At 44.3% G+C, this 111,520-nt stretch overlaps 1 protein-coding gene and 2 long non-coding RNA genes across 5 annotated transcripts; 1 reads left to right on the plus strand and 2 right to left on the minus strand.

Annotated features, from left to right (window-relative positions):
- Nucleotides 1–964: 964 nt before the first annotated feature.
- Nucleotides 965–23,108, minus strand: LOC123821641. 2 transcript variants are annotated; one of them, XR_006786149.1, is made up of 5 exons: nt 22,983–23,108; nt 22,376–22,520; nt 18,485–18,693; nt 4,141–4,232; nt 965–2,896 (listed from the first exon to the last, which is right to left on the minus strand). It is a non-coding gene; the product is annotated as an uncharacterized LOC123821641 (long non-coding RNA). The 2 variants fall into 2 exon arrangements; XR_006786148.1 differs by lacking the exon at nt 22,376–22,520 and having other exon boundaries at nt 22,983–23,082.
- On the plus strand, nt 12,078–79,247 carry LOC123821642. Of its 2 annotated transcripts, XR_006786151.1 has the most exons (4): nt 12,078–12,356; nt 29,091–29,293; nt 73,538–73,672; nt 75,376–79,247. It is a non-coding gene; the product is annotated as an uncharacterized LOC123821642 (long non-coding RNA). The 2 variants fall into 2 exon arrangements; XR_006786150.1 differs by lacking the exon at nt 29,091–29,293.
- On the minus strand, nt 45,862–83,322 carry TRAF3IP2 (TRAF3 interacting protein 2). Its single transcript, XM_045843244.1, has 9 exons — nt 83,006–83,322; nt 71,104–71,922; nt 61,965–62,157; nt 59,625–59,815; nt 57,448–57,536; nt 53,728–53,796; nt 52,626–52,742; nt 48,729–48,803; nt 45,862–46,454 (listed from the first exon to the last, which is right to left on the minus strand). Exons 2-9 carry the CDS (start codon nt 71,912–71,914, stop codon nt 46,308–46,310), a joined length of 1,692 nt encoding a protein of 563 aa, XP_045699200.1. The 5' UTR covers nt 71,915–71,922; nt 83,006–83,322; the 3' UTR covers nt 45,862–46,307.
- Nucleotides 83,323–111,520: the final 28,198 nt, after the last annotated feature.

Raw genomic sequence — 111,520 nt, forward strand, 5'->3', positions numbered from 1 at the left:
TGCCATTGAAGGAAATGGACACAAATCCCTTATTTGAACCTGCCCACCAAAGTAGCTAAGGGAAGGAAACCAAAAAGCCGCCTCTGGGGTTAGCTTTACACTCACCCACAAATCCGTGTCCTCTCCCAGCCCTTCTCAAGTCTCAGGTGAATGCCCTGCAGCTTTCACAAGACTCCTGCAGCTAGAAACCCGGTCACCTCTAACCCAGATAAAGAAACTGTTTGAGTTTAATATTAAGACACTGCTCCAGAAGAACCCTTCAAGTGTGACGTCTCTCCCTGCCTCCTGGCAGTGCTGAGAGCGCCAGAGGACAAATTTCTCTGCCAACCAATGCAACTCAGGGAAAAACCTACTTAGAGATAGTAGCTCAAGAAGAACAAGTGGAGTTGTCATGTGTTCCTACAAAGGAACTTCCAGGCCCACAGAACTTTCTTCTGCATCAATAACTTCAATACCTTCAAAGATAACTACCTGTAGGTCTCTGAATTCCTAACCACTGATGAAGGAGAGTCATTCTCAGATTCAGGCTCAGAGACTCCCAGAAATAGCTTAGGGCAGTTCTCAAAGTATGTTCCTGGGACCAGCGGTGTTAGCCTCACCTGGGAACTTGTTAAAAATACAAATTATTGGTTCCCATCCCAGACCTAGTGAGTCAGAAGTGGGGTTCATGAATCTGTGTTTAATAAGCCCTCCAAGTGTTCCTGCTATTGACTAAAGTTTGAACACCACTGGCCCAGGAATATGAAGGGTGATCCCAGGTTCTCCACCTTAACCTAGAATTAACCTGCAGCAGCTGCCTGGGGCTGGAGCCTGTCCTCCCACCCTGCCACCCAACCCTAAGTCGTCCTGTGGTTATAGGTCAGTGACCCTCCAATGAAGAGTGCTGACTAGTTGCTCGTCTTTTTCCCTTGAAAACTCATAGGAAAATTTGGGGCAGATAGCCAATGATCAGTAATGACTGAACTGAAATTTCAAAACTCATTGTTTATGAAAAAGAAATCAGAAATAACTTAAATGTCTACTAATAAGGATTTGATTAAATACAAATTTCTGTGAGGATCGGGTCTAACACTACAGTCACAGTGTTCTCACTGATAACACAGTGTTAGCATCCAACATTTGTTGATTAAATGAATAAATGATTATATATTCATATACATTCAAATCCAGAAGTACAATGCAGCCATTAAAAAAAGATGTTTTCTAATAGAATCCGAATCCTATATATTTACCCCAAAACCTGAAAGCCAATGTTTATAGCAACTTTATTGATTTAATTGCCCCAAACTGGAAAAAACCCAGATGTCCTTCACCTGATAAACAGATCAAGCTAGCACTCCATTTGGGGAAGTAATTAAGGAGAACTTTTTTATGTTACTGTTAAATTATTTATAATAATTTATTGTGTAATTATGAAATAAACATTTTAGGGACCGAAAGGATAAAACCCAAAATGTCAGTACTAGTTATCTCTGGTTGGTGGAATGACGAGTGATTTTTATTTCCTTTGTTCTTATTTCTAGTTTCTAATTTTTCTATATAAACAAGTTAGGCTTTAGTAACCAGAAAAAGAAAACATTATTTTTTAAAGGGGTGAGAGGGAGCATATTGCTCTCAAAAATTTTATACAGATTAGAGCTGTAGAAGTTATAAAAATATTCAAAACAAAGTTTCACTTGCACAAGAATTGGGATTCTCCCAAGAAGAGTGCTTCTCAAAGTTCTAATGCCCACACAATCACCCAGAGTGCTTGTGGAGATGCAGATTCTGATTCCAAGGATTTGCATTCCTAAAAAGCTCCTGGTTCACCCAGCACTTCCAGTATCAGGCTCTGAAACTGCGCTGTCAAAAGAGCAGCCGCCAACTAGCCACACATGGCTATGAAGCACTTGAAGTGTGGCTAGTCCCAATTGAGATGTACACGTGTGAAATACGCACTGGAGTGTGAAGGCAACACAAGAATGTAAAATATCTTTACAATTGTTTTATATTAATCCCATATTGAAATGATATTTTTGGATGTGTAGTAGTGTTAAATAAAATATATTATTAAAATTAATTTCACCTGGTTCTTTTTGCCATGTTAATGTGGCTACCAGAAAATTTGAAGTTCAATTTGTGGTTTGTATTTTTGGCTTGTGTTATATTTTTATTGAACAGCACTGATGTAGAATGACCATTAACAGGATTTTACTTCAGTCTGGGTCTTAAATTACCAACATAATGCAGGAAAATTATTAACGTTCCATTAATGACCAACTTTTGTATAATCACATAAACATTCCTAGTTCTTACAGTCTGTAGCTGGCAGTTGAGACGAATAGAATTTCAGATCAGGAAAGGAACACTGAAGTTATCAAGGTCAAACCTCTTGTGGAATTATTTATCAATTTGACAAAGGTGTATTCACTATTTAATATCTGTACGTACTTAGATGATAAGTGAGTGAGTGATGAGAGGTGCCTAACCTGGAGAAGCCCGGAGGGCTGGTGGTGGTCTGGAACAGCACCCGCTGCAGTGCGTTCGCGGAGTGCTCACAGAGGCAGCAGACTCAGCTTCCCTGGGGAAGAATAAGGCAAGGTCCACACACGAGAAAGTTTATGTGGGCTGGCTCTGAGTTTCCCCAGGTTGTACAGCTTCTGTCTAATATTAATGATGCAAAATAAGGCTTTAGGATTAACTGTTGATTTCAACAATCGATGTATGGCACGCTGTCCTTTCTCACACAAGATAGATGCACTCCCGTCAGAAAGAGAGGAGAGTCAGGCCCGAGACGCTGAAAGCTTGCTCCAACGTGGTTGGTGGCTGCAGAACGAAAGCAGGAGTGCAGAGTAGCACAGTTGGCCTTCAACCGTGTGTGCAAACGAGGGGCAAGGATCGCTGAGATGATTACAAGCTATGAATAAAACAAACAGCTCATTTTAGCAATTTTTTAAAAAAACTTATCAGGAATACCTTATATTAGAGGCATTATGACTGAAATTTGCTTTTATTTGAGTTGCATTTCCTTTCTGTGAGGGAATTAGAAGACAAATGTTGGATAAATAATAAAGCATTTCAGTGAATTATGATTATTCTTGTTAACTTCAAGAGGTGGTATGGACTGAAAATATGAATGGCCCTTCAAAATTTTTTGGAGTTAAACTCTTGAGTCCTCTCCATAACTGTTCAACCATTTATAATGTAGTATTAAAGGAATCCAGGTTGCTCTGGTTGTCCCTCTTAACCTGTGGAGAAGCACCTTTGGAGGACAAGCCTCCCTCACCACCTGCACAGACCCCAAGGCCCTGGTGGTCATGGGGTGGATCTACTCCGAACATTTGTGTCATTCATTTCCAGCCAATATTTTTTCTTTCCTCTTTTTAGGATCATAATTTATTAGATGAATAGTAAATCATATTTTCTCTTCTTTTGGGGATTAGGTTAAAGATTTTCTTTTCTTTCTTTTAAATTATTGTTCAAGTACAGTTGTCTCCATTTCAACCAATATTTTTTAAATTGCTTATCTGGAAAAAAAATCAAACCTACCTGAGATGACTGGATGGACCTTGCCCAAGAGTGAGCAACTGCCTAAAGCTATTCAAAACTAAACTTGAAGTAAGCAGAACGAATAGTTCTGCCCAAACATTGTAATTGTTTTCCTTTGTCTGTAAGAGTAATTGAGCCCTGACGAGTGTGGCTCAGTGGATTGGGCATCATCCTACAAACCAAAGGTCACTGGTTCAATCTCTGGTCAGGGCACACGTCTGGGTTGCAGGCCAGGTCCCTGGTTGGGGATGTGTGAGAGGCAACCAACTGATGTTTCTCTCCCTGTCTTTCTCCCTCTCCTCCCCTCTCTCTAAAAATAAATAAATAAAAATCTTTTTGTTTAAAGAAAGAGCATTTTTAGAACCTTAAATATTTTCTAGGAACCAGTGACTTACTTTGGTTAATTTTTGCTTCATTCATACCAAAAAGTAGAGTACAATATAGTGAGTCTTTTGTTGGTTTTGAATTTTTCTAATGATTTTTTTTAAACATCTCACTCCCAAACATGAGCAGTAATTGTTTATAGGAAGAGGCCTAATTTTCTTAAATAATACTCTGCCATTGCCCTCTGCCCCACACCCCCCACACACACACAAAAGGAAAACCCATTACCTCATTGTTAAAAAAGTGTCAGTTGTAAGGAACCTGTCCTTTGGACCGGCATGTTGGGTAGTGCAGGAGATTCCTGTCTTGGAGTACTTGTCCTAAAGATGCCATAATGGGGCGGGGGGGGTTGAGCTGATGAGATATTTACAAAAGGCTTAGATTCTGGAAAATTATATATATACATATATATACACACACATATATATGTAAATGTAGTCCATAAATGTTGTAATTTAGGTATGAATTTTTTCTCAGATACAGAATTTTAGAATACGATGTTTTAGGAGCATCAACACACTGCTTTGTCTCCTAAAGCAACAAGACTGCTTTTATATTTTCCTGAGTTGCATCAATAGAAAAAATATATAAAATGATAATTCATCTCCTTATTACATCATGAGAGTTTTTACAGATTTATAATTTAATGTATAGCACATTTATGACAAAACATATAACTTATTTATCTGAGATGATATTTTCAGGCCACGAAAAACAATCACTTATCTTTTCTAAGCTTTCCATGCCAGGTGGTCATTAGAAAGCTTCATGTTCCTTTTTAAAAAATTTGTAATCCAGCTGCGTAAATAATCATTTTTTCTGAATGACATTAATTTCTTCCTCAAAATTTTTTCTTCAGCTGTAATTTTAGGGTAAAGGGAAATACACATAAGTACATTTAAATTTATAATACACTCAATCTTTTCCGAAAGTAGTTTTGTCATAAAAAAGAAATTCAAAACGGAGAACCTCAATCTAATGTCTTTGAAAGTACAAGAAAGCTACAAATCTGCCAACATTCCCTTCACAGTTAGTGATGTATTTCTTAGGCACATTACCCTTACTTCAGGACAGATTTTTCTCTCTCTCCGGAATAGAATATGCAAATAAAGAGAGAATTGACATTGATAATTACTTGTCTTCAAAATGATGTTTTCTTCATGTATACATATTCAGGAGCAATAATGGTAAGAGAACTGTTTTAAAAGTATCTAGGGTTGAAAAGATTAACCATAGCAAATTCATTCTATTCATTCTCTTATTCTCCTAACCTTTTATTTCATACCTTCTCCAGCCACCAACACCTCCTCTTCCATCTTCCTTTTCAGCCCTTGTTTCCCATTTTGCTAAGAAATGGGAATAAATAGAAAGGAGCTTCCCAAGACCCTGCCCCCTCCCACCCCCCACCACTGGTATCCTGTAACTATGGATGAAATCCCTGTGGCTTGGGCACTAAATCCCACACCTTCCCCTACTTAAAGAAAGTTATTCAGCCACTTTCTGCTCTTTCCAGTATCATCATCCCCACCCTCTCTATTAGATCATTCCCATCCACATAAACCATTACCACTAGAGCGGAAGCAGCTATCGGCCATGGATTCTTGCAGTAGCCTCCTAACTGGTGTCCTTTTCACAACAGCTGGAATGATTCTGTGAAAGTCCAGAGTCTCATCGCTCCTTTGCTCAAAACCCTCCAGAGGCTTCACATCTCACTGAGTGTCAAAGCTCAAGTCCTTACAAAGGCTTTCAAGGCCCTATTTAATCTTCTCTGCCCCCTTACTTTTTTTTATCTTTCTTCAAATATCACCTGTGCAATAAAGCCTTTCCTGCCCACTCTTTAAAAATTATAACCCTCCCAACTCCCCTGCTCTATTTTTCTCCATTACATTTATGTCCATGTGGTGAAATGCTACCTATTTTTACTTGTTAATTGCTGTTTATAGTATGTCTCCTCCAGTCCCCTACCCAAAGTGAGATCCCTGAATGGTTGGGATTTTGGGGATCCCTGTTGGGATCCCAATTGGGATTAGGATCCCTGTTTACCCCACTTCTATATTAATGCAACATAGTAAATGCGCAATAAATGTGTGTTGAAAGAATGAACCTATCTTTATGAGCGTGTAATTGAGAACTACATGGACGTATTAATCATGCTGACTAAACTTCTTTAATCTATTTCGTCAATTCTGTTTTATAGACCTAACTTAAATATACATTCAGCTTTACCTGGGACTCTGTAGGCATTCCTCTTCCTATGGAGCAGTTATGGGGCTCTCTTCTACACTTAAAGAGAAATGCACTGTGAAACAAAAAATTTGTATCTTAACTCCTTTTGAACTCTTTTGCTTCCAATGGCTTGATATTTAATTTTTTTTTATAATTCAATTCACCTGGCTGGCGTAGCTCAGTGGATTGAGCGCAAGCTGCGAACCAAAGTGTTGCAGGTTCGATTCCCAGTCAGGGTACATGCCTGGGTTGCAGGCCATGACCCCTAGCAACTGCACATTGATGTTTCTCTCTCTCTCTCTTTCTCCCTCCCTTCCCTCTCTAAAAATAAATAAATAAAATCTTTAAAAAAATAAAAATAAAATTCAATTCAGACATTCAGGTATTTATACTTACTCTTTTCATGGTCCCTATTCAAAGATGATCTACAAACTCCCCTCTAAGCCCTGCATTAACTGCATTACACAAATGTTTATATGTTGTGTTTTCATTATTATTCAGTTCAAAATATTTTCTTGTAATTTCTCTTGTAATTTTCTCTTTGACCTATGGGCTATTTAAAAATATGTTACTTAATTTCCAAATATTTGGGCATTTTGCCAAATGTCTTTATTGATTTCCAACTTAATTCCATTTTGTGGTTTGAAACAATATTTGTATAATTTAAGTCCTTCTAAATTATTTGAGACTTGCTCTATAGTATAGAAAATGGTCTTTCTTGGTGAATGCTCTTTGTGCACTTGAAAGGAAGTGTGTGTCTGCAGTTTCAGAGAGCCTGTTAGTGTCAGGTAGACTAAGCTGGTTGAGAGTGTCGTGAAAGTCATCTGTATCTTCGCTGACTTTCCATCTATGTGTTCTACCACTTACTTTATCAAAGAAAAATTGGAATCTCTGACTATTACTGTGAACTTCTGTGTATCTCCCTTCAGTTGTATTAGTTTTTACTTGCATTTTGAAGCTCTATGTTTAAGTGCATACATATTTAGAATTGTTATATTTTCTTGATGATTGACCCTTTTATTACTGTGAAGTGTCCCTCTTTATTTCTGGTAATATTCTTTGAGCTAAAGTCTATTTTGTCTAATGTTAATACAGTCATTTCAGTTTTCTTGTGATTATTATTACATTGTATATCTCTTTCAAAACTTTTACCTTTTATCTATCTTTACCTTTATGTTTAAAATGTATTTCTCATAGGCAGTATACACATTTGGTCTTGCTTTATTATCCAATCAAATGATCTCTGCCTTTTAATTGGTACGCCTAGTCCATTTATAGATAATATAATTATTGGTATGGTTGGATTTAAATCTATATCGCTATTTATTTTCTATTTATCCTATCTATTCTTACTTCTTTTTATTATTTTCCTGTGACCTTTTGGGGTATTTAAGTATTTTTAATCATTTTATCTTCTCTATTGTTTATTAGCTGTACCTCTTTGTTTTAACTTTTTCATGGTTACTCCAGGGCTTAAAACACCCATCTCTAACTTATCACAGTCTACCTTCAAACACTGTTATTCTATTCACCTTCCAATGATATACTTAGATTTCTCCCCTTCAATTTTTTGTTATTGTTTTCAGACATTTTACTTTTATGTATATTATATATACTTACAATACATTGTAATTATTTTTGTTTTAAGCAGTCAATAATCTTTTTAAAATTTATTTTATAGTTACCCACATATATACCATTTCCAATGTCTATTCCATTGTGTATATTTGATTTTCCCTCTGGTGTTATTTTCTTCATCCTGAAGAATTTTTCTTTATAATTCTTGTAGTCCAGGTCTGCTGGTGACAAATTCTCTCACTTTTCTTTGTCTGAAAGTGTACTTTTTTTTTTTTGCTTTCATTTTTGAAAGTTATATTTTCTGGATAAATAATTCTAAGTTGAAAATATTTTGTTGTTATTATTGTTTTATTTCAACACTTGTCTTTTGGCTTGCTCTGTTTCTAATGAAAAACCAGCAGTCATTCTTATCTCTGTTCCCCTGTATGAGATGTCTTTTTCCTCCCCTCTGGCTGCTTTCAAGATTTTCTCTTTATAAAATCAAAAATTTTTCTTTTTATCACTGGTTTTCAGCTACTTAATTATGATATTCCTTGGTGTGGTGCTCCTGTGTTTATCCTTCTTGGGGTTTATTGAGTTTCTTGGGTCTGTGAGTTTAGAGTTCTCATCTAATTTGGGAACATTTCAACCTTTCTCTATTCTCCTTCTGAATTATACTCCTTGATGTTTTCCCACTGGTCATGGGATCTCTGTATTTTTTTCCCTTCTCTGTGCTTCAGGTTGTATAATTTCCATTGTTTATTTTTCAGGTTCAACTATCTGATATTGTGTCTAATCTGCTGCTGTTAAGTCCGTCTGATGAGATTAGTTTTTTTTTAATTTCAGATAAGTATTTTTCCACTGTAGAAGTCACATGATTCTTTTTAACATTATTTTATTGTCTCTATTGAGGTACCTTCTTTTTTCCAAATTATTTTATGTATTCCAGTACATCCTTGAACATATTTATAATAGCTATTTTACTTTATTTTTATATATATTTTATAATAGCTATTTTAAAGTTATTTTCTATTGATTCTACTGTCTCTGTCAATTCTGGGCCTATTTGTATTGATGGATTTTATCCTGGTTATGAGTTACATTTTCTTGCTTCTTTACATGACTAATAATTTTGTATTGGTGCTGGAAATTGTGATTGTTATGCTGTTAAGTGTCTAGATTTTCTTGTCTTCCTTTCAGGAGTATTTTGTACCAGCAGGCAGTTAATTAACTTGCAAATCAGCTTGATCACTTCAAGTCTTGTTTTTAAGCCATGTTAAGACAGTCTAGACCTTCAGAAGTAAACAAAGTTTTTCCTTAAAGGACCTGGTAATATGTCAGACTCTACAGGCCAATATGGTCTCTTTGGCATATTCTTTTTAATTTCACAGCCCTTAAAATATGTAAAAAAAACAACAACAAAAAACATTCTTGCTTAAAAGCCATGCAAAACTATACTATTGGTTGAATTCGGCCTGTGTAACAGATTTGCCAAACTTGCTCTAAAGAATTCTTTAGGGCTGCTTGGCCATACACTTATAATAAGGCTTTTCTGAGGTCTCTGTGAAGTACCTGCTGTCAGGTCAGGGACTATTCAGTGTCTGAGATTTTACCCCCTCTTGCAAACCAGCAAGTGAGTCTACAATAGTTGCCTATGCAACTCCTAGGTCAGAGACAAAGGACCTGATTACTCACAGCACAGCCCACCTCATGAGCTTTATGTTCTTATTGGTTTTCCTTGTCCCCCAAACTGCATGAGGGCAATGCAGGGAGGGTCCAAGTGGGTGTCATACACACAATGGGTCTGTAGAAGAACCATCACAGGAGAAGGACCCTAAGCTTAGGAAACCTTCCACCTTATAAAGTAGCTGCTACCAAATCTGCCCAAACTTCGCCCTGGAAGGAACCATTTTCTTTATTATCCTGGTCAGGAAACAATCCTAGCAGGCAAGAGTATACCTACCAAAGGCTGTTGGCTATAAAACATCTTTGGAAAGACAACTTGGGACAAAAGTGGTCACGAGACATGTAGAAATGCCATGGAAGATTATTTCTTAGCACCCACGTGTTTAAGAGGTCTCTCCACTGGTTAGAATGCAAGTGTCTCCCTGATCTGTGAAAGTGTTGTCCAAGTCCTAGGTCCCTAGCAGTTGTCCGAGAGCTGTTATCTGGGTAGTTGTTCTTTTCCAGGCCTTATGGAATCTTACCTCATATACGTGCATCTTACTGTTCAAACAAACGCTCAACATGACCCTTATGCAGATTTCTGGAGCTCTTCTCTACACATCTTTCTCTTTGTTGGTACTGTGTCTCAAATTGTAGTCGCCTTCCTGAGTCCCTAAGCTCAGCAAAACCACTCTGCCCTGCTTGAGTTCTCTATCCTTGTACATCAATCCACAGAGAGCCCTAGACAAAAGCTGGGGTGTCTGTGGAACTCATCTCATTTGTTTTCTTTCTCCCAGGAAACATAGTCTATACTGCCTGTTGTTCATCTTCTGAAGATGGTTGTTTTATCTACTTTGCCTATTTAAAAAGTTTTTTTTTATAGTAGAGCCAGTCTGGTACCAGTTACTCCATCATTGCCCAACTGTTTTTTTCAGCATTAAAACTTCTTATATGTTTTAGAATTTTGATTTGCACAGTTACTTTGAGTGGGAGATATTTTTGTTGTCATCCTATCTTACTCTGTCTCTGATTTGATGAATATTTCCATCTTCCCTTATCCCCAACCCATACCCCAGTTCAGAACAAGATCTTAAAATGGTTTTAGTTGGGTGCCTGCTCCTTAGTGTTACTGGGAATATGGCCAATGTACTAACTGTGCCAGCTGATATCTCAATTCAGTTGCTGTAGTGATGTTTTCCTTCTATCCTTTTGCTTCCCTGGGCCCACTGCTTCCCACAAATTCACGGCTTTAAGCAGTACATTGGCACAGTTTTAGTCAGCCTCTTTTTATGGGGCTGGGGAAAGTTGTTTGACCAACCATTGCTGTTTGTTCCGAACTCAGGGGTTTCCAAGGCTTTGGTGTTTTCATTGCTAAAACAGGGAGTGAGAAAGTCAGGTTGGTTGGTCTTCCCCAGATCCTGGCTTTGAGATGCTGGCTTTGGTCTGGTATTGAGTAGAGCTAATTAGTCCCAGTATTCCACAAGGGCTGAATTTCCTGTTGCCACTAGCTGCTTTGTCAAGACCCACACCGTAATAGGCTTCGACTTTAACCTAGCTCAATGCATTGCATTTCTATTGTTTCTGGTCCACAAAGATATGTATCTTCTTTGTTTGAACCCAGAAATGACCTTTTGGCTTTTCTTTTTTTTCTGTTTTATCTGTCATTACTATGTGTTTAGAGCATATAGGATAACTTGAAGCATGAACTCACTGTGTCACCTTGACTGGAATTCTACTGATTCTTTTTCTATTTGATTTTGTCTGGTTTTGGAAATAATATAATTTAAAAGCTTGCTTTGTTTAGGAAACCCTCTCAGCTCTTCCAGTCATTCTGAGAGACCCCCAGATCAGAGAAATTCAAGTTAAATGTAGTCGCTGTCCATATAGTGGTGCCATTTTTTGAGGACATCATAACTCAGTTCTTGAGTTATAATAGCACAAAGAAGAAATACAGCATCCTAGCTTTGCTCCAGCCTCCATATTTAATGTTTTTGGAGAACATGTGGAATTTTAGAGCCTTTGTAGTAACTTTGGAGCCCTACCAAAGAGTTACTGCCTCTCACATTGGGCAAAAGGAGTAGGAAAATCCTTTCTACTTCCTGGTATTATTATTATTATTATTATTGTTATTAGCCTTAAACTATGCTCTATCTATATTTTTATATGTGAAGATTTTTGAAAAATAATTTTCAGACTTTGTTCCTCTATTCTGTTGACAGTCACAATTCAATTGTCTTACAGATTTGCACTGTGATTTATAGTAAGCATCTTAAATATTTCTACTGAATTAAAGAGCTTTTGAACATAAGGTTTTTCACATTTCAAAGCCAAGTATCTAAATATCATGCAAACCAAACTTCTGTCATATTACAAACTAGTGAGGTAGCAAAAATACTTCCTAGACCAAAGTAGTTCATGCTATCTTAGTTCTACTTAAAAAAATATTCCCATCACTCAGCTTTGGTCTTCTGTTTGTAATTGAAGTGGTACGAACATGTATGTGGCCATTCTCAGTCAGACCTTTAAAAACACTATTACATGGTATCATCTTTATAGAGCCAGTCTGTTTTTAACAAAAATAAAATAAATATGTGAGTTATCTGTTCATGTGATGGGATTATTTAGTAAAAACAAAATAGTTCAAGACATGACTATCTTACTTATTTTGTTTATTTGCTTGTTTCATGAAAGAAACTAGTTGGGAAAATGCCTGGTCTGTGATTTTTGACTTGGGGTGTGGAAAAGTTACAAAATGAACTGGAGAGCTATCATTTAGTAATTGGGAACACACTTTGTTTATTTAAGTAGGACTAAATACTGCGGAAGCAAGTTTTTGCTAAAATTAGACACTGAGATAGGTTCAATAGCAGCGCCAGTTGTAATCCTTTAGAAAGCACAGTTTGTTGGTTCACATCAGGACATGAGGCCATTATATCACAGCTGTCTCCACTGCAGGACAGGAAAGTTACTGAAGCTGGAATTACTTCCACCTAAAGGTTGGCTTTTGATTTACTTTTTCTTTTTCTGCTTTTCTTTCGTATATGGGAAGACCCTTTTAAAATTATATTTCATTTCCTAGTGCTCTGGCTCCATGACCTCTTATGCATAAAATATGTAGATGTATGTATGTACGTGTATATATGTAAACATTGTCTCATTTGGTCTTGACACACCCATGAAGTACTGGAGCTTATGCAGTCCTTATATACGTCTTTAGGTTTTGCTTGCCTGAAGGTCCGTGACTAGAAAGTGGCAGAACCAGGACTAGAGCCAGTGCTCTTAACCATTCTGATTTCAGCCCCATAAAAATCAAAGCCTCTTTAAGACCTCCTACCAATTTAGTACTGTCTGAAATGTAATGCCAAACCATTTGCTTTTGCCATATTTAATTTTGCTACAGAAATTTAATTTTGATGAGCGTACTAGTTTGTTAGGGCTGCCATAACAAAACAGCACGTACTGGGTGCCTCACACAACAGAAGATTATCTCCTCACAATTCTGGAGGCTGGAAGGCCAAGATCAAGGTGTGCTCAGGTTTGGCGTCTTCGGAGGACTCTCTCCTTGGCTTGCGGCTGTCTGCCTTCTCTCTCTGTCCTCACATGATTATCCCTCTCTCTATGCTGTTGTCTCTTTATCTCCTCTTTTTATAAGGACACTAGTCATTTTGGATCAATGATCTCATTTTAGTTCAATTACTTCTTTAAAGGCCCTATCTCCAAATACAGTTATATTCTGAGATCTTGAAGGTTAGGGTTTCAATGTACAGATTTGAGGGGACACAGTTCAGCCCATAACAATGCATATGTAGCATTAACTATGTGATACCAAATAAAAAATTGATGCCTGTTTAGAAAAAAAAAACCAAAAGTGAAGCATGTGTGTCTTAGGCCTTCAACTATTCATTGTGAATAAATAATTAGCCCCTATAGTGTTCACTATGGGTTAATGCTATTAAAATACTTTACACTTCTTTAGTTAATCCATGTGAGCTAGGTACTATTCTTATCCCTATTTGATACTGAGAGGCTAAGTAGTTTGTTCAGAGTCACATAACTGGTAAGCGGTGGAATAGAGTTTGAATTCACAATCTGACGCCATAGTCTGTAGCCACTCACTATGTTAGATTGCTCTTCTCAACAAGAAACATCCCATTTGGACCGAAGAAACAGAAAACACAGTATAACTATTTGAGGTAAAATTATGATTGACTTCAAAAGCCTGTGTATGTTTGATTAGCAATCACTAGATTGTTATACATGAAAAATAATAAAGGTACCTTCATTCATTTATTTATTATGGCAAAAGTAATATAGCAGTCATTTAGAAAATGGCAAAGAAAATTCTAAATAAATTTGTAGTATTCTACTCTATGCATTAGAGAGTTAATACAAAGTATTTTTCTTCTAAACCCTCAAAAGCAAATAGTACCCTCAATGAAGCATTAATGGTTGAAGGTCTAGGACACACACGCCTCACTCGTGGTGTTTCTCCCAAGCAGGCATCCCTCCTGCTTCCGCCCATGGTACTGATGCAGAGAAAGAGTGAGTTCTATGTCAGGAGTCGGGCTAAGGGATAGCAATATGTTTGTTCCATCCACTGAACTAAGCCTATTTAAGCTAGAACTTGGAGCCAGAGATGACTAGGACAAGAAACTGTAAATCACCCCATCCCTGTCCAGAGTCCCCAGTTAGGAAGGAACGTGGGGCTCCCCCTGCACGAAGGAATGGGAGTTGAGCCAAGGTAGGTGAGTCTCAAAGGACAGTGTTCCTCTGCTCACATCTGGTTTAAACCCAGAGTAGAAAAAAGAAAGTAAGAAAAGAAAAGAGTAGATTTGGGGTCAGGGAATACTGCTGTGGTGCTCTCTCTTTGCCAATCATTTTAGTATGTCAACAGAGCTTCTGCCTTCAAGATGCTGAGTTTAGCAGCTGGGGGTGGGGGTAAGATTTAAAGATGAGATAACTAGAGTTTACAGAGCACTCAGTCAAGTTCCAAGTTGAACATAATCACATCTGAAAATAAAGCTGGAGATACTTTATGGCTACTCGGGATTTTAGAGGCCACTGCTGACTGGAGTTAGGAAGCCTCCCTCAGTGGAGAAAAGGTGGGTTTTGAGAAGGGCTTTGGAAGATGGGGTGGGATTTGTTGGCTGGAGAAGTGAAGGCATTTTAGACAGAAGATTCAGTAGCAGCTAGGGTATGAAGGGAAGAAGGAGGGAAGCATGTGAGAACAATGAAGAGACAGCCTCTCTGAAAGGGACAGAGTTGGGGAGTGATAGGATATACTAGCATCTTAGGATCAGACAGAGTGGGATGAGATGATGAATATGGCTTCATGCTAGAGGTCAGCATTATTATTCCGTCAGTTGAATTGCTCACTGAAATTATCTCAGTTCTCTACACATGCTCATAAGAACACCTCTCAACCAAACTAAGTGCTTTGCGTTTAGCAGCATGTTATCGTTAGGGCCGTTTGGACAACATGCCTCATGGACCACTGTCCCTTCTCAGTTAGTGTGTCATGTCTAACTGAGCTGGGAGATAGTGGCCCTAGGCCTCCATAGACTCAGGCCTGGCTGGACGCCTTGGAGCAAATTAAGTGGTTCTGACTGGAGTCTCAGGAGAGGGCCGCTGCCCTACAAAGGCATCTGTCGCCTGAGAATGAGCTTCAACTTTTTGAGTCAGTGGAATAAGCATTCTTTGTCAGCATTTTATAAACCTTAAGAAGAAAGACGTCTATAGAATTATGAGACCTCCAAGGTGTCTTGTGGTAGTAGAAAGAAGTTTTGGATTATCACAGGCCTTTATTTGACTTCTGACCCTCCTATGTGACTTTAGACAAATTACTTAATCTTTATGAGTCTATTTTATTTTTTAATCTGTAAAGCAGCCCAGTAACTAGCAGTTACTGCTAATTCTCTCCCGCGTCTTTAGTGACTTCTCTCAGTCCCTGATGTTTTTGAAGAACACCTAATTCCAATCATAAATGCTGCCCCTATCAGGAGGTCAAACTGCACTGCCTCGGCTGTCTGCAGATCCCGAGAAAACCCTGGGGTGGATGGGGTTGGCCTGCCCCTGTCCTCTCGCTCCCCAACCATGTATTGGCTTCCTCAGGATAAGACTTCAAGTCAACCAGAGCCAATCCTTGGGATAGTATAGAGTTCAGTAGGGTTCACGGCCCTTGGACATCATTTCGGAGTAGAGAAATAAACTACCCTTATTTGTACTGAGTTAAAAAAAAAGACTTAAAACCATTATGTGGCCTAAAGCATATACAAACAAAGGTTACATGTGACAAAGCATTTTATGAGTTCAAAACCAGGTGGGCAAGGCCATAAACTGCCATACATATTACTAACTTGCTATCATTTCTAATGTTCAAGGCTCCAACTACAAGTTTGTCCATAGAGATTGCAGTGTGCTCTCAGTAATGGAGTATCCATTGTGCTTGCAGCTAAGCAGCACATAGGGTTTGCTGGTTAGTATTTTGCCTATATTTGAATCCTAAAAATAACCATCTCATGAGAACAGGATGAGCTTTGTGAAGATTATATTCCAGCTGGTTGGGAATGGAAGGTACGTTTTTTTCCTATGCCCCCATGTCTTTCATTTCTAAATGCATTTGTGTCTCCTTTGAAGCAGAGGCGACTGTTAGAGCAGCTGCAGTGAGCAGCTGTAGGATCTTCCGTCATCTGCTCCTCTGCTTTGCAGACTTTGTCCCATCCTCTGCTCCCAGTTGTCCTTGTCGTCCTCCCAGAATGACCCACTGCCCTCTTCTGCCAGTGCCCCACCTGGTTCTGGCTTTGTCCTTGCAGTGATTTCAAGGGATTTTGCCTGGTGTCCCCTTGTTTTTGCCATTCTGGTAAAAATATGATCAGCAAAAACATTTTTATCTTATGAAAAACAACTGGAAGGGGAAAAAATAGCCTATTAGCCAATCTATCGCTCCTTCCTACTGTACTCGCTAGTTCTGCTGGCCCTTGTTAGTGGTGCCCTTTTCAATGTGCTACCATATCAGTACATTATAAAGCTAAAATTGTGCATTTGTATGAGAGGTCTTACAACGATGACTCTTTGAGGAGAAGCCCTACACAGGATTACCTTGAGAGAGGTGATTTTTTCATCCGATGCACAGTAAACAGCTACCCCAGAGTCTGTTCCCAGTGACTTTACACACTGTGCTCACGGACTGGCTGAGCCACTCGCAGCATTCCTTTCTGGCCCAATGCACAGTTACACCAGCAGCTAAGGAACCCTTCTCCTCCTTCTCCTCCATCTCCTCCACCTCCATCTGCTTCTTTAAAATTTATTTTATTTATTGGGGAGATGGAGAGAAACAGTAATTTGTTGCTCCACTTATTTATGTATTCATTGGTTATTTCTTGTGTGTGCTCTGACAGAGGATGGAAACTGCAACCTTGGCGTGTTGGGACACTGCTCCATATAACTGATCTATCTGGCCTGGGCTCCTTCTTCCTTTATGTATAATTGAACATAAGCTTCTCTCTGAGGCCGACTATGGGAGCTAGTACAGGACAAGTTTCTTTGCATAATATGTTAAAGGAATTTCGGTTCCCTGCCTTTTAGGGAAGAGGCAGCTCATTTGGACTGGTCCTTTTAATGTTGTTTGATTTTGAATACTTGGAAAATGGACTTGCATTTTTTTCCCCTTTTTGAAAAAGCTATTATGCTGTCTTAAAAATATATATTTCAGCCCTGGCTGGCATGGCTCAGTAGATCGAGTGCCAACCTTTGAACCAAAGGGTCACCAGTTCGATCTCCACTCAGGGCACATGCCTGGGTTGTAAGCCAGGCCCCCAGCCAGGGGCATGTGAGAGGAACACATATTGATGTTTCTCTCTTTCTCATTCTCTCTCCCTTCCCCTCTCTAAAAATAAATAAATAAAACTCCTTTAAAAAAAGAATAAAAATACACACTTTAGATCTCAGGTAATATATTATCCAAACAGTAATTTAAAACAATTTAGTTAATATATGTTATATTATATATTTAAGTAATATAATTTAATATATTTTATAAATTTGTAACACATTGCATGCACCAAGCATATAAAGCAGGTAAAAGCAAATGATATGTTTTATTTCACTATGTTGACAACAGAGTGGTCTACCTTAAAAAACAATGTTAAGTCCTCTTTACCACTGATCTCTCAGAATAACTTGGGGGTTAAAATCTAAATTCTACCTGTCAGAACTGCCAGTAATATCTTCAATGTTTACTTTCTCTACTCTCCCTTCTCTTGCTCCATGTTTAAAGTAATGGGACAGCAGCACAGTTTCCACAATAAAATCCAAAGTCAAAGAAAGGGAAGGAAGTTTATAAAATTTCTTTTGGGTCTGTAAGAGGATAGATCCTAGCAAACAGCATATAAGTACACAGACAAATTATACCTAAAATAAGGCAGTACACACTCACCAGACTGAATATATGGGTGTTGAGATTACACGCACCAAACTGCCCATTTTGTCATATAAATATGGCAGCTTCAGTACCTTGTGGTAAATATATTAATGTATTCTGGGGGGAAAAAACCTCTCACTAACTTGTGTTCTTATATGATATTGTGATAAATACAATAAGTATATCTCTGCTTAGAAATGTAAAAATAGTGTGCTTGTAAATGCTAATGAACTAGAAATGAAAGTAAATACTTTGTGATGAATAGATAAGAAATTAGAATGGCAGTTAGACTTCATTTGGCCCAGGCAACTGTCAAAATACAGACGTAGAAGTTCTGAGCTGGAAAGATTTGATTAGGCCTCTGTGATCCAAATCTTATTAGAGGCGTGACTCCCCTTTGTAACATCCCAGTGAAGTGGTGCTTCTGCTCTGGTTTAAAATACTTTTGGGGTGGTGATACTACTTACCAATGCAACTACCCTCCAGTCCTTCTTAGCTAGGGAAGATATACTTATCTGTATCTATACATTCATTCGGTTCTTTTTCTTTCCTGTCAGCCCACACAGAATGAATCTAAGCCCTTCTTCTAATCCTTCAAATATTTGAAAACAATCATCATGACTTATAACTGTCCTGTAACTGAGCCGTCACTAACCAAGACTTGTCTCCTAACCAGTCAGAGCCAGGTTCTTTACCCATCCATACCACTCAGCAGCTGGAAGATCCTCATCCGTAGCAGATCGGTGGTGGTGTTTCTCAGATGATGGACTTGAGCTGTGCTTGTGCTGTGCTGATGAGCCACTGCTGAAGGCACTGGAGCCTGAGACAGGAGATCGTAAGCCTAGAGAGCCCCAGAAAAAAACCCTGGCTCTTAAATTGGTGGCAGCAAAGGCAGGGATTGAGATGCTTCACCCCTGCCAAAAAACAAAGCAAAAACTATTCATTTATGTCATTGCCATTCACCCAAACTTATCATTTTGGAGCTCCATTTCCACTACCACCTCTGCCACTGGCCAGTTGCATGCCCTTGGGCAATCCTCCCACCATTCCAGGGTTCCCTCTGTAATATATTCAAAGACACATGCTGTGTTCTGCCTACAAAGGTGACCTCCATTCCTGGCCTCAGCTCAGATGTCATTTCTCCAGGAATGCTTCCCTGACTCCCACCCCTACCCACCCTAAGACTGGCCTCTATTTTCCATTGCTCCCTATGGCCACCTCTACTGTAGCACTTACTTCACTGTGTTTTAATCACCTGTTCACTGGTCTGTCTCTACTGTACTGGAAGTTTTTTAAGGCTAGGACTCACAGTCTTGGTCCAAAGTGCTTAGCTCAGTGTCTGGTGCATACCAGGACTGGTATGAAAATATTTGTTGAAAAAAGGAAGAAAAGAAAGAGAAGACAAAAGGAAGAAGGTAATAGGAGGAAGTTGGAGTGCATTATCAAAATAGCCTCCTACAGGTAAAACTCTATAATTCCTTGTTCTTAAATTCACCTTTAATGTCAACCTCAGACTTTCAGAAATTCAAATTTTCTGTAGTAAGAGGATGTGTTTCAAGTGGTTATACCAAATTAGAAAAACCTATAAATATATGTTCATATATATAATATAATTTTAGGACCAAGATTTAAAGTTCACTTAATAAACCCAAAGCTTATTTTCTATATGAGTAAACTGAGGCACAGTGAGATTAAGTTATATGCCCAAACCCAACTGGTTAGTGGGAAGACCAGATTTCAGACTCTGATCTCTCTTGCCCCTAAACCAGGGTAGCTGGTTTCTGGTCTTCTCCATTTTTGAAAGAGCTGCTACAAACTTGTCTACAAGTGGGAGGGATGGACAGTTTTCCCTTTTATGTGATGGTTATATCAACTCACAATTTTCTGGCTGTAAATTAAACTCTGAAAAACACCCTTTTTTGCTCCTCCACAAGCAAATGAAAATTAGTCCTCTTTGCTCCCAGAAATGTCAGAGCCTACTACCATGACACACGAGGTGACTCCAGTAAGTTGTTTGTTTCTTGTGAGTTGCAGTCATGTGCCTTGCTTTCAGCCAGGCTGGGTATTCAGGCTTAATGTTCTGGTGTGAAGCCATAGGACAGTGCTGCCATGAGACTAGCTTCTTGGCGGGCAGCCCTGCGGTGCAGCTGTAAGGTTACGCGGTGCAGGCTTGAGGCCAGGGCCCAGTGCTCAGTGCCAGAAACCTGAGCCAAACATTGGAACTGATTCCCAGGGCACTGAATTGGTCTCAATTAAAATTTTAGATAAAACGATTTTTTTGTTTGCCCCAAAGAACCACTTCAATTATAAGCTCATAGAAAACTGGATGTTTCACCATTATACTTAGAATACTTTTCAGAGGACAATCCTAGGAGGAAGAGGAGAATTTAAGAAGAAATATTTCTTGAAAGCAACAGTTTTCATAAGCTATGCTGACTGGAGAACCCTTCTTTTTCTATGTCTTTGAATATGCTGTGTAAGTTGTGAAACTACTTCATATGTAAGATGACAATAGAGTGGAGATGGTAGAAGTTGTGGTTAAGGGAATTGTGTTGATAGAAACAAACTCTGGATCCATACAGATTTGAATTCAGAACCCAGCTCTACCTTTTCCTAGCAGCTGACCTTGGGTAGTATACTTAGTCAGAGACTGTGTTATATATTGGAGTTTTCAACCTGGCTGTTGTAGAACCACCTGGATGCTTTTAAAAAGCATCTCTGCCGGGGCCCCAACCCAGACCAATTAAATCAGACTCTCTTGGGGTGGAACTCAGGCAGGAATATTTTTTGAATGCTCCCTGGTGATTCTTATGTTAAGGACCAGTGGTATAGTGATGAAAACGTTGGATCTGGAGTCAAATTGCTTAGACTTAATCTACAGAGGTACCATTTTGTGGTACCTGACCTTGGACAAATTACTTAATCTGCCTGAGCTTCAGTGTTCTCATATGTAAAATGGGCTAATAAGAGTTAAGTATAGGGTTGTCAGAGGATTACATTAAATATATTGTGTAAATACAGTGGAGTGCCTACCACCTAGTGAATATTTAATTATAGCTGTTATTATTATCATTATTATTATATCTATAATTCTTTTAATTCATAATGCTTCTAAGGCCCAATTTTATCCTGTTCACAGTCCTGCAGAGAAGACTGGTAAATCAGAAAGTAAGTGGAAAATCCTATAGGGATAAGTATTTGTGTGCAACCTCATTCCCAGCTCCCCCGGGGCTCTTGCACATCAGGACAGAGCCCAGATCCAGCAGAACAGGATGAGCGTCCTTCCACAGAAGCCTCTCACTCTTACCTAACTCGGGTCAAACTGAAAAATCTGAGGTTTTTTTTGTTATAGTCTCAACTTCTTTATTTAAAGGACATCAGGGCGCATAGGCAAATCCAAACCACTATTCCCTAAGGCAAACATACAGATCAAACTCTGTGATGATCCTGGATTACATATGTTATTAGGAATTTGGAATGATAAAGGGCTAATAACTCAATACACCAACAATGAATCTTGCCTCAAGACCACCTTCTTTGTATAACTTCACAATTTCTGTTAATATCATTTTTTATCATAGTTACTGAGACCCAAAACTTGGGCATGGTGCTCCCTAATATTTGTTGAGTACTTAATGCTCACTACAACTCTATGAATGAATACTCTTCTATCCATTTTATGTATGAGGGAACTGAGGCTTAAGAAGGTTAAGACATAGCTAGAAAGTAAGTTCCAGAATCTTTGTCAGTTTTACTCTCTGATACAGTCCAAGGGCCCAGAGCAATGCCTGGCCCATACTGGCTTTCAGTACATAATTATTGAATGAATGGAGGGTCATACAACAAACCCATGGGATCTAGGATTTGAAATCAGATTGGCTTAACAACTATACCACACTTGCTCTTCCTTTAGCTTTGACTTTCCTTTTGTCATCCCATAAATGCATCCTCCTGAATCAGTTATGAGTCCTCATAAGTCCATTATCACGTTTCTTGAATTTGGCCCCCTTTGGTCCCATTTCTGCTGCCATCTACCTAGTTAAAGTGATTGCTACTTACTTCCTGAACTATTGCTGTCCTATCCCCACCTACAGTGTTTGCAGGCCCCTGCATTGCCTACACAACTTTTACCAGATGACTTTTTAAAACACATTCGACATATATCATACTTCTGCTCAAAGACAATGGAGGTATTGTGGTATAATGAAAAACTAAGGAACCAAGAAACCCAGGGTTTTGGTCTTGATTCTGTGGTCTCCCCATTAACAGCATTAGGAAGTTGGACGGGGTGATCTTTTTTCACTCTAACATTGCCTGGTGGTTAGATGCAAGGGGTGTTAACTCTTTCAGTGGAATCCTACCTGGAATCAGGTAGAAAGGACAATTGTGCCTTCAAGGGATTTAGAATAAGATGAATATATTCATTTTTATCAAACAAAGCAGAGCAGTACAAGTGCGTCAAAGGAGTAGAACGAGGAGCTAAGACTGCTAGGGGAGGGAAAGATCACATCTGGTTACTGATGAGGGGGACCACGGAAGGGGCCAGACGTTGCTCTTCCTCTGATATCAGCCCATTCCTGGTGTACATGTCCTCACCTCATTGATGAAAGTAGGGGAAGCTGCTGAGTCTCCAGTAGCTCTGAGCCAACAGCTTTCTGTTGCAGAAATCCATCTTGAACACTAATTGTCGAATTCAGCAGTTGTTGGTCAAGACACGCGAATTGGTCTAATGCTTAGGAAACTGCTTACAGGGGCAAAGAGAAGATGAAAGTGGTCATCTGGTTCCTGATAAATGCTCCATGCCTTGCTCTGCCAGTTATTAGTCAGGTGGCCGTGGGCAGGTCACTTCTCTGAGCCTTGGTTTCACCTCAGTTTCTCCTCTAGAGATTGCATATAGTAGTATCATCGGTGTAGGATCATTGGAAGAAATGAATTACATGAAGTGTGTAAAGCCCCTAGTGGAACACCTGGAGCACAGTAGGCATTCAAGAAATTTTATTTTTCATCTTGCCTGTGCCCCTCTAAACATGTCTATGTGTAGAAATACCATCTCTTCAGTGGGGGGCAGGGGTAGAGGGAGAGTGAGAGAGACAAGGAAAGAGGTAGATAGAGAAATTTTCCCCCAGTAATTACGTCTAGTATTCTATATTCTCTGCCTTTGCACATGTTCAGATTTTGGAAATAATGTGCCATGGTTACTTACGAAGCTTTTCCACTCCTTTGTAGCTACTGAAAGGACAGGGTGGAAAGGGCAAATCTGAAGCCGTCCCTGGTTTATCCACAGCTGGGGAGGAAGTAGGGAGGTCCCGCACGCAGCGTTACTTCTTCCTGCAGATGAACCAATGAAGACTTAGAAGTGGCTGCTGCATCGTGGCCAGGGTGGCCTAACCTTGTCCTTTCACTTTCGCTACAGAGCTGTTGGCTTTTTTTTTTTTTTTTTGAGCTGTTGGCTTTTAAAGAGTGCTTGTCACTGTATCTATGGTTCACCATCATCAGGGCAACCAGGAAAAATTTATGTGGCAAAAAATTGTATTTCATTACACTTTGGAATGAGGAAATATATGTGTAGCATATACTTATTATTTTTTCATTAAGGAACATTATCCATTCATTCAGCCTCTAAATATGTATTGGCAGCTACTATTGTGACAGACAGTCTAGGCACTGGGGATACAACGGTGACTGAAACAAAAGTCCCTGCTTTCTTGGAGGTTATATTCTGGTGGCAGATGTAGGAAATAAACAACATAAATTAGTGAGATATGTAGCATGGTGGGAAGTAGTTAGTGCTGAGGAGGAAGATGTTGTGGAAGTAGGAAGTGCTGAGGAAAAAAGCCAGGAAAGGACACTGTGAAATGTCAGTGGAGATGAGGTATGAAACGTTAGGTAACAGTTGAGGATCATTGTCACTGATAAGGTGCTTTTGAAGCACAGACCTGAAGGAAGTGACAGCCAGCTGTGAGCATGTCTGAGGGACAGTCTTCAAGGCAGGGTGGGCAGCAACTGAAGGTCCTGAGATGGGAAGGTGCCTGGCGTGTCTGAGGGATAGGTGGGTGGCCAGGATGCCGAGCTGGGAAAGGGCGGAAAAATGCAGAGATGTGGGGTCAGAGAGAACACGGGGGGGCGCTGTGTGGGGCCTCAGAACGCGGCAGCGACTTCGGTTTTCACTCAGAGTTAGAAGGGAAGCTGCCAGGGAGTTGGGGAAGAGGAATGGTAGGACATTCTACAACCCATTTTTATTGAGTGCTTCCTCTGTTAGATTCTATTTTAAATGCTTACTTGTTATTCTCACAGAACCTTATGAGCTAGGACTCACTGTCTTCCCTATTTTACAGCTGAAGAAACTGAAACCCCAAAAAGTTAAAGTTAGGAGGGACTTGGCCAAAAGTTAGACCCAGGTGCACTCTTAACCACCCCGTTATCCTGACCCCCCAGCTGCTTAAGAGAGTGAGTCCAAGTTATTTTCTTTTCTTTCTTGGTTGCTGTATTTCCGGGGTATACTTACAGCGAAGTTACCTCATGCCCATTCATAAATACAGAATTTTTTCACTTAAACTGACAAATATTCCCAGTATTTTTGCCTTTTTTGTTTATTTTGTTTGTTTGATTCCCCATATAACTGAAATCATATGGAATTTGTCTTTTTCTGACTGGCTTATTTCACTTAGCATAATACTCTCCACCCAGTATTTCGCTTTATGATTTCAAGGTGTTTTTTTTTTAAGCCCTCAGAATACCATATTAACAAACATGTCGACATGTCTCTCTTTAATTATGCAGACAGGTTTTATTTTGTTCCTAATATAGAGGTTGATTGGGAAAATTTTTATTTTATTGCTTACAACCTTACCTTATTACTGCCTAAATCACTACTATATGATTTGGCATCTATAATTTATCATTTTCCTCTGCCCTTTGATGAAATGCCATTTAAAAGCATTCCACAGCAAGGTGAACACAAGTCAAGCTTGCAAAGTTCTGGAAAAAAGAATTGTGGAATCATTAAAGAATAATGAAAGTTGATTTATATAGCATATAATATCAGGGCTGCCCAGTTTAACAAATATAATTATTCCAAGTCATTTAAAGAAGGCATCTATATTTCAGCACCTATTTTCATTGTCTTTTAAGGAATAACAGTAATAATCCTTTATTTATGTAAAGATGCTAAAAGCAAAATCTTTAATTCATTTCTCTCAATTTCACGAAAGCTGAGGCTGAAACAATAGACATTTTAAAATATAGGAAATACAGGTTCCTTTTACTGTTCTGAGGCTTTAACATGCCACTGCTGTAGCCAAGAGTCCTTGGTTTCTGGGGCCAACTGCCTTTTGCACGTTGATTTTCCAGACAGTTTCTCAGGAGTTGTTACTTTTGAGTAGTATCTACCGTGACTTCAGTCCCTGCAGGAATCAGGAGTAGCAGAGTTTGGGAACGAAAACATCGAGGGAAAGAATCTTTCCCAGTAGAACCATTCACTCATTCTCATTTTAGGTTCTAGGCAGACCACTTAGCTATATGTTCAGCTACCTGCAAACATATACCTCTTAGGTGCCCATGAGGAAAGGACTACAGCCATGACTTAAAAATAATAATAAAGATTTCTATCAGGACATTTTCAGTAAAATAGGTGATGTGTGAGAATGTGTGTTGTGCACAGGCACACACACATGCATACCATGTGCGTGTCCTCCCATATTTAAATATTCACGGCATTCAGAATAAGGGAGATGGTCCAAAAGGGTTTCTTTCTATTATTCATAAGCTCTAATTTTTCCTTCCAGCCCTTCATAACCAAAAGGACTAATAGTTCTGGGCTCAAGACCTTAGAAACCATATTACCAATTTTTGTGAAATAGGAATAAGAGGCATTTGGGGTAATAAATTTTATGGGGTAGCTATTTTGATGAAAAAGACTCTAAGTCACTTCAATTCACTTCCACCACGAGCATCCAGATGTGGTGAGCATTGGGTTAGGCACCGTGCAGGGAGCTGAAGAGACAGCACATGGTTCTTGACTTGAAACAACCAGATTAAATCTAACAAAGGTCTTTTGAAAGCAAATGGTTGAAAGGGCATGTCTCATGGCCAGGAAAACCACAGCAAAGTATTACAATTAGAAATAAATGCAACAGTGCTACATTTTTCCAGAAGGGTCAGAAAGGCAAACTCTTGGCCTTGAGCTGCCTCTCACCTCCACTGTTGCTGACCCTGAGAACAAGTCACTCTGGTCTCTGTGTGAACTCAACAGTTGCTGCCAAGTCTTGCCATTCCACTGCAGAGAAGAGCCAGGGGTTTTCACCAGAGGCTGCTGGCCAGCATCAGAGACAGAAGGAGGTTGCCGTGTTGCCGGGGGCTCTCCTGTGCCCCGGTGCCAGCTTTCTGTCTACAAAGGAAAATTCACTACACTCACTGAAGCCAAATCCAACATATTTTAAAGGCTCCAAAGACGTTTCATAAGCTGTTTTGCTACTAGAAGACTGAGCTCTTGTTTCCCAGATTATATTTTCTATTTTCTTAAGTTTTCAGCAGCACTTTTAATCCATGACACTCATGGGTGTACAAGAGAAACAATCCTCCTGTTTTCAAAATCAGTTTGAAGCTTACAACTGTGACAGCTTAGTACTTTATGTTGTGATTCATTGCCTTATACTGAGTTGGCCAAAAAGTTCATTTGTTTTTTTCCGTAATATAGTGCTCTATTAGGCTGTAATAGCACTTAGTTGTCTTTAACTTCATTCGAAACAATTTTGTTGGATTGTATGGTGACAGCTGTCATATCAGCATGCATTTTAAAAAACAGATAAAGATTGGTGAATTTTCATATACTCATTTTAATATTGAAGAAGAAAATAAGTGACATTTTCAGCAAATTATGCTCTATTATTTCAAGAAAGATAAAAACACAACTGATATGCAAAAAGAGATTTGTGCAATATATGGAGAAATTGCTGTGACTGTGAAGTTTTGCGCTGGAGATTTCTCCCTGGACGATGCTCCGTGGTCAGGCAGACCAGCTGAAGTTGACAGCAATCAAATCGAGACACTAATTGAGAACAATCAATGTTATACCATGGGGGAGATAGCTGACACACCCAAAATATTCAAATCAAAAAGGTATTGATGAAAATGAAAAATGTGTCTTTTATTATATGAAACCACATGAACTTTTTGGCCAACCCAATACTAACTTCTGATTAATTTTTTAAATGTTCTTTAGATAATTTGTGTGGCTAACTTATGTGATTATCTGGGAATTTGGGGTTATGAAGTGAGGTGCCCAAAACAGCTGAATTTGATGAAGATGTCATGACTCCTGATGTCTTGAACAGTATTTTGCTCTTTGACAGAATCTAAAATCTACCTGTCTTTCAAGGTTTAGCTCAGTTCCTGCTGCCTGCCTAAAACTTTACCTGACAATTTAAGTTCTCATTGAGCTCTTTCCTCTGGGACCACCTAAAGCTCTATTTTCTGTGCAGCTGTTAGGGCATTTAGATATCTGATCATACACCATCATTTATTCACTGACTTTTTCCAAGTCAAAGGCCATGTGCTCTGTCTCTTCAACTCCCTGCAGTGCCTAGCAGAGTGTTGAGCACATGTGGACACTCCATGGTAGAAGTGAATTGAATTGACTTGTGCCCTTTTAAATCATTTCCCCTATTATCATATTTAGGGCTAGAGTCTGAATTGTTGTCTTTTATTTCTTCATTCACTATCTGTTCCTTAGTGACTCAGGAACATCTTGGAGGGGGCTGCAAGTTGGACTGCTCCTGGAATAGGTTTGTCACTTGTGTTTTTTGGCTTGGACATCACTATTCTGCACCACCCACAGAAAATGGGAGGTAAATTATATTTCTTATGTTGTAGCCATTGGGGAATTACCAATAAGTTTAAAGAGGAAAAATAAGTGAATGGAACAGAGAAAGAAAAGAATTGTTTAAAAGGGTGAAAGGAAAAGAGATGGCGAAGAGGCAGAAAACAAAACAAAGCCCCCCAAAACCCAGCAATCCTGCTCGGTGATGTAAATATATTTCCTTTTTAAAACACAAAACATACAGAGTCCTTGCAAGTGCATTTAATGGATGATTACTTGTACATCTTAAGAATGTTTGTTCCTTAGGGAGTTGTATGCAGAAACAACTGCCTTTCCGGTTTGAATGAGGAATAAACTGGAAGGGCAATTACTTTGGGGGAAAGTAAAAGCCTAGCAACACTGGCACATTGTATGTGGCAGTAAGAAATGACAACTCAGAATGAGGTAGACTTCTCTCTTATGTGATCAGCTTGCTATGCCTTTAGCAAGTCCATGAAATTTTGCATTTTATAGGCTGAGCTTCCCACTGGCAGCAACTGAAGCAGTTCATTATGCACATCTGTCACGTGACCCACTTCATCAACCAAATGGAACTGAGAGAATAAGTCACCCTAACAAGATCCTTCAGTACACTCTTAAAAACTACTTACAGATGTACTCTTCCTCCGAAGGGGTACAATGAGTTTCCTTGTACTGTGCCACATGATACAGGAAATGCATTATCCCCACACAGACTCAGGACGACCAGGAGGAAGCAGATGAAAAGAAAGCAGCTCACAAAAGCACACACAGCTTTTGCAAAAGTCCTGAGAGGGCCTCATCCACCAATTTGTGATAACAACAGATAAAATCCCAGGCCTGTGAAGCTCAGTTCATTACCAATGCTAATGTCCACGCAGGGAAAGGAAACCGCATCGGCATTCAGCATCCACAAAAACCCTGCTAATGCTCTTTATTTATGTTGTCACTGCGTCCCCTCAGCAGTGTGCCAGATCTCTATTTGTGTTGTGACTTCAGCTACTTTAGTGCTTTTGTGACTAGCTATATACCCACAGGCGATATGTGCTTTCCCGCTGTGTCTGGTGAGATAAACAGCCACATTTCTGATCTTGAATCAGGAACCATTTTGTTCACATTCAGATCAGGTAGAATGAATGTTTCTGTAGGTGAGTCCAAGATTAGATTCACCTGCGATTATTAAATCTTTCTAATTCAGTTGATGTGATCAACTTATCATTCAGTCAGCCAACAAACATCTATTGAATACCTACCATGCTCTAGGCATTGTTTTAGGCACTAGAAATTAACAGTGAACAGAGTTCTACCACCATAGAAATTGCATTCTAGATGGAAACAGGGGAGACAATGAACATATAAGTATGTGGTATGTCAGTCAGGGTAGGCTAGGTTGTTTATAGCAACAAACATCCCAATGGCTCAGTGGCTTAAGACAACATTATTTATTTCTCACCAGACACTCTATGCTCTTTGCAGGTCAGCTGGGGGCTGTACTCTGTGCAGCTTCACCCAGGGACCTAGACCGTCTGGCATGTGGCTCATCTCAATGGCAGAGGGAGAAGACAGAGTGGTCAATTGCATATTGGCTCTTAAAGCTTATGCCTGAAAGTGACACAGGACACTTCTACTCATATGTCACAGGACAAAGCAAGTCACATGGCTGCACCCAACTTCAAAAGGTGAGGAAGTGCACTCATACCATGTGTTGGGGAAAGCTGGACACACTCGGTGAGCAGAACTGTCCCAGATGATGACGATTGCTATGAAGAAAAAAGCCAGGTGAAGGAGGTGGTGTCTAGGCAGGTGGTTTCTACTTGACATTGATGGTCAGGAGTGGTCTCTCTGGTAAAGTGACACTTGAGAGAAGACTTCAGGGGTGAGAAAGAGGGCCACTGGATGGGGGCAGGGCAACTTCCTGCAGAAGGCAGAGCAAGGGAAAGGTGTGCCTGGCCTGTCTGAGGAAGAGCAAGGAAGGTGAGGTGGCTAAAGGGGTGTGAGCAAGGGGAAAGCCATAGAACATTAGATCAGAAAGATAACAGACTTGTGGGGCCCAAGGGCAAGAGCCATTGTAGATTTCTGTGTAAAGACAGACTCTGAGTTAGATTTTCAAAGAATCCTTGTGGGTGCTTTGTGGGAAATATACTAGGGGCCAAGGGTTCAAGCAGGGCGTAGTCAAGAGGCTCCTTCAATAATCCAAGTGAGGGCAGTGGTCAGGTTGTAGATAGAGTTTGAGAGCAGAAGCAACAGAATTTTCCAATGTATACATGTAAGAGAAAGAGAGGACTCAAGGATGACTTTCAATGCTTGTTTCTTCTTGTAATCCCTGGGTATGCCTAAGGACTGCTTCATATGATATTTGAGAATCTCCAAACTTGGCAATATCATTATAGCACATGACCCCCCTGTCAGTGAGTACAGGGTTGGACAGCCAAGTGCAGACGTGGATGCTGGGCACTCAGCTGGGTTCACGTACCAGCTAAGGGACTTATGACCTCTCATTAGCCTTATATCTGGTCTCTCTTAGGGTTTATGATCCAAGTTAATTTATATCACCAGAGAAATGAGATTCATAATTACAAGCAACATAGGAGCTGTGACTGAGTCATCCTAACCTCATCCCACTTCTCCATTCCTTTGTGAACCTTAGATGTCACTCCCAAGGAACCCAGCTACTGTTACAGGGTGCAGCCAAGAGGGGGTACCCCAAATAGGCATTTGAAATGGGGTCCAGAAGTCAAGGTGTCCAGGAGATTTTAAGATGTCTTCACCCCCACTCCCCAGGTGTGGGTTGGGGGAAGGGACAAATGGGGCAGGGCCATTGAGAGCTGTTTTGCATAGCAACAGCCTTGCAGCTAACCTCTGGTGTGGTCATTTAACATATCTATAGCCTTTGGCTGGTCACTTAGATATGTTAAATAGTTGTGGCCAGGCTCTGAGCCAGGGGAATGGAAGTAACTTCCCCACCAAGATGTAACTGGGGGGCAGGTCCCCCGAGTTACAGCACCTACATGGGAGCTTGGAGAAGATTGGCTCCAGGACATGGGGCCACACCTGCCCAGACTCATGATGGCAGTCCAGTAAAGCTGGAAGGGTATGAGTTCTGGCATGTGAAGCCGAGTGTGGGAGGAGTCGGAAATGGGGCTGCAGAGGAAGATTGGTGGGGGAATTTAAATCGAGATGCAGCAGCCATTAAGGGAGAACCATGCGCAGCCCTGCGAGAGAGAACCACACAGCTTTAGCAGAGTGAAGACTCCCGCGGCCCTGAGGGAGAGAACCATGTGGCCTGGACAGAGTGGAGACTCCCGCAGCCCTGAGAGGGAGAACCACACGGCTCTGGCAGAGTGGGGACTCCCGTGGCCCGGGGAGAGAGGACCACGTGCCTTTGCCAGAGTGGGGACCCCCCGCAGCTTTAGGAGATACGGTACTCTGGACTGGGCAAAGGGGGAAGGAAGGAAGGAAGGACTGTGTCTGTTTGTGAGTGTTTTAGGGGACTTTAGGATTTTTGATAAAGACCTAATGGTCACTACTTTAAGTTTGTATAGCATTAAATAAACATTTCCTTCCTTTTCACAAATCTCTGGCATTGAAAGATGTCTTTCCTCTGGCGGCAGACATGACGGACCTGGGGGCTTTTTTTCAATAATAGTATATCGTCCCAGGCCCCCCTTGTTTGTTCTGTAACACTACTACGGCACGAAGTCTACCCTCCATGGATGCAAGGACAGTGATGTGTCAACTCCAATTCTCCTGGAAATTGGTTGGCTAGACATCTTAAGAAATACAGTAAAGCAACATAAATAGTGTGTCCCCTCTTTCTGCCCACCCTGTCTTTCTGTAACATTACTCTCCCCAACGCCACCATCCAGTAAATGGCAGCTAGGCCTTCTCTTTGGCCCTCTCCCACACAGCAGAGCAGGTTGAATGAAAAGTTTGTCAACTACCATAAGCTAATAAATACATAAAGGGCAGTGATGCTTTTAAAAGCTATATTGGGGGGGCATTTGTACTCAGAAGCATTTCTTCATTCAGCAAACCTTGACTCCCGTGTGTGTCAGGTGCTCCTTAAGCACTGGAGACCCAACCATGAATAGACTATATAAATAACACATATTGTTGAAAACTGGGAAAGTGTAGAAAAAAGTATTAGGAGGAGATGAAATTTCCTCTAATTCACAATTGAAACATAACTGATACTATCATTTTTTTGCCCAGTCTTTTTCTAAGCATATATATTCTTCCTTCCTGATTTTTTAATATAGTATGTACCTTTGGACTTATACTGCACATTTTTTCTTAGCAATGTTCAATTTTTCTTACAAAAATAAATCATAGCAGATGCTCAGTAATATTGGTTGAATGAATGAAGCAATTATAGAAACTTAATAAATTACAGAGAAGCAAAATTTTTTGAATGAAAATCAGCAGTAATATCACTTCTAAGAGATAGTATCACTATTAGTAGTTTGGGTTGTTCAATATGGTTTTGGATGACCGGCATATTTTTACATTGCTCCACAACAAATGGTTTACTTTTTAAATGACAACTTTCTCTTTTCTTCCCCCATAATTTCAAAAGCAATATGCCAGGGTGGATATTTGGGAAAATACTGAAAACTACAAAAGGAAAAACCAGAAGTTGTTCATAGTCCCACTATCCAGGGACTGCTACTACTAACATGTTGGGCATTTTTTCTGCTCTTTTCTCTGAAGGTTAGTTAAGAACCTGGGCAAATCACTTAGCCTCTGTGAGCCTCAGATTCTTCATGCATAAAATGAAGCTAGCAATACCCACTTTGTAAGACTGGTGTGATGTTCAGTAAGATAAAGTACACAAACTGTGCACTCCAGTATCTGACACATAATAAGTGCTCAATACAGGAACATTTACAGCTGTGTGGCCTGTACTGTTGTATAGTTGGTCACACTTTATACATGATTTTCATCTCTTTTTAAAACTTAGTATTGTTACATTTTAAATTATGATACAATCTCAAATTTTGAGAAAATTTGCAAGTACTAAGACCTTTTCTTTGCCAAACCCTGATGCGTGGGTCACCGGCCAGCAGTGATCACGGAACACTGTGGATGGCTCGTTGAAACACTAGAAAAACATACACAGAGACAACCAGGTCCTGTGGGGGAATAGGAACAGCAGGGCCACTCCTCACATGGGGAGTGCTTGGCCACCCTCTCTCCTGGAGGGCTCCATGGCCACCCTCCCTGGTGGGGAGAGTGCCCTGTTCCCCCTCCAGAGAGGCTTTTTATCGGTTTCGTTTGCATAAGAATTCAGGTAAAAGCTCATTACTCATTGCTAGGAAGTAAGGATCAAACCATAGAAAACAAGGAGGTCTGAGGGCCTATTTTGAGTCAGGGTCAAAGAGCTGTAAGACTTTTAAAGAACAAACTAACTTCCTCCTTGGACCCTTCTCATTCAACTGAGAGCATTCTAAACAAAGAAGGTTTCACAGTAATTTACATATTCTTTCTTAGGCCTGATCACCCAGGGAACCCGCCCTTTTCAGCACAGAGCTGCACCACCCTGTCATTGTTTCAGGCTTAGTGGAGCAAGGGAACTAAGGCAACCAAGAGATAAGGAGGTTTTCTCCCAGATGATGAGGACTCAGGCTATGTCAAAGCCGAGGAGTGAGGGCCCATCACCCACTTTTGCTGTAGCCCCCAAAGTCCTTCTTTTGGGGGGATCCCACGTGATCGTGCCTGTCTTAGGTTGTTCCCCCCTTGGGGAATCTTACCTGTCTTTGGCTAACTGACCAAGCTTTGGGGTTCAGTTATGAATGAAGCAGCAGAAGCAGCACTCCTGCCAGGGAGATAAGCTTTTGTCTCCTGGCTGGCTTACAGTTCCAAGGGCGTTCCGTTAGCCTTAGCCTAGGCGGGGATTACAGCTTCTGATACCAGGCAGGGAAGTTCCCAACAAAACCCTTTGGAAGGAAGTTGCTGATCTGATTCCCTCCCATCACTCCTGAATACCTCAGTATTTCCTGAAACAGAGATGTTTCCCTACTTAACTCCAGTCAGAGCAGCAAAATTAGGAAGTTAACATTGATATATTGGAGTCTAATCTTCAGATTTCAGTCAAGTTTCTCCATGGCCTTATAGTCTACTTTATAGCAAAACGATTCCAGTTCAGAGCCACACCATGCAATTATTTCTCATCTCTTGAGTCTCCTTCAGTCTGAATAGTTCCTCTGTCTTTCTTTGACTCTCAGATCCTTGAAACTGAAAGAATATAGGGCAGTCCTTTTGGAGAATGGCCCTCGATTTGTGTTCATTTGGTGTTTCCTTATGATTGAGTTATACATCTGTAGGAATATGACACACTATGTTTATCAGGAATATTAGGTGCTCTGTTATTAGGTAGCACACCTGCTTTGGCTGTAGCAACCTGTGCTGGACCACCTTTTTACACAGACATGCCCCTCAGCCCAGGTGCGGCCCTGAAATCCCATGCCAGTCTACCTCTCTACAGCGGTGCCCTCTTCAGCCTGCCTGGTCTCCAGCACTCCACACTAGGCTATTCTTTTATAAGAACACTCTCCTTACCCCATGTGGGCTCTGAAACCCCATGCTAGGCTGCCCTCCATCCTTAACCCTCTTGGGATTCAACACTTTGCACTAAGCCATCCTCTCAGCCTGCTGAAGCTCTGACCCAGAGCCAAGTGGGTGCTCTGCAGGGATGTCCCTTTCATCCATCCTGTTTGGGCCTGACACCCGTGCAGGCCTTTCTCACGTGGGTTCCCTTCTCATCCCACTTCTCTGTGTTCTAATTCTTTAAAGATTTGTATATATGAGCTTTTCCTCAAACTACAGCAGTCTATGTACCTGTTATTGACGGCCTATTAGTGATGATGTGTTTCCATTTGATGATGATCTGAAAAATGTAATAAAATATAAGCTTATCTGGCTTACCTGGGGTGTTCATATTATAACCACATACTTGGAGTGTTAGTGCTTTGTGCTTAAAATTGAGGTGGCACCAAATGATGGTTGATGTGCCAATGTTTAACTTTTAATGTGTTAGTAGTCTTTCTTTCTTTTAGATGTACTTTCTTAGCAACTTTCAAATATGTAACACCGTATTATTAACTCTAGTCACTGTGCTATGCATTACAGTGTTGGCAGTCTTTAGATGGGCATTCCTGGTATCAACATGAGAAAAACATCTTGCCTACTGTTTGATAAAGGTTATATTTAATTACCTTCCAAGTTATAAAGCTAAAACTGTTCTTTTTCAATGATATGGTAAGATGTGATGAAGTTCAATCTCTTAATTTATTCAATAAATTAGTTCTGATTTTCTAGCATAAAAATAATCATGCTGCTTTAACTGGCAGTGACTACTGAGAAAAGAGCCAGACCGACCGAACGCAGAGACGATGCCTTCATGCAAAGTGAAGGCCGATGACTCACGGCGCCAACATAAAGGAACTTTCATAGTTCACGGTAGTTTAAATACAGAAAAATGGTGAGAAAACTGAGTCACTATAGGTCTCATGGTAGCATAGGTTGAACTCAAAAAAAACTAGGCAAAGTAGTCACTTTCTTCAGGTTGTAAACAGAAGTATTTGATTCTGTGTTTATATGAAATACCACTTTATGAATATTCTTCATTGAGAACTTTGTGTTAGAAGCTTTTAAAACATTATTTATCAATATTATATTTTGGAGAGCTCTATTTTAAAGTCAGTTGGACCAATTAAAATAATCAACCGATGGTTTCAAATGAATAACTTGATAGGAGGAAAAAATTACAATGATAATAACTGTGATTCAAATAACCATCTATCATGCCCAAAATCAAATATCTAAGTCAACAATTGAAAGAGAAAATACATAAAAGCATCTTATTATGCTTTTCTAATTAGGTGTATAAATTGTAATTAAACATTGGCTTTAGTTTCAGAAAATGTTACCACATTTACACTAAGTTGATGTTTTTATTTGAATTATCTGATGTTTTGTTTTTGTTTGCTTTGTAATTTTCATTTGTTATAGTTTTTTAAAATGGTAGTAAAAACACATAACATAAAACTTACCACTCCCAAACAAGATGGAGGCATAGGTAGACACACTGTGCCTCCTTGCACAAGCAAAAGGACAACAACAATTTAAAAACAAAAAAATAACCGGAACTGCCTGAAAATCAAACTGTATGGAAGTCCGACAACCAAGGAGTTAAAGAAATATTCATCCAGACCAGTAGGAGGGGCAGAGCCCAGCAGCTGGACAAAGAGGACTCGCAGCAAGGTGGTGGCTGGTAGACCAGGATGAGTGAGGCGACAGCTGGTGGAGCTGGCAGTCACACATTTGTGTGCAGATAAACTGGGAGGAACAACTGGGGAGTGAGATAGACCTCACAACCCAGGGTCCCAGTGCAGAAGAAATAAAGCCTCAAAACCTCTGAGTGAAAACACCTGTGGGGGTTGAGGCGGCAGCAGGAGAAATTCCCAGCCTCACAGGAGAGTTTGTTGGAGAGACCCACAGGGTCCTAGAATGTACACAAGCCCACCCACATAGGAATCAGCACCAGAAGGGCCCAATTTAATTGTAGGTAGTGGGGGAAGTGACTGAAAGCCGGCAGAGAGTTGAACAAGCAGCACTGTTCCCTCCTGGACCCCTCCCGTACATATAGCATCACAATGCAGCCATGTGGGTTGCCCCTCCCTGGTGTACACCTAAGTCTCCACCCCTTACTATGTGACAGGTGTCCCAAGACAAAAAAAGATGGCCCAAATGAAAGAACAGATCAAAACTCCAGAAAAAATACAACTAAGTGACTAGGAGACAGCCAACCTATCAGATTCACAGTTCAAAACACTGGTGATCAGGATGCTCACAGAAATGGTTGAGTATGGTCACAAAATAGAGAAAAAAGTGAAGGCTATGAAAAGTGAAATAAAGGAAAATATAAAGGATACCAATAGTGGCAGGAAGGGAACTGTGACTCAAATCAATGGTTTGGGCCAAAGGGAAGGAATAAACATGCAACCAGAGCAAAATGAAGAAACAAGAATTCAAAAAAAAAATGAGAGGCTTAGGAACTCCGGGACAACTTTAAATGTTCTAACATCTCAATCATAGGGGAGCCAGAAAGAGAAAAGAAAGAGCAAGAAATTGAAAACTTATCTGAAAACATAATGAAGGAGAACTTCCCCAAACTAGCAAAGGAAATAGACTTCCAGGAAATCCAAGAAGCTCAGAGAATCCCAAAGAAGTTGGATTCAAGGAAGCACACACCAAGACACATCATAATTACATTACCCAAGATTAAAGATAAGGAGAGAATCTTAAAAGCCTCAAGAGAAAAGGAGATAGTTACTTACAAAGGAGTTCCCAGAAGACCATGAGCTGATTTCTCAAAAGAAACCTTGCAGGCAAGAAGGGGCTAGAAAGAAGTATTCCAAGTCATGAAAGGCAAGGACCTACATCCAAGATTACTCTATCCAGCAAAGGTATTGTTTAGAATGGAAGGGCAGATAAAGTGCTTCCCAAATAAGGTCAAGTTAAAGGAGTTCAGCATCACTCAGCTGTTATTGTATGAAATATTGAAGGGACTTATCTAAGAAAAAGAAGATAAAAAATATGAACAGTAAAATGACAACAAACTCATAACTATTAAAACTGAACCTAAAATCAAAAACAAAAACAAACTGAGCAAACAACTAGAACAGGAACAGAATCACAGAAATGGAGATCACATGGAGGATTACCAGAGGGGAGGGGGAGTATGAGGGGAAGGGCACAGGGAATAAGAAGCATAGATGGTAGGTACAAAATAGGGGGAGATTAAGAATAGTATAGGAAATGAAGAAGCCAAAAAACTTACATGTACGACTCATGGACATGAACTAAGTGGGGCTGAGGGGAATGCAGGTAGGAGGGGGTGTGCGGGGCAGAGGGGAATAAAGGGGGAAAATGGGACAACTGTAATAGCATCATCGATAAAATATAGCTAGTTAAAATAAAATATAGTTTAAAAAACTTACCATTGTAACCATTTTTAAGTGTGCAGTTTGGTAGTGACTTGTAGTCAGCCACATTGTTGTGCAGCAAATCTCTAGAACATTTTCACTTTGTGTTCTTATAGTTTTTAATGAGCTATACACATAAAGCACTTATACCTAGTTATAGCTAGTTTTGTACATATTTAAGGAATAATACAATAAAAATTACTGAAGTCAACATGAAGGAAGTTTCAAGAGAAGCTTTTCCCTTTTGAAAACAAAAAAGAGATTTAAGAAACACTAACCAGTACAGTAACTCTCAATTTAAATGTTTGCTTGATCAGCACTCCCCCATCCTCCCACGCCCACAACCACCAACTTCATGGCTAGATAGTTCAGAATGGACTGTGTTGGTGATGATAGTGATACTTCATTTTTTGGAAAAGCAGAGCTGGAGCAGAGCAGTTTCACCCACCTGAATTCAAAATATCCTTTTTTAATAATAGGTATAATATGAACACAATAATGCTTCTCAAATTACTTTTCTAAATATGTTCAAATCCATTATCCTATTTTTGAGGCCCCATTGTGAATTGCACAAGTTACTTTCCTTTCAAGTCAAACATCTTTGCTAAGGTTGGTATGTTCTACTTTTAGTCATCCCAGCCAGCGCTGCTGGGAGTCTCACTTCAGCGTGGCAAGGCCTTAGGGTGGGGAAGAGGGCTGTCTCCAGGTGCTGCGGCAGCTCTGTGAGTCGGCTGCAGCCTCTGCCAGGCCTTAGTAAGAAAACAGACTCTACTGATCAGTGCCTCTGAAAAACTAGATGGAAGTGTTAAGCTTAAAAGTTTATGCATTGACCTCTCCTAAGGCCTCATTTTTAAATGAAAAATTTTTTTTGTTAGGATGGGTTATTCGCCTTTTTGGAAATAAGAAAATATTTAAAGTCCCCATAAATAATTATTAATTGTGAGGTAGAAAGCGAGAAGGAAAAGGCAAGAAAAGAAGAAACATTTTTGAGTATCTACTATATGCCAGGCACGATCCGGGCTTTCTCTCACACTTCTTACCTTATTCTGTCAGCCTCCCTGGGAGGCGGGCTGTCCTCTGCTTTATGGCGGAGTCTCTGAGTGGTAAAGCAATGTGCTTAAGGCCACACAACCTGTAAGTAAGTGAGCTGGGATTCATTCATACTCTGGTGTGTCTGATTACCAAGCTACACTGCATGCATGAGCGAGAAACATGTTAGGACACATCACAGACCCAACTTGGTCAGCGTTTTCTGCCACATGTTTTGTTTGGGGAAACTGGACAGTGCCAATATTCATTCATGGAGAGTGTATTTTTGCCCATTGCAGCAAATGATCATTTTCTGCTTTCTTGCTCAATTATTTGTATATTTAGCTGACAGGCTCAACTTCAAACATTCTCCACATCCTACTTAGCGGAGTGCAGAAATCCACTTGCTCTCTCCCAGCAGATCCCAGCACCGGCCAGGTTTCTGTTCTGCAGATGGCAAGGCTGCAGTGTAACAAGCACATTCTCCCCTTCCCACTTGCAGCAATGGTGTCTGGCCCTTCTTGAGGCATGGAGCGAGGCTGCTCTTTAGAAAGGGCTGATATATGCCCTGAGGGCTGCGTTATCATTTATTGGTTTAATATGCATGCTCTGCATGCTTTTTCATACTTCCCCACTTATTACATTTTGTCCCCTAATCTCAGATCTCATTTACATGGTGATTTATAGGTAGTGTGAATATTACAATCTAAAAGGTATGTGTGGGAAGAAGAAGTGAGCAGGTCTAATGTTTATTAGGAAAAACCTCCAGTCATCTGCCTCCTTGAAGATCAGACCTTGAAACTGCTTAAATGCAAGCCGAGTCCTGAGTCATCCTGAGGGTCAGGGAAAAGGGATCTGCTGGCCCACTCGCTTAGTATTTACTCTACGCTGTCTTGGGTTAGATCTTTTCACATGTCATGCCCTATCTCCCCAGCTAGAGTTTAAATAATTGGAAGGCAACAGCATGTATCACTCCTCTTTGTGCCAAGCATAGTACCTGGTACATAGTAGGCATTTAATAAGTAATTGGAGATTAGTTGCTGACTATAACTGCTGCTTAACTCACTCTGTAACCATTCTGAATGTAGCTTTTGAATGACAGTTTTATTAGAAATGGTAGCATTTCCATGCTCACCCTGAGAGGTGGGGACTTCTTCCTGTGTCTTATATCAACAGACCTAGCTTGAATCTTGGATTTTTAAAAACCTGCATGTGGAAAGGCCCTGCCCACTCACTTTGGAATGTCCCCATCTTAAAGTGAAGTCACAACATGGTTTCATGCTTGAACTTTGCGATACTATTTCTCCTGGTTGGGTTAGTGGATGAAACCCTTTCCCCCAGTGACACCAGAGATTCTATTAGTTCTCCAGGCAGCCATTTTTTTCTTATCAGGATCAAAGTTAAGGTGATGTGTGAGGGGGCATCCAGGGTGTCATCCGGGAGGCAGGGGCTCTGTGAGGGGTTGGGGGTGGTGCCGGGCGGAGGAGAGAAGCACAGACAGAAGCAGGGGAGGGGTTTGCGGAACATTAGCCGCCGGGCGCCAGGTCTGCCTTGTGCTGGCTGGCCCCCGCTGCACAGGTTCTCTTCAGTTCGGTTGTTTGGCCACAACCTACTTCAGAATCATCTGTGTTCTAGGAGCCTATTGTGAATGAGCATCTTGTTTTGACAACCAATTTGAAGTCAGAGTGGAAGAAGTTCTCTTGTAGACACAAAGGAGAACAACGAAAATATGCCTTTCCTACTTTATCATCAGTTTTGACCTTGCAACAATAAAAAATACATTTTCTTTTTCACTTGGGAGGATTGTATAAACCCTCCACATTTTGTGCGCATTTCAGACACGAGAATCTACCACCCCGGGACCCAGTCGAGAGGCATTTAAAGCTCAGGAAAACAGCAGCTCTCGGCAAGTTTCTGAGTAACTGAACTTCGTAGGTAACAACAGATTGGAAGAAAGAATCAGTTAATCTGTGAACTCCAGGGACCCTTCCTAGAAAACACAGGATGCTGAAAATTGGCCAGGTCCCAGCCTCCCCTAAACATGACTCTCCTCCCCTTGGAAGACTGCACCACCCATGGGAGAGCCTGGCCTCACCATATGCCTGGATGAATGAGTGAACAAGAGGCCTTCTGTTGGAGGACATCGCCTGGAAAGTGCAAAGGCCAGACAGGTACCTGCGGCCCAGCTGCTGCTCAGTGATGAGGCTGGCAGCCAAGCCCAGTGCCAGCTTTTCAAAAGCAGCCCTTTTGATAACACTGATTACATTTCCTTCGCTAGAGCCTTGGGCTGATTGAGCAACAGCCAACCTCTCTGGGTAACAAAGAGGAGGGGAAAGTAATCCAAACACAGGTTTTATTATAAAAACCAGGGAGTGAGAGAAGTATGTTTATTCTGTAAGATAACACACCTGCTCAGTGCCCGGGAGGCTCATTTCCATCAGTTGCCATGGCAAACTCGTTATACTTCAAGGCCATGTGGCTTTGTTTCCTTTTGAGATCTGGTCCTTGTCCTACCTTTTCTAACAACTCCAACACAATGACATGGACGCCTGTGACAGCATAATTGATTTCTCCTTCCCTCTATCAACGGGTCCCATTTGTTCTGTGCAGGACGGAGGCTGCCTCCTCCTTTGAACTCCTAGCTAACCATGAAGGCATGCTTCAGAGAGCCGTCCTCATTAACATTCCAGGTCCCTCTTCCCTGTCAGCCATAAACAAGCCCTGCATCAATGGCCTCTGTCCTTCCAGATTTACAAATGAGTGGCTCAGTTCCACGTTTTGCTGCTGATCCAGGTGCCCAGGCGGACAACGCAGGGCTAAGAAGCACGCAGGAGAAACTAAAAATAGAACAGCAGTTTTGGATGCATACCAGAGCAGCTACTTCATCTCAACTTACTTTGTACACTAAGCCTAATGGGATCCATCAGGCATGAATTCTCTCTCTCTCTTTCTCTCCCCCTCCCTACCTCCCTCCCTCTCCTCTGTCTCCCCAGCTGCCATCATTGCCTTCCTGGTGGTGGGAGCAAAGGGAGGTCAGGCAAGGGACAAGAAATGTGTGTCCTCCAGGTTTTAGTTTGCAAGTCCTGGGAGATCTGGGGACTGCAATTACTCTCCATAGGCATGTTTCTAGAAAACAACAGGCAAGCCCAGAACATGGTCACTTTTGCCCAGGTACGCTTCGGTCCAGGACTTTCATTGTTTAGCCAAGGCTCAAATATCACACTTCCTAAACACCGGGGTAGGAATGACCTAGACCCATCTCATGCACTCCTTGGAAGGTAAGTAGGGAGCCAAACAGCACTGTGTGTTCCGCTGAGACTAAGAATTTGGGAGCAAGTGCACAGTGCTAGGTGGCACCCATGGGTGGGCTGGCTGCAGGTGACTGTCCAAGGTCTGTGAAAGCCTCCCACCAAGTGTTCTGGGATTCTTTCTGAAAGCTTTTTCCAATAGAAAACTGGAACAAATACGTATGACGTTAGGAACACGCTATCTTGCCCGGGCACAAGGCCTCCCTGAATGCCAGCCCTATCGACTGAGCCAGGCTCCTTTGTGTTGCTGCTACACCTCCTGATAAAAGGTGCCCTTCCTGCAGCCTCCCCCACCCAAAGGAGAGGTTGAGTGACCCACGCATTTCTCATTTCTTCATCTGGAAGGCAGTGCAGGTGTCGCAAACAGCTACGTGTTATTCAAATCAGTGCCACCCTTGCAGCATCAGAAATGTGAGGGAAAGATGAGTAGTACATATTTCAAAATGAAAACCTTTTTTATTGTTTTTGTTTTGGAGATTGGCCAGATAAAACTAAGAGAAATTGATCGGACTAGTAGCAGGTTTTGACTGTAAGCTTCAGGAAGCTGTCAAGGTTTTTTAAATTGTGCCTTGGTTTCATATAATACCAGTACAAAATAAACATGCCAAGGTACTCCAAGAAAAGTCACACTCCATATAATCACAGCAGTAATTAATTCCCGAAAGAATTTCCCACCGAACAAGTTGCAACATGATCGTTTAATCCTCCAGCCACTGGAGGCCAGAGGTGCACCCTCCCTCAGGCCTCCTCAGTCCACGAGGCTCAATTTACCTCTGGGAGATGCCGGGTCAGTTGTTGAACAAATCTGCTATCAAAACCCAGAAAGCTTTCTATGTTCACCAAATAAATGCCCGCAGACTGGAAACCAAGACATCTAGGTTCTAGCACGACTTTTGAGGGCCCTTGAGGTTTCTGAGGGCCCCAGTTTCTCACTCAGAAAATGAAACAGCAGGTGTTCAGATTTCTAGGGGCTTTTCCAGACTAAAGATTCTGTGACAGAAATAAATGGTATGGGAATTAAATTAATTTTGGTGTTTTTCCCCCCTTGCTAGTCCATTCTTTATCCCTTTTATGGAGTTCTTCATCTCCAGAATGTCTATTTGGTTCTTTTTTACAGTTTCAGTCTCTTCGGTAAGTCCTCATTTTGTTCACTGATGTCTATTTCCGAGTTCGTCAGACGGCCTCCTGTGTTTCTTGTATTGGAACTTGTTGAGTTTTCTCAGGGCTGCAGTCTTGAATTCTGTCGTTCAAACCACCTATTTCCATGTCTTTAAACATTGATTTCCTGGAGACTTTTTCATCTTTGTGAGCTGCCTCGTGACCTTGGTTATGTGTGGTATTTGGTGGATCCCTTCTCTGCCCATCTGTGCGTGAGTGACATGTGGTTTTACTTCCTGTGCTGCTCTGGCTTTACTGATCTCTGTGGTCTTGGTGCTTTCTTTCTCCTGCCTGGCTTTTATTTATTTGGTCGGTGGGCTCATTGAGAGTGATTTTCTTGAAAACCAGTCCGCAGTCCTTCAGGACAAGTGGCACTGCCACTTGGTGATATTTTCCCACCGTCTAACCTTCCTTGTCTTTTCAGCTGCCCCTGGGAGGTGGGTCTCACTGATTCTTCCTGGCTCATTAAGAAGAAACAGAAAGATCCTGTGTTTTGAGAGACTCTTTCTGGATCATTTCCCAGTGATCACAGGACTTTGTCATCCATTTGACAAAGGTGATGATGACAGTGGGGTGTTTGGCAAAGTGGAAGAGATGGTTGATGAAATGACTCAGGTGAAGAAGGACACTTGGCAAGACCATGAAACAAGGTCTGGAATGTTCAAAACAGAGATTTATTTAATAGGAAAAAAAGAAAAGGCTTATCAACTACAATAATTTTTCTGAGGACTGAGCTGAGAACTAGCTAGTCTGATACTTTGATTGTAGCCATGAACTGAGATGTCTTTGAACAATATGGAAGTGAAATTAAACTAAGATGGCAGACATTTTGAAACCAGTCACTGAAATTAAAAATTACATTTTAAATATTAAGTTAGCCACTAAATATTATTAGACAAGAATCTAACCCTGCATTCTGCACATGTCACCCCTAAAATCAGGCTAGGTCTGAATAAAGCCGGAGGCTAGGGGATTATTTTTACAGAGTCAGCCGTACCCCCCTCCACCCCCAAACACTTGCGGACGGACATACGCGGACCAGGACAACGTCTGAGTGGATCGAGTGTGGACCTCAGCGCCAGTGCTCTAAAAGTGTTGCTGCAATTCCTTTGATGTCTGCGGTCATCAGATTCCATAGAAACTTCAGGGGTCCACTTTCATCTCTTAGCCAGGTGTCACGAGTGCAGGCACACGCACGTGCATTTTTGGGTTGCGTCGCTACCAGCTGCAACGCTTCATTGACTATCTGTGGCGCACCAGGGACCGCCCCTCCTTATCTACCTGGGGTTGTGTAGTGGCTGAGCGCTCAGCACAGTCTCTGAAGGGAGGAAGGGCTAATAGCATCACATTACTCAAGTTTTGCAAACTAGAAGCACTTTCGAGAACTAATTGCCGATGTCATGCTATTTATAACTGTGTGTAGAATCCTTAATGATGCTATCTTTTCTGGGCAAAAGAAGATGAGAAAAAGAGAGAAGATAAAGGTACTTGTTATTGAATCTTACAAATGAGTATTTAAAGTATACTAGCTTTTCTTTTATTAAAAAAAAAAAAAGACATTGCCTTGGCTGGTATAGCTCTGTGGATTGAGTGTGGGCTGCGAACCAAAGGGTCGCTGGTTCGATTCCCAGTCAGGGCACATGCCTGGGTTGTGGGCCAGGTCCCCAGTGGAGGCCACGTGAGAGGCAACCACACACTGATGTTTCTCTCCTTCTCTTTCTCCCTCCCTTCTCTTCTAAATATAAATAAAATCTTTAAAAAAAATCAAAGACATTCATCTTACTCTGTAGACATCTAGGTTATAATGTAAATATAATGAGTGTTCTTTACATTTCATAAGCAAAGTTCCTTATTCATAGCAGAGAAGTACATGTCTTCCCTCTGGTGACATATAAGGGTTGACCTGTCTCAGAGTACAGCTGAACCTTGTGTAAGAGGTCAGGCAGACAAAGGGAGTAGCAGGTCTCACTCTCAAAAAGTCTTCATACTGCCTTATTCATCTCGGGCCGTAATTAAGTCATACCTCCTTGTTCTATATCATAGGATTTACTATATTTTTATATATTTATATGCATTTATATTTTATTTTTTTGTAGACCAGATGAACAAGATATACATTTTTCCCTAAAATTATGAATGTGAGGATATTGTTGAAGAGATTTTAAAACACAGGAAGAAAATGTCCCTGTTAAGAAAATGTAATTTCATCCCCAGTGAAATATAATTATGAAAATGAAAACTCAGTCATTCCTGAAGAGTAGTTAGAATTTAGATCTTAGACCTTAAACTTTTTAGGGTCATCAGAGATACTTTTTTGTCCATGTCATTTTATAAATGAGTCCCTAGAGGTTCAGAGAGGTGAAAGGACTTGCTTAAGGTCACACAGCTAGTGAGCGATAGAACCGAGACGAGAAAACAGGTCTCCCAAGCCACGACGCTAGCCTGCATTATACATCCCCTATCACTTCATGCAATGCACAAATGTTTTCACGTGTGTCGCCAGACCCTAAGACTTACGATTCTAGTGAGAATCACAGTCATGGGTTGTGCAAAGCTGTTGTTTAAAAGTTCTACTAAAAGAATAAAGCTTCCAAGATTATGTTAAAGGGATTGTTTATCTGACTTGAATCTTTTAATACAAAGTAGTCTGTTACATTTATCTCATATTACATCTAAAAAGCCTTATTGATGTCCCCTGAAGCAACTGCCCACATTGTTATAAATTAAAATGTATCTACCTCCTTTGAGATAAGTGAAACACAATGCTACAAAAGAGTAAACATTTTATTATATGTACATGAATCCTCTTGGTCTGAGGCCACACAAGTGTTTGGCTAACACATAAAAGTGCTCTTAAGCAATGGAAGGGTGTTTGTGGTCATTTACATGTATCGCAGCATCATCCACACGATCTCCTTGCTGAGCAGGGAGAGGCCCAGACTGGACAGTCAGAGGGTGAGGAGGAGCAGGCAGTGCGGCTAAGGAGCAGGGAATGCAGAGCAGCCGGGGCCTCCACCTCGAAGAGGTGGTCTGTGGAGGTCTCAGGGGGAAGCATACTGTGCAGAACAGCTTTTCTGGGGTTGGAGGGCCCCTCAGGGAGGGACTGAGAATGAACAGCCATGAATGCTGCCAACCAGCCTCAGCTAGAAGAGTCCCCATCAGAACAGGACCCCCGCCGTGGTACGGCCCCGGTGACCTGGGGACAGGGGGTGTCACAAGGGAACCACCTGAAGGGTGGGCAGAGGCCCCCGCGGAGGAGCCACGTACTCTTCCTCTCTGAGCAGTCGCAGCAGGATGTTTTTTTTATTCTTGGGCCAGCTGTAGATGTGAGTGTTCTGAAGCCAGGTGGGCACATGCTCCTGCGGGGAGAGAACGACAGGAGCAAAGGCCGTGAGAGGGAAACCTGGATGCCAGACCCCAGCCTCAGTTCCCAAACACCTACGGCTTTCTCTTCAGGGGCGTTTCCTACTAACGATCCTGGGAGTTGCGCTGTTTTGCTTTAGGAAGGGGGTTAGCCTGTGACGTGCTCTTGGCTTCGGGTGTGAGCCGTATATCTCATTATGGAAACCACATGTGCGCAGCGTTTTCTGTCAGTCTCCCAGGCTACCTGCCCTTTGCATTTCAATGTGCTTTTCACCACCCTCACATAAAAGGGGTAGGACTGAGGTCATGGAGAGCGATGCGAATTCCCCTGTGACTTGGAAAGAAGTATGCCAAGGCTGTGCGCTTAATCTGATTCATTATCCTTTCACTCCAGCCACAGGTCTGGCTTGCAGTGGGAGGAGGAGCCCAGCAGGCCTCAGTTACCAGCAGAGGCAGAAACTGTGAGCCGGGGATGAGGGGGTTGCAATTTTAGACTGCCCTCATGGAGTGGCTGTTCTGGTGGGGAGACAGGTAACGAATAAGTAAAACGTAGAGTGTATTCGATGGTGATGCATGCTGCAGAGAAAAATAAAACAGAAAGGGGATAGGCAGTGCTGGAGCCCGGATGAATGGTCTGCAGTTTTAAACAGGGTGTTGAGGAGAGGAGTGGGCGGGGAGGGCAGCAAGCTTTAAAGAGGTCTGGTTCAGGTAGGTAGAAGAGCCAGGGCCAAGGCACCGTGGTGGGGGTGCTTGGCCTGTTCAAGGAGCAACAGTGTGGCCAAAGAAGACCGAGCGAGAGAGCAGGGGCGGGGTCTGGGAGTAGAATGGACTGTGTCACACAGGGCCTCGCAGGTTTTTCTGAGTAGGTGGCGGTCCTTTGGGGATTGCGGGAGGAGCTTAGAATAGGCCCCTGCTATGTGTCAGGCATCATGCAGGGTCCTGATAACACCCAAATGAAAAAGACACAGTTACTGCCTTGAACAGTTAATCGTCTCATGAGGGAGTCAAAATATACAGAAAAAGAACCTATTTTCTAGGTATACTCAGGGGGCAGGTGGTGGGAGCAGTCTGCCCCAAGCACAGGCAACAAAGGAAATGTCTGAAGAAGTTTTAAAAACATCAATAAAACCAGCTAAAATTTAGTCGGCTTTTTCTGTCACCATGCTCTAGTTACTCTAGACAATTGCTCCCAGTGCCTGCACTCCAACCACAGACCATTGAATCAAGGTCAGCACAGGGGGCGAGAGATCAGGAGAGGTTAGAGAGACTGGGTAACCTAAGGAGAAGCAGGAGTTCACCAGACAGGCCAGTCAGGGGAGGGCATTGCCAACAGAAAGAAAAGAGCGTGCAAAGGCACAGAAACATGAAAGAAAGGTGGATATGGTCTTGTAGTCAGTGGGAAGCTATTACAAAACTTCTTAGCTGGAGAGGTTGGAGCTACATTTTGGATGTTCCTCTTTGACAGCAGGGCAGAGCATGGGTCCAGGTGGAGACCGAGGCCAGTAAGAAGATCTTTCAGTAAGAGCAATGAGTGCCCAGCTGGCAAGGGATGGGAAGGCATACGATCGTGCAGGCTGTGAACTATGCAACCCCAGATGCCCATTCACATGACCTGGACCCTCCCTCACCCAGGGCAGAAGTGTCAATGAGGTCCTGACATCTAGGCATCCTCCAGGGTGAAGCTGGGCCTGAGCTCAGGGAGCTGTGGTCTGCCTCTCGAGATTTGTACCATGCCACTGCCTCCCCTTTGCCAACCCTGGTGCATGGCCTCAAATGGTTCTTTGGCCCAATTCCCAAACCTGCTTATACGCCCTTCTGGTGCAAAAACCCTCGTATGAACCAGAGCAAAGTTCATTTTGGTAATTATGTAGATTTCATCCCCATATTCAACAGCCGTGAGAGCTGAACTAAGTGCAAGAAAATATTTCCGTAGAACAGCCAGCAAAAAAAATGCACATATCTTGACTTTTTTGTACAAGAGATAAGAAGTATCAGATGAACAGTCTCTTTTTTGCTCCTAAGTTAAAATATAAGCAACTTCTTTGTGTGTGATGGCTGTTTGAACAATTAGGACAGAGATGTTCTATGAGATAATGCTCTCTGCTGAACTGAGTGGTACAGCTTGTGGATCTTTCTGGTAACACTGTTATCTCTAAGGAGTGATAAAGAGTTGACAAGGTTTTCCACTTAAAATCCCAGATAGCAAACAAAGCAAAGCTTGAATTCTAAGGGTTTTGTTACTGTTGTTGTTGTTGTTGTTGTTTGTTTACCTTCTTAGCATTTGGGAAGAGCACAGGGATAAATCTGAAATTCATGCTTCCTTGTTTTATGAACTCAATCTGCATCTGGAACAGAACAAAGTCAAGGTTTAATTTCAGGACCAAGGATGAAGAGCTAATGGTACCTGCAATCATGCAAGCCCACACTGTACTTTTATTGTGACTTCCTTTGTTGAGTGCCACACCCTCATACTCTGAAGCTCTCCCCACTGCACACCTGTGCCATTTTACTCACTCACCAATCATTCATTGAGGGCCTGCTCAAGGTCACAGTCCGTGCCAGACTGCAGGGTTTCAAGGATTAGGATACCTTTTAGGATCTGTTGAACTGGTTCCCACCAGCCCACAAAAGCCGGATGTGTGCCTCTTCCCAATTCTGTGTTCAGTGACTTCACATTGCTAGCTTGAAATTGGCAATGGTGACAGTGTTTACGCCATGGGAACGGGCAGATGCCATGAATCAGGATTTTGGGGGGAGTCGGGGAGGCCAGTTTACTAGAATACCACTGATACAATCCCTATGCTCACAAAGCCAGCAGTCTAGCAAGCACTCAGGTAGGCCAGTTACCAACCAGAGTGCAGTGTAAAATGCATGAAAAAACTGCCGTGGAAGCCTAAAACGGGGGCCAACTATTCTACATCGTGCTTTGAAGGATGGTTGCAAGGGAGGTGCCGTTTGGATGCTAGAAGGAGTTGGTCAGGCAGGAAAAATGGGAAGAGGGGAAGGACTTCTCGGCAGAGGAAAGAGCCTGAGCAAATGTCTGGAGGTGTGAAAAATATGTTAGGGGGTTGGGACCCGCTGGTAAGGCCTTGCAGCTGGATCACAGGATGGGCTAGGGAGGGAGCAGAGGACGGAAGATGAGGCTGGGAGGTGTCTCCCAAGCTTTAGGTTTCCCACACCAGTTCCAACTGCTCTGACACTGCAGTGGCCCAAGGAGATTTAACTGCCAGCAACTCTATCAAAACCAGCATTTGCAATAGGAGGAGTCAGAGTTTTCCAAATCCTGTGACCAGCACTGAGTGTTCAGTCTTCTGATGACAGGGACATGAGGAATTATGAGTTCCTAACTATTTCACCCTCCAATTGATTTTTATTACAGAGCAGTCTCCATTGTGCACGGAATACAAATAGGACTGAGAAGAACGCGACAGCGGCAATGAATTCACCGAAGAAATCCCTCATAAACACATGCTCTTACACACTCATGCTTATTTGCAAACACACACGAATTATCCACAAGGTGTTTTCTCAGAAACACCTCCCTTTGAAAATCAGAGGACAACACCAAAAGCATGTTGTTGTTGTTTTTCATTGCCTTGGCGGGGAGGAGGGAGGAGAGAGAGTGAGAGAGAAACATTGATGGGTTGCCTCTTGTAAGTGCCCTGATAGGGGAATCAAACTGACAACCTAGATATGTGCCCTGACTGGAAATTGACCCTGTGATCTTTTAGTTTATGGGACCATCTCCAACCAACACAGCCACACAGGCCAGGACCCAAAAGCATGTTTTTTTTGTTTTTTTTTTTTAAGATTTTTATTTATTTATTTTTAGAGAGGGAAGGTGGGGAGAGGGAGAGAGAGAGAGAGAGAGAGAGAGAGAGAGAAACATCAATGTGCGGTTGCTGGGGGTTCTGGCCTGCAACCCAGGAATGTACCCTGGCTGGGAATCGAACCTGGGACACTTTGGTTCCCAGTCCGTGCTCAATCCACTGAGCTATGCCAGTCAGGGCACAAAAGCATGTTTTAAAGTGACCCAAGTACTGGGCAACTAAAAGCACCCACCACATCAGTACAGACACGTGAAAGGAAGGGCATAGTTTACAAGCTAAAGTGAAGAACCGGATTTCATGTCCAGCTTCCAGGACACTGCATGTTGTAACATTTTGTTTATTCACTAGGCTACTCAATCTGCGGAGCGGCCAGCGGCAGCAGTGCGTGTTTATTTTCTCTCGTATTTCCAGATGCTGGCTGTCTGTGAAGTTTCTGGCTGTGCGATGCACTGCCTCCTGGGCTCCTCTTCACTCCCTCTGCCCTGCAGTTTGCTGCTGCCTAGAAGGGACCAGGAAAGCAGCCAGGAGGGCAGAAGGCACTTCTGTATCTGGCCTCCTCAGCCCCTTCAGTGATGAGGAAGGGCCCAAGACATCGCTGCCCCAAGAAACTGAGTTTTGAGACAATCTGGTTCATGGCTGGGCACAGGCAGGCAAGCTTCAGGGCAGAGCTGTGTGTTACTGCCTGGCATTGCCACACATGAGCAGAGCTTGACAGGCTTCCTCAGGAACTGGTAGGGACCTGGAGCCCTTCCCACACACCAGCTGTCAGCTCCCAGGGCTGGCTGGTTCCTAGAGATGCAGACAGGACATCGAGTGCTTGGGGCCCATGCAGACATGCAGCAGCAGACAGCCAAAGAATGGCAGCACCCACAGCCAGCCATGGACTCTTAGGGCAGAACTGGTCCTTTTCTGGGCCCTGACCCTGGGCTGTCAGAATGGGTGAGAGTGGGATAGTAGGGGTTCGTGTCTGAGGGCTCCATGGCATTACTCTCTGACCTCACCACCAGGCCTGGGCTTTTACTCTGGGTTGGTTCTGAGCTCATATAAGTTGTTGGCACTTGGTAGAGGAGGAGACAGAGACCCTGAAGACCCAGAGGGGGAACACCCACCCACCCTGCCTCTTTCGTGTGCTCCTGATCCACAGGGCAGACCTGATTTAAGTCAATTTCCCTTGAGGTCAAGCTGTAAGACCCTTGGCTGCCTGACTGCCTCCTGCCTGGTGCTGCTCCCCTGTGCCATCTGGACCACTTCTACTCCCTGCCCCATCCTCTGGCCTGGTCAGTGATCCCTTAGGCCCGTTCCAGGTGTCTACCCCTCTTGTGGAATACTAGGGCTGAAATGGAGCTTACAAGTTCTAGTCTAGCAATTTTCAAGACTTATAAAATCTCATAATCCTTGTTAAAAAAAATAAGCCTGAGAAAGGCAGATGAGCTCTGGCTGAAATGGGGTGAAAGGCCCAGAGCACCCACACCCCCAGCACATAGGAACACCCATCAGGGACTCCATGGGAGAGTTTGAAAGTCACAAGTCTAGTCTGGCATCCTAGTCAAGCATGACTACGTCTGCAGCAGCTCTACGGTCACGGGAAACAGGAAGTCTGTTAGCCCATAAAACAGCCAGGTCAGAGTGCTCTATCAGAGGCTGAGTAAGTCTAATGCCCTATAAATTCCTCCCTCTGGTTTTAGTTTGACCAGGTCCCATAGTTCATGAGCTATGAACAATAATTGCTTCCCTTGACCGGGCATCCAATATGTGCCACACACTCCAGAAACATTTTACTTCATCTTTACAACAGCTTCGCAAGTGTTAGTGACCCATTCTACGACTAGAGACACAGAGGCACAAAGGGGTTTTAGCAGTTGGCCCCCAGTCACACAACCCACACACGAGGAAGCTGAATTTGAACCAAGTCTGTCTGATGCAACAGCACGAGTCCTTTCCACTCGGCGACTCTGCCTCTGTGAGCATACAGGGGCCGGTCCGACACCAGTGCAGGAGCCTCGTTCCTCACAGCCCTGTCTGTGGCCCCTCCCAGGACTTCACACTTATTGGTAAATAATCAAGCTGGCGGAGCTCTGCTCTCAAGAATCTTGGAACGTAGAGATCACAGATTAATCTTCCCTCGTTGCTGATAAGAACACTGAGTCTCAGAGACGTGGTGAATTGCCCAAAGTCCCAAAGGTAGAGGGGCCAGAACCCACATCCCCCTCTCCTGCCTGGGGTTCTTCACCCGTATCTGCTGCCTTCACCGGGTCTCTGGTGAAGGACAGGCCTTCATGGAAGAAAGAGCTGGTCTCTGAGGGCCTGCGAGGTGCTGCGTTTCCCGTCACCACTCACCATTCGATGAATGTACTTAGTGTGTAAGCCGTGCTCATCCTCGTCCAGCTGCGACTCAGCGCCTTCCACATCCTGTTTGTATTTGGGGCTGATTGCTACGATTATCATCACTGTCTTCTGTTAATGAGAGGGAGGAAGCATGTTTATGAAAGTGTAAAGTGTGGTCCATTTGGTGAAGGCAGGCTGGAACCTGGCCAGCAGGGCTGTGAGCTTCCTCTGACACAGTGGAGGGTGGAGGGCTGGGCTCATTCTCGTGGACAGTGAAAGGCACTGGCAGACTCCTGTCTGCCCCTCTCCTCTCTGTCTCCCTCCCTGGCTCCCTTCGGACACGCAGAGTGAATGGCTCTAAGATGTACTCTTCTAAGTGGATGCGGTTTTGTCCACCATTTTCCACAGCCATCACTAATAAATGGCTAATGAAAGCCGGAATCACTAAGTGATTCTGCAACATAGCAAAACGGCTCTGCAACAGCAGCAACGACAACCCCCCTCCCTCCTGCAGATCTAAGCTGCCAGGTACCGCGCTCCTGCCTGCCCTGCTTGTAGCAGCCAGGAGGACCAGACCCTGCCGCACAAAGCAAACGTCAGGTGGCAGACAAAAGGAAAAGCCACAAAACCCCAGCCTGCTGATGCTCTGGCCCCAGCCTCTCTCTCCAAAGGCAGCAGCCAGAGTGCGGACTGGACACGCTGGCAACAATCAATTTCTATCTTGTTAAAGCACAAAGTGCCTGGGAAAGCTCTTCAGCCCCGTCCTACAAAACACTCGGGGTGGCCTCAGATTAAATTGAATTCTGCCGCTCCCTCCCCACTCCCGCCTTCATTTCCTCCTTTCCTATTCTGGTCAAAAAATTGTTTGCTCTGATTGTTATCAACCACCTGTGTCTGGTTTGACCGTTATTTCCTGCCGGTGCCTGTCCAGGAGGGCGACCCCATCCTTCCTTTCCAAGTCCTTGCAGGGCTGCCAACAAGGGAGGCTTTGTTGATACTTTTTCAGCCTGGGACTCGGGTGGGGGGTATGCCAGCGCTTCTTTCATAAAATAGCTTCATAAGCTAATTGTCTTTCTCACCGGGAAACAAACTCAGAATTTCAGAATGTACTTACATCTCTAAGGTAGCGTTCCATCCACTTAATGATATCAATGCCTCGGATTCTATCCTCAAAAATGTCGATCTACAAGAAAAAGATGTGGGAGGTGGCTCTTAATGAGAAGCTTTATCTTGATGCTGAGCAAGAGAAAACACGAGACCATATACATTTAAAAAAAATATTAATGCTGTTTGCAAGGAGGAACATGTAAGTCTGAAAAACAAAGTACAATTTTCTTAAAATGTTTCCCATTTCAACAACAGTAGGCATTGAATTATTTAAAATCTGTAATTAGGATGCACAGGTATACATCAAAATGTATCTTTGCCTACACAATAATTATGTTTTAAAAATCTGAGACCAGGACCACCGAGTTGGAGGTAAGCCAATAGTAGACAAACCAAGTATATCTATATCTATATATACATATATAGTTTGAAAGGCAGACATGATTCTGGAACATCTTAGTGTACAAGGATTAAGATACAATTGTGATGCTTTACTTGCATTAATCAGGTCATTATTGTGGTATTATGTCCAGTTTCAATCTATATGTTTATAAAGGATTGTATGAGACTTGGAGCAAATCCAAGGAATAGTCACACAAACAATTACTAAGATGGTGGAGGAAAGGTTTATGATGAAAATCAAGAGGTAAACAAATTGGGCCTTGAAAAGACATATTAAATGAAGTCTTTGAAGTAGTACTGGAAGGGGAGAGAAGCCAGTTATTTTATTTTACATAAGACCAGATGTAAGGCCTTTCTTGGGCTCAGGTTTGTCCTACAGCCAGAGACTAGTGAGTGTGTATAGGGGGCTCTTGATTGGAAGGGGAATTACATGCTGGAATGGGTGACTCAGGGAGAGTGTCCTGAGGCGGTGTGAGTTGATTCAGCTACACTGCTCCCCAATCGGTTGTCCTAAAGGGCATTCTGCAATTTAGGACTGATCAAGTTGAGTCCTAGTCATTCAGCAAGCTTTCCGTGCCATCCACACTCTAGTCTCACCTCTCTTCTCCCCACATGCTTACTCCCTACTTTGGCATCCTTGCACTGCACCCTAAAAGCACAGTGCAAGACCCCCTGCTGTCTGAATCCTCCCCAAACTCTACCCCAGTGTGACCACAAGTGGTATTGGACAATGAACCACAGTGGTATTGCACAAAGAATGTTATTATAACATTCTCTCTTTCACTAGATGTCTCATTTTTGTCTGCCTTATCTCTTCAACCTGGGTCCAGGCCTCCTAGAACGAGATCATGCCTCACGTGCACCAAACTGGCAGATACACACAGGACATAATGCAGGTTTAGGGTGTGTCCTCTACTGACGGGATGGCAAACATGGAATGGCATTCCTTTTGGTTTGGATGACCATCTGCTGCTTTAAAATGTCTGACATCCAATGACTACGTCAAGTAATCCCGAAAAAGCTCTTGTTAACTCCTTCTTCCTGTGCCAGTAATCTACTTCTGTTATACACGACAGAAGCACCATGAAGTTGGGGCTCAGACAGACAATTTGGCTGTACTCTTGGTTCTACATGTCCTATTCTCCTGACTCTGGAAACATGACTACAATTCTCTAAGTCTTATTATCTTCATTTGTAATATGTGGTTAATAAACATACTACCTAGGGTGGTTGAGAGGATTAAAAGGAGTAAACATGAAAAAGGCATCTCGTAATGCCAGACGCGATGTAGGTACTCAATAAATGGTTATTATTATTATTATTATCCCAGCACCTCAGTTATTTCCTGCTGGGAGCTGGACACTCTGGGTGGCACAGTGTACTGGCCATCATCCATTTGTCTCTCCAGACCTCTACCACAGTCCACAGCTTCTGTCAGGCCATCTTCCCCACATGGCCACTGTTACCGGCCAAGTTGTGTAGCCCCCCAATCATTGAAGTATTAATCGCCCCCACTCATGCCTCATAATGTGAATATGTTCGGAGATAGAGCTTTTAAGGAGGTAATTAAGGTAAATGAGGTGGTATAGGTAGGTGGTCTCTGATCCCATAGGATAGACATCCTTATAGAACGAGATTAGGACACAGAGGACAGACCAAGTAAAGACAGCAGGAGAAGATGGCCATCTACAAGCCGAGGAAGAAGCCTCAGAATGAAATCAATCCTACTGAAACCTTGATCTTGGACTTGTAGCCTCCAGAACTGTGAGGAAATAAGTTTCTGTTGTTCCCAGTCTGGGGTACTGTATGGCAGCCCCGGCAAGGCAGTGCAGGCACCTGTCCCAGGCTGCAGCAACCGCTGTTGCTCGCCGAGTTAGACCTCGGCGTGGTAGCGCAGTGGCGTCACCTCCCCACTTTCACTCTTCCCAGGACATCGCGAGATTCCCTGTGGATTCCCCAAAACGTACCTAGCGTTTTAAAAATAGTCCCTTTTTAAAACTCTCCTTAAATTACCCATTAAGTTTTTTCTCCACTAAAGAGATCTTAATGTATCAATCTAGTAACTTAGCTGTCAGGACTGGGATGTGGGATTCTACCACAGGGCTCCATAGTGATAAGGGTGAAGGAGCAATTTAGATTCTGCCTACGCAGCCCCTGACTATTACGGTCACAAAAACCTGTCCTCTTCTCCTGAGGCAATCAGTGCACTTATTTGGAAATGACCAAAAGTAAGATCTTTTCTGAAATGTTGGCCTTCTGTGCTGTGATTTGGCTTTATGTCTTGGTTGCCACAGCACTACCTTATTCCAGAAATGAGAAATTGAAATGTTGGCCTCCATATAGTCATGAAGTTGGAGTGTATAAACCATATGACTTTTTAAACTTTCAAATACTTCCATTTTAAAAAAATTATAGAATAAAGAAAATATTCAAATAAAAACTCCTCTTAAATAACGTCAAATATTTAAAATGGACATTTATTTACTAAATATTCCCTCTTTATCCTTCAATGCTCTTATCCATAGATAGTTCCCTTCATTTTTTGCCATCCTCTAGAATTCACCATCACTAAATACCCAGAGGAAGCCTCTGGGAAGGAAAAGAAGTGATTTCAGTGTTTGAGGAAAGCCAGCCTTCCAAGTAGGCTCCTGTGATATTTTATTTATTCTGAAAAAAAGTTACATGGCTTTAAGCTGTTGCAAGGCACTGCAGGGGACTAGAGGAGCGTGTGCTTCCTGAGATTCCCGAGACAAGATCACAGTGAATGGGAGGGCTGGGCTGTCTACCTCCCCTGGAACTAGACTAGACCAGCCGAGAACCTGGCCATGCAGTAGAAGCATCGCTGCTGCGTCCAGATGCAGAAAGGCAGCTGTGCACAGTAGGGGCCCAGGCTGCAGGGCTCCTGTTTCAAACCTCACAGCCCAGTGTCCAACAAAAGACCTTGTAAAATAGGCGGGAGGCCTGGTAAAGCCTGCAGCCTCCTGCATCAGGAGGCACAATCTAAGCAGGCATGAAAAAGGGCAAAGGTTACAGAGTGTGGCAGGAGGCTGGTGTTTCCTTGAGGCCAGGGGTCAGGTACGTCTGGGCTGTTCAGGGGTGCTCGGGGTCACTCACTCAAAAAGTGTGCAAGAAAAACATGCTGGAGATTTTGGATACATTAGAATTAAAAAATAATTACTTAAGTTTATAAGTATTTAGTTCATAATCACACAAATCAAATAGTATAGTTTAAAACATTAACAGCTATTATCATTTGTCTCCTTTTGTTTTTCTTTTTCTGCATTCATTTTAATTGCTCAGTCTTCTCTTTGAATAAAATACTTACTGCGGTTTGGAAGCCATTCACTAGCAAAAAGTTCACAAATTTCACCACCTCCATAGCTGTGTCCACAGAATAAGTGATAAAGACTTTCCCTAAGAGAGATTTTTCACACTTATTAGAAACTAGTCAAATAATAATAATTACATTTTGAACAACACTTGTACATTTTATGCAATGTCTTTTGTTCTAGAATAATAAAGGGAGCCTCTGGATGGGGTTTGTCTAAGGGCGTGTGCATGCAGCAGCATGGATCGCTGTCCTCAGGACATAGCTCTTGTGAGCCCAGAGGAGCAGGGGTCCGTCCGAGGGCCTGCAGACTACTAGGGGTGCATGGAAAGAAGAGGCACAGGGGAGAGCACTGGCAGGCTGAGACAAGCCAAGGGGGTCTGAAAAACCACATGATGCATTAACAAAACATCCACCCCACCCCCACAACCTGCATGTCCTGAAGATCAGGCCACCACCTGGTTTCTTAGAGACACTTGGCACTGTGCCTAAGGAATACTCTACAGCAGGCCAAGAAGCTGCATCTTACTAAGGGGCCACCCTGCAGTGTTCTCCTTTGATCTCATGATGCTCTCTGCTGCCTTGAATTCTTGCTTGACAAGAGCAAGTGAGGGAAGAGGGAAGGGGGTTCCCCACCCCCTCTGCCCCCCTCCCTCCGCATCCACTTGTGGTGGGGGAAGGCCAGGAAGTTGGAGTAGACTAAAGCACAAGTCAGAAATGTCAGTACAACTTCAGCAGCTTAAAGGAGAGACGTTGCCTCTGGGCATTCGGCATCACTGCCTCCCTTGCTGCTCCCTAGGTCGACCTAGAGCAACAGACAGCGTTGTGCCTCCCCATTTGACCCAGTCAGCATGAGAATCAGTGTTTTCTCAGGCTTAAGCCTTGGGGAAATTATCTGGCTAGCACGTTAATGTGGTAGATGAAAAATCTTTGTGTGTTGGTTTTTGGTCTGGAATGAACCCGCTAAATCTCAGGAAGGCCCTGGGACAGAGAGTGGAGAAGAGGGTGGAGCTGGGGAGAAAATATGAGTCTGTATATATTAATCTATGTTTATGCTCTTATTTTTTAAAACATGCCTCTCAAATGCAAGAGTGTACAAAGGTCATACTGGCTCATTTAAGGAGGCAGGTGTATCGATGGCATTCAACCTCTTTTCTTCTCAACACCCAACATTCAACCAATTCCTATGTAAAAATTTAGGACACCCTTTACAGATTATGGTAAGACAATTATGATTTATAGACTGATGCCAGGACTATCTCCTATTCAGGGTAGCATCCATTCTTCAGAAATTCTCAAAATTAAAATGCGTAAGATTTTAAGAAGATTTTTAAAAGTTTTTGAATGAAAAACAACGATGGGTCATAGTAATAGAAATCGTTCAGTCCTAAATGACTAAGGAGCACAGATTTTAGGAATGAGTACATGTAAAGGGTTTAATTTTCAAGTTTAGTTCAGAGAAGTGCCCAGATTTGGACAAGACTTCTTGAAATTAACCCGAGCTTATTGAGCAAGCATGGCAGAATGTAACGATTTCACAAGTGGTGGCTGTTTTCTTAAAAATTCTAGACCTTACTGCCCCTTACTGACCTTACTAGGAGAACATTTTGGTGATATTTCAACATTTTTTGTTTCTAGCTGCAAAATGTGGAAAAGGAATGCATTACCTGACACGTAGTCAAATGTTTCTTTAAATAAAAGTCTTAGTTTGCGTTTGGTTGTAAGGCAGCAAGGAGAATGTGAGACTGCTTTTTTCCCAACAAGATTGTTCATCCCTGCAGGAAATGACCTCGTTCTTGATGGCTGCTGCTAATTTATGGTGAGACGCTAGTTCCCAGGCCAATACCACATGGGTATCCAATCAATTTACCCAGGGACAAGTCCACTCAAGAGCATTGTTTGGAAGAGGGAAAAAGCACTGGGTTTATTTGTTGTTGGAATGTGTGTTTAGGAAAATCTAGTGGTAAGCACTTTGTGAGTATTGCTGGTAGAGTCCAAATCACTAAAAACATTCTACAAAATGTTGGTTACTTTTTTAGCAAAGAGCAAAAAAGTACATTTTATTCTTACTGTATATATGAGAAATATCCAAGATTATGGATGAATAATCATGAAGCACTCTCAAAGTATAAGGTCGGACAAGAAGAAGAAGAAAGACACTGCAAACAACTTACGTAATTCCTCTGGCAAATTGCTTATTTTCAGAGTTCCCCTGGCTGGAGGGTTACTAGGGGGTCTGGGGACAGCAGCTGGAAATGGAGCCTGGGGGCACTGTGGTCTCAGCTCTGCAGGACACTCCCAGGACTCCTCAGGGGCTCCAGCTCTGTTATGTGGCTGGTTATGCAGCTGGTCATGCAGCTGGTCCCTGGAAAGGAATACATTCACAATTAAAATGTTCATTTTCAACAAAGGCACACCTTGAGAAACAGGAAGGCTTTCAAAACTATGGGAAGATACCAGTGAGCTCTCTCTCTCTCTTCTGTTTCCATTTTTTTTTCTGAGCCACAGGGTCAAGGGTTGCTCCATGGAGTTTCAGTTAATGAGCAATGGGGCAGGTTGCCATGAGTAAGGGTCTGTGCTAGGGCTCCAAAGAGGAAAGCAGGGTTTGATTTCTCGACTCAAGGAGTGCCTAAGTGGGAGGATAAGTCTCACGGATAGGGCTTATAAGGCCACCAGTAAAACATAATATGTTGTGATACGAGGTTGGCGTTACAGGCATTCAGGTAAAAAGGACTTTTACCTCGTGATAGAGAACATCTAATTATGTATCAAAAAGTAGAATGGCCATGCAAATTTAAAAGCATTTATGTTGTTAATATATGGACGAACATCTGATACTGAAGATCCTTTCGGGACATTTCTACCGCATGGTCGGTTGGCATCTTTACTATTCCTTTGGTTGCCGGGATCCCTATGAACGTTCTGCCAGAAGACCCGTCAGACACACTCATGTGAGGTTCGGAAGTCAGAAGGAAATGGAAGCCATTCCTCTGCTACTTCTGTGGTTTCTGTCGATAAGTGCGGTCATGTGGTGCCGAGTTCCCCGGGAATCAGCCCAGTATTCCGTTACCAGCTTCGCAGTGTTGTGGTCAGGGCATGGGTGTCCATTTTTGGCCAGTGCCGACACAGCCGGCACAGAGGCGAGGCAGGAGCTGCAGTGCGGCCGGCCACCGTGTTCTGGATTGTACCATGGCAGCGCGGCCAAGAGGGGTGGGCTCCACGGTGACTTTCTGATCCTCTGCCGCTCTGGCCGTAACAAAGGAAGCAGCCTGTTTGGTGCCCTTTGCTGGGGTGTTGCTCTGGGATCGTCCCTGGACGCCCAGCCTCAAGTTTGCTCCTCCGACCTCCAATAATTTTGTAAGCACCTAATTTGCAAATGAAGCTCCTGCTTAAAATAGCTAGAGCTAGTTTGCTGAATTCTAACTGATAAATTTCCTTTACATTTCCAGGTAGTAGGAACATGGATGTTTCTATTTGTTTTGTGTTTGAGATTATTTTAAATTTAAAAAAAGATTGCAAAATATGTGCATATGCCAATTTTTAATAGATTATTGCTTATATTTTCATATTTTTACCCAAAAAGGTTATCAGAAATTCTGAGATGTATGCAATAGGATTTTAAATAAAATTATACATAATCCAAACTATATTTCTAAAATTTTAATATTTGAGGGAGTTATTTTTATTTTATATTTTTACTAATACAGAGACAAAAATTCTACAAAATATGCCTTCTGCTAATAGGAATCCAGTTCCATATCCTTCTGGCATTAAATCCCCTTATCCCTCAAGTTGTTTGGTTGTTATAGAAGACATTTGCTCATTTGATAAAGGTCATAAATTGGGAAGCTCCATTTACGAGTTTTTCCTACATATTTGAGATACATAAATTGAGAGAAAAGTGAAATTTGAAGAAGAATCAAAGGACAACAGTGAGAAGAAAAATGAGTGAAATGCCACACAATTGCAGTCAAGAAAAATCAGAATTGGTTTTCTGGAAGAAATATAGAAAAGACCTAATAATGGCATTCGACAAGTGTGAATGCTTTGGTTACAAAAGAAAATCACAGATTATTTTAAATTTCTACTGGGAACTAATTGAATTTAAAATTCCAAAGTAAGAAATGGGTGTAAACAGGCACACAAACTAGGGATGTAAAAAAAGAACCTCCTAGAAGTGGAAGTCGTTCTCAGTAAAACTAAAACTCTATCTCATGGGCTAACAGGTCAGGTGATCTGAAGGTAAAAGAATCAAGTGTGAGTCAGCACCTGAAGGGCCTTTCTTTCAAGAGAATTTTGATCAGTCATCAGTGGCTTTATAAGTCTGGTAAAGAGATTCTTGTCAGCCAGCTTCCTTTTCCTCCTGACCTGAAAAGTCTGCATGGGGCGTTCCACTCTGTGGCTTGGCCACTACACTGGGGAGTAAAGCAACAGCGTTTTGATGCACCTTGTTTGCATCGGCATCATGCTTTTTCATGTTCAGACTGTCTGCAGGTTGGAGCCTTAATACTTACAGATACCTCGGGAGCCCGGGGGAGGAATGGTCTCTTTGAGCCAGCCTCTCTCCTTCGTCCCAGGGGCTGGGATAGTTCAGGATGACCTTCTGCACAGGGTGCGGGCCTCTTTCACTGGCTCCCGGTGGGGGCTGCCCAGGCAGGGGTTGTTGGATCACTTGCTGGTAGGCTGCCCGAGGGTAGTTGTGGCCATCTGTAGACGAAGACAGCCAAGAGAACAGGGAAGACTGACTCTAGCCCCTTCGTGTGAAAGGAGAGGTAAGCTCGTTGAAAATGTTTGCCTTGATCCCAGCTGAGGATTCCAGGCGTCAGTTACCACCTCTACGATGTTTGCCATATTTCAGTACTGTCACTTACTTGATAGTTTTTATTAAATTGAGTCATTGTGAGTGTTTTCTAAAATAAAAACATCTACGAAATCCCGAGTTTGGTGTTCTAATTGGAAAGTGCAAAGCTCCACACAGGCCCCTATTTTAATAAGATACTTAGGATAATCCAACCATGAAGAACCTCTCCCACATCACCTTTCCTACCGTAATTCCCCCAAGTTCCTAGAGCCCACGGCTAGGAAAAATTGTCCCCACAATAGATACAGAATCACTACTTTTCTCTCTTTTCTCTCCAAGTGGCCATTCACATACTGCTTTCTTTTACAAAGAAATAAATGAATGAAAACTGGACTCATACCTCTGGAATATAGCCAACCAGCTGGCAATACCACCCAATGTTTTTGGTCCTCTCTTGCTAAAGCCTACGTGGACTTGAAGCCAGGTCAGTAAAGAGAGGGCAGGGCTCGGAGCACAGCCAGGCCTGGCAGGGACTTATGTGACTGTGTAGCCTAGGAGAAAGTTGGTCCCACCAACCCTAGGAGCAGCAGAGTTTTGAGGGAAGAAGGGCAGCCTGCCTGTCCAGGCGAGAGAAGAGCACCGAAGGCCAGAGGAGGGAAGCAGGGCACCAGGTACACCTGAGAGAGGAAGGCTCTGAGGGACTGCCCAGGCCCAAAGTGGCTCAGGTGTGGGAAGTCTGAGAGGTGGGGATGTGCCTTGGGGGTGGGCCCAGGCTCTGAGGGAACTGGAGAGAGCCAAGTGGGTAACCCTGCAAAATGAGCCGTGAGCACCTCCTGTGAGCCTAGCGTTGCCACCTCTGTCCACATAAGAAGCTGGATGATCCAGGAGGCCTAGCCAGTTAGGGAAAGAAGGAACCTTGTTTTTTCACAAATATATATGGCCTTAATCTTTTTTCTGGTTTTAAAAAGTAATAATCAAGTTTTCCCACTGTAGATAGGATACATGCAAGGTGCAATAAAACTTGCAAGCAAGCAAGCAAGAAAGAAACAGACAAGGACGGTTGGAACCAGAATGTAGAGGGTGAGACTATGGCCAGTCATTGTATTCTTAGTTTGGTAAGGAGTCAGGAGCCATTGACGTTTTCAGTGGAACATTCAGGGGAACGATGTCCTCAAATACAGACCAGAAGACAGAAAGCATTTGTGTTCACTTGGATGGCTTCCTTGAGGTCATCACTGTCTGGATGCAGGAAACTTGGCTGGGTGACTCTGGAAATATGCCCAAGGCAGTCACTCAAGCATGCTCAGATTCCCTGGATTCAATCTGTTGTCTGCTTTGACCTGTGACACTAGCCAGGTCCTTCTTGTCATGCTTCCTCTGGCAAAAGTAACCATTCCCCACCAGCCCAGGTTGTCTTCTGGCCCTGACTGTAACCCTTGCCCTGCTATTGCTAAGGGCTGGCCATGACATTGGGGGCTTAGGCAAGGGGAAGAGGCTAAAAGGAACTTCCTGGGTCTATCCCAGACAAGTAAAGGAGACCACGACTTGGAGGGCATCTCCAAAGTGGGCAGACAGAGACCCCTGTGTTCTAATACAAGATACACTATGCAGGTTTTGCTTTGACAGACTTCCTGGGGCTGGTCAGATATGTCCCAAGGGGTCCAGATGGCAGGTTTTGGGCCAATAGGACAAGTCACTACTGCCGCTCCTTTTTCCCAGCTGGGAAAGGGCAAAAAGCACCACTGCCATCAGGTCACCAGACGGGGCCAGCCCTGCTTTCAGCCAGGTCAAGCACAAGTGGATTATCCACAAAACCAGCTGTAGGAACAACCCTCTAGAGATTCCCATCACACTTAAAATCCACCCTGTGAGATTGGGTCCTGGTCCTTCTGGTCTCCTACCTCTTCCATGCCCTTGCGCGCCCACCCAGCCCCAGCTACCCTGGCCATCTTTTTTCACCTTGAGCACCCCAAGTTTGTCCCCACCTCTGGGACCTTCAGTTGCCATCCTCTCTGCCCAGAATATTTTTGCCTTATGTCTTTGCAGATCAACTTCTTGTCATTCAGGGCCCAGCTCAGATATCACCTGTTCACCTAGTTGTCCTATCCCATCCCCCCACCCCCATTTTATTTTCTTCACAGCACTTACATATTTGTTCAAGTAAGCAAGACTCTTGCTTATCAACTTCTTGTCCGCCTTCCCTTCTAGCATCTGAGTTCTGTGAAAGCACAGACTGTGTATGTTTGTCATGTCTCCAAGCACAGTGCTGGCTGCAGGGGATGCTCGATAAACGAATGAATGAAGACTGAAGAGTTACAGTCTTCCATACGAGCCAACTCCACACACACACAGAAGCCACTCGGGATGGCACAACCTGCTTGCTAGGCCTTGGGTCTCCTAGATTACTTTCATCTGCTGTCCACTTTTTTCAGTGCCTCCCTCAGGAAGTAGGAAGAACAAAGACAAGGCAAAAGAAGAGAAACTTTGCTTTGCCAGTGGCCTTGAAGGTTTTTAATATTTGAAGCACTTTTTGCTTCCCATATCCATTAATAAGCGGTTAATAAGGTTTTGTTTGCTTTAAAAGGACTACCAAGCTCTAATCATAGGGTTTGTTTCTTTTCCAGAAAGCGGATGTTAGTGCTGTTAATCAAAAGCCTTTGAATCAAGGTCATATGATTTCTAACAGATTATTTCCCGCACAACACGTTTTTGTCTCATAGCAACAAATCTTATCATTAAAATCACCAAGGCATGTGGGCTAAGTGTTTGATTAGCTGTAACTTCCATTTCTGAAATGGCCACCTGTGGTAAAAACTTAAACCTAAGGTTTATATGAGCAGATGAAATGATCCACCTCATCTATTTTTAAATTAAGGCACTGACAATATAGTCTTCTATGCTGCCCTTTGATTGTTAAAAAAAAAAAAAAGAGAAATATTGAATAGCAGGGGATATATCAAACATAAGCTTTCCTTTTTGTAAGTGGAATTTGGTTTTGTCTGGAATTTGGCTGGTTGTGTAGAAAAGTTGCTAAATAAAAACTGTGTTTAGCAGATAGGTGAATATCTTTCATTGCTCAATTTTCAATCATTTCAATGGCAAGTACCATTTTGATGGAGTCTTACTAGTTTCGTTGGGTGCCACATATATAATAATGGCCAACACTTATTGGGTACTTGCTACATGCCAAGCGCTGTTCTAAATTCTTTATTCAGGATTATAGAGTTCAATGTTCTGTTTTCTTAAAGAAATTAACTTAGAATCAAATCCGAATTTCTTACCTAGCCTTGCATCCATCATCTTTAGCATATCAAGTCTCTCCCTGCTCACCCTGCTGCAGCTCTGCTGGCTCACTTTTGGGATCCTAGCAAGCTCCCACTTCCTCGACCCTCTCATCCTTCAGGTTTCAACTCAGATGCGTCCTCTTCCAAAAGCCCTCCTCTGGCCTCCCTGTCTATTAGTGCCTGTTCTAACACCTGGTTATCGCTTCTACCTGTTTTGTTTGCTGATTTCTACTTATCTGTCTCCCAGTACACTGCAGAAGAAAAGACCATGTGTTATAGTTACCAATGTACACCCAGTGCCTAGCAGAGTACTTGGCCAATATTTGTTGAACAAATTAATACATGAATGGAAAAGTTCTGTTTCCAAACCCCATTGACCTCCTTCTGTTCTGCCCCTCTCGTGTAAGACAATTAGAGATGGCCTTGCCAATGCTGGATGTCTCAAAGACTGTACTCACAATTAGGGATCACTCCTCTCCCTGGGATATAGGGAACAGGTTTCTTTTTATTCATTCAATAAATATTATTGAATTTCTATGGCTGGACACTCGGTGAACACAGATAAATAGCATACAGTTCCCTTAAGTAGCTCAAAATAAATGGAGAGAGAAAGAGAGAAAATCTGTGTGTCCGTGGGTGTCTGTTTTGAAACACAAACCCACACTCGTTAGTGTATGAAGAGAGGCGTGCAAGTCAGCAGCCACCTACGTGGTAGACTTAAGAATTGCTGCCCAGAAAATCTCCCCCACGGACTTGTCCCCAGTGTCTAAAATCCCGTCAAGAGAGTTTATTCTGTGGGAGATGAAGAATAGGAGGTGGTGGGTGGTGTGACATACACATGATTTGTTAGCGTGGTAGCTCTTCGGTTCTGAGGCGGGGTTAATCACAAGACACAATACACATCTTAGAATAATAAATGGTGCCCAGAGCGGTATGTTATTTGTCAGTCTTATGACCCTCTTGGCCTGGGTACACATAGTCTTCATGTTACTGGGTTTTTACCACTTGGAATTTGTAAACCAAATCCTAATGAGGTTTTCCATTAGACAAAACATTCAACATTTTTCTTCCTTATTAAGACTGGTATTATAGGAGTTTATGGGAGAGCAAATAAAATCTGATTTTCAAGTTGTTGAAAAACATCATGATATGATGCAGTTTAGTTAGGAAACAAAACAGCCAACACATGCTGTTAGAGGAACTTGCTCACTCCCAGCAGCTGGGGCTCTGAGGGGCAACTCCTTTCTCCATCATTGCTCCTCCTCCCCCACGCCCCGTTTGTCTTTTCCTTACTTTTGATTGTGTGTACACTCTAGCACACAAATCATCATTTTGGGGGGGTCCACGTGAGCAACAGTAGGTATGTATCCACAGTTTTATTTCATTCAGTCTCCTTGGTAGATAAAGCAGGAATTGCATAGTAAAAATAAGGGGCTCTTTAGATTTAATATGTTCCTTTTTTCCTAATTTATTTGCATTACGGGTTTCATTTGATTGCACAGCCATGATCTCTATTCCGGTGGCCTCTCCCAGAAGGATTTTCAGGCCGCCTTCTGCAATGGTTGGGGGGAGAAGGGAACCCAGGACTACTTCCACTTTTCATTTTCACTTGCTTTGAAAACTTTTTTTTTTTTTCACATGAAAGGGGAGACCAGTAACCATTTTTGCTTTAACTTGCAAAAGCGAAGATATGCCATTTGCATGGTGATCATTATTTATTTATATTTTCATTAACAGATGAGGAAGTAATGCTCTTCTAAAGCCGAGTAGAACCACGTAGCCATGGTTTCCAACTGCACAAGCATCCCTTAGGTGAACGGTTCTTTTGAAGTGGTTTTGTTGGCAATTAAATGCTGTTATAGCCCTGACATGAAACTAAGCATTGTACACATGCTTTGAATACTTAAAATCCGTAGCAGCAAAAAGAAGCTGGAAGTCGAGGAGCCCTCTACAGGGCCGTGCTGCAAGATTTTAATTTAAATAATAACAATAATGAAGAGCTGCTAGTTATTGAGGGCTTACTAAAACACAGCCATGTTCCTAGTATCTTTAATTCATCATCTCGTTTAATCCTCACAGCAACTGTCATTGGAGCCTTTGCTATTGGGGCCTCATGGCATATTCTGGGCTCGCATTGCTCTGGAGAAAAACCGTAAACACTGGGCTTCCTTGACAAAAAGAACCCAACCCTGACCCTCTTCCCCATGATTAGATGCCCTTGGGAGCCAGGGCCAAGGCACACTTAGGGTGAATTAGGGTGAGCTACCCTGTATACTCTCATTTCCCCTTACTCTTCTTTTTTCTTTCTAACTTTTACTTGTTTTTCAATTATAAAAGTAATACCTGTTTGCTCTAACAAATTTAACAACAGTATATAGAGTTAGAAGGAAAATTCCCCCATCTCTTCTTACATCTCTGCCCCCTCCTCCATGACCACTTCTAATGGCTGCGGCCAGATTTTTTAACATATAGTTTTTAAACATCTATAGTTTTTAAAAACAACATGTATCAACACTGCATGTTTTTCCACTTAATCTTTTTTTTTTTTTTTTACTGTCAGAATGTATATTTTACTCTGTAACAGGGGCCTAGTCGTCCACTATATAAGCCACTCAGATTACTTATCTGTCCCCTTAGTGATAGGGATTTTAGTTTTTCTTTTTACTCTAGTGCAACAGTGCTTTGATAGGCATCCTCGATCATGTGTTTTCACACGCTTGTCCAATGTTTCTGTAGCACAGACTCCTACAAGGGAGGCTGTGGGGCCAAAGAGGAAGCACGTTTACATTTTGCTAAGCAGTGAGCGTGCTCCCTGGAGGGTCCTGCCGATGGCCCCTCCTGCCCAGAGCACATGGGAGTGCCCGCTTCTCCGAACCCCACTAACACTGGCTGCCATTCAAGGTTTTTAGTTTCTGTGCACCTAATTAGGAAACACGTATCTCTAAAATTTTTGTGCATATAAACTTTTCTTGAATTTAGTAATGTTAGGCTTGGTTCCATATGTTTATTGGCTATTTGTATATTTTCTGTGAACTGTTCCATTTTCCTGTCCAAGTTCTCTCCTCTCTGCCTTTCATCACCTCCCTTCACTCCCAGGATCCCAGGCGGCCCCTTCCTCCCTCCCCTCAGTAGAAGGAAAGAATACAGAAAGCAAAGGGAAGGGACCTGATGAAAGAAACCAGGCCGTGAGGTACTGGAGGCTAAACACGTCCCTAGACGGGAGCGTTTGCAGTTTAAGAGAGCCTGCCCAGAGCGGGCGAGGCCTACCTCCAAAGACTGGACTGTTAACGGTGCCATTTTAGGCTTCAATGGGAAGATATTTTCAGATAGGAAGGTCTTCCTGGGACCCTCATATTCCAATGAGCCAAACCTTCCTTTGGCTGTCACCATGAAGCTTTCTCCTGTGAGGAGATGAAAGCAACTGCTTGGGATTTAGTATCACTAAGCCCTTGACTATTCACACATCTACACATTAATCTAAGGGACTAATCAGAGGTGCAGATAACTTATGTACATAATGCCTGTCACATCATTGCTTATTGGATAAAAAACTGGGAACTACTTAAAATGTCCAACAATGGAGAAGAAAACAATTTAGTAGCTTGATCTGATGAAATACTATGTAGCGTTTTTAAATGATGCCACAAGAAGTGCACTGAATGTCCTTGGAAACCAGTTTGATTTGACAGTAAATGTATAAGCAAGGAAAAAAGAAACAGAAAGAAATGCGTCAAAAGCCTAATAGGGAATTACATTTGGGTGATGGAAATACAAACTGAACTTTCCGGCACATTCCGATTCTGAGCGTGAACAAATATTACTGTTGTGATCAGAAAAATTATCTTTAAGTGCAGATAATAAGTGTTTTAAAAAAGCAGTTTATGGTATTCTTTTCACCCTTTAACCTGGAAATCATTGAGAAATAAAGGCAACCCTGACCCTGTCAAGGTTCGTTTCTCTCGCTTAGGGAACTCCAGCCGCCATGAGTGCTAATGCTGGGTACACAGAGCAGGCGGTGGCACCGCGACTCCCAGCAGCTGGCTCCCAGCACCCACCACCCTGCCTCTCGGTTTTAGGCCTCAGGGCTCTTTCTCCTCAAGCCCTGCTGTTTTCACACCTCCTGGCCTTTCTCTGAAAGTCATGTTCCTTCTTACCTGTTTCTTTTAAGTTAAATTCCTCTATTTCCTTCCTTTAAGAAAATTATTAATTACTTATTGCTCCATTCACTTTAGGGAGCTAAATGTACAAGCACAATATGTAAATTGTGGTTTATACGGCACTTGTAATTCTTTCTATAATTTATTATAAAACTAGGTGTCAGGCCTCTGGAAAGACTCTTCTTGTACCACTTGAATTGATTTTGGTACAGTGTTTATGTGCTAAGAAAAGTGTCCTGTCTCAGAGCCCTGCGTTTGATCTGTAAAGTCCTGTCATTATTTTTCAGTGGCCTTGGTGGAGATTTAATACCAAGGATTATGATGAACCCTTTATCTCAATTTAAGACTGTATCGGTTTCAGAGATGCTTAATGTACTGATACATATTATTCATTCATTCATTCATTCATTCAGAAATAATTTACTGAGAGTCTAGTATACGGTGGTCACTGTGCTAAATGCTGGGGAATTGTGGGTTGAAAATACATCTTTACTGATGTGCAAGAGCTTGCATTCTGGAAAGACAAGTGTACATACTGGTTATTAGCCTCCTTTCTGACAGGCAGAAAACAACGATACAGAGAGCCTGAGGGAGGGACTCATCCAGGAAGGTTTCAGAGGGAACACTTGAGCTAAGTCTTAAAAGATGTACATAGTGATGGTTGTGCAACTCTGTAAATATACTACAATTCATTGAATTGTACACTTAAAATGGGCAAAAGGTAAACTTTGCAGCATGTAAATTAGATCTCAATAAAGCTGCTTAAGAAGAAGAAGAGGTGTAGAGCTGGGTCAAATGCACAACAAGGGGAAGAGCATCCTGGATGGGCAAATGCTTGGGGCACAAAACAGCCAGGCCAATTGGGGGACTGCTGTCCTGGGTGCGGCTAGAAGAGAGGGCAGCGGTGAGTGGCTGCGGTCTGCTAAGGGACTGAAGCAACCGAATCATAGGAGCAATGTGATCTTCAGGTCATGGCGTGAATCCAGAGTCTCAGAGACATTCTGATTTTTTGGCTGAAGGCCCCTTTGCCAAATCTAAGATGGGAAGGAAGCATGCAGAGGAGGAACCCAGAGGCCCAAGCATTAAGACAACAAACAAGTTTTCTAGAAGTCTTTTGGGTCATCTTCCTGCCTCTAGGCAGGTTTCCGTTAAATTAACCTAGACAGAAGAAACTTTCTTTGCCCTTAAAGCTTTCTAGAGAAGCAGGCTCTAAGTGGGACAGGTTTTGGGCCAAGATAAAGTATTCTTCTAAAGCCCCTTGCAAATCCAACCACACACGGAAGGCCCTATGGGAAGCAAAATGCCCTCCCTGCATTCTGACGTGTCTGTGCTGACCTGTGGATACGAGGCATTGACCTTGTTTACCTAGTCACCGAGCCCAGAATGTTCAAAAGAGGGAAGGCTCACTTACATGGCACCTGGTGATGGGGGCCTCCAGGACAATGGTACTGATAGTTCCACTGAGCACGTGCGGAAGGGCTGGGACACAGCATCTGTGCACACGCTGGATACCTCTGTGGTTCAAACGGATCGTACTCCCTGGACCTGAGAGGTCTGGGGAGGTCCTGGGGGTAACACGCAGAAGTGAGGGGCAGGGGCCTTTCCAGCTGCTTGATGCCCAGGATGTCCCGGGGCTGGGAATCATACCCCGTGTCTATGGTCGGCAGATCTGGGGCTGCTCGGCTCCTGTGGAGCTGGGGCTGTGGCACCATGTCTTGGCTCTGGCCTGAGGAGTCTGCTAAGGCATTCGGTAAACTTTGGTCTGATTTGTGTGAGTCATGGCCAGTGTCAGGAGAAGCTGCTGAAAGCTGAGATCCCAGCCATTGATTACGTTTTTCCATAAATAAAAACTGATGCTCTTGTGGGAGGGCTCCAACCACAGACTCGCTGGCTGCAGAGCAGTCCGGGTGTCTCCTCCAGAAGCTGTCTTCACCCTCCGCCAGGACTTTGGTGCGCAGGCAGGTGATCTGCTGGGACACAGGCCGCCGGCAGTTTGAAAGTTTCAGGTGTGGGTAAGCCTGAGAAAAGTCTCCTGAGGAACAATCAGGGGCTTGGGGTGTGGACAAGCTGTTGGGTGCCGACACGCAGTTGGGTGCCATGTGCCTTGTATGTGGAGCAGGTGGTTCTGACTCCTCTTCCAGCGGATATCCTGGGATTGGTTTTAGTAACTGACTCGGGAATGGTTCTGATTCATCAACCTCCACGGGAATGCTTCGGTTCATTCTAATTTCTGAAAGAAGAGAAAACATGCCACAGTCTTAGAAGACAGATCATGTTTTGGAGTCCCTACTTTATGACCTTAAGGGACCTCATTCGAGATGTGGTTTAAATTAACAGTGGTGTGACACCAACATGCTCACAGAGCCCCAATCACATAAAGTTGTTTACTTGTCCTTCAGGCAAAGGCACTCGTGTGTATTAAGATATTTGTATCTGGATGGCGACTCAGGAAATGTGACCGGACAATCGCGCGGCAGACAGCACGGGGGAAGACAGACAGAAATCAAAGGCGGGGTGTCGAGGAAAGAAACTGAGTCCTGCTGTGTGCGGCTTTGTGTGTGCTCGCAGACATCTGGGCCGTGAGCAGAGGAGACACAAGACAGTGCGATGCTGGCTGTCTCTGGGGATGGAATTGAGCTGGGGGAGAGGTGTGAGAGAGAGAGTTTTCACCTTTCAGACATTCAAAATTTTGCTGTGTGACTATCGCCCAATCAAACAAGGAAAGAAAAAAAAAGAAATCCCACACTTAAAAGCCCTGAGAAAAGGTCACAGTGACATTGAACACTGAACGACCGCAGGTTGCTGAGAGGACTTCATTTCCTCTGGCGGCGTGCCCTGCAATGGAGACAGCCGCGCGCATCTGGTTTGGGATGTACTGGCTGAACTAGCAAGCTTTGCTAAACTAGCCATTAGCCCACAGCCCAGGTAGTACTGGTTTTACCTGTGGAAATGGAACTCTTAATCGACATAACAAAATGAGGAAGAAAACTGGCTTCCCCTCTTGGATTGCCATGGAGCCCCAGGACACGGAGGCGCAGGGGAGGGAAGACAGCTGGCAGAGACCGGAGGCGTGAGAGTGACTGAGGTCTGTGCTCCCCTCCCAAGCAGGAGCAGGTGTCCTGGGAGGGGACAAGGGCGTGAAAAAGGGAAAAATCCCAGAGGCTTGTTCGTTGCAGGCCTTGCACTGAGCATACTTTAAATGCCACACAGAGAAAGGGGTGGTGCTCGTGGGGGGTGGGTTTTTAAATTCATATCTTGGATCTGTGTAGAATCTCAACCACCAAGATTTACTGAGGGCTTACTGTGCCTAAAATCATGGTGTACCTCAGCTATTGTTCTAAGACAAGTTTTGAAAAATACGAATTCACCTTCTCCAAAGCCCTGTGTCTAACCCAGTGGCAACACACCAGCATGCATTTTCAAATGCTCCCCCTCAGAGCAGAGGTGGGGCCTACCCTTTCCCACCAATTTTGTCTTCACTGCCTGTAGAATGATACCTGAATCTGTCTTTCCACTGTGTGCCAAAGGGATGCCAATACTCTTCTCTTGCCCACACTCGGTAACAACCTTACCCATCTGCTGCATATGACCTTTGTACAGTTTTCTGGCACAACAGAAAACTTGAGCTTCTCACTCCTGGCTGGCCCCCTCTCCCTGCCTGTCTCCTCTTTCTCTCCTTCCCAGGCTGCGCTCCAGACTGTGCGGGCCCTTCTCCTCATCTCTGCAGAAAAGAGATCTCATCACCTAAGGTGATTGGGAACCTACCAAAACCACAAATATTTCAACTATTTGTGATTTTTCAATGCTCACCATCGTTTTCCTTTCATTCTTACAATTTTCTACAGCTCTGAAACTGGATATGCCGTGCAACATGTTCTTCAGCTGGTCAGGAAACCAAGCGTTTTCTGAAGGGCTGGCTGAGCTTGTGTAATCTGCCAGCATCTGTGGGCCCACAGTGGTGGGAGGCACAAGGACATCAGGTGAGCCCACTAGAAAGAGGGCTAAATTCTCTCAATATTGCTAGTGATGGGATTCGCTTTCATCACCTGCTGTTTACATTCTCCCTGGGTTTTTGAATGTGAATAACTAGGAAGTGCTTCCCTAAACAACAAGGAAAGTTGCAAATTCTACTCTCTCCACGAGGAGCCTTCAGGGGTTTGGAGGGAGCTAACAAAAAAGGTGACAGGTGCGGTCACGTTACATAACTGGAAATCCGAGGTCCATTCTGTGGTAGGATGGACCTACAGTGAAAACCGGTCCCTGGGATGGCAGTAAATAAACCTGGCACAGTAATCAGCAGCCTCTCGGGAAAGCTATGGGATTAGTAATCCTTAAAAAAAAAAAAAAAAAAGAGGACCCTGATGTTTTAAACATGTTGTTATCAAATAGTTAAATAGCAAATAATCACTGAACCCTGCTATGTGTCCAACTCAATGCTGTGTGTCCTCCTTAGGCATAAGCTTAACTAAAAGTTATTTACAATAGGCAATACCTACTAGTGATGCAAAATTCAAGAGGACAAATGGGTATATAGCAAAAGGTAATCAAAATTATTTCTAAAGTCGTAGGAAACATATCCCTACCTTCAAGTTGCCCGTGATCCAGATCAAGAGAGCAAACTAATACAGGAGATCAAAGGCCCCACCTCAGGGCCTTTGCATTTGTTATTTCTACTTCTCAGAACATTCTTCCCCCACACAGTGCATGGCTTCCTTGCTTTCTTTACTCAACTGTCACTTTCTCAATTAGGTCTCCCTGATTACCCTTTCCAAATTTTTTACACGCCCTTCTCATTCCCTCTCAACCCTATTTTACTGTCCTCTCTAGCAGTTATCATCATCTTACATGCTATTAAATGTATATTGTAAACACAAACATCTACTACATTCTTTGTTTATTGCCACCCCTCTTTCCCCCGGAATTTAAAGTTCCCAAGGGTGTGATTTTTCATTATTCTATTCACAGCTATATTCTCAGCACCTAGAACTATAGCTGGCACATAGTAGGAGCTCAATAAATATTTGTTGAATGAATCAATGATTGATACCTGCTTTGGAGAGGTGACAGATCTGTGTGGCTGGCAGGATCACTGACAGTGAGGACGTCAGGATCCATGAGAGGTAGCACGAAGTATTTGGTGGACTGAGTCCTCAGAGTTCTTCAAATTATGCCAAATGGGCACACTCCCTCTTCTTCGCTTTCTTCCTGTCTGATATTTATAAGTGCCCAGTCAGCGTCAGGCCCAAGGTGGGCCTGGGCCATGCCTAAGAGGTCCCAACCATGGTTAGAGTGGATCACAGAGGTTAGAGTGGATCATAGCCCTACTTGCAGAGTAAAGGTGATTCCACCACCCAGTGTGACAGGAACATGTGACGGACAGCAAGGTGGCTGCTCTAGTCATGTGTCCTCAGAGCTTGGCCCCCAACATCACAAGGGAGGGGCACATGCACCTACCACGTGGGCCCCTCCCAGCCTGAGGCCCTCCCGAGGGTGTCCAAGAACACTTCCACAAAAACACCACATCAGAGGACAATGGCAGATTAATGGGTTGAGCTGCGGTTCTAGCTCTTGGCAGTTTTATTTTTGGTCTTTAATGTCAATATTGCAAAAATACTACACATTAAAAAAATCACTCAGTGTCTCACCACTTCTAACCATTTCCATTCTCCCTATTTTATTCCAGGATTCTCCACATGATGACATGGTTGTAACCCTGGCGCGGCCTGCGCTCCAGTCCCTAACAAGAAGGACATTGGATTCAAGTGGAGAACCCTGTTTTCTAGCTATGACCTAGGAAGGGTCTGACCCCAGAGAGGGGGGGAGACCTGCCAGCCAGGTCCCTGCCAGCCAGGCCCCTGCAAGCCTCGGTGCTGGCACCGCCCTGGACAGGCCCTTTAGGCAGAGTGCTGGGCTCCCAGTTCCAAGGCCGGGGAGAAAAGCTCAGGCCTGTCGGACCTGGAGGCCATATCTGCCTCACTGCGGCAGATCCCTGGGGGAAGCAGAGAGGCTGGAGGTGGAGGGAACCCAGGGGGGTTTCTGGCTCAGAATCTCTTTCGGAGGCCCACGGTACAGATGCCCAGACTCCTGTATATTTTTGTTTGATTTCCACCCGCTGGTAGGTTCTTTCATACTTTGCTGAGGGGAGTGTAATCTGTACAATTTGGTAGAAACTATTTGAAAAGCTTATGTCCTTTGACGTTGCAATTTCACTTCTAAGAATTTCCTCTACAGTGATGGGTGCATATCATGTGAAATGAAGCGGCCACAAAGCTGGGCAATGCGGCGATGTTTATAATAGTGAAGACTAGAAACAAGCCACATGTCCAAAGAGGTTCTGACTTTTTAAAGAACGGTTGTCCCGTTGTACGGTGAACACTCAGTGTCTTTTAAGAAAGACCGAGGAAGTGCTGTGTGAACGCATGTGGAACCATCTCCGAGATTTACTGCGAAGTTAAAGGAAGGAAAGAGCAGAGCGCGCGACAGAGCACATTGCCCTTTGTCCCATCTGAGGCTGCGTCTGCCGCGAGGTCGGACTTCCAGAGCAGCAGCTGCCTCCGAAAAGGGAGCTGGGGGCTGGGAACAGGGGCAATAGGGAGACTTGCTTTTCAGAGCATTTTATACCTTGTGCCAACTGGCTATATATCTATTAAAAGATTTAAGGAAAAAGAAAAAGGGAAAGCTCCACTAGTGATTCTGATGTTCACAGAGATTAAGAAACGATGTGTGAACGTGGCACTGCTGAGACCACCCAGGAGCGTAAACATGTCCCTTAAAATATAAAAGACCAATCCGCGGAGAGCAAGAACATCTCCCTTGGGGGGTGCGGGGTGAATGCAAGCCAGGAACACAGGCTAGTCCCAAGTACACACAGCTAGGCTGAAACTAGCCCGGTTCTGACTCACTCTGAGCTGACTCAAGAGACAGTAATTTTTCATTCTCTGGGATCTCACTGCCCTTTGAGCTATGAGCTATGGTTCTTGCTCTCGGGTTCTGACCCCACCTTTCTTCAAATCCCTCTGTCAGTTTTCTCTGCCCAAATCTGTCTCTTTGGCTTCCTTTTTGCCCCCTTGTACCTGAGACCTTTCTCTACTCCTCTACTCTACCCCAGGGTAGCCTGGTTTTGCAGATCAGATCTTATACTGGTGGCAGCAGACTTGACATCCCATGTGACAAGGCTCCCAGGTATCCCATTCACAGAATTCCCCACTCTCTTTCCCTTCCCTCTCTCCCCCTTTCTTTCCATCACCCCCCTGAGGTGTCTCCAACTCTTTGCCCATGTTTGCTCCCAGCATCCTTTTGCTCCCTCCGCACACCCTGACTTTATTCATTTCTTGAAACAGGGTCTGTGACTCCTCTCAACACTACTTTCTGATCTCAGAGTTCATTAAAAAGGTCCTTTGCTCCCCCCATCCCCAACCCACCTTCCTGCTGGACCGTGAGACCCCTTTTGGCCTGTGTGGAAACAGCAGATATTCACAGTTAACTGTGGCTGCTGTCGCCCAGATGGGCTTACCCTGACTCAACACATTTCTAGGATGTGGGAAAATGTGCCATATTTAAAGGCATAGGCTCCAGATTCAAACCTCCCAGGTCTGAGTTATTTCTCTGTTGGCTGAATGATTGGGCGTGTGACCTTGCAAAAATTACTTAACTTCTCTGGGCCTCATTCTTCTCATCTGGAAAACAGGGAAAATAACAACACTTCCCCCTTAGGTGTGTGTGAGGACAAAAGAATATGTTAACATAGTGCTGACTGCAGGGCCTGGACTGTATCAAGCTCTCAAAAAATAAATAATACATAAGCTATTTCGTTATTATCTTTACAACAAATGACTGGGCTTTGGAACTCTTTCTACACTACGTTTGCTGGTTTTATACCTGGATGCTAACAATGGTGTATGAACCTAATGTTTGGAGATCTTATCTTTTTGAACTGATGTGCATTTCTGACATATTTGATACATATCATCCCACTTGGTCCTTAAACCAATTTGGGCCATGGGCCTATGTCAGACCATGGGGCCAGCTTTGGCCTGGGGGCTGTGGTTTATTTACTGAACTCTGATATTTGATTTTATGCTGTTAAATCAAAATATAAACCTTGTGAAATGGATCTGCTTAAGCAACCTTGCACTTTGTTAATAATAGTTGTTTATATTTACTGAATATGTACTATGTGCCAAATACTGTTCCACGTGTTTTGCATGTATTAACTTATTTCATCCTCACAGCCACTGTCTTTGATAGCTGCTGTCTGTACCATTTTACAGATGGGGAAACTGAGGCACAGGGAGGTTAAGTAAATTTCCCAAGGCCACATGGCCAGCAAGGAGCATAGATGGGATTGAAATACAAGCAGGTCAGCACCAGAGCCTGTGCACTTAACCATTTTGTATCTCGTTCAGAAGCATTAAGTTGTACAGCAATTTGGTGGGGAAAAAGGGGTTGGGGGGAGCCGAGTAACCCGTAGAAGCTTCTGGAACAAATGTGTTTAGAACCATTCACCTTGAAGGTGAGGAGGTGTGAAAACAGGCCGCCTGTGTTGCATAAAGAACGGCCAGGCTGGGAACCTGTGGGGGCTTCCCTTCATGCTGGGACGGCGGAGGATCCGGATGAGACTGCAGAGGCATCCTGATTGGAGCAAGGCACTTGATTGGATCTCATTAAATTTTAATCATAAACTGAATTCAAAATAAATTGAAAACTAGTTGACAGAGCACAAACAAAGGGTGATGATAAATGGTGATGCATCTAGAGAGGGGATAGCTTCCAGGGGACGCCTCGGAGGCAAGGACGGAAGGGATTTAATGAAGGTGTTGTGTCCCTGGAAGAAGACAAATAGCAGAGTGAGAAACAGAGGAAGGGCAGCAGTGAGCAGCCTGAGTAATTAATAAACCACATCACCAGCTCCGAGCAATCAAGGCTTGCGGCTGTAAGCCAGCTGCTTGGATTTTTTTTTTAAAGTGTTCTTTGGGTCAACAATAGGGTTGAAGAGTCCTACACATGCAGCATGAATATTTTCAGGTGAACTTTAAAAATAAATATATAAACTCAGAGCGAGAAAGATCCTCAGATCCAAATTGGATCAGACACTTTCAACGACAGATACTCAAGGTCTTCTTACTTCATTCCACAGGGAGTAGTTTTCTTATGTGTCTGAAAGTCATGGATTAAAAAACTCTTTAAACTCATTAATGTTCTTTGTTTACTGCCCAATTGCATGCAAACTTTCACAACATCAGTTTGCTTCATAGAAGTTGGTTTTGAGTGAACTCGTTTGGCCCAGGGTCAAATTCCAGTGAAGAAATACTTCCAAGTTTACTTGCAGAATTTCCCAGACAGAGCAGTTCTTCCATTTGGTTTGCCAGAGGATTGGAAGCAATGGTGAGCCCTGGAGACCAGGGAACATTTATTGGCCCTTGTTCATACTGTGCACAGTATGACTCACATCAGGCTAAAGGAAGCATAGCGTGACCTGACCGGATTTGAAGAAGGCTGCTCTTGAAGTCCTCTGAGCCATTACACAAGAAGGGGATAGACTAATGGGAATGAGTCGTCTACGTCACGTTGGACATTGGTAATAAACGTTAAGAGAACAACCTCAAAACAGCCCATGGGTTGTTTTTTTGTTTGCTTGCTTGTTTCAGATACAATTTCTCCACACACATATTTGTGATTAATTCAGGCCAGAACCCAGGGAAAAGGAGAAGAATGGGCGGAAAGGAAAAATCAGGAGGGAAAGAAGGGATGGAAAGGAAGGAAGGAGAATGGAAGAGATGAGAATCAAGGAAAGTGTAGAGGCCTTAAAGGTAGTTTTGTTTTTTTTTTTCATTGCTTTTAGTGAGAGAGAAAAGAGGGGAGAGAGGCGGGGGGATGGAAACATTGATGTGAAGAGAAATGTAAGTTGATTGCCTCTTGTGCGTTCCCTGACTAGGGACCAAACCTGTAACCTAGGCATGTGCCCTGACTGGGAATCAAACCCATGACCTTTTGGTTTATGGGATGATGCTCCAAGCAACTGAGCTACACTGGCCAGTGCTTGCAATTTTTTTAAAATTTGCTTTTTATTGGTGTAAGAGAGAAACATTTAAATAGTGATTTTTACATATCTGTGCGTATGGGCAGTTGGAAAGACAGGAAAAGAATGAATCCAGGTAAAAGGCAAGAATGTTGCAGATAAGCTGGTAAGCCAGGAAGGGTCTTAGCAGGCATCACAAAGAGGGAAGAGAGTTCAGGGATGGAGGGAGACCTGGTGACCCTAGGAGGGGAAGAAGGAAAAACACCGGGGACCTGAGTACAGGAAAACAATGAGCCAGAGAAAAGCCAAGTTTCCCTCATCGCTGAGGGAGCTGCCAAGAGCCCACCCATCCTAGGTCTGTGGGGTGGAAGGAAGAGGGACATGTGGGCTGGGGGGCTTGTGAGTCCCAAATAGCTTGATTTCAGCTGCCTTTTCAGGGAACCAAGACAAACTAGCCCAGAACTTAGGGCCACAAGGCGGATGAAAGCCCACCCTCTCCCCTGGCCAGTGTACAGTGTCTCCAGGAGGGTCTATGTATGCATCTGCGTGCGTGCACTTGCACACACAGAGGCACACAGTGAGCTGAGCGGTCAGACACGGAAGCACATGTGGCAGCCGAGGAGGCCTGCTGGGCAAGAGACACAAAGAACGTGGGAGGGAGAAAGGACAGCCTGGGTTTCGAGAACTAAAAATATCTTGGTGACAATGCTCTGGGAAGACATGAGAGAAGCCCAGGGGGAGGGCTTCTTGATTCTAGCCCTCAGAGGCTTTCACACCAAAGGGCTGCGGGATTGTTTTGATAAGGAAATGTGATCAAACATTAGGGGTCATTTCGAGGGATCTGAGAGGAATTTAAAGTGCGGTGTGCCTTCTCTGTGTTCTTTTCTGCATCAGTTGCCTGCCACTGATAGATGTTTTTAAAGACTAATCTAAAATTGCCCGCAGCAGAAAAATGATTTGAATTCAGGGTATTCCTGAGATTTCGATTCCACGGTGTGGAAAAAAACATAGATTTCATTTAGACAAACTACCCACATAATCTATCTTTCTGAGTGTCTGTTAAAGAATGCCTGAAAATATGACTGCCTTCTTCTCTTCCTTTTATTTTTGGGGCATTTTAAAGTCACCAACTCCTCCATCCTGAGAGAAGCAGGCCCAAACAGTTTCTGCCTTTGCACCCTCCAGAGTGAGCCTCCCCAACAGGCTGGTTCCCTGCCCAGACGCTGCTTCTCGTCAGCCCACCCCACACGACGCGCAGAGCGATTACCGCGGTGTCTAGCTCATCGTGTTCCATCGTGGAACGACTCGGAGCTGTAGCACCAGACGAAGAATAACTGTGGGTGGTCTCTTTCTGGATCAAAACTAGGCTGGCAGCCAAACAGCGGTTAGCCTGATTTCAGATAATGGTGCATCAACATTTGAAAATAAAATCAGTAACCCATCAGTAACAAGTGAAACATCTCAAAATTCCTGACCTCTCATCCCAGGGGCCTAGGGAGAGCCATCTAAAAACATGATGAGGACCATACCAGGCCTCGATATTCCACAGAAACAGTTCAGCAATACCAAGAGCCCTGAGTCAGCCCATCCCAGTCAGCCAGGGTCTGTTTGAACTAAACCGGCAGAGAGTAATTGCCCAAAAGGAGCAATAACGACAAAAACAAAAAAAACAGTGGTTTGGAAGAGGTTAAGGATTCTGTGTGTCTGCCATCTGATAATATGTCCACTCTTAGTCATCGCCCTTACGTGGTATCGGGATGTGCCACCCAGCCTCCTTTCACTCCCACGGAAGGCCCCCCACACAGTGACTGGTCTAGCCTGGGAGTGGTTTCCAGCTCCAGCAAAGTCGGTAATGCAGTCTTCTGGAGCCAGACTTGCCTGCCTGCCAGTTCTCTGGCCTGCCTGGACTCTGGGCAAGTGCACTGGAGAGTTCTTCCTGCGTAACCCAATCGGGATATGAACTAACTCAAGAAAGCCCCGTTTTCTCCTGTTCAGCTGGAGCCAGGAATCCTGCCTGAATTCCAGGCAGCCCTCCTGCAGAGCCACGTGGCTGCCCAGCGTTCCCCAGCCTCGCGCTCGGACTCTTAGTTTACCTTCAGCCTTGAGAGCAGATGAGCGAAACAGAAATCGGGGCGGCCTATGTGAAAAGGGTCCTGGGCACCCACGGGGTGTTTGACAGGATACTGGGGGGCCAGTGGGTAGAAAAAAATTAAGAAACAATGGCCTTTTCCTCCAGGGACTAACTATCTAGCAGCAGGAGGTAAAATTAATATATTTGAAAAGTCAGTAAACAAAACGAGTCTTCTAAGACCACCCATTATGGCTCCCCTCTGGGAGTCCCATTACCCTAGCCTTATTTCGTTAGAAAGGAATTCAGACAGCATCATGTTAGTTCACCACCCCCCCCCTCACCCCCACACATTTTATTAATGAAGAAATCCAGGCCTGGGGAAACCAAAGTGAATTGCCAAAGTCTCAGAGCCAGCAAGAAGTGGAGTGGGAACTTGAAACCAAGTGTCTTGTCCTCTTTTTAAAAATACTTGGTCTCCTTTTTCCTCCTCGTTAAAAAATATCCCCCTATTCTAAGAGATCATCTTGAACTTAAAAGATACATGAAGCATGATGACCTTTTAAGATAAGTAGCATTTTCCCCTCCTTTTCCCTAAGGGCTCTGTCCAGTGCCAGCAAGTGTCTGGGGCTGTGGGAGGAAAGGGCTGCTGGAGGGGGCGGAGGTGGCAGCCCAGAGCCAGCACGGCGCTGAGCTGGATTTCTGGCGCAAGAATGTAGTGTTAATTTTTTTCCCTGCATGAAACAGGGATCAAGAAAACTTGGGAGTTCGCCTTTCCACCTCTGCTACTGACGATTCTGGGGCTGGAAGCCAATTACTCAATCTTCGCCAGCCCCGGCTCCTTCCTTGGGGAGGCTCCTTCCCTGGGGAAGCGGGGCTTGAATTCTGCATCCAAACTTGAGGGGACACCCAGTCCTCAAACAAATGGTTCCCAGGCAGCACCGACCCGTCCCGCTCCCCTGTGGGCGCCTCTGCTCCCCAAAGAGTTAATCTCCACTAGCGTGTCTGAAATACTAAACCATCAACACTTTCTCTTTCTCGAGGCAGAAACTTAACTGTCATTTTCTCGGCCCAAGCTGGTCTCTACAAGAGCAAGTTAGAAGTGGGGAGAGGGAGGTGGGGGAATGGAAGACAGAAGATTTCAGTAAAAGAGAAAAACAGCCTGTTCTGAAAGTGGGTCAGTGGTTCAGAGGTAAGGCTAGGGAGGCAACAGTCTGAGCAGCTTACCTTCACACCACGGCGGGCAGACCCTGGCCACGGGTGGTCGTGCGCGCTCCTTCCCCTGTCACTCTACCTTGGGCCGCTCCGCCGCCCTCCCCCCTCTCCGGGCCCAGGTAAGCAGTAGAACAGGCTCCGAAGCAGGAAGTGGAAGTTGTATGCAAATTTCTACTGAGGCTAGGAAGCCTCAGCTCTAAAATATCCCTGTGGGCAGTGAATCAACAGCTGAGAAGTCACTTTATTTCTTAAAACAGAAACCTCCTTCATTCACGAGAAACGGCCACTGACCAATTAGGCTGCATTTTTGTTTTCACCACCCAGCTGAGTATTTGCTGGGGAACGTCCGGGGCCCTGGACTTCAGTGTGATGGCAGCACCCCAGCCTGGGAGGTGCCAGGGGAGGGCATTATACTTGGGTGTTAAAATCGGTTATTCATTAGCAGTTCCAAGGAGATTGGGAACATAGAGTGGAGAGGAGTATAAAGCAAGAGCTTCTTCACATTTCTAACTGCTCTTAAAACATCACCATTTGCTGCCCTTACTGTATCCTCCTGTGAGCGGGCACATACACTCACTTACACATGCAAACACACACATACTCTGCCCCACTGACAGACATGAAAAGATGACCACTTTTAAGAAAACACAGTCTTGGCTGGGTAGCTCAGTTGGTTAGAGTGTAGTCCTGCTCTGCCAAGGTTGTGAGTTTGATCCCCAGTCAGAGCACATACAAGAATCAACCAATGAATGCATAAATGAGTGGAACAACAAATCAATGTTTCTCTCTCTCTCTCAAATCAATCAATTTAAAACAACAAAATAAGAAACAAAAAACACACACATACGTGCTTGTGTACTTTTCATGACCTCAAGCTTATTTCCCCTCCCTTTCCTTGTTTAATCAGTCACCTACAGAGTCCTTTGCTGAAGGGGATGCTGGACACAGGACGAGGGGCAGTGGAGCGTGATGGAGGCTGTGGTGGCCGGAGCTCTGGAGTCAGAGGGATCCGTGTGAGCTCAGCTGAGCCACTGGCCAGCTGGGCACCACATCTGGGTCCTGGGCAGGCACACTGAGCTCCTAAGTGCTGGCTGTCTCCCCACCCTTGTGCAGGGGACAGACCCCAGGGCAGCCCCAGCCAGGCCACAGGGCTCTGCCCCAGCGAGCCCTGTGAAGTGGGTTGCTCTGTGTTCTACAAGCATGTATTTAAAATAGCATATTCAGGTCATCTGTGTTTTGATATATCCTTACAATGGAATATCACACAGCTGTTAAAAATAGTAAACCTTTATTTATGCATCTATTTCTTTCTACAAACTATCATGGGAAAATGAATATTATTTAATGAAAAACATGATCTCATTTTTGCCAGTATAGGTGAGGTCTGTCCAGAAAATATCCAGCCATACACTATGAAAAATAGAGACATTTATTGAACAAGATACAAGATATGAGGAACATTGTGCACATAACAATGATGCCTCTGTCCCTTTCAAAGTGAGCATCTTGGGACCTCACACAGTTCTCCCACTTGTCATTAGCTGCCCCATTGTATTTTCCTGAATCTCATCCATGATCTGAAATCCCTTCCCTTTCAAAGGTAATTTTAGTTTTGGGAAAAGCCAGAATTCACAGGGCACCAAATCTGGTCTGTAGGGGGGCTGAGTCACTAGGTGATTTGTAGTTTCTTCAAAAAACTCTGCACGAGACGTGACGCATGAGCAGGCACGCTGTCGTGATGAAGCTGCCAATCACCAGTTGCCTGTAGCTGCAGCCTTCTGAATCATCCAAACAGTTTCTGCAGATGAATGTTCAAACTTAATGCAAAATCTGATACAGATCTGTTGCTCTCCTCCCTCAGTCATTTTGAATGTGACAGCCACACAGGACACACTTACTCAACAGCATCTACCAGCCCTCACTGACTAGTACAGTGAAGTTGTCATTGTTCACACACGCACATTCCAGTCCACTGTCCTTGGCTGCCAGGTTACATCAATGTCACGCAAACTGTTCTCGTTATATTAACAATGGCTGGACTTTTTCCAGACAGACCCCATATAACAGCAGACACACATTAACATATATACTAGATGGATTTGTTTGTTCACCACTGGTCCCAGCACCTGCCTAGTACATTGCCCAGAACATAGTAGGCAATCCTATGTGTCTGACAAATGGCCAAAGGTGACAGAAATTTCTGGAAGAATGCATGTTAAGTGGCCGTCACCCACCGGCAATGGGATTGGAGGGACTGAATGAGAATGGAGGGCCCAAATGAGAATGGAGGGCTTTGATGCTCTACACACATGTTCCCTCACAACGAACATGTAGCACTTCATTCATTAAAAAGAATAAAGTTTTTTTTTTTAAATAGTAAAAACATTACCTTGGCCTTGAACTTTCTGCCTCAAAATATTATAATAATCTTTTGATAAGCTAGGGTAAAATAGCGTTCTCTGTGGAGTGCTTGGTACCAGAATGCTTAGAAAGAGCTGCTGGTGTTAGGAGATGGAACAGGAATGGGAAGAGTGTCAGGGAGCAGAAGCAAGAGGGAGAGCAAGGGAAAGGGGGGGGTGAAAATATTTTTCATTTCTCTTGATGATGCCCTTAGACAGATTTGGAAAATCCTGGAAGATGCTTCTGTCAAGTCCTACCTTTGGAATGTAACCCATCAGGAAGAACAAGAGGGATTTTTCCATTTCTCCCACCATTTCCCCAGATGTGTGGGGCCTAAGGGTCCTGTAGGAACGATACCAAGTGCTGAAGTGTTGATTTTTTTTTTGTTTAAAGATTTTATTTATTTATTTATTTTTAGAGAGGGAAGGGAGGAAGATAGAGAGAGAGAGAGAAACATCAATGTGCGGTTGCTGGGGGTTATGGCCTGCAACCCAGGCATGTACCCTGGCTGGGAATCGAACCTGGGACACTTTGGTTCCCAGCCCGTGCTCAATCCACTGAGCTACACCAGCCAGGGGTGAAGTGTTGATTTTAATTGCTGTTCGCTGGGCCTGCCTCCTGTCTCAATGTATGCTAACAGGAAAGCAACACTTGGGGAAAGAGTTAATGGTTCCTACCTCGAAGCCTTTGCGGGTACCCTACTGGAAAGCAGCCTGAGGATGTAAGCTGTTTAGAGGGGGTGTTCTGAACATGAGAAACTTCTGTTGGAACACGCTCCAGGCAGCTACAGTGAAATATGATTTCAAAAGAAGTGCCGGGGAGTCTGGGGAATGAGCCCTTGGGGCCTTCGGAGTCCCTGCTGGGAGCTCATACTCAGGCTCACACACACACCCTTTGTAGCTGCCATCACAGGAGGACCTATCACCTGTTAAAGTGTCGAATCCTCCAAGTAGCCCTGGGAGCTGTATTTACTGTCATTCCCACTTTATCTTTGAGGAATTGCAGGCTCAGAGACATTGAGTAACTTCTCCAAGGTCACACAGCCAGTCTGGGGTGAAGGATTCCAAAACTGTCTCACTGTAGAGATGAAGGTTACTTCCCTTCCCCCCACTGCCCTGTTGCCATCTGTGTTTCCCACACGCTTGGGTGGAACACAGGTAACTTGCTTTCTTCTCCTAACTCTTGAGAATGTTCAAGAGGGAGAAAAAAAGAGGTGTAGGCAACCAAGGGTGGTGCTGTGTTTATGCGGTGATGGCTGCAGTAACGAAGAATAGGTTGAGGAGTCAAGATGTAGGTCAGCCTTCTCTCTGCAGTTAGAAGTCTGGGGGCGGGCAGAGGATTCGTTTGCCGGCTTCTACAGTTTGCTCAGTACTCTAGTAAAGGTCAGTTCTCCCCACCTCTGAAAACAAAACAAAACAAAACCATTTGGATTTAACACTCAGAAACTTTCCATTCTACAGCAGTACTCTATGACTAGAAAGGTGGGGGGAAAGGAGAGCCTTGGGCAAGGCTTGATTTTCTGAGTTTTAAATGGTGTGATTCCAAGTGCTGGAAGGGCAGAGTGAAACCACGACACATCCTAGGGAAGAGCACACTCCTGCCCCGCACGGCCCTGAATGGCCTTGTTCAAAGGGCTGCCAGCCCTCCAAAAGCTCTGGCCGACACCCCATGACTTCTTGTCGTGGAGTCACTGCTGGGACAGAGGTGGGAAGAGGAAGAAGTTTCAGACTCCCCGAGTCAGGCCCTTCCTGGCCACTCCTGGCACTCCAGACAGCGCTAGGTGCCAGGCATGTGACCCGAAACACTTCCAACATGTTCTTGTGTCCCTTTCAGAAGCCACAACTGTGGTGATGCAGGCAGCTCCAAACTAACCCACCACTGGGCCAGCGGCGAGCCCCCTGGTGGGCTCTCCACAGCCCTGGACATCTGCTTCCAGTGCAGAGGGGCTGCCGGACCCAGGCAGAAGCAGAGTCCATCACCACCCTTCTCCACCACCTGTGGCCCGGGGCCGGACCCTGACACCACCAGTCCGGGGCTTCTTCCTTCTCAGCGAGCTCCCTCTTGGAACTGTTTCCTGTTCCGTCAGCACAACAGCCAGGACGTGATGAGTCTTGCAGAGAGGCCCCGGTGACACAGACTCTCACAAGGAAAGGGCTCTCAATCTTTCCCCTTCCAAGAGGCTCCTCGGTGCCAGCACAGGTCTAGGGATCCCCATTCCCTATCAAGGGGATCCTGGGAACAGCAGCTTCCATCCAGCAACCAAAGGTCCTGCCATGTCGTTTTCCTAGGGCCAGGGGTGTCTATTCACCTTATGTTTGCATGCTTAAAGGGGAGCACTCTAAAGTTCTGGAAAAAGTCAAAGATTATCTGTTCTGAGGTGACTCCCCTCACAGTTGACTGGACCCAGAGTTGTTGGCAGCTTCTCTTGCTGACAGATGACAACGTCCTCGCATACTGGGCCCCCACTTCTGCCACCTGCAGGGGTTGGAGTAGGGGCCAACCTGCAGATAGTGCTTACTAAGTGCCAGCAGGGTTCTAAGGGCTTTGTGTGTATTTATTTACTCATTTTAGGACGTGGGTACTATAAGATTATCTACCATTTATTGACTATCTACTATATGCCGAGTGATTTTTATTATCTTTATAATCAAGTGGAGAAATTTATTCACCAGAATTCTAGACAGGTGTTTTTTGAGAGAAAAAAATGCAGAGAGAGACCTAGATTCTGCTTCTTATGGGGGCTGAACACAGTAGGGGAGTCAGATGAGAAAGGACCACTTGGAAAGGAATGATGAGAAGATATCACGTGCCCAGCTGAGGAGACGGTGAGGGCCTTTGTGGAGCAGTGTGGCACTGGAAGAGTGGGGGAGGGGCATCCCTGGGTCCCTTCAAGGAAACCTATGATCAATAATATTTTTTAAAAAGATATTATTTATTCATTTTTAGACAGAGGGGAAGGGAGGGGGAGAGGGAGACAAACACTGATGTGAGAGAGAAACATGAGTCAGATACCTCTTGTACATGCCCCTACCAGGGACTGAACCTGAAACCCAGGCATGTGCCTTGACCAGGAATCGAACCAGCAACCTTTGGCTTTGTGGGACAATGCCCAACCAACTGAGCCACACCAGACAGGACAATAAATAATTCTACATACATTACTCTCCAAGTCTTCTCTGGTTAAATGTATTCAATTGTTTGACTATGGACATGTACATGGGTAGCTTTATTTAGGTTACATTTAAAATTTAGGTTGGTTCCTATAACAAAATAGAAAATAACAAGTGTTGGCGAGGATATGGAGAAATCCAAACCCTGTGCACGTTGGTGGGAACATAAAATGGTGCAGTCACTACAGAAAATAGTATGATGAATCCTCAAAAAATTAAAAATAGAGTGACCATATTACCCAGCAATCTCACTTCTGGGTGTCTACCCAAAATAATTGAAAGCAGGATCTGGACTAGCTGTTTGTACAGCAGGCTCAAGCAGCATTATTCGCATTAGGCATATGGGAGAAGCAACCAAGCATCGGATGAATAAATGGCTAAACAAGAGTGGTATATCCACATGGAGGAATATTACTCAGCCTTGAAAAGGAAGAAAATTCTGACCTGTGCTACCACAGGGATGTGCCTGGAGGACATTATGGTAAGTCACAAAAAGACAAGCTGGTCATAAGAGGACAACTTCTGAACAATCCCACTTATGTGAGCTGCCTGGAGGAATCGAGTTTATAGAGACAGACGTTCGAATGGTGGCTGCCAGGGGCTGGGAGAGGGAGCAACGGGGGGTTGTTGTTTCATGGGGGTAGAGTTTCTCTTTTGCAAGATGAAAGAATTCTGGAGATAGATGCTGGGAACAGTTGCACAAATGTGAATATACTTAATGCCACTGAACTGTATGCTTAAAATGGTTAAAATGCTAAATTTTATGTTATGTGTATTTCACCACAGTTAAAATACAATAAAAATTTCCAAAGCAGCCCTGCACAGTAGGTTTTATTAACCTCATTTTACAAGTGAGGAAATTAAGGTGCAAGGAAGTTCGTTAGGGACTTGCTAGGGCTACACAGCTGGGTTTCAAACCACACACGACTCCCTGTGATGGCCACGCCTGTCCCCTGCACCGTGCTGCCTGGCACCCGCTTGAGGGGTGTGAAGGAGGGCAGTGGGCATATACTGAGGCCACACAGAGTCATCTCATTTCTGCGCCCTTTTCCCTCTCCAGGCTGCCCTTCCTTCAACATTACTTTTTCCAGTGTCCTTATTCTCTCCTCTGCCTTTCCCTCATCAAAAGGCGCTCTCAGGAAGAAGCCTGATCACTCATTTACACCAAAGTTACATGGTGTGAATTTAAATCAACGTGCTCCCTCTCTGAGGGGTGCTTGCATTTTAAGCCTCATCACCTTCTATGAAATGAAAGCCTTTGTTCCACATTAAAGGAATTTCAGGCATCAGGGACCACGCAGGGAGGAGTGGGAGGCGGGTGGTGGCAGGTAGGGCAGACAGAACCCAAGGAAATGCATTAAACGGTGGAAACTTTAGGCACAAAGTTAGAGGGAAGATATATTTTTTGGACAGACTGGTCTTTCATGGCCACACAAAGATGTGAGGCACTGAGGCAAGGGAGATATGTGAACCCTTCCCTTCGAGCAAACTTGGCAACTAACTCTCAGTCTCCAAGCCTTGTTTGTCATCAGAACTGTGCACACCCTAGAAAAGAGCCACTGGGAGGCTGATTTCCTCCTGGTGTCATTTCCCTGACAATTCTCAACGCCTCTTCTCTTCTTGGCATTGTGAAATTCCCGTCTAAGGCGGTGGGTGCAGTAGCTGGAGAGCTCTGTCCAACTGATCTGAGCGATCGGCCCTTTGGTGTCAGGAATGCACTGGGTACATCTGCTGACAGCGTGTTCTGTACGGACCCTGAGGCGAGTCATGTGGACACAAGGGCCTGTCTTCCAGGGCTCACGCCCTGAGGCAGAGCATTCGTGGGAGAGGAAAAGACGTGCTGACAGCATCCAGGTGAAGAGACTAGGCTGCCAGTCAGGCTTCTGGTCTGAGTCCCAACCCCACCTCCTGCCAGCTCTGTGACCTTAAGGAAGTATCTTAACTTCCTGGTACCTCGGTTTCTTCATCTGGGAAATGAGAAGAGTAAGATATCTCTGTCATGGGTGATCAAGGCTCCAATAGCACTAGTTCTGGCCACAGCCTTTGTGTGCAGAATACGTCTTCCCTCCAAGGTGATGAAGTGTGTCCCCCAGCACAGAGCATGATGACTGAGGACCAGCATTGATTTTAGCCCCACTGGCCTCCTCAACTAGGTATCAACCGCAGTGCTATGCACAGAAGCCCTACAGGATTGTTGGGAAGATTAGATGAAACGACCTATGTGCGGTGGCTGGCATTGTGCTCAATAAATATTAGCTACTGATATAATACTAAAGATTACATATTAAGTAAATGCATAACTCAATTAGTTATCAGCCAATACAGTAAGGAAAAAAACCCTCAACAAAATAGTAGATAATACAAATATGCATATGTATAATGGGACAACTGTAATAGCATAATCAGTAAAATATATTTTTTTTAAAAAGAGCCCTGCCTGGCGTAGCTCAGTAGACTGAGCGCGGGCTGTGAACCAAAGTGTCACAGGTTCGATTCCCAGTCAGGGTACATGCCTGGATTGCAGGCCATGACCCCCAGCAACCTCACATTGATGTTTCTCTCTCTCTCTCTATCTCCCTCCCTTCCCTCTCTAAAAATAAATAAATAAAATCTTTAAAAAAGAAAGAAAGAAAGAAAGAAAGATGTTCTTAGAGCTTCATCGTAAAAACAATAAGGCCAGGAAATTTTACTCTGTGTGTGTGTGTGTGTATGTGAGAGAGAGAGAGGGAAATTGTACTTTGATACTATGCAAAACAAACAAACAACACAACAAAAAACCCAGAAAATCTGCAACCCTTTTTTCCATGACTATTCAGCCTTTGCTTCTGAGCTTCCATTCCTCTAAAGAGTGAGGAAAAGGCCTTAGGCTCACCAGTCAGAGTTTATTGTCTCTTTCAGCCCAGTCCCTCCTTGGTAATTAGTCTGGCCTAGATGCAGAGAACAGCCCGTGGGTCTCCCTGTTAGTGAGGGCAAAGCCTCAGGTCCATGCTGGGTTTTACTGCTCTCCTTGGAAGTAGTCTTTGTCCCACTGGGCACCTTGATCATGTTTGCAGACTGTGACAATGCAGGACAAGCACGTTCCTTTCTGAATGCTCACCCTGGCTCTGCTGGAAGGGTGAGTTGACTTGTTCTTCACCTTCCCTGGGAGACTCTCTCAGGAACTGGACTGAGCTTGGTGCAGCTCATTGTGGATTGGTTGTTGATATCTGTAGCAGAGTGAACCCTGATACCCTTTCCCTTTTTCTGCCCTAGTAATAGACTCCTTAGTTGTGCAAAGGGCTACCCAGAATAAAAACTACATTATCCAGCCTTCCCAGCAGGTAAGGATGGCCATGTTGACTAAGCCTGATCAATGAGATATAAGAAGTTAGGCCTTTAGAGCAAAGGGGCATGACTTCCTCTTTTTCTTTCCCTTTCTCATTGGCTAGACCATGGATATAGTGGTGCGTTGAGCTGTGGGGGACCAGCAACACCTTAAGGCTGGTGAGAAAACAAGATAGAACTCTGGGTCCCTGATAACACCAGAATCTATACCCTAGGTATGTGACATTACACAAGACTCCTTTTTGACTTGTCTTATTGGGATTTTCCCACTAAAATCAAATCTCAACACACCCTCCTCTGCAACAGCTTTAAGTAGAAGATAGGTTTTCCCTGAAGATTGTGGGCATTGCCATCATTAGTAGTTATGAGAATGCTCAACCACAGAAAGGATTTGAGGACTGATAGCCTTGGACCAGAATGGAGAATCAGTTAACCCTCTCTCTGGGCCTCCTGAGGCCAGGGCCCTGGATAGAGCATGTCCAGCGGAGGCAAGCTCGTCTAAGGCAGGAAGCTGCAGGCTGGGGTTCCCTGAAGATGGAAACTGACTAGGAAAGGGGAGCATGTTTCCACTGGCACCTGAAACTGGTAAGGAAGCCGAGGCCACGAGACCCTGACAACCTGTGAAACCACCTCTCTCTCTCATACACACGTGCATGCGTGTGCAAATGTCAACATTCTGGGGAGCTCTAAGACCCTTTGAGAGACCTTAATTTTTGGCATTGGTGGGGCTCAAGCCTGCAGAAATGTGAACATTTTAAAGGAAGAATTACCTGGCATTTGATTGAGAGGTGGAATGCTGGTGCTAATAGCCCCTGGGAAGGAGGCAATGCCTATCTTCAACTCCTTTTCATTAATCAATTCCCTTCATTGGTTCTGGGTGTCCTCCTTTGAGGGTACCAACTTCCCATGAGACTCCTCTCACAGAGGGGCTGCCATCTGGCCTACCTCCCCACTGTCTCCCCCTCTTCCGGGCCTCCCAGTGTGACAGCAGTCAGGCCCCTTGCCCTTCTTTACCCTTTCTGGCTCCAGATCTGGTCAACTCTCTACCTTCTGAGTGCACACTGGCTCCTCTGACACACTCCTGGGTCAGTGGCCCTGAGATTTTAACCCATGCAGGCTAATGCCAGGCGCTGGGCCGTTTGTCCTAAGTCCTCCAGCCTTTAGAGAACAACCTTTCGTTCACAAACAAAATGACTCCAGTCCATCTCCCACATCCTGTGGGAAGTCCAGCAGCCTCTCCAACATTTTCAAGGATTACTGGGTAGGTGGTTGAGTTATATTCTTCTGCTTATTTCCACTTACATTCTTTATCTCTTTAAGTCCTTTTGCTTCTGGCATCTTCTGTCCTCTCTCCCCTTTCTTCTTATAGTTCAAGAGCACTGTCTCACCCCCTTATTTCCCAAGGCACAGCTAAACCATACCCAGCACATTAAAGGATTCTCATGGATTGGGGTGTTCGGTGATAACCGAGGGACACTATACCACAGCAGAGCTCAGCAAAGAGCTGCGAATCCAGAGTGGAGCCATGGCTATTCTGCAGCTCCACTCCCACACTTACAGGGATGGGACAGAAGGACAAAGAGAGGCCCCAACACTCAGCCTCTCTCCCATGGTCTTCCTAACACCAGCCCATCCTGCACATGAGGGACCTCACGTATGAACACCCAGCCCATGTTTAAACTCTGTACCACCTCCTTGGGGAAGGGGCCTGACTGGAATCAGGGAATCCCATGGTCCCAGAAGAGCGGGAGACTCAGTGGGCACACACGCCATTGGCCCCATGCAGGGGTGTGCGGGCCAGTGTACCTCTTCAGAGCCGAATCCTCTCTCCCTACCTCCACTCTCAGGGCCTTCTCGCTGGGAGCTTGAACTCAGCTATGGTGTGCTGGGAATATTTCCGCACTGGGAACTAGCAAACATCTCAATCTACAAATAAGGCTTTTTTTTTTCTCCTGGAGAGGCAGTTTATCAGTACACCACTGGCCCCGGACACCTTGCTCCATACACAGGGGCGCAGCCAGGAAAGGCCAGTTCGGAGCCCTCAAAGGCAGTGGTCCTCAGATTTTGCTACATGTTAGAAACACCAGAGAGCTCCAGTGGTGGGCCACCAGGATTTTCCAGTTTCCTAGGTAATTCCAATGTACATACAAAGTTGTAGACTGAAGCTCTAAAACATCTCTTATCAAACTTCAGGGTAAATAAAAATTGCCTGGGGGTCTTTTAAATGACAGAGTCTGAGGCCTGGGATTCTGCATTTTAATAAGCTCTTGGGTGCTGCCGATGCCGCCATTCTGTGGACCACAATCTAAGTAGCAAGAGTCTAAAGCACAGTGCCCGAGGGCAGTAGTGCCATTCTGAGGGCCCTCAGCTTTGCCTGTCACGGAGAATTTCTCACTGAAGTTACCTTTCTCCTGACACCCTGACCTTAGCCATTTTTTGGGAATCTAGTCAGATCCCTTTTTGCTATTCTGGGTGTGAGACACTCGTCTGTCTCCCTTGATGCCTGGGGAATACTCCCATTTCCTGCCGTCCCATCAGGCGGCCCAGTTCTTTCAGACCGTGCCGGGGGCTTGCCTCGCCTTCCTCACCAAACAGGTGTTTTCTTAAACAGTCACATCATTTTCTTTCTGCTTCCCCCTGTCCCCAGCCAACCCCTCTAGAATTCAGACTCACAGCTACAGTGATTTATTTATTTATTTTTTGTATCAATTGTTTTCCTTTCCTGTTATATCGACAAAGACTGAGACCTGGTGGGAAGGGCCCTGCCGCGGGTCTGGACGACCTGCTTGGAGCAGCCGAGGCAGGTCCAGGATGAGACAGGACGTCGTGTGGGAGAGGGGCCCCACAGGCTATTCCCGTAGCATTGCAGGCTGCTGTCCCCGGGTCCCTGGGGGAGGGAACTAAAGTGAGAGTGAATCATTCATAGTTTGGTGTGCAAAAGTGTAACTAGAGAATAATATAACTGCACCGGATTCTACCCACAGAATCTGGGTTCGGTCACTACCAACAAGTCTTTCATTTCTATAAATGAATCTCTAGACAGGTGACCCCAGCTGACTACTAAGATCAAAGTCCCGATACCTCCAATAGCCCTACTGAGGCTGACAGCACTTCACGTGCTCCCGTCTCAGTGAGGGCTGGGTGTGTCTGAGCAAGTTTGAGTTCCAGGGTCAGAGCCTGCTTTGTGTGGCTCAGGGCTGGCCTGCCTTGGCGCGCCTCGTCTGGGCGTGTTCTTCATCGTGGCGGCAGGTTAGATTGAATCTAAGCTGCCCATGTCACCCAGCTCCCTGCAACCCACAGCCAGAACTCACAGGCTGTCCCTATTGCCCAGGCATGTCTCTGGAGGCCGGCTCGGCTTCCAGCCTGCTGGGACCGTCGCCAGGCAGAGCTCTCCCGCTCAGGCAGGAGGTGAGGCTTCAGGTGGCTTTGGAGGGCCTGCTCAGAGGCATGGCATCCTCAGGAAAACCTGGAAGCTGGAGTCCTCTGTGGTCTGCAGTCCTCTTTTCCTTTAATGTCTACTCCAAGTGGCTGCAGCCATCCTCATTTCCTGGAGGATTTCTGAAGTACCTCGTAGCCACCTTGCTCCTGAGCCACTCTGAGCTCCTGATCTCACTGAATATGAGTGCCACCCATCTCCCCGCACATTGGAGGGTCCCTTCCCCACCTTCCTGTCCCTCCCATTCTCCCTGTTTGCTGGAATGGCCACTATTGCAACTCCCTCACATGTAACAGATTTTAGCTGAAGGTTTAGGGATATTGGAAGGGAATTACAGCCCAGGGCAGACCAAGAAGTAATTTAAAATGAACTAAGAGGCCCTGGCCAGGCGGCTCAGCTGGTTGGAGTGTCGTCCCACACACCAGAAGGTTGCAAGTTTGACCCCTAGTCAGGGTGCGTTCAGGAGGCAACGGGCTGATGTTTCTCTCTCACATCTCTGGTTCTTTCTCTCTCTCTTTTCCTCCTTCTCTAAAATCAATAAACATGTCCTTGGGTGAGGCTAAAAAACAGAAATAAAAAAATAAAAGGAACTATGAGGCATTGTAGCCTGATCGGCCCTCTTTCTTTGCCTTGGTGAATAGCTCACTGGCCATCTTTCATCTTTGGACGCCCGGCCTCAGTGGCACACAGCTTCTTCCCCTCTCCCCAGACGTCTCATCTTCCCCTCCCCCCAGGCCCCATACCCCTGCCTCAGCACCACCAGGGAAACAACACTCTCGCAGCCTCATCAGGCAGTACCGCCCAGTTCTTTTTCCTGGTGGGAAGCTCCTCCTCCCCGACCACGGACGGACCTCACTTTTCACCACCAGCTGTGTCCCATCAAGGCCATGCCAACAGCAGCCACTGACCACCAAGACTGGTGCCGTTGCCTCAAGGCCAAAAGTGAGCATCCCTTTATGTTCTGTAATGATTTTGTTTCTTTCAGTTACATCAGGAATTTTAGGGATATTGACAACACATTAGAAGACAGTTTGGGGATTTTTAAAAAGGTTAAATGTATGATCCAGCTGTGCTTTCCTTCTGGGCACATATACCCAGAAGCAGGGCCTTGAACAGATATTTGCACACCCGTGTTTATTGCTGCACTGTTAGCAGCAGCCAAAAGATGAAAACAAGCCTCATGTTCATTGACAGATGAATGAATAGTCAAAACGTGGTGTAGCCATACAATGGAGTATTATTATTCAGCCTTAAGAAGCAATAAAGTATTGACACATGATAGACCATGAAGGAACTTTGACAACATTGTGCTCAGTGAAATACGGCAGACATAAAAGAACAGATACTGTATGATTCCACTTACATGGGGTCAAATTCGTGGAGACAGAAAGTAGAAGAGAGGTTCCTGGGGGCTGGGAGAGGGGAGACTGGGGAGCCACTGTTTCATGGGTGTGGCGTTTCTGTTTGGGGTGACGAAAAGATTCTGGGAGTTGATAGAGGCGATGATTGCACAGCAATATGAATATACTTAAGGCCAATGAATTGTACATTTGGAAAAAGTTAAAAGAAGAAATTTTATATTGTATATTCTTTACCACAATAAAAAAGAAAACTGGGGGTCTTGGCTCTCTCATCTTCTACACCCTCAGGCAAGACCCTTCTCCATACAGACCCTGGAGAGCCCTGGAGGGGGCAGGGGGAGCTGGTTATTACAGCGAGGCTGTGCCCGCTCAGAGGGGACTGTTTTTTCACATTCTGCTCCTCTTTGGGACTCGGCATCAACACTCAGCTCCCAGGCAAACCTTCCTTCTAAAGGTCCCAAATGTTTTGCTGTTTTCAGTTTCACCTGTCTTTTGATTGGGTTGAAGCCAGCTCCCTCCCTGGGATTAATATTCACAACAAGCAGCGAGCGATTAATTTAACCAGTTGAAATTTATTGTGCACTCGCCTTAACTCAAAGCCAGCTTCTGCTGGATGTTTATTTTTCACCAATGATGCATTGCACATGACAGCCCCTAAGCATCTGAATTTAAAGCACAGCATTGTAGAGAATTCTTGCTGCCTCCCTGTGTCTCCCCCGGCCCCCTGAAATCAACAGAGCTGAGTTCCACACTGCAGCTCAGAGAAGGTAATTCTTGATTGCTGGCCTATGGGAACAGTTGGGAGCCTTAAGGCAGTTTAAGATTTGGATTTCATGCCCAGCACATAGAGCTGGTGACTCATTTCATTTCAGGGGGCTACAGTCAATAAATTCTGATTCTAACTTACACGCGCATCCCACCGCACCCCCGGCCATCACAGAAACAGCCGGAGAGTCTGAGCGTGTCTCTCAGACCAAGCATGAAACCCCCTCTGCCAGGTCCACCCTCACTCAGGGTTGCACAGTGCCATCAGCCATCGTGGGGCTCATCCAGCCCCACCCTCCCCCACCACCTCCCCTGGCCTCCTCTCACCCCACTGGCCCTCCCTGCAAAGTGACTGTCTGGAGAGGACTCTAACTGCTGGTGCCTAACAAGGCAGAACAAAGGCCCTCATGCTCGCAGAGTTCCATTTGGAGTGCATGACAATTTCAGAGCACAAATGGAAAAAGAAAAAAAAAGATGGTTTGAAATCTAGAGCTAGCTTTTATCAAACCGGAACTTGTAGCTCTCGGCTGACAATCAGCCAGCATCTAAACCCCACAAGGGACGGTTCTTACTCGCAGCTTCTGGCCGGCTATTAGCTACCAGCAGCCTTCTGACCCTTTTTGCAGGGAAGTAACAGCTGGCAGCTGACAGAGGCACTGGCGAAGTGGGCAACTTTTGCTTCTCTGGAAACGGATGTAAGATTGGCAGGAAACAAGGCATTTAAAATATGACGATTATAAGCATTTTCACTTGCCTTTCTTTATTATGCTTTTGGATTCTGGCTCTGATTGCTAAAATGTAATATGTGCTGAGGAGTTTTAATGACATTTTTTGGCGCAGTAAATGTCCCAGCTCTACCTCTGTTGCTAACACCCACCCAGATACAGGCACGGTCTGCAAGTGCTGTCTGCTTAGCTGTCTTTGAAACAATTGTTAATACACAAAGATGAGAGACGAGTGGCCATGGCATTATAGGAGCTTGAGTGTGGTGCTAATTAAAACAGGCTTCGGCTTCTCAGAGCTGGGCAGGCAGGGCCTTGTGCGGTGCTGCAGCATGTGGGGAGAAGATCAACTGGGAGGAAGTGAATAGAGATGGATTAACTAGCGGTGGGTTGGATAAAGATCAACTTAGCCCAATGTCTCTGTTTTATGCACCACCCAGCCCTCCATTTTCCTGTCGGAAAGCACAGAGGTGGTGGGTGTGAGCAGGAGGCGTCAGCTGAGGGGAGAGCGGTTGTGAGAGGGATAACTGCCCTGGGGAGAGGAGGACAGGTGTGGTCACCCACACTGCAGCCACCTGGGGTCTAGCTGCTTCGCTGCTTAGGCTGTCTTCACAGGGCATGGCACTTCGGGGTCCTAGCCAATACGCTATGTGAAATATTGCTGCTTTCATTCCGATAATCACATTACAATCTTCTACTGTAATGATTGACCTATATCAAAAGTTTCACTAAACTGTAGATGTTCAAGGTAATGTTTGTCTAAAGAGTAACACATAGATGAGGACAAAATGTCTGGGTCTGGACCTGCATGGCCAACAGCTTAGAGACGTAGCTAGGAGGTCAAAAAGACTAGACTCGATGGAAGGATGTTTCCATTACAGGATTAAATCTCTCTCTCTGTCTCTCTCTGTCTCTCTCACACACACACACACACACACACACACACACACACACATTTTGACTTAGTAAGCAGAGAATTTTCAGAACACTGGGTTCTATTTCTTATGTTTTTGCCTTAGGAAAAAAAATAAGTCAATGTTGAGAGGAAGGTTTATTTTTCAAGACAGTGAACAGGGCACCTGAGTCTCTCTCCGCTCCCTCACCAGGACCTACGGAAACGATGAAGAAGGAGTAGGAAAGAGGTGGAACCCCAGCACACAAAGAGAACCGAGGAGCAGGAGCCCGTGGGTTTGGGAGAAGGGAGGTGAGAGAGAGGGCTGTTGATTTTCTCACTAAAGCCTCTTGTTTTTCAAGTCGTGTGGATATATTACTCTGATAAAAAAAGATTTTTTTTAAGCTGGAAGGGACCTTTATTGTCTTGGTCCTCCTACTCAGGTTTTTAATCAAGACCACACTTATACCATCCTAGACTCAGCTGCCATCCCATCTTTAACAACCGCGGAGAAAGGCAGCACCAGCCTCCCTGGCGGAGCCGTTCCGAGGTCTGACAGCACTCGTGGTTTTGATTCATGTTTTCCCTGCAGCCGTGGGGTGATAATGTCCTGTCTGATGTGCACCCAGGGAGCAGCCAGGATCTGTCAAAGAAATAAAATGTCTGGAATGCTCCTCTTTCTGTTTTATACGGTGGCACACTTTTATGTGTGATTAAGAAACAAAACAACAAAGGGAAAAATGTATTGAACTTACCAAAGGATGAGAGTTGCTGCTTCACCAAAAAAAATCCCCAAAAAACAAAAACCCCAAACTAATTCTTTCATCCTATTTCTGGTGCTGTTGGGCTGACCCCAGGGAACCAAAGATGTGTTCTATTGAGATAAAGAGTAACACTTAACATTACAGTCAGCCCAGCACAACACTAAAATAAACAAAATTTGTCCTTAAAATTCCTCCCTCATCCCTTGCTGGGTCTTCCTTTTACTGTTCTCTCTCTCAGCTCCAAGGCACCCACTGTTCTCTAGGTGCCAGAAAAAACAACATCAACTATTTTATACTAGAGTGTCATTGACTTCTTGTATATTCTACCCCAAAGGACATTTGCATTCCATATCACTCTGGATCCAGTCAAGAGAGAGAATCTACATAGTAATTTGGACAAGGGAAATATAATATAAGGAATTATTAACAAGAACAGGCAATTAAATAACAAAGAGCTAGTAAGAAATAAAAGAGACTTCTAAAGAACATAGGAATGGCAGAAAAGGAACATCAGCTACTCTTATGGCTGAGGTAGAGTGCCCAAGGTAGAGGTCTCCCAGCTTCACATTCAGATGATGTTGAGGACAGCACAGCTGTGGCTCACAGGACAGCAGAGAAGGCTCTGAAACTGGCTAGATTCCCATGAATTCCATTTCTTCTTTCAAGCACATGAGGAGACTATATCCCCATACTTCTTGCTTCTAGGTGGAGCATACAACAAGTTCTGGCCAATGGAGTGTGAGAAGAAATAGGAAATGCTACTTCCAGATCTGGCCCTAAAGGGTATGTCCCTTTAGAGCATCAGTTCACTATACCTTTACTGATGTCCTGGTGAAGGCAGAAGATCCAGGACAGGGCTTCACAGAAGCTTTAGTGGGTGGTGGTGTCGTAAGAAGGGCAGAGCCTGAGTCACATCTCAGAGGAGAGATATGCAGGAGGGCTGTTCAACCCACATTAGACCAGAATGGGACTACTTTGTGTTGAACCCCTGAGACTTCTGGAAGTTTTGTTACTGCAGCTAGTGTTAATTTCTCTGACTGATGCACTGGGCAAATTGGACAGCCTGGGGACAGCCTCAGTATTAAACTTAAATAGCAGAGAGATAATACCCATCATTCTTTTTGTTTTAGCTATCAAAACGAGGAAGCTGCATCACATACTTCCTTTGGTAATATGACTCACGTGTGTGGTATTTCAGAGCCCCAGAGCAATTTCCCATGATCCACTGTGCAGGGCAAAACATGGCAATTAGATGGAACAAAGACTCCCCGAAGGTGAGCATGAGGGCACATTCTTTCTCACTTCGGGGAGTTGGTTGTTGGTGCAAACTCCACAGTCCGCTGTTGACATGGAGGCCCACAGTCGACCTCAGTGCACAGAGGACTTCTCCTGCGGCACAGGGGCTCCAGGTCTGGGCCTCTTGCAGGGGCCTCTTCTCTCTATTAGTCACCAAAGAGCAGAGGCAGATTTGGTCCCCTCTACAAATACTTAGAAAATGCATTGTCACATACACAAACATATGCACACATACAGTTTTAAAATAAGATTTTATTTATTTATTTTTAGAGAGGGGAAGGGAAGGAGAGAAACATCAGTATGTGGTTGCCTTTCACACACCCCCTACTGGGGACCTGGCCCGCAATCCAGGCACTTGCCCTAGACTGGGAATCGAACTGAGGGCCCCTTGGTTCACAGGCTGGCACTCAATCCACTGAACCACACCAGCCAGGGCCACACATACAATTTTTTCCTTTCATTTTTTTCCTTTCAGTATGTTTGTACTCTTTTTGGGTGTGTATTGGTGAAAAGGAAGAATATAGCACATGAGTTTTCTACCATCTGCAACAACATGAGAAATCTATTTCTGCGGCCTCTTCTGTTACTAGGCTGTCAGGCTTCAAGGCCAGCAGGAGACACCTCGGCCCCCTCGCACCTCAGCCCCTTCAGCCTGAGGGAAGCATCACCCCAGCCCTCCGCCATCCCAGGGCCTCTGGGGAACCGAGCGCTCTGACTTTCAGGCAGTGTGTTTATGTGACACCAGAGGGGTTAGCGCATGTCTCCTGAAGGTCTGCCCCCTGTGATTGGGCCCCTCGTGAGTAAACCACCGTTAACAGCAGCAGGGCACTGTGTAAAGTTCGTGTAGGGTGGGCATGAGTTTGAGTCTGGAGAGAGCACCGTTTCCTGCGGTGACAGGCAGTGAGGCTGGTCTGCTTTAGGACCCACTCACCCCTTTATTGAATTGCAAATTCTGTCAGCTGGAGGCTTCAGTAGCCTCACAGAGCACAGGATGAGGGCCTGTAGGAGGTCCGAGGTCAGACATGGGCACAGGTGTCCATGCCCATAGATTCCACTGAAGGCAGCACCCTCTCACAGCAAACAGACACTTTTCTGGAGGTTTTGATGAATTCCAGAGAAACTAACGAACTAGAAGGCAGGGTGGGGATGGCAGTGGGTGAAGTAAGGCGGGTGGGTTGGGGGAACGACAACTTTATTCCTTCCCTTGTGGTTATGTGGTTCTATTTTAATAGAGTTCTGGTTTAGGACAAAGACTCTCCAAAGGAGTCCTGGCTGGTATGGCTCAGTGGATTGAGTGCTGGCCTGTGAACCAAAAGTTTGCTGGATCAATTCCCAGTCAGGGCACATGCCTGGGTTGCAGGCTGGGTCCCCAGTTGGGATGTGTGAGATTGATGTTTCTCTCCCTGTCTTCCTCCCTCCCTTCCCCTCTCTCTGAAAATAAATGAATAAAATCTTAAAAAAAAAAAAGAATCTCTAAAAGAACTCACTGAACCAAACATTTTAGGGGCTTTTTACATTGAAATCCGTATCAGCTCCCCATATTTGCTGCAGAATCCTCGTTATTCAGCTTTGTTTTTGATTCAGGAGGGTTGCACACATTGACAGTTTCGAACACAAGGGACCCTCGAGCCTACAGAGTTGAGGGCTTTTCACATACATAAGCCCCAAACCAAATGAACCCTGACAGGCTGGCTTATGGCAACTGCTAGGCTGCCCAAGATGTTCCAAAATCATCATTCTAAAAAAAAAAAAAAGATGGATGTAGGGCTTAGAAAGGTGAAAGGGAGGCCAAGGGAGTAGGGCAGGTGTTGGAGGAAGGGAGTGTCACCCTAAGAAGGTGTGAAGTCTGGGTCAGACCTAGACTGTCCCCACAGCTAGCCACAGAGGCAGCTTTGCAAGCTCAGGAATGGGAGGCGGCCCCAGAGGAAGCTCGATGCCACAGGGGCCAGAGAACTGTGGTCTGGGGAAGAGCTAGAATGCTGATGCTGCTGGAGCTCCTTCCATGCCAAGAAAGGAGGCGGAGAAGAGAGGAGGCAAAGTGTTTCAGGGAGGGTCTTCTGACCCAGAACGGTTCTTACGCAAACTCAGCCCACACTGGAGGAGGTGTCAAGTGCAGAGTTAGGAGAGTGGATTCTGGCCAGAAGCAGTCAGCACTCAGTTCCTGGCTCTCCCTACTCATTGGGTTTGAATAAGTCACTTAGGCATCTTGTTTTCTCAACTATGACATGGAAATAAAAGACTTACTGTGAGTGAACTGTTTAGAACAGAACATGGCGTGTCAAGGGTTGATTTAGGAGCAGTAGTTACTGTCCAAGCACCTGTAGGGGAAGAAAAAGAGAGATTGTGCCCTATCCTCCCCATGCTTGAGGCCCTTTACGCTTCGTGAACATAGAAACTCTACTGGCAGACACAGAAGAACAGATGCGTAAAAAGCAGCACAGAATCAGTACAGCCCTCGGTTCCTCCCTTTGGTTCAGGAGGGGTGGTGGAAAGATCTCTGAGCTGCGAGTCAAGAGGCCCACCTCGCTGCCACAGGTATCACAGGCGCCCACCCAACCCTCCTGGCTTTCCCTCACTACAGACGCCTGTGGCAGCGGGGTGGGCCCTCGCAGCAAATCTCATCCACGGCCACAGCGTTGACGGAGCATCGACAGTGCTACTGTCAGTATTTGTTGAAAGCTCCCTGTCTCAGACACTGTTCTTAGTACTTTACGTGGGTTAGCTTCTATATGCGATAGTTACTGCTTTTATACCCATTTTACAGATGGGAAAATGGAAGGAGAAGTTAAAGGACATACATTGTCTATAGTAACTCATTATCAAATTAATATGCCTGAGGGAGGTCTTATATCTATTTACAGGTAAGAAATGGAGGCTCAGAGAAGTTAAACATTCCATTTGCCACACCCCCCAAAACGAACACACTTAAGTTTAAGTCATTACAAATATTTTGATATGAGCAGTTTTCTTCAATTATTTTCTTCTTTTTAAAGATTTTATTTATTTATTTTTAGAGAGGGGAAGGGAGGGAGAAAGAGAGGGAGAGAAACATCAGTGTGTGGTTGCCTCTCACATGGCCCCCACTGGGAACGTGGCCTGCGACCTAGGCATGTGCCCTGACTGGGAATTGAACCTGCAATGCTTTGGTTCGCAGCCTGTGCTCAATCCACTGAGCTACGCCAGCCAGGGCAATTATTTTATTTCTTTTTTGACTAAGGAATAACTTAGATTCAGCAATGTGCACTAGTCTTAAGTGTACAGCTCAGTGCATTTTTACTTACGTATACACCAACCCAATCAAGACTTAGAGCCTTTCCGTCACCCAGAAGCTTCCTCTGCACCCTCTCCCAGTTAATATCCCTAGCCCCACGATGATTGCCAGGCTAACTTTCATCACTACTGATTGGTTCTGTTTGTTTTTGAACTTCGTAAACATAGAATCATACAAAATGTGCTCTTTTGTATCTGGCTTTTTTTTAACTCACATTATAACTCTGAGATTTTATTCATATTGTGGTGTATATTACTAGTTTGTTCTTCTTTTATGGCTGTGTAGCATACTCTACTGTATGAATTTATCCACAATTCACCGATCCATTCTGTTGAAAACATTTGGACTGTTTCCAGTTTTCAGCTATTATGAATATAGTTGCTTGCTATGAATATTCATGTCCATGTCTTTCTGTGGGCATGGGCACTAATTTCTCGTGGATATCTACCTAAGAGTGGAACTGCGGGACACAGGGCAGGAGGCATGTGGCAGACTTCACTGCCAGGGCCCCACAGTGCAGGGCAAACGTGCACACCCAGCGTCGCCCCACAGCCAGCACTGGCGGTGTCTGTCTTTGCTGTTGGCTGCCCACTGCTATCCCACTGCGAGTTTAACTTTCATTTCCTTGATCTGTAGTGTCGTTAAGTACCTTGTCCTGTGCTTAGTGGCCATCCGGATATCTTCTTTTGTAAAGGGCTTGTTCAGGTCTTTTGCCCATTTTAAAAATAATCATCTTTTCCTGCAGATTGGTACTTCCTTATGTATTCAGGTAGGAGAACGTTGTGAGACACACGTACTGCAGACACCTGCTCCAAGTCTGCGACTTGCCTTATGCTTGTTGTACTGGTGTTTTTGAGGAATGCAAGTTCTCATCTCTAATAAGGTTCTGTTTTTATGCTTTACTTTGATAGTTGAAATCTTCTAAAGAAATCTCTCCCTACTTTAAGGTCACGAAGATATTCTGTCTTCCTCTAGAGACCTATTCCTATTTAGGAGTATGATCCGCCTTCAAATTAATGAATGTGGTGTAAGTGTGGAAGTTCATTTTCCCCACATGGATTTGCAAATGACTCGACACCTGGCATTGAAAAGACCATTCTTCTTGTGTCAGAGTGCAGTGGTGCCTTTGTTGTGAATCCAATGACTGTATACACAGATGGGCAAACGTAGGTTAACAGTTGTGAGTACGTAAAACACAGGGTTTATTTTTGTATTATTTTTAAATTATCGTATTATTTATTTGTATTACAATAGTAAACCAACGTTTGCCCACCCCTGTGTATGTGCATCTGTTTCTGCAGTCTATTCTGTTCCATCAGCCTATTGTTTATCCTTGCCCCAATACCCCTCTGTTTCATCGTTTTATAGTAAGGCTTCAAATCTGGTAGTGTAAATCCTCCACCTTCATTATTCCTAGTCCAAATGGTTTCACCTGTTCTAAGTCCTTGGTATTTCCTTATACATTTAGAATCTTGTTGTCAATGCCCATAAATTTTTTGTGAGGATTTTGATTGGGATAGTCTTGACTCTATAGATTGGTGTAGAAAACTGACATCTTAATATTATTAAGTTTCTAACCCATAAAAATGGAATATCTGTCATTGGTTATTTACTTTGAATAACAATAATTTGAATAAAACTTCACATATTCATAGCAGCATTATTCACAATAGGCCAAAGAAGAAACAATTGCGTGTCCCTCACGCAATGAAAGGATAAATAAAATGTGGTATATCCATTCAACGGGATATTTTTCGGCAATAAGAAAAGTACCAATAAATGCCACAGCATGGATGAAGCTTGAAAGCATTATTCTCACTGAAAGAAGTCAGTCACAAATGATCACATATTGTGTGATGTCATTGAAATGAAAAGTCTGGTATAGGCTAATCTGCAGAGATAGAAAAGAGATTAGTGGCTGCCTAGGGCTAAGGGGATGAGAAGGGAATGGGGGATTGATGGCTGAGGGGTCTGGAATTTCTTTCATGGTAATGAAAATGTTCTAAAATTGATTGTGGTGATGGTTATACAAGTCTTTGAATACATAAAAAAGCCATTAAATTGTTCACTTTAAACGAATGAATTATATGATATGTGAATTATGTCTCAATAAGCTGTTTATCCCTGGCTGGTGTGGCTCAGTGGACTGAGCACTGGCCTGCAAACTGAAAAGTTGCTGGTTCGATTCCGTTAGGGCATGTACCTGGCGTGCGAGAGGTAGCTGTAGGTGATTCTCTCCCTCTATATAAAAATAAATAAAAAAAACATTTTTTTTAAAAAAAGCTGTTTCAATTTTTTAAAAGTTATTTTGTCCATAATCTATTGTTATGGGTTTAGACACATTCTAATACACATTCTGTTTCGACACAGGGTTACGTTCTGAAGTACTGGGAGTTAGGGCTTCAACCTATGGCTTTGAACATGTGTCCATCCAGAAGGAAAATTCCATGCATTTAAAAATGTAGATTTCTGGGTCTCACCCCAGCATCAGAAGAGCCCAGAAATCTGCAGTTAGCTAAGATTTCGGACCTCGTTCTCTCGGTGCCTGCCTGAGCCGCCGGCCAGGGTGAGAGCTGATAACCTGACTGCCAGGGCCCGAGACAGACCGCAGGACTTCCCTGCCAGGGGGGACGTAGAGACAACTCCCCCCCGCCCAAGGGGCCTCAGTTTGAAGAAAGCCAAATGGGGCCCAGGAGCTCCAGAGTCAGTCAGCTTCCAGGGAAAGTCCCTGTTAGTTGCTAGGATCCTGTCTGCAGGGTAAGGCTTCTCCGTCCCTCCGTGGTGGCATCCCCGCCTCTGGGGGAGCATATTTGAGTTTTGAGGGGTCAGGGCAGGTACTTGAGATAGTACACCTGTCAACAGAGGGCCTGGGCAGTGAGGTGGGGCATCCCTTAAATATGGCCAGCCCTGGGACATTTCATACTGGGACACTGTGAGGAAGATGAGGTAGGGGGCAGGAATAAAGCCAATGGGAGTTTTCAATGTATTTTTTTAGTGTACTTAAAAAAAATTAAGTATAGTTGGTATACAATCTTTATATTGGTTACATTAGTTTCAGGTGTACATTCAATGCATTTTTGGACTAGTTTCATCTCTAAAACAGGAGCTGGCGCTGAAAAACGGCCCTTTGTGCCCTGTAAACCTGTGCTCTTCTGGGACTCTCTGCTGGAGGTCAGGTTCATCAAGTCCACCAGGGCGACACCTCCTTGAAGTGCTGGGGTTGAGGTCCAGGCTGAAGGTTGGCCTTGTAGGCCCCTATGAAGTGGGAGAGGCGCTGCAGGCTGGGCACCCCACCCTGGTGAGTCAGGCTGTCCTGTTACCCAGAGCCCAGACCAACGTCACGGCTGCTCCCAGGAGACTGACCACAGGGACTTGCTTTCTCAGGGGTCGAGTTAGGCCAAGCCCACTGCACCTGGCCTGGATGGCTTCTCTGAAAACTGAAAGTCCCAGGGCTGAGACTGCTCTGTGCCCTACCCGGAGGGGATCACCCACTGCCGTGCCCTGGGGCGCTCTGGTTGCCAGCCCCTGTGGCGTCCCTCCTTGCCTGCAGGGGCAGACTGTGATCTGGTTGCCAGGCCGCCCAGATCACAGGTGAGGGCGGGAGCTTCCCACGTCTGGGCTGCTGGGCCTCAGCGAGTGGGATGTAAAAGGAACCCGAAGAACCGCCATGCAGGTCTGCCGCCACACGTTCCAGTGGGAGGAAGGCGTGAGGAGAAAACAGCATGCGTGCTCGGTGACGAATTCCTGGGCCTCCTGCCCAAGCAAGCCCGACTCAGCAAGTCTGGGGAAGGGCCCAGAAACCTGCATTTTGAAAGATCCTCTTAGGTCCTGCACAAGCAGGTTTGAGAACTGTGTGGTTTTAGGTTACTCTGGTTGGGGTTTGTTCAGGGAGCGTGGGAAGGGTCAGAGGGCAGTGTGAGAAAGTGGACTTTGCATGGGTCCACTTCAGGGGTGGGGACCCTCCCTTCCACCCTGGGCACAGGGGCAAGGGCTTGGCTCACCCCATGACTTCTTACAACCCAAACCCAGCCCTGTCATGCAGGGAGAGCCTGGGGCTGTCCTATGCAAAGTGGTTCAAACTGGGAGTAAAGCAGTGAAGGGGAGGGGGTGTTTCCCAGAGGAGCATCCAGGCCCACTGCTGAAGTCAAGATTCTGAAGGGGAAATTCTCACGCTTTTGCAAAATGCAGCTATGGTTTCAAGCACTGTCTGCATGAACAGCTGCTTTCGATTCTCGTCATGGGTCCACAGGATCTTGAACCCAAGTGGACGTGTGTCCACATGCAGTACAGCCACACCCTTTCCTGATCCATTTGAAGCTGGGTGTGTCCGTCACTCCAGCTAAGGGCCCAGCTATACAGGTTCCACGTCAGCGAGGGAAGCTTCTTCCAGGTCTGGCCTTCCAGATTTACCAGCTAGCTCCAGCCATGGGCACGGGTGCTAAAAGTCTCAGAAAGTTTTATATTACAGCACCAAATCCAGCGTTATGGTTCTAATCAAACCAGGAAATAAAATGTCTATAATTTATTTGGGTCTCTAAGACTCAGAACTCCTGGCCAAAAAAGTGCCCTTTGATCTTCATCCCGTTAGTGTAAATGCATTTCCATTTTAACGAACAATGCCTTCTATTGGCATAATACTCTTTTTGGAGAAACTTAGATTGTATTTTAGGATTCTAACTGCTGGATTCAATTCAGTGTCATATCTGGGTGCCTAATGTGTGCTAAGCTCCTACCCTCAGTGAGCACAGAGACAAGGAGGAAAAGTCAGGGAGTAACGTGCAGTGAAGTGAGTGCTATGGGGAGACCGGAAGCCAAGTGCGGCCGTTCTTGGGAGGGAGCCCTCCCTTATACCTGAGGAATCAGGGAGGGCTTCATGGGCAGGAGATGTTTGAGCTGGGCCTCCGAGAATGGGCAGGCTGTCAGGAAGTGGAGGGAGGGCGGAAGAAGACTCCAGGCCGGGGGAGGAGACAGCAGCAGGGCCTGTCTGACCCGCTGTGGACAATTCATGCCATCAGTGTCTAGGGTGGGGTGATGGTAGAGGTGCGGGGAGAGATGGGGCTGGCAGAGCAGTGGAGCTCAAGGTCAGGGGCCTAAACGACCTTGAATTATTTAAGTGATGAGATGGGGTACCCCAAGGGTTTGAGGAATCTCGTGGAAATGCTTCTCAGAGGTCGAGTTGGCCCACAAGAGGGTGGACAGCCGTGGTTTTTAGCTCTAACTCTCTCTGGTGGCCAGTGATCTCCTGCCATTGCTTCCCTCTGTGGACTGTGTCCTCTGCTTCCCCACTGGGCCCACTGAGACCGTATTCAACCGAACCTGTAGGCCAAGCACCCATTACCACAGCCTCTTGGTTCTTGGTTCCAATTCAAGGGAGACAATTCCATTTAGCTAGTGGCCAGTCAGTGAATTGGTTCCTCCCGGCCAGGAAGCTGCCCCTGGTGCTGTCTGGTGTCGCCTGGCTCTGCTGGGGGGAAGGTCACATGGTAAAACATGGCCTTCAATAGGTACATTGTGGGGAGAAGTTAAAGAAAGGGGTGTGGGCTGGGCAGGTCTTCTTCCACGAGTGGGGGTCAGTGGGAACCATCCCGTCTTCCAAGGAGGAGAACAGCACGATCCAAGCTGTGATTTTCGGTTACTTTCCACCACGTGTGGACAGACTGGAAGCGAAGGGAAGTAGCCCACACCAAGCCATACACCAAGCGCTATACTAGATGCTGTACGTCTCTTACTTCACTTAGTTTTCATAAGAGCCCATTTTACTTATGAGAAACTGAGGCAGAGAGGCTTAGAGATGTGAAGTTGAGGTCCAAAAGTCACACAGCGGTAGAATTGTGGACTGAACCTGAACCTGTCCAGACTTGAAATCCATGCTTTTCTGCCCCGCCAGGCAGGAAATCAGCCAGGACAGCCTCTTGTGGATGTCTGTAGGCCCCTCCCAGGCCACACGTCCACAGCGAATCTGTCATATCCCGTCTCTGTTCTAACCCTCCTCCTGGCCTTTATCTCTGGTAATGCTCTCACCACTTGCCCAGTCACCCAAGCCCACCTCGTGTGGGTCGGGCTGTAGCTGCCCCGCCAGCTGGCCAAATCTTGGGCTGAATAAACAGCCCTTTCCTCTTATAAGTACTGCTGCCTGGAGCTCTTTGTCTCTTCCAGAAACTACCCCTCAGCAATTTGTGATCGTGGCTGAAAGATTTCGATTTTGAAATTGCCAACTGTCATAAAAAGGAAAGACTGACCTACTGTGGCTCTGATTTTACACAGGCTTCCGGGGTAGCTCAGGGATTTCCAATTACAGGGATGTCACATGCAGCTGTGCCAGTGGTGTTCTGCACAATTCCAGGGGCACCAATCACATCACCTCTTGGCATGTTTATTACCCTAGTTTTCTGGCAGATAGTATCAAAGTGTCTTGAGGTACGGTAGCTTTTTCTAATTTGCAAAAAGGCAATTTATAGCTGGTGGCAGGAGGCATAGGGACAAAACAAATGTCTAATAAATCTTAGGCCAGGGGGCGGGGGTTGGAGTGGGGGAGAAAGAAGGCGTGGGGAGGAGTGTTAGGATTGGGGAAGGCTCCTTTGCCCAGTCCAAATGAACACCCAAGAGACAGGAAGCACTGAGATTTAGGGGTTCAAAGTTCAGGCTCTTGGGGCCAGCAGGGGTTATAGAGGAGACAAGATTAGGCCACCAAAAAGAAGCAGACAGATTTGCCCTGAAAGATGGGTCTAAGGGCTGACATTAATAAGTGAATAATGGCTTTTTTGGTGGGGGGGCATGGGGAAGAAGTGAATGGGTGAATATCCAAATAAAAGTTCTGTGGTTCTTGTGGGGGTGGGGAGCAGGGGTAAGGAGGATGGGAGGGGAAGAGGAAGATGAACAGTGATTGACAGGGGAGTGCATCGTTGAAGTGAAGGGTCTCTGGTTCACCTATGGGATTCCACCCCACTTTTGACCTCTCTGGTTCTGGAAACAAAGGTTAGTCATGAATAAGTATCATAATTGACAGCAATAACATAGCTTCTGAATGTCCAGGTGGATTGCATGATGCCTTTTTATTTCAGACATCGTAGACTGCAAAATCTTTACAGTTGGAACACAGTTCCCATTTTACATTTGATTCCGAAAC

This window comes from Phyllostomus hastatus, unplaced genomic scaffold (assembly GCF_019186645.2).
Source record: "Phyllostomus hastatus isolate PE091 unplaced genomic scaffold, TTU_PhHast_1.1 phas_contig_40, whole genome shotgun sequence".
Taxonomy (NCBI): Eukaryota; Metazoa; Chordata; class Mammalia; order Chiroptera; family Phyllostomidae; genus Phyllostomus; species Phyllostomus hastatus.

Excerpts from the sequence above, each read along its gene's own strand:
- TRAF3IP2 (XM_045843244.1), bottom strand. The coding sequence starts at position 71,914 with ATGAACCGAAGCATTCCCGTGGAGGTTGATGAATCAGAACCATTCCCG. Across the intron at positions 57,537-59,624 it reads CAATTTGCCAGAGGAATTAC|GGAAAGTCTTTATCACTTAT; the intron begins GTAAGTTGTTTG and ends AATCTCTCTTAG. Across the intron at positions 46,455-48,728 it reads TCTTCCCAAATGCTAAGAAG|GAGCATGTGCCCACCTGGCT; the intron begins GTAAACAAACAA and ends CTCTCCCCGCAG.